General features: G+C 50.5%; 9 protein-coding genes and 1 long non-coding RNA gene across 29 annotated transcripts; 5 read left to right on the top strand and 5 right to left on the bottom strand.

Annotated features, from left to right (window-relative positions):
• Positions 1-499: 499 nt before the first annotated feature.
• On the bottom strand, positions 500-22,425 carry NUMBL (NUMB like endocytic adaptor protein). Of its 7 annotated transcripts, XM_032486012.1 has the most exons (11): positions 21,806-22,028; positions 18,175-18,259; positions 16,354-16,464; positions 15,589-15,728; positions 14,504-14,578; positions 14,341-14,415; positions 13,185-13,325; positions 9,566-9,755; positions 5,858-6,163; positions 3,072-3,194; positions 500-1,935 (listed from the first exon to the last, which is right to left on the bottom strand). In XM_032486012.1, the coding sequence occupies exons 4-11, from the start codon at positions 15,712-15,714 to the stop codon at positions 1,298-1,300; spliced, it is 1,674 nt and encodes a 557-aa protein (XP_032341903.1). In that variant the 5' UTR covers positions 15,715-15,728; positions 16,354-16,464; positions 18,175-18,259; positions 21,806-22,028; the 3' UTR covers positions 500-1,297. The 7 variants fall into 7 exon arrangements, with proteins under 7 accessions (XP_032341903.1, XP_032341897.1, XP_032341899.1 ...); XM_032486006.1 differs by lacking the exons at positions 16,354-16,464; positions 21,806-22,028 and adding an exon at positions 22,276-22,425 and having other exon boundaries at positions 15,589-15,731; XM_032486008.1 differs by lacking the exons at positions 16,354-16,464; positions 21,806-22,028 and adding an exon at positions 22,276-22,425 and having other exon boundaries at positions 5,858-6,160; positions 15,589-15,731.
• Positions 22,426-22,904: 479 nt separating this feature from the next.
• Positions 22,905-39,943, bottom strand: COQ8B (coenzyme Q8B). 6 transcript variants are annotated; one of them, XM_006189830.3, is made up of 15 exons: positions 39,686-39,943; positions 38,940-39,044; positions 38,683-38,802; positions 38,483-38,549; positions 36,882-36,959; positions 33,810-33,932; positions 33,580-33,665; positions 32,398-32,538; positions 32,239-32,320; positions 31,334-31,427; positions 29,163-29,304; positions 28,909-29,016; positions 26,866-26,931; positions 24,094-24,180; positions 22,905-23,730 (listed from the first exon to the last, which is right to left on the bottom strand). In XM_006189830.3, exons 1-15 carry the CDS (start codon positions 39,923-39,925, stop codon positions 23,449-23,451), a joined length of 1,821 nt encoding a protein of 606 aa, XP_006189892.2. In that variant the 5' UTR covers positions 39,926-39,943; the 3' UTR covers positions 22,905-23,448. The 6 variants fall into 6 exon arrangements, with proteins under 6 accessions (XP_006189892.2, XP_014419071.2, XP_032341904.1 ...); XM_014563585.2 differs by lacking the exon at positions 39,686-39,943 and adding an exon at positions 39,473-39,551 and having other exon boundaries at positions 23,449-23,730; XM_032486013.1 differs by lacking the exon at positions 39,686-39,943 and adding an exon at positions 39,469-39,487 and having other exon boundaries at positions 23,449-23,730.
• Positions 39,944-42,679: 2,736 nt separating this feature from the next.
• On the top strand, positions 42,680-58,510 carry ITPKC (inositol-trisphosphate 3-kinase C). 2 transcript variants are annotated; one of them, XM_006189835.3, is made up of 7 exons: positions 42,682-43,937; positions 47,969-48,068; positions 50,027-50,240; positions 51,400-51,604; positions 53,280-53,381; positions 54,263-54,334; positions 57,026-58,510. In XM_006189835.3, the coding sequence occupies exons 1-7, from the start codon at positions 42,813-42,815 to the stop codon at positions 57,227-57,229; spliced, it is 2,022 nt and encodes a 673-aa protein (XP_006189897.2). In that variant the 5' UTR covers positions 42,682-42,812; the 3' UTR covers positions 57,230-58,510. The 2 variants fall into 2 exon arrangements, with proteins under 2 accessions (XP_032341896.1, XP_006189897.2); XM_032486005.1 differs by lacking the exon at positions 54,263-54,334 and having other exon boundaries at positions 42,680-43,937.
• Positions 58,511-58,955: 445 nt separating this feature from the next.
• C9H19orf54 (chromosome 9 C19orf54 homolog) lies at positions 58,956-65,681 on the bottom strand. 5 transcript variants are annotated; one of them, XM_032485999.1, is made up of 7 exons: positions 65,544-65,681; positions 64,263-64,445; positions 62,011-62,079; positions 61,476-61,600; positions 60,983-61,112; positions 60,821-60,891; positions 58,956-60,056 (listed from the first exon to the last, which is right to left on the bottom strand). In XM_032485999.1, the coding sequence occupies exons 2-7, from the start codon at positions 64,412-64,414 to the stop codon at positions 59,719-59,721; spliced, it is 885 nt and encodes a 294-aa protein (XP_032341890.1). In that variant the 5' UTR covers positions 64,415-64,445; positions 65,544-65,681; the 3' UTR covers positions 58,956-59,718. The 5 variants fall into 5 exon arrangements, with proteins under 5 accessions (XP_032341890.1, XP_032341891.1, XP_006189891.1 ...); XM_032486000.1 differs by having other exon boundaries at positions 64,263-64,390; positions 65,544-65,680; XM_006189829.3 differs by lacking the exon at positions 65,544-65,681 and having other exon boundaries at positions 64,263-65,522.
• On the top strand, positions 65,561-78,950 carry SNRPA (small nuclear ribonucleoprotein polypeptide A). 3 transcript variants are annotated; one of them, XR_001366728.2, is made up of 8 exons: positions 65,561-65,680; positions 66,137-66,231; positions 69,029-69,201; positions 71,449-71,628; positions 73,460-73,633; positions 74,075-74,163; positions 75,494-75,727; positions 78,817-78,950. XR_001366728.2 is itself a non-coding variant. In XM_006189828.3 (7 exons), exons 2-7 carry the CDS (start codon positions 66,159-66,161, stop codon positions 75,651-75,653), a joined length of 849 nt encoding a protein of 282 aa, XP_006189890.1. In that variant the 5' UTR covers positions 65,561-65,680; positions 66,137-66,158; the 3' UTR covers positions 75,654-75,870. The 3 variants fall into 3 exon arrangements, 2 of the variants coding, with proteins under 2 accessions (XP_006189890.1, XP_032341893.1); XM_006189828.3 differs by lacking the exon at positions 78,817-78,950 and having other exon boundaries at positions 75,494-75,870; XM_032486002.1 differs by lacking the exons at positions 65,561-65,680; positions 78,817-78,950 and adding an exon at positions 65,949-66,053 and having other exon boundaries at positions 75,494-75,870.
• MIA (MIA SH3 domain containing) lies at positions 75,997-89,354 on the top strand. The gene is made up of 10 exons (XM_032486003.1): positions 75,997-78,731; positions 78,817-78,950; positions 79,438-79,548; positions 79,877-80,886; positions 82,068-82,148; positions 82,426-82,540; positions 84,045-84,344; positions 85,568-85,663; positions 85,752-85,882; positions 88,976-89,354. Exons 1-4 carry the CDS (start codon positions 78,605-78,607, stop codon positions 79,898-79,900), a joined length of 396 nt encoding a protein of 131 aa, XP_032341894.1. The 5' UTR covers positions 75,997-78,604; the 3' UTR covers positions 79,901-80,886; positions 82,068-82,148; positions 82,426-82,540; positions 84,045-84,344; positions 85,568-85,663; positions 85,752-85,882; positions 88,976-89,354.
• RAB4B (RAB4B, member RAS oncogene family) lies at positions 80,636-89,356 on the top strand. Its single transcript, XM_006189826.3, has 8 exons — positions 80,636-80,886; positions 82,068-82,148; positions 82,426-82,540; positions 84,045-84,107; positions 84,190-84,344; positions 85,568-85,663; positions 85,752-85,882; positions 88,976-89,356. Exons 1-7 carry the CDS (start codon positions 80,871-80,873, stop codon positions 85,865-85,867), a joined length of 642 nt encoding a protein of 213 aa, XP_006189888.1. The 5' UTR covers positions 80,636-80,870; the 3' UTR covers positions 85,868-85,882; positions 88,976-89,356.
• On the bottom strand, positions 84,715-105,128 carry LOC116665696. Its single transcript, XR_004322333.1, has 3 exons — positions 105,119-105,128; positions 102,014-102,020; positions 84,715-84,797 (listed from the first exon to the last, which is right to left on the bottom strand). It is a non-coding gene; the product is annotated as an uncharacterized LOC116665696 (long non-coding RNA).
• On the top strand, positions 90,776-99,050 carry EGLN2 (egl-9 family hypoxia inducible factor 2). Of its 2 annotated transcripts, XM_032485997.1 has the most exons (6): positions 90,777-90,897; positions 91,935-92,995; positions 97,171-97,290; positions 97,724-97,860; positions 98,083-98,150; positions 98,407-99,050. In XM_032485997.1, exons 2-6 carry the CDS (start codon positions 92,171-92,173, stop codon positions 98,460-98,462), a joined length of 1,206 nt encoding a protein of 401 aa, XP_032341888.1. In that variant the 5' UTR covers positions 90,777-90,897; positions 91,935-92,170; the 3' UTR covers positions 98,463-99,050. The 2 variants fall into 2 exon arrangements, with proteins under 2 accessions (XP_032341889.1, XP_032341888.1); XM_032485998.1 differs by lacking the exons at positions 97,724-97,860; positions 98,083-98,150 and having other exon boundaries at positions 90,776-90,897.
• A 240-nt stretch (positions 105,129-105,368) lies between the features above and the next one.
• LOC102507723 (cytochrome P450 2F5-like) lies at positions 105,369-116,854 on the bottom strand. The gene is made up of 10 exons (XM_032485996.1): positions 116,705-116,854; positions 115,280-115,467; positions 115,022-115,184; positions 112,214-112,363; positions 109,895-110,055; positions 109,370-109,546; positions 108,827-108,968; positions 107,843-108,030; positions 107,119-107,260; positions 105,369-106,121 (listed from the first exon to the last, which is right to left on the bottom strand). Exons 4-10 carry the CDS (start codon positions 112,287-112,289, stop codon positions 105,787-105,789), a joined length of 1,221 nt encoding a protein of 406 aa, XP_032341887.1. The 5' UTR covers positions 112,290-112,363; positions 115,022-115,184; positions 115,280-115,467; positions 116,705-116,854; the 3' UTR covers positions 105,369-105,786.
• Positions 116,855-136,268: the final 19,414 nt, after the last annotated feature.

The following is a 136,268-nucleotide window of genomic DNA, read 5'->3' as shown; positions in this document are numbered from 1 at the left end:
ATTTCACAAAACCAATCACCTCATTTTAAAGAGCTATAAAGAATTAAACATATAATTTATATATTATATATTTAAAAATAGGTAACTTTGTAGACTATATATATTAAGGAACCCAAGAAATAATAGAACCTTAACATGCTGCCACATCAGATGACACATTAGCCTAAGTTATGAAAATGCAATTGACAAAACATGAATTTACCAGCTCAAAGATATGCTATTCCAAAAAATAATTAAAAATTTAATACTGAACTTAGCAGCAGCAGCTAAGAATTTTTTTAATTCCTTGGTTCAAAATCTGTAAGAACCAGAAACAGGGTGATTCATTTGGAGTATACATTAATATCCATCTCTCAAGGGCTGGGTCAGCATTACCTGCTACCATGCTGTGACTCAGAGGTTAATATGCAGAGACCCTTTTTATTCCCTTGGGTTTTAGATGGCTCAGGAGGAAAGGCTCCATCTCCACATCATCCCCCTGAACACACAGCCTACTTTCTCGAGGGGCACCATTATATTCTTCCTTTATTGGCTGTCCTTGTATAATACAAATCTGCAAGTTTAGATACAAAAAAATCTGGAAATAAAAGATAGAAAAGTACCCGCCAGGCACCCCTTCCTTCTTCCTGGACACCCCTCCCCAGCGGGCACTGACGTGAGGTAACTGAGCATCCTCTCTCCCTTCCTCCCCCCTACCCCGCCTCCTGGGCCCTCAACTTGGCCCCTACCCCCATGAGACCTTGGCCCAAGGAAGATGTGGGTCCCCGAGGGGACGGGAGGGGTGGCAGGGATGAGCACAGCATTGGCAGTGAATGCAGCAGGTGGGCAGAGGGAAGCCCTTTGCTTGTGCTGTGTATGGGGTTGAGGAATGACCAGGCTTGGGCTGGGTGCTCGTTTGGGGCCCAGGAGGGCTCCTGGGTGGTGGTCCCCCTTCCATCCCACCCAACACTGGAAGGTAGAAGAACAATAACAGAAACTGGGAAATGTAGCTTGGACAGAGAGCACTCGGTGGGATTGTGGCCATCCCCCTGTGTCTGGAGTGGGGGAAAGGGAGCTCTGCCAGACAGTGGCAGTGAAATGGGTCCCTTAGCCAGGCTGGGTCCGTCCCTGAATTCCATCCCGTCGCAACCTGGGCGTCACAATGTCGGTTCTGTAGTGGTTGTGGGAGGTGGTAAAGAGAAAGGGCATAGAGGGGATATTGGGGGCCTCAGCTCCAGGGAGGACTAGGGGAGAGGTTGGGCCTCCACTCCCAGGCGTCAGGCACCTGGAGATGATGGGGTGGGCAGGGTGGCTTGGGCTACAGTTCAATCTCAAAGGTCTTTTGTAGGTCGCCCGAGAAGGGGTTGGAAGGCTTCTCTACGGCAGGTTTGCCTTCTAATGCTGCCCACTGGGCCTCGAAGGGGTCCAACTCAGGGGCCGGGGCAGGTGCTGGCTCCGGGGGCCAGGGCGCCCCATTGGGGCGTGGACGGGCCTGGCCCCCAGGGACACTGGGTGCAGCAGGGGGTGGGAAGGCCCCGGCTTTCCCGAGCAGGGTGGCAGGCTGGGGCTGGAGCTGGGCGGCTGAGCAGAAGGCGTTGGCCACCATCTGTGAGGGTGTGATGCCCACCACGGGCACCCGGGGCATGGGCGGGTAGCCCAAGCCTGGGTAGGCGGGCACAAAAGGGGGCTGCAGGTGTGGGGGCGGCAGGAACACGGCCACCTGAGCAGGTGCGGTGTCGAAGGGCCCCATGGGGGCAGGGAAGGGCTGCAGGCCAGGGGGCACGGCAGGCACTGAGGCCGCTTGCTGCTGCTGCTGCTGTTGCTGCTGCTGCTGCTGCGCTTTTGCCACCTGGGACACCTCCTCCAGCCACCTCTCGGCCTCCGAAGGGGTCCGCTTGTGTCCAGGCTGGAAGGCAGCTGCAGGCGGCCCAGAGGGCTCCCCCCAGGCAGAAGTCCCTGGAGAGAGGAGAGGGGCAGTTAGGGGGTGCGGGCTGCAGCAGAGAGAACCCTGGGCCGGGAGCCAACTCTGCAGCCAGGCTGCCTGCCCTGCCTCCAGCTCCGCCCCTCACTAGCTGAGCAGACTTTGGGCAAAAGGCCTGACCGTCCTGGACCTCACAAGGGTCCTGCAAGGCTAAGAAAATAGATTTCTGAGATTCTAAAGTCCTGAGATGGAAAAGTAGAGGCAAGACTGACAATCACCCAGGCCAGCTTCCCTTCTGATGGGTCAGTGCCAAATGTGTTATTAAACATTTTTAACATCACCCTTGGCTCGAATATTTTGCCAATGTATTGTTTTAGGAGGCTAGGGTCTGCCAGGGTCTTTCTTAGAGTATACTCTTCCATCACAGTGGAAGTTTCAGCAGTTTTAAGTTTGTGTTTTCTAAGATTCTGGAGTTCCACATTTACATCGTTTGTAATTTCAAGGTGCTTCCGTGGTTCTAGGATAAGCTCATGGTTCTACGGTGATTCCATGGTGCTATTTTTTCAGCAAGCACTCTTCTAAGGCTGTGAGATTCCAAGGTTTCCTGGCCCCAAGTCTGCTAGGCTCTAGTATCTTGTCATTCTAAGGCTGTAAGTTTCCAAATTTTATGATTCTAAAACAGGAAGGTTTAAAATTGATTCCATGGGTAAACCCTAAAAAAATAAATAAAATAAAATAATCCTATGGTTCTAAGGTGCACCCCATAATTCTAATGAACCCATGGTTCTTAGATGACCCCGTGGTTCTAAAGTGATTGATGCCATGATTTTAGGATGATCCCATAGCTCTTTTTTAAAAAAATAATATTATTATTTTAAAATTAATTAAAAAAATTTTTTTTCAGTGGAGGTACTAGGAATTGAACTTAGTACCTCATGCATGCTAAGCATGCGCTCTATCACTGAGCTATGCCCTCCCCCGACCCCCAGCCCCATCCCATAGCTCTTAAATGACCCATGGTTCTATGGTAGTCCATGGCTCTTAGATAACCCATGGTTCTAAGCCTGTGGGATTCCAAGATTCCCAGCCTCTCTGCGGTAGCCCTGTAAGGAGAAGGGGAATGCAGGAGGGGGCTGCAGGGCATCTGCCCCAGTAGAAGGGCTGAGTTTACCTGCTGAAGCTGGTGGCGGTCCTGGTGCTGGTGCTCCGGCACTGGCGAAAGACGAGCTGATCTGTGTGCACAGAGCACTGATGCTGTCGCTGTCACTGGCACCAGGAGGCTCCATCTCAGGCACTAGGAGGTCAGGGAAGGGCAGAGGTCAGTGAACAGGCCCAGCCTCTGCCCTGGATCCCATCCCCTCAAGTGGCTCCCACCAGATGTGTGGGTTGGTGGGTCCAATCTGCAGTAACTGAGTGGCCACGGCCACAAACATGGTAACTGTGCATGTGTGTGTGAGACAGCTGAGTGGTACAACAGCCAAGTAGTGTGTGACATCTGATGGCTGACAATCACAGGGACCCCAAAACAAGGAGGACCTCAGGAGTCATGTGTAGCCACAAACCAGAAGAAATACCTTAAATGTTTAACACTATACATTAATTAAAAAATATGTTCAACCACGTGTATGGCATGAGCATCAACTAGACAGAATGGATGTTGGCCACGCTGCCATTCGCTGGCTCGGGCCATCTGTCTTGCTTGGGTGGAGAAGTGGGGTCCTGTCCCCCAACCAGGCCTAGCATGTAACATACATCATGAGGGCAGAGATGCACCTGTGCCTGTGAGACGGGAGACACTGAGCAGGTGCGGAGGCCTGATGAGGGTTTGGGATGAGCAAAGGCACCACATAGACAAGAGGACCATCGAGGGTGGCATGTGACCAGTGCCTGTGACAGCTCAGCAAGGGCCTGTATCCAAGGGAGTGGGCATGATGCTCCAGTGAGCATCAGAAAGAAACTGGCTGTAGGAGTTGGCAGGTGTGACATGGGGGTGCCCAGGTGGGAAGGTAAGTGGCTTCCAGGTCAATTCTGTGATGATTGTGCCTGTGAGTCCACAAGGGTGTGCAGCTTCTGAGAGGGTGGCACCTGAGTGTGACTGAAATCCAGGTGTGGGGCATCCTGACTGTGATTCCCCAGCGTGAGCCAATCCACCTGCGTGATGTGTGGAACCGGACATTAGTCATCATACGTGACTTCCAAGTTTGTGTGAATCTGGGTGTGTGGCTGATGAGGGTGTGTTAATCTGCAGGTGTGATTTCTGAGTGTGATGTCTGGATATGTGCTAAGTGTGTGTAATGGTAACACCAGGTTCTGTGACTTCCAAGTGTGTGCGATTTTTGGGTGCTCATGACTCCAAGTGTGTGCTTCTGAGTGTGTGTGACATCTGTGGGAGTCCATGACATTTCTACATGGCAAGTCACATCTAAGCAAGTGTGCAAGTGGCTACAGGTGTGTGAGGCATCCAAATAAAGCCGGGGGCCCCTGCCACCTCTCAGGGAACAGGTGTGACAGCCCTGGGGGTGTGCTTAATGGCAGGCTGCTTAATGAGGACAGCAGATCTGAGGGTGTGTGCAGGACATGGAGTGAGTGTGTGTCATTCTCAACAAGCATTGGCATCTGCTCAGCAGTCACCTTTCAGAGAGGCTCAGCCTCCTGGATACTGATCAACACCTCCCACACCAATCCCCGGGACCATGAGGGGTAGATGTCTTCGATTTGGCATCAGGAAGCAGGAGAGCGGGCCAGACCACATGACTTCAATGACAGCTGGGAGGAAAGGCAGCCCTCCTGCCTGTCTCCCTTGGGCAAAACATGGTTCCATGCCACCTCTCTCTTCTCTCCCATGGCAGACACTGTTTTTAAATCATGACATATGCTGTCTCCTTTTCCTGGCCCATGGCAGACATGAGTAATCAAATACGATTTCTTCCTATTGAACTCTTTACTTGCCTTCCCCCTCACCTGGCCAGACCTCGTGGCTCTACTGGCCAAATGCTGGAAGAAAGGACTGATCCTTGTAATTCCATCTTCCCTCTAAGCAAAACAGGACATCTGTACGGCCTCTCTCCTATCACCAGCGTGGTAGATCTTGCTAATCAATGATGATGTACTACCTCTTGCCTCATCACTATCCCTGGAAGACATGGCTAATCAGTGATGCTGGGTGCTCCCTCTGCCCAATTCTTTGCCCACAAGCGACATCATGAATCTATCATTACGCTCCATGACCCCATGATCCCCATGTTCACTTTCACCCTTCACCTCATGTTTCCATAGGCCAAACCCTGGGAGTCATCCCTTGAGCAAAACAGAACACTCCTGTTCTCTCTTCTCGCTTGCCCACGGAAAACTGCTAATTAACCATGTGGCATGCTGCCTCACTTTTTTCTTGCTCATGGTAGACACTGTAAGGAGATTATGATGTCTGCCTTTACTCTGTCCTCCCTGCCCTAGGCAGATATTGTTACTCTACCACAATCTTTCTTTTCTCTGAACCTGTATCTTTCCCCTGGCCAGATCTCATGGCTCTACTGGCCAAACGCTTGGAGGAAGCATCAGCCTGTGGTGCCGCAGTCTCCTCTTGACTGAAAACATGACATCTGGGCAGCTTCTCTCCTCTCCCTTGCCTATGCCCTTTGCTAATGAATCATGCTGTATGCCACCTCTCACATCCCTAACTACAGCAGACGTTACTAAATGCTATGACTTTTTGCACTTTTCTGCTATCCCTTGCCCGGAGCAGACATTGCTAATCGATCACCACTTATACCACCTCTCTCCTCTCCCTTGCTGATGGCAGACACAGGCTAATTGATCATGTTGTGTTCCACCTCTCTCTCCTCTGCCTGTGACAGACAGTGCTGATCAATCATGGCGTGCGCTGCCTCCTCTATCTCTTGCTTACAACAGACAGTGGCATTGATCCTGACGTTCCCTCCCACGGAGCCCCGGGCTCACCTGTGCCCTTCACCTGGAAGTCAGTTCGGCGCTGCAGCGTGGAAGGCAGCTCATTTAGCCGTAGGCTCAGCTGCCGTTTGAAAGGTGAGTTCTTCTGACTGAGCGCCGGGAACCCACGGAAGGAGCCCTGGCGAACCAGCTGCTCCAGGGGGGCATGGCGCCGGGGGATGGCAGCCGCCGTGGTGCCTGCAGCCACTGGGGTGCCGGCCTCACCCTTCTCGCCAGGGGATGTGGTAGCCGGTGTTGGGGACACATGCCCAGGCTGGGCGGGGCCAGGAGCTGCAGTTGGGGCAGCTGCTGCCTCTGCTGGAGACATGAGGGTGACAGGTGGTTAGATACCTCACCTTGGCATTGGAGGCCTCTCCTACCCAGTCCCTTTGATTGTTTTCCAATGCTGGCTTCCTCACCCCATGTGTCCTGCCCTCAAAACAGGCTGGTCAGAGCCCCGAAATGTCCCTCATCCCTATCCAAGCCAAGACCAGCTTCCCCAGCAGGCCCGTGGGGAGTCATCACCTACCCTGACCCTCTGTGTATCTCAAGCTTTCTGCCCCCCATCTGTCTTCCTTTACTACACCTGTGAATTTTCCCTCTGAGACCGACTGTCTCCCTTTCTGATTAAGGGCTTATTTGGTGCTTGACCAATGTATCAGGCATTGTTCCAAGTGCCCTGCAAGTATTAACTCATTCAGTCCTCACAACCACCCAGTGAGGTCAATACTACCATAAGCCCCATTTTCCACATGTGGAAACTAAGGCCCAGCAATGGCAAGTGACTTGCCTGAGCATCAGTGCTAGGAAGGGGCAGGCCGACTGCAGAAGCTGCACTCACCTGTCTCTCCCTCTGGCCTTGTCTCTCCACGTCATGCTGTCTTCCTCCATCATTCCATCTGCTCTGTTCTCTCTCTGCCTCCCACCATTCTTCCCACCTCAGGTACCTCCTCTCTCCCTCCAGTTGCTACCCTTTGTTCTAGACCCAGCTTCTTCCTGTGAGTTTTCCAGATTGTTCCAGCCCCTCAGCCTGGGCTCGCTGCCCCACCCCCTCCTCCCAGGGTGTTCTCTGCAGGTAGCTGGTCTCTCAATTCAGCATGAGAGGTGGGCTTGTCAATGGCAGGGTCTCCCCACCCCTGCCAACACACAAACCCACAGCCATCCTCCAATCCGGGCCTCAGCTGAGCCGCAGCCTGAATGCTGGTGAGGTTAAACTCAGGCCCAAATTGGGCAGGGAGGTCACCCAGCACTTCTCCCGTCTTCCACGAGGGGTGGTAAGGCTCTCACCCAGGCCTGGCTGGGGCAGTGGAAACAGCCCGGGACAGGTTGGAAAGGGGAAACCACGTCTGCCCCCACCACCTGGGGCCTCAGGAAGTCCCCTCCCTTCTCTGGGCTCCAGCGTCCCCAACTAAACCTGGGAGAAACATCCCCATGCTGCCTCCCCAGGAATCCTGAGAGAGTCATAGTTGAGGCAGTGAATGTTCGATGCTCTGGAATCCCACAAAAGCACAGTAAACAACTGTGGGACAGTGCACTGCTCCATAACTCCTAAACTGGGGAGAGTTCTTTGTAAAAGTGGGTGCCTTGAGACTGAATCAGTGCTTCAATGGCAAAACACTGTGCGATGTGTTCGGCAAATCACACATCACTCTGTAGACTCTAATTTTGCCGTGTAAGTTCTGAAGTGCTTTCTACAATGCAAAGCACCTGGAAATTATAATATCCTTTCAAATGATAATATCCTTTGGAAACAGTAAAAATTCTTCGCAAACTCTGAAGCATATGACATTCTTTGTAAATTCTAAGATCCTATATAAGTAGTATTTGTAAACTGTGAAGGGCTGTGTACTCAGTGTGTTCTTTTGCAAACAATAGAACATCATATACTCAGGCCCCCTGTTAACTACAGTTTGTAATCTGCTTTGCTGATAATAAAATTCTTAACAAATTCTAATAGATGATGTAAACCGCAAACTATTTTGTAAGCTGTGAAGAACTCTAAATTTGTCAAAAGGTTTGTAAATGGTCACATACTTTACAAAGAAAAACATAAGTTGTAAACTCTAATATTCTAGCAAGTGATAAAAACTTATTTTCCTAACTTTTTGGCTAGAAATATTTTGAACTTACAGAAAAGTTGTAATAATGGAACAAGGAGTACACATGTTCTCTTAACTTATGCTCCTCAGTGTTAGCTTGTTACCATATTTAATGTCTCTCCTTCCATAATATTTTTTCTGTACCATTTAAGAGTAAGTTGCATACAATAGCCAAGACATGGGAGCAACCTAAATGTCCCTTGACAAATGAATGGAGAAAGAAGGTGTGAGACAGATATACACACACACACACACACATATATATAAATGGACTACTCCTCAGCCATAAAAAAGAAATATTGCCATTTTCAGCAAAATGGATGGACCTAGAGTTTATCATACTAAATGAAGTCAGATAGAGAAAGACAAATATCATTTGATATCACTTATATGTGGGATCCCCAAAAATGTTACAAATAAACTTATTTACAAAACAAATATAGACTCACAGACATGGAAACAAGCTTTTCAGTTACCAAAGGGGAAAGGGAGAGGGGAGGGATAAATTAGGAGTTTGGGACTAACAGATACACACTACTATATATAAAATAGATAAACAACAAGAAAAAAAAGAGGAAGTTGCAGACAGCTTACTCAACACTAAAACCTTCAGCTTGTACCTAAGAACAAGGACAGTCTCCTACAGAACCACAGTACAATTTCTCACTTGGGAAATTTAACATGGATATGATACTATTTATTAGCTAATCTGCAGTCCATATTCCAATTTCCCCAGTTATCCCACTCATGCCCTTTATGGATGTTCATATCTCTACATATTTTTGATATATATACATATATATTCAACTTATATAGACAGAATGTATATCTGTATACTTACAATATCCAGGATCCAATTCAGGATCACACATTGCATTTATTAATATCTGTCAAATATATTCAGTCTCCTTTAATCTGGATCTCAATGGTAAATTCTTTGTAAATTTTAAGCAGTGTTTTCCAAAAATTTAAAAACTAGAATCCGCCATAAAAAAAATTAAGTTAAAAAAATTACATTTTGATTCGGCACACAATACACTTACATTTAAAAGACACAGTTTGAGAACTTACAACCTGTCTGCCTTTGACTGAGAATGTCAGAATTTTCCAGGTATTTTTCAGACTTTCATGATGGCAACCCAGAATAAGAAACACCTTTTACATAGTAACCTGTTCCACACACACACACACATTGACACAAAAGCATTGTTTAACTATACTTACCCTTACTACATTCAGTTACTCTGATATTTTCTATTGTTTTCCATTTCAATCCTTAAAATGCCAGCCACAACCCAGCAAGCTGACTTCACAACCCATTAACAGGTCTGGATACACAATTTGAAAAGTCTGGGAACCTCTCCCTGGGTTAGCGGATAATAAAGCGCTCGGTGAACTTTGCCGGGATTTGTGGCCGACAGATTATTGCCCAAAGGACTCCTTAAACTGAAGTATGCTTTATAAACTGTAGCAAAACTTTGTGGTTGGTGCCATGCTGTGTACACTGCAGAGTCCCGCCCCCTCGGCAGCCGTCCCGCCCACCCCCAGCGGGATCCCTTGGCCCCACCCCGGGCCCATCCTCTGAGCCTGTGCCCCGCCCTCCCCAGCGGGCAGCACCCACCTTTCTTTTTGTCCGGAGCCTCGCGGTCTGCCGGCCGCCCACCCCCAGACAGGCGGAAGGAGCCCTCGCGGGCGAAGCTGGTGCGGCTGGCGTCGAAGGCGGCGGTGACCCCGCATTCCTTCTCCCGCCGCTGTTTCCGCTCCAGGCAGGCGGCGAACGCGCAGCCCACGGCGTGGCTCAGCCTCTCGCCCTGGGGAAAGAGTTTGGGGCGGGCTTAGCGGCGCTGCGCTGTGCGGACTGGACGGCAGGAGCCCTGGGTTCCAGCAGCTGGGTGCTGGGTGACCCCTGATGCGTCCCTTCACCTCTCTGGGCCTCAGGGCCCATCTGCACATCGTATATGTGGAAAATCATAAAGGATTTACAATTGGTGCAAATAAATAAATTCAGCAAAATTGCAGGGGGTAAAGTTTTGCAAATCACATAGCTGGTAAGAGTCTAGTATCCAGAATATATAGTGAGCTCTTACAGCTTAACAAAAAGACAAACAACCCAAATAAAAATGAGTAAAGGATCTGAATAGATATTTCTCAAAAAAAGATACACAAATGGACAATAAGTACATGAAAATATGTTCAACATTGTTATCCATTAGGGAAATACACATCAAAACCACAATGAGATAGCACTTCACACCTATAAGACGGTTATAAAAAATATATATATCGGCAAGGATGTGGAGAAATTGAAACCCTCATACACTGCTAGTGGGAATGTAAAATGGGGCAGCCACCATGGAAAACAACTTGGCAATTACTCAAAAGATTAAACATAAATTTACTACAGGAATGTAAATTAATTATATTATACTATGTAATATAATTTATACTGTAAATACTATTATACTATAAATATAATATATTTTAATACTATATAATATAAATATAAATTTACTATATTATATGATATTATTTAATAACAATTACATTCCTGGGTATATACCCAGAAGAATTAAAAACAGGTATTCATGGGGGAAGGGTATAGCTCAAGTGGTAGAGCGCATGCTTAGCATGTACAAGGTCCTGGGTTCAATCCCCAGTACTTCCATTGAAAAAACCAAATAAAGAAACAGAATTACCTCCTGCCTTGCAAAAAAATTTTTTTTAATTAAAAAACAAACAAACGAACAGGTATTCAAACAAATACTTGCATACAAATATCCAGAGAAGCACTATTCACAATAACCAAAAGGTAGAAACAACCCAAAGATCCCTCAGTGGATGAATAAAGTAAAATGTGGTCTATCCATAAAATGGACTTACTTGTTTAGAAAAAGGAACAAAGTACTGATCCATGCTACAACATGGATGAATCATAAAAACACTATGTTAAATGAAAGAAGGCAGTCCCCAAAGATCCCGTAGTGTATGATTCAATTTGTATGAATTATCCAGAAAAGCTAACTCCATAGAGACAGAAATCAGATTAGCATTTGCCAAGGGCTGGGGTGGGGGTGGAGGACAGGGGCAGTGACTACTACTTAAAGAGCATGAGGTCTCTTTTAGGAGTGATGTTTGGAACTAGATCGAGGTGATGGTTAAACAGCATTGTGAATGTCTACATGCCATTGAATTGTACAGTTTAACATGATTAATTTTACGTGAATTTCACACACACACACAAAAGTTAAACTTGGGGAATCCTGGGAATTCTACTGATTCATGCTTAAAACCCAAAGCTCAGAAGTGGGAAGGAATTCAGCCACTGTCACACTCTACCCAGAGGAGACAGCCCTGCTCTTTTCTTGCTTTGATTCTCACCTCCAGATACTTTTCAAAGGACAGCAACTGTTCCTATTTCCTAAACACTTATTACAGGATACTGTTAAGAGCTTTCTGTGTGTGACCGTAATGAATGCTTTCTTGTGAGCAGCCACTGTTATTATCCCCATTTTATAGAGGAGGAAACTGAGTCCCAGCAAGAAGAAGCCATTTGTGCCTAAGGTCCCGCAGCCAGCTGATTTGATACCAAATCTCACTAACCATGAGGCAGTGTATTTTCCAAAAATAGCCACAACAAATTTCTGGCCCCACGTGGTCTTCCAGAATCTTGTCACTCCCCAATCAGAGGTGGAGTCTTTATTCTCTTCCCTTAGCCCTGGAAGACCTCTGTGACTGCCTGGACAGACAGAATACCCCAAAAGCAATGCTGAGCAGTTTCCAAGACCAAGTTGAGAAAGGCAACACAGCCTCCTGGCTCAGTCTGCTCTCCCCTGGTTTGAGGAAGTGGGGGGTATCAACAAGTTTTGGGAGCTCAGGGCTATTTGGAGTTGGAATTTCTGAAAGTGAAGGAAAGGATGGGAAATCTTTGAGTGGAGACTGTTTGGGTTTGAGATGGACAGCTTCTGTTTTACTTAACCATTCCCCCTGCTTTGATAACAGCACCCCAAATACCCTCTGGAGAACTCCTCTTCAACACTGGATAAATCAGTCTGGGTGCTCCATCCTCCTCAGCCAACGAGAAAACAGTGACCCAAGCTAGGTGAATCCCATACCCTCTCTTTAGAATTTGAACCCTGAGCGTTGAGAGGTGGATTCATCTTTGCAGTGGTGCCTTAAAGGAACTGTCCCCTGGTAGAGCCTGAGGGAATCCACTGGGGGCAGGAAACTCTACAATTTGACCCAGTCTGCCCGGCTCTCTGCTCCTTCTGATGCTTAATAAAGACTATATTTTCCACCTGTTGCAGCCAGGGATGCCCATGTAACTAGGTTCTGGCCAACAGTATGTAACTGGAAGTGGGTACACACCTCCCAAAAAAGCAGAGGGTGTGCCCCTCTTCTTGCAGCCCTCCTTTACATGGTTGGGATGAAGACGAGAAGGCTGGAGCATGTGCATTCATCTTGGACCATGGAGTGGAAGCCATACTCCAGCATAGCAAGAAGATAAAAGGAGAGAGGAGCCACACCAGTGCTGCACTGCTTGCCTATGGATGTCTTTCACATGAAACGGAAACAAACTTCTATTTCACCAAAATCACTGGTATCTGGGGATTTTCTGTCACACACCTCAGAATCCTGTGAGAATGCTCCTCAGAAGATAGTCCATTTGTCACTTTCATCAGATTCTCAGAGGGGACCTTGCCTTCCCCCCACCCCCGCCCAAATATAAAGAACCACAGGAAAAATGAATCGAGGCTGAAGGGAAGAGTGGGTATGGGGGTGGAGAGTATTGTTTCAGGTGGGCCCAAACGGGCTGCCGGGGACAGGAAACCCTACCACTTGACCTGGGTGGGGTTCAAAAATAAGCAAAAATTCATGGAGCTGTTGCCCAGGCCATCTGTGCATGTTAGTGTATGTATATAATCTTCAATGAGAAAAGTTGAGAAACATGAAGAACTATTGATAGCAAGGAGGAGGAGGATAACTAATGTTTTCCTGAGTGTTTCCTAAGTGCCGGGCATTATTCCAAATATTCTGTATTAACTCCCTCAAGTTTCACAATAATCCTGTAAGTTAGGGGCTGTGAGTACACCCCCTTTGCCAGATGAGGACACGGCACGGATAACGTGGACAGGTAAGGTGAGCGACTTGCCCAACTGCACACAGCCGGTTGGGGGTGGGGCTGGGATGCTGGGACACGGGAGAGAAGAGTCAGCAGGTTTTGGGGGTTTGGTGATACTCACGGAGTCCTTGAGCGCCAGGAAACAGTGGCAGATCCAGCGGCGGGTAGTCCCATCACGGCAGATGTAGGAGAAAGCCTTGTCCAGGTTGCGGTCCGGAGCACAAAAGGAGACTTTTTCAATGGTCTGATCTACCAGCAGGTCCTGGGAGGGGCCGGGGAGGCCAAGAAAGGAACGTGAACTGTCTTTCATGCATTCATCCAACATTCCCTTAGTGTCTGCTCTATATCCTGTCCTGAGCAGGGTGGGGACCCTGCACTTGTTGAAACAGCTGTGGGCCCTGCTCACATGGGGCTCCCAGTTTAGTGTGGGAATCAGACCCATCACCAGATGGAGACAGGCCAGAGTCACAGCCAGGCTGTAATGAGGGAGGCACAGGCTGAGGGGTCAGGGCTGGGATCGGGGGAGCACAGGGGCCTTCAGGAGCAAGAGGAGGTGACTGGCCCAGGCTGGGGGGAGTCAGGCAAAGCTTCCTGGAGGAGGTATTAACTAGGCAAAAAGGCAGGGAAAAGAATTTCAGGCTGGGGGGAATGCCTGTGCAAAGGCATCAATCCTGTTCAGTCATTAACCTATAACTGTCATCATGTGCTGGCTGCCTCCCAGGGCAGTCTCTGGGCTAAGGGCAGGGAATTCATTGGTGAGTAAACAGGTACCCAGATCCTGGCCCGTGGTGCCCCCGTCTGGCCAGGTAGACCGACAATAAGGACATAATAGCTAAACTTTATTGATTGGAACACTTACACTGTACCAGGCATAGTTTTAAACTATTTGCATATACTTTCTCACTTAATGGTAGGGTCCACTTTTATCCCCATTTTACAGATGATGCAAGTGAGGCACGGAAGGGTTAAATCTCATACCCCCTCATACCCGAGGTCACCAAGCTGGTAAGTGGGTGAGCTGGGATCTGAGCTGAGGTGTCTGCTCTAGTCTGTGCTCTCACCCACCATCCATGCCAGTTCACAAATAGCCACAGGACTCAATCCTGAATTATGACTGTGAGATGTGCCAAGAAGTTACCAGAGCACATGGCTTCGTCCAGAAGGTCCCCGAGGGAGGGACATCCTAGAGGTGGGTGGGAAGGCGTCCTTGACCCCAATGAAGCTGGTTGAAGAGAGGCACCCACTGGTGCCCACTCCCAGACCCACGGGCCTCCTACCTTGGTCTTGTCATCAACCACTCGGAGCCCATCGGCTGACACCCACAGGACGGACTTCACAGACTTCCGGCCCATCTGGATGGAGGAGGAGGACAGAGGGCATGGTCAGGGCTGCCTCTTCCAGTCTGACCTTGCCCCTTCCCTGCTCCAGCCCCTCACTCACCGCCTTCAGCTTCTTCACAGCATCTTCACACACATGCATCCCCCGAGACTCCTCTACCTCCACGTGGCCCAGGTACTTGGTGGGGAGGGGATGGGAGAAATAAGCACAGTAATTAATAATTCCTGGTGTTCACTGAGCCACTGCAATGCATCACACAATGTCTTAAGCACATCATATGTATTGCCTCATTTACTCTGCACCTCAGCTCTACAAGGTGGGTACCTCATTCTTATCCCAGGAACACTGGGATAAGCACAGCATGTAGTAGTGATTCCCACCCTGCCTCTCTCCCTAGGCCTTCTTAACATGTCACTTGTGTCCTTCAGAGTGCCAGTGTCTGCATCTATACCTGAAGACTGACCCCATGCAATGACTGATGGGAGCTGGGGTACATATGTCCCAGCTCCCTCACCCCATGGGTGGGAGGCTCTGTTTTCCAGAATTCTCTAGTGGCATCAAGCTCAGTTACCAACAACTATAGTTTAGTGAGACACCCTTTATTAGCTGCCTTCCCTTCTTCACTCTCACCAGCATTTCCTGTACTTCTCAGTGGACTCTTCACACTTAAGGTCCGCTTCTAGGGGAAGGGAAACTAAGGCGGGGCATCCTCTGTTGTCACCCAGCCAGGAAGGGATGGAGTGGGGATTTGAACCTAAATCCTGCTGTCTTCCTTATAAAGTATAGTCTGTGTTGTGAAGGATCATGGTGGTCTAAACCAGAAAGCACTTAACAGCAGAGGGTTTTGCAAATGCTACATAATTTTTGTGACCTTCCAGTGCCCCCTGTAAATTGTGAGCTCCCACATAACTGCGTCACTCCGGGCAGAATGCGACCCCTCCCCTGTCAACCCCGCCCCAGATAATATTTTCCTGGTACCAGAGAATGTGTCCTGGTTTTTAACCCCAACTTTGAAGGACCCACGTCATGGGGTCCTGCTTCTGCAGGATCCACAATTCTATGAGGATGTGAAGTCTCTTCCACATAGAACAAGGTCTCAGCCAACTCACCCGGCACAGACACGCATGCGCACAGCGAACCGCTGGTACACAGCCGCGGCCCCGCCCACGCGAGCCCCGCCCACTCACCCTGACCTGGAAGCTGCACGTGCCCTTGCGCACCGCGTCCTCATCCGCCTGCCACTGGTGTGGGCGCGACGCCTCGGGCACATACGCTGGCTTCCGCCTCCGCAGGCTCTGCCGTAGCTTGTTCATAGTGCCCACCTCGTCTGCTGACAAAGGACAGGGGTGAGAGTCAAGGCGAGGGTGAGTCATGGGGCTCAAGGTGGGGGGACACAGTGCTCAGGGAGCATGGGGTCAGATAACATGAGAGTTGGGTAAGAGGGTTAGGGGATCACTGGGTCAGAGGACGTGACATTCAGGGGACCAAGAGCAGTCAGTAGACACCAGGAAAGGGGACGCTAAGGCAGGGGAGTGGGAGAATCAGCAGTGGGGATTCAGAAGATGTGGGACTAAGGGGAAAGGAGGTCTGGGGTGGAGGGGCTGTGAGTCACAGGTTTGAGGGGTCTGGAGATTGGGGATGTGACAGGCAAGAGGCATGAGGATCCAAACTAACAGGAAGTTAAGGCAGTAGAGGGCACGGGGGGTAGAGGGCATAGAAGTCAGAGGTCATGAAGTCAGGGATTTTAGGGGTTTGGGGTCAGGGGGTGAGGTAGTCAGAGGGCAAAAGTGTTGGGAGTTGCATGGGTCCCATGTGGGGGAACCCAGGTCCAGAGATTGAGGTCCAGAGCCCAAGCCAGAGGGTATCGGGGGCAGGAGCTGGTCTCTGGGACCCTGAGCTTCCTCCCCTCTGAAAACTGTGTCAACCCCAAGGCACCCAGGGTGGGGCTGCACCTGCAATGTCAGAGGTAGCGGTGAGGGTGGAGGTGGCCAGCCACTGAGACAGTCTTCCCTGACGAAGAGTGTCTTCGCTGACTGATAAGCCATCCTGACAGTCCTAGGAGGCTGAGGGGAAACCCCAAACAGAGCACCAACAGGAGATGGGGACTTTGTGCATGTGCAAGCAAGTGTGCAGTAGGTGTGTTCCCGGGTGTCTAGATCTGAGCACGCAGCTCTTGTCTGTGAGCGTGTGTATATCTGAAGGCTGTACAGGAGGACGCAGGTCTGAGAATGGCTGTTGTGTGTGTCTGTGAACTGCTGCCCATGGCGGGGGGTGGTCTGTGTCCAAGAACGTGGTTGTTGTCTGTGAGTATAGGACCCTGAGGCTTGTTGCTGTACAGTATCTATGTGTGAGAGTGGCGGTGAGTATGAATGTTATGTGAATGTGGGGATGGATCTGTGTTTGAGCATGGAGCTGTTGTTTTTGAAAGTGTGTCCGTAACTGTTGTCTTTGAAGCTGTGTGTCCATGTGAGGGTGTGGCAGTTGTCTTTGATGACTGTTGCCCATGACAGTGTGTGTCTGTGAGAGTTACCCAGAGCACCGTGTCTGTTCAGGAGTGTGGTTGTTGTTGGTGAGGCTATGTGTCTGTGGCTGTTGGTTGTGAGGGTGTGTCCGAGTCAGATCATGTGGCTGTTGTTGCAGAGTATGGTTCCATGAGTGTGGTTCTGTGGGTGGGGCTGTATGCGTCCCTGTGTCTGTGAGGGTGTGTAAGACTGTGAGCTTATTGTCTTCGAGAGTGTGTTCATGTTACTTTTGAGGGGGTGATTATGTGAGAATGTGGCTGTGGTCTGAGAGTGCTGAGTATTATTTGTTTTTTTTTGTTTGTTTTTTTTATAGAAGTATAGTCAGTTTACAATGGTGTGTCAGTTTCTGGTGTACAGCATAACAGTTCAGTCATACACATACATACATATATTTTTTTCACGTTCATTTTCATTATAGGTTACCACAAGATATTGAACATAGTTCCCTGTGTTGTACAGTATAAACTTCTTGTTTATCTATTTTATATATAGTAGTTAGTATCTGCCAATCTCAAACTCCTAATTTATCCCTTCCCACCCCCTTCCGCTGCTAGTAACCATAAGTTTGTTTTCTATGTCTGTGAGCTGTCTCTGTTTTGTAAATAAGTTCATTTGTCTTTTTTTTTTTTAGATTCCACATATTAGTGATATCATATGGTACTTTTCTTTCTCATTCTGGCTTACTTCACTTAGAATGACAATCTCCAGGTCCATCCATGTTGCTGCAAATGGCATTATTTTATTATTTTTTATGGCTGAGTAGTATTCCATTGAGTATTATCTGTGAGACTGTGTCTGTGTGCAAAAGTGTAGCCGTTTGTGAAGGCAGGAGCACACATGTGCTGTCTGGGAGGCTGTGTCCGCTGGTGAAAGTGTGGCTGTTGTCTGTAAAGTGCGGGTCAGTGTGTGTTGTCAGGGAATCTGTGTGAGAGTGCTCCCTTAAAACTCACTGAGTCTGTATCTGGTGAGTGTCTGTGGTCGCCTGTGAGGGAGTCTGGGTGTTGTCTAGGATTGTGTCTGTATATTTGTGTGACCCTGCACCTGTGGGTGTGGGGATGTTGGTGTGTGTCTGAGTGTCCAAGTGTGAGTGTGTCTATGAACGCAGTCAGCAAGTGTGCAGGGAAGACATGTGAGGGTGTCCACTCACGAATGTGATTAAGCCTGTGTGACTGCAGGGACAGTTCCTCTGGCAGCGCTAGGCAGACCCACCCACTCACTCAGCTCTTGCCCTGTTCCCAGCTGGCCACTCACCTGGCTCCGTCCTGGAGGTTTCAGGGGGCCCCAGGGCCCCAAAGGGGGCAGGGGGCAGATGCTGCTCAGGCCTCCTGGGTCCGCCCTGCCCAAAGGAGGGAGGAAAGTTGAGAAGCTGGCCTGGGGTGGGCTCAGTCCCCAACCTCACCCAGTCTTTGGACATCAAGCAACCCCCCTCCATCTCAGGATACCCTACGAGAGCCCTGGTTGTCATAGCAACTACTACTAAGGCGATCAGCCACCTGGTTGCAATGAGTAGATGTGTTTCGGAGGCATGTGTTGGGGATGTCCTGGCCTCAGGAGGCCCTCAGTACCCAAGGGGCTGGTGTGACAGGGAGTGGCCTTGCCCTCTAGACACACGTCCAGGGCTGTACACACACATACAGTCACGTGTATCCAGGCAACTCCTGGTTCCACTTGTCCCCAGCCCCTGTACATTTAGTTACACACAGACACAACCACAGCTACACACATCGGATCACACAGCTACGCATCAACAGTCACAGCCACTATAAATATATGGCCACATACCTATGTTTGCAAACACATAGTCTCTACTACAGATGTCTGTCCATGGGCATTTAGATTCCCAGCCTGCCTTGGTGCTGCCACAGACATCTGGGCATATCAGCCACTGATATCTGGTCACTTCTGTTTTCTCTGCCACGTACAAAGAGCTGGGTCCAGGCACACCCAGTGGGGCAGCCCATGTACAACCACACCCAAGGATAGTTGTTTCCTCAGGTACCCACGCAAGATACTCATGTCACAGACTCACCCAAGGAGAAGCACACCCAGCCAGAGGTCACCTGTCAGCACCAAGTCACATACACTGGTCACACACAGCTCCCCTGCTGCCTGTGGACATCTGGTCATGGATGCATGCAGACATACTGACAAACACGTGGTTGCACCCAGCCACACCCAGCCCCAGCACATGTGTTTAATCATCAGCAGACACACAACTGCCCAAGGACACTCAACCCCAACTGGATCAGTCACGCCAGCACACCTTTTTGGTGACACACTGTCACAGTCACACATCCCAGTCACAGAGGCACACATTTGGTCACCGTCTCAGCCACACTTAGATGGACGGTCCTCCAGACTCTGTCCCACACAGAGACCCCAGTGGCCACGGCTCATGCATTAGAAAGAAACGGGCATGCACACTCAAGACATACAAACAACCATTCAGAGACAGCTGTCCCCAAGGACAGCCACCCTCAGACAACAGCCAGACAGTCAGTGGCTCAGAGTCATAGCCGTACACATTTCAGAAGCAGTCACGTATGCAAAGTCACACAGCATCAGTGTCCACAGTACCCAGCCAGATATCCCGGTCATAGTGCATTTATCCACAGTCACCCAACATGCCGTCCCCAGCTGTACCATGTCATAGCATCACAGAGGAACACAGTCTCTCCTCCTGCAAACACGTAAGTCCCACAGACAGGTATGGGGCCCCATGTGGACCAACACACAAGATCTCACACAGCACATGATTTCCATTCCCCACACACAAGTGCACAGTCAGGTATATGCTCTAAATGCAGTGACCCCGACAGAGCACTTTTATAGCTGTGTTTACACAGAACAGGGTTCCAGATAGAGCCACGTATACAGTCAGGAAACAGTCACTCTGTCACTAAATCACGCAGATTCAAACGTAAGTAGCCCAGCACACATTCAGGGACACACACACCCCGGCCCCAAACAGCCACACAGCTATAGACACACACTCTTATAGACCACGACACAGATACGAGTACCCAGAGTCACTCAGGGTCACAGACATGCACGGTCACACACAGACATGGAAGCCAGTCACATACACCCACCCCCAGAAACACACACAATTACCTGGTGCCACCACACATAGACACCTACAGCTTGAGTCACACGCAACGAAATAACCCACTATTAATAGTCCGTTGGGGTTTCAGACCCCAAGTCAAATATGAAACCCAAATCACACATACACAACTATAAATGCATACAGTCACTCAGTATCAACACACAGAGCTAGATGCAATCATTTACACAACCCTGGTCACACAGAGATATGGCTGTGAACACACAAACACAAACATACAAGTCAGAGTGCCAGCACACAACCTGTCACGTAAGCACAACGTAACTTCGTATACAATGGCAGTCATACACTCAGAGTTGCCAGCACAGTTGTGTGTCCCACAAACACGTGTGTGACACACACATAAAATCAGTTATAGACACAACCACAAACATTTGAAGTCATTAGGACAGTCGCACATGGACATAGAGTCATAGACACAACTCCACTTACAGTCACAACTCCACTCACATCTTCAGTCAGCCACACACATGCCCAACCCCAGACTCAACAGATATACTGTCACATACCTACTTATAGTTACTAAGACACATACATGGGTTCACAAAACACATAATCACAGACACAACCACATAGCCACAGCCATGCCCACATGCAAACACAGACAGACTAAAAAGTATAGGGTTCTGCACAGTGAGGAGCTATCATACGCACATACACAGTCACACAAATGCTGGGGTCACACACAATCACAGACACTATCAGACACAACCACAAGCACGAAACACACATACAAGATTCCTCATAGTCACCAACTACAGCTCACACACATACACACACAGGCAGTCACAGTCACAAAAACACAGGGTCACACTCTTAGCCACCTCCCCATCGCTTGCTTTCCCCTTCCCCCCAGGTAGAACACACAAAGCCGCCGACACCGCAGACGCTGCGGACAGACAGGGCTGCACCGGGTCCCTGGGGAGCCGCCCCCTGGCCCAGCCTGAATCCTAAAGCCTGGGGGGCCAGAACCAGGAGGGGAAGGCGGCGCATTGTCTGCGGGTGGGGCCCCTCCCAGACAGCTGGGAAGCCCCAGGGACAAAGGGGGTGGCCCAGGAGACCCGTGCCCTGGGACCCTTGACTAAGCCCTTGATGGGGGTTGCCTGAAATTTCCTTTATTTTATTTAGGCTTGATGGGGCGGAGGCGGGGAGTCCCAGGCACAGAGAGCTTGTTTTGAGAAGGGGCTGTTCCTGGGACGCCGCCCAACGATTGGGGGGGATGCTATGCCCAGGACGCCTCTGAGGCTTGGGGACAGACTGTGCCTGGAATCTCCCAGGCCTTGGCTTGGTGGGGAAACTGCCCAGGGACCCCATCCTCAAGACCTTGCCTAGAGGGTTGTTGTGCTCAGAGACCTCCTTTCCTCAGGCAGGGAGGGGGAGGATTGCGTTTCGTCTGGAATCCCCTCCTGGAGGCCTTGTCTTGAAATAGGGGTTGTGTCCCAGACCCCAGACCCAAAACCCTGCCTAGGGAGTTATACCTAGAATCTGTTCCCCTGTCTTTGATTTTTTTTGAGGGGGAGGTCTGAGTCTGGGATCTCGGTCTCCACGGCCTTGGCAGGAGAGGGCCTGTGCCTGAGACCCCTGTCTCCCAAGATTTGGCTTGGTCGGGAGCCTGTTCCTGGACCCCCACCCAGGACCACCCTCCCCAGCCTTGGCACCCTCTCTTCAGCCGGGCGCCACGGCCGCCTCCCACCCTACGCCACATCAGCAGCGGCGCCGCCCCCCACCCGAGCCCCCCTCTCCCGCCCTTCTCACGCTGGCCGTCGCGCTGCGGGACATCCAGGGCCCAGGCGCCCCCGCCTCCCGCGGCCCCGGCTGGGCCTGGATCCCCGAGTGCTGCTGCTGCTGCTGCTGCTGTGGCGGCGGCGGCAGCTCGGTCTGACGCGGGCCGGGGCCGGGGGCCGGGGGATGGTGCGGGATGCACGCGCGCTAGCCTGCTCCACTCCCGAGAGGATTCCGTTCCAGGGGCGGGGGAGCGCCCCTCCCACCTCTGCTCCCCGCCCCAGCCCCGCCCATTGGCCCGCCGCCTACTGGATATGCAAAGAGACCCCACCCCTTGCCTAGCAGGCCACGCCTGCAGGCAAATATGACCCCACCTTCCCGGTGTGGCCACCACCCCGCCACGCCCATTGGCCAGACCTGGGGCTGAGCACGCACGTGAACCGCGCTGACACCTTCCCCCAGGGCCATCCCGGAGTGGGGTCCCTTCCCCTGTGACCCCTGACCTCAGATCCTTTTATGTTCCGCGTCCGAAAGATTTGCTTCTGGAGGCGCCTCTCCGTCCCACATCCCCAAACCTTCCAGCTAACCCCACGGTTCTCCCAGCCCAGCGGGGGCGGGCAGAAGCGGTGACGAGGCATTTTTTGCAAGGAAGGGGAGGGGGAGTGAACAGACCCCAGTGTCCTGGTGCGAGATCGGTTTAGCTTTGGGGGCGTGGGCACCAGGCTGGGCCCGGGCGCTGTTCGGTCCACAGAAGCGCCCCCGCTCCCGCCCGATCCTGTGGGTTTGGCATAGCAGCTGCCAGTGGCATTAAGGCCCATTAGCAAAAGCGTGGTTGCTGGGAGCCAAGGCAGGGGGGAGGGTAGCCAGGAGGCTGGGAAGTGGTGTGTAAGTGTTTTGGGGGGGGAGGCCTACTCAGCTGCCACAGCCTTCAGAGCAGGTGGTGAGCACGTGCGGGAGGGGTGGGGTGGGGGGTGGATAGGGAAAGGGGAGAAGGAGGTTCCCGGCAACAGATGGCCCAGGCAGGACTGGGGCTTTCAGACAAGAGGGTGGGAGGAGGCTGGCCATCTGCACCTGGAGGCAGCCTGCGAACTCCTCCTCCGCCCCCCCCCCCACCTAGTGTAGAGAAAAGAGCTGGGGAAGGGGAGGGTCACTTTTATTAGGACTGAAGTTTCAAACACTGCCCCCCTCAAGCCCTCCCCAACACACAGGGTGGAACTGGGAGAAGGCAGCTGGTGGAAGGGTGAGGGAGGCAAAGGTGAGGGCTGCCTCCACCAACCACCATCCCTCCCCTTTCACTAGCCACATCTGTGGGAGACCCAAGGCAGGGGTGAGGGGCTTCTCCTCTTGAGGAGTCTGGCTGTCTATGATGGTGTGCACAGGGGCCTAAGGCTCTCTCAATTGTTGGCAGAAATAAATTACTACCTGGGTAGAGTTTCTGGATCCCCACTTTGGAGTGGGGAGAGCAGGATATGGGGGTATGAAGCTGGGAATTCCCTAGTCCCAGGGTTCCCTTGAGCAAGACTGGAAAGCCCAAGGTGGGTCCCCAGACCTGAAGCTGAGTGGGAAGAAGGCCTCATAGCCAGAGATGGCCTGCTATGGGGCCAGAATCCCGAGATGCAGGCTCTTTGAGGGGTCTGAGCAGATGTCCCCTCTGGTCTGGAGGCTTTGGGCAGTGGCTATGCCTGGCGGCTGGCCCAGTAGCGGTGGTAGGTGTCCTGGAAGAGATCCCGGCAGGCGATGTGGGCACGGAGGCGGGCGCAGGCCAGGAAGGCGCCTGCCAGCTTTCGGTGCAGGGCATAGGTCTCCTCAGGCGGTGGGCGAAGCCGGTGCTGCAGCAGCACAGGGATGAGGCCCTGCACACGGCGGGCATTATCACCAGCCCCAAAGTCGTAGGGGCCCTGGGTGGCGAAGGGCTCCCCCAGGATCATCACTGCCTCCACGTGGGCATCTGAGAATGCCTAAGGGTGGGGGAGACCAGAGGCACCCAGTGTGGACATACAGCCCACTGGGACTATATGTCCCAGGGACAGGCAGCCCTCCATTCCCCCAGTATAAACACAAGCCCCCAACTCCCCAAAGAGTAATAAGCAGCCTCCATTCCCAGACCCCCGGTATCCACCAGCAGTCCTCCACTCCCTCCCTCTAGAATAGGTAAGTGGTGCCCATTTTCTCAGGGTTCCTGAGTAGCGAAGCAGCCCCCACCCCCCCTCTCCTCCCCAGAGCCCCCAGTAGAGATAAGCAGCCCCCTTAGAGTTCCCCATTCATCCCCAGTAGAGACAAGGAGCTCCTCCCCAAGAAATACCAGTCCCTACTCTCCTAACCTTGGTTTCAAAGCCTGTGAGGAATTTGAGGTCCCTTGATTTCTGCAGGACCTGGTCTCTGTCTCCATTGGCTGCAGCCATCACCACCTGGGGAGATGGATGTGGGGCCCAGGGTCAGAGAGGTTCAAGGAAGGGTCTGGAGATGGGAGCCCGAAGCCTGGCCCAGCCCAAACCCACTTCCATTCTCATCTACCAAAGCCCTCTCACCTAGAGGCCTCTCCCTCCCCACCTTACTGTCTGTGTCTCTTTCAAGACTGTTTCAGAGCCTGGGGCTGGGGTGATCAGGGGTTCCCACCGGGCTGGGAAGGCAGAGTCTGCCTGGAAACTACAACAGTGAAACAGCACAGAGGAAAACGGATGTCAAGTGATGCCCATGGGTATAAACACTCAATTGGGCAAGAATGTGACCATGACCCAGAAGTGCCTCTGGGCCCACCTCTGTGATCATGTTTCCTGCAATGGACTTAGGAGCCCCATGAGGGCAGGGATCCTGGTTCGGTTTAGTCCCAAGTGGCACAGGGTCTGGCACTCAGGAGGCCCTTGGTGAAAACTGTTTAGCAAATCAGTGTTCGGAGCTAAGCAGCTCTCCAGCCATGTGGGAGGGACTGGAGTTGAGGACACAGGAACAGACACACAGATGAGGGAACCAGCCAGCTTTGGCTCCATCCTGGATTTGCCACTTGCCAGCTGACTACGGGCAGGTCACTTTGCCTTTTGGGCCTCCGCTTTCTCATCTGTGAAGTGGGGATGATGAAAGGATCTTCCTGGCGGGATTTGGGGAGGATGAAGGAGGTGTGTCTGCAGAGCGCTCAGCACAGTACACTTGGGTAGGAAACACCACAAATAATATGAGCTACTACTGTTAATAAGAGGTGGACATGGGGGTCCCTATTTCACAGAAGAGGAAATAGGCCTGGAGTAGGGACTAGCAAGGCGGGGAGTGGAACTGGGACAAACCCTGCACCACGGAGTTGTCCCTTCTTGGGAGGAAGGGGAACACAGGATTAAATCTGGCAGTTCTGTTCTGTCCCAGCTCCCCCTGCCTGAGCCTGTCTGGCCATCTGTCATGCCTATGGTCCTCGGGGGCCAGTGTGACAGGGCTTTTTTAAACTGGTAAAGGCTGGGACGGTGGCAGGAAGGCCACACTTAAACAGGCCTGTAGTGCGGAGGGGCACGGGATGTCCCAGCTACCTAGAAAGGCCCCAGCTTTGTACCTCAAGGGGACCTGCAGAGAGGGCCCCCAAGGAACCTGTGAGTGTGTGTGTGGGGGGTGTTACCAGCTCCTTCCTGTCCCCATTTAAGGGGTGGCCCCACCATCCTCCAGTCCTCAAGCCAGAGCCCTGGGCCTTGTCCCTGACACCTCTCTTCCCCACACACCACCTCCCTGGGCTCCCTGCCTGTCTTAAAAGACCACTTGTTATTCAGGGGTTTTCTAATTCTATGTCCCTCCCCTGCTCCAGTCCCTTCCATGACCTCCCAGGGCACTCAGATGAAGTACAAGCTGCCGAGCATGGCTTTAGAGACCTGGAGCAGTGGGTTCCAGCCTCACCGCTGGCTCCTGCTCCATCCCCACTTGCCTGCCCAGTCTGAAAGTGAACTTCCTTTTGGTCCTCTAGGACCTTACTACTCAGAGTGTGGTCCTTGTACCAGCAGCTCTGGCATCACCTGGGAGCATGTCAGAAGGCAGCATCTTAAGCCTAACTCCAGACCAGAATCTACATTTTAACAGGATCATGGTGAGGGGTGGGTTCTCATCCACATTAAAGTTTGAGAAGTGCTGCTCTAATGGGAATATCCCATCTCAGCCCTTGGCCTTTGCACATGTGATCTGTTTGGAATACCCTCCGAGCCTCTTCTTGATTGGTCTCCTCATCCTTCAGGTCTCAACTCTTGTCTTCTCCTCCAGGTAGTCCTCCCTGACCCCCTAGGCTGGCTGGGCTCCTCCTCCAGTCTCCTCAGTCCCCTGTGCTTTTCCCACCCCAGCCTTGATCACCCTGGGTCCTTTCTGTCTGTCCTCCTACTGGACTGTGAGTTCTGTGAAGGCAGAGATCTGGATTTGGATTGGTCACTGTTGTCCCCGATATCGCCCAGAAGAGGATTGGGCACAGAGCGGGGTCAGAGAATGTCTGAATTGATGACTCCATGATTAGAAGACCCAGCTCCAATGTCTGATCTCCACAAATTAATGAGATGGTGTTTTCTGTGGCCTCTGAGACAGATCAACCCCAGCAGGTGGGAAGGACAGGCAACATAAAGTGAGGAAACACTTCCTGAGGAGAAAGCTGCCCCCTAGGGAGCCCCCAGCGGGGAGGTATGTGAGCACAGGGCTGGAGGCCAAGGCCCTGGATAGCACGCCGGACATCGGGCATCAGGCATCGGGAGGGGACGGGATGGCCGTTGTGGGCCTCTCTCTTAGGTGGGGGCTCGTTGAGGGTTGGGAGCATGCACTCGGAACCCAGACTCCCTGAGTGTGAATCCCAGCTTTGCTGTGACCTTGGGCAAGTGACTTACCCTCTCTGGGCCCTTCTTACTTAATCTGTAAAATGGGGCTAAAAATTGTCCTGACCCCCTAGAATTGCTGTCTGGTGTAGATCAGTTACCACATGCACAGCACTTAAAACAGGACCTGACATAATTATTAAGTGCTTAGGATTTGTTAGCTGCTATTAATATCATTATTATTTGTTTATTACTCCCAGACTGTATTTCTCCTTTTTGACAAACCTTAGTGTTTAGCTTGAGACTCGGCCTGTCAGAGTTGGGGGGACTTACCTCAATGTAATGGTCTGTGAATTCGGTCCCAAATTCCCGGCTTGCACCAAAGTCCAGCAAGGTCACCTGGGAATGAGGGGTGGTGAAAGGAACACTAGGAGTCCACCAGTGCTCCCCATTGTCTGTTGGGGGTGTCCGTCTCTTTCTCCCCACACGCTGTCCCTCCTGCCAGCGTCCCTGCCAGCTGCCTCCCTTAGCTACTGGCCTCTGATCTCCACGCTTCCAGTCTACCCTTACATGAAGCCAAAGGGACCTGGCTTTGATTTTTTTTGGTCTTAATTGTTTTCACATTAACACGTTTTAGGCACAGAGAAAAAAATCTGGAGAATAATAAAATATATGGAAAAGTAAAATGAACACCCACAAATCCCACCACCCTGCTTAAAATACGATATACTACCAATCTAAGTGGCGGCTGATCCTACCTCTCCCATGTCCCCACCCTCTCTTCCAGGGTCATCACTTTCCTGACATTATTATTATTAAGTTAGTTCCTGAAATTCCTATGCATGCATTGCTACATTTTCTACATAGATGTGGACTCGTGAATGACACATAGCAATGTTTTGCGTATTTTAAAGCTTCATATAAATGGTATTTATGGTAGTTATCCTGCAACGTCTCAAAAAGGTTTGGCAGTTCATCAGCCTCAGTGCTCCAGCTCATTCATTCACTTTTTTCACCACCAGGTAAGATTTTGTTGCCTGAATATATCACTTTATCTGGTTGACGGGCACTGTAGTTGTTTCTGGGTTTTGCTATTAGAAGCAGTGCTCCATGAACACATGTGTAAGTTTCTCTACGACAGTGGAGTTCAAACTGTTGATTACAACTCACAGTAAGAAATGCAGATTATACTGCACACCAATGCACCTGCACATATAAATATAAAATAAAAGTGTCCCGAATAATACAGATCCCTCCCATCTGCAACACATTCTATGCCTTTAAAAACAAAATCTGCTGTTGAGACCCAGTAAGTTGACGTCAGGACTCATATCACCCCAACACCTCCCTGGGGTGTGAGCCTTGGCGGGATGCTGCGTGTCTGTGCACGTGGGGGGAAGGGGTGGCAAGGGACTGAGGCTAGACTTCAGCGGGGCCATGTCACACTCGGCACAGGGCTCACTTAATCCTGAGGGTGTTAGGAGCTGTGGAAGGGACAGCTTGTCCAAATTCGTGTTTTAGAAAGATCTGTCTGGGGACCGAATGGTACAGACCACTTTGGAGAGCCATTTGGCAGTCACGCCTGCTGGGAGTCTTTTAGTCCAAACTCACCCCCCAGGCCCGTGTCCTTTGCCAGGAATGCTCTTCCCTGCTCCCCAGATGGTTGTCCTCCCCTGGTCTTTCAGGCTTCAGCTTCCTTGTCCCCACCCACTCCAGGCTGGGTCAGCCACTTTCCCTGGCTTCCCACTGCCCCCTGTGCCTCCTGTGCCTCCTGCATCACTGGCCCCTCTGGCTTGTGCTTCCCCATCAAGGTACTAATTACTCTAGGTCATATTGCCTGGTGATGGGTCCCCGCATTGGACTGGGAGCTCTGGGAAGGCAAGGATCAGGGCTGTCTTGGCATCATTGTCAAGAGGCAGTAGGTGCTTGGTATGTTCTAAATGAAGGACAGGTGGGGTCATGATGACTGTCTTCCAGAAGCTGTGCCCCTCTTCTCTGCTGCCATTAGGAAGCCACTGCTTAGCCAGGGACTCCATTTCCCAGCATCCTTGGCACCTAGACTAGCCATGTGACCAGTTCTTATCAATGGAATGGTGAAGGGAATGATGGGTCATTTCTGGCCAAAGCAGTTAGCCAGGGGGTTATCCTGTCAGCCTCTCTTTCCCCTTCCACTGGCAGGAGAGCCTTTCAAACCTAGGAGATGGCACACTCACAAAAGGGAAGGAGCCTGGGTCCCTGAATCACTGCCTGGGGGAGGGCCACTCTGGCCTATTATGTGGGTAATGAACTATTGTTGTGTTGCGCTACTGAAATATCGGGAAATATCTGTTACAACAGCTAATGTGCCCTGCCTGATACACGTCACAAGGAACCAACCTGATGGCTGGAGGCGTCATACAGGAAGTTGGCCCAGTTGGGGTCCGTCTGCATGAATCGGAACTCAAACAGCTCCCGGAGACACAGCCTCAGGAGCTGGAAGCAGATCTAGGGTGGGGAGGAGTAACAGACATCTCAGAGTCACGTGCCCCTGTAAAACCCTCTGTGGCCTGGAGAGGGACTGTGGGTCTGGCCAGCCCTGCCAGCCCTGCCCTGGGGCAGCACCCTCCCTACTGTCCCACAAGACCATGTACCTGGTTCCGGACTTCCTGGCTCAGGCCCTGGCACTGGTCCAGGGGGACTCCTCCGGCCAACTCCATGCCCAGCACCCGTGTTGTGCACAGCTCCTGAATCACGGCCGGCACCCGAAAGAAGGGGTCGCCTGCCAACAGCTGCCTGGGGCAGGTGGGAGGGAGGCGACAATACTTCATGCTCTGGGCCCCTGTGGCCCTGCTTGGAGAAGACTTTCTTCTCCAAGAAGTCTTCCATGAATAGTCTATGTCTTGCCTTCCCTCTTCCCCTCCTCTTTCTTCTGTCTGCCCTGACTGATGGCCAATACCTGGTTGGACTGACATTCATGCAGACATTTCATTCATTCACTCATTCATTCATTCAACAAATATCTCCACATCACCTACTCTGTGCCCCCGCCTAAGCTGGGCGCTGTTGGAGACTCAGTTACCACTTTCTTACTGGAAACACTTCTCTGACTTCTGGCCACCCCAAGAGGAGCTCAGTGTATTAAGCTTGATGAGTGTTACTTTCTCATCAACTTATTAATTAGTCCATCCAAAAAACAGTCACTGAGGTACAAATCTCCAAGTCCATAGTGATACTTGTTGGCCACTCCCTGAAGTCATTACTCTGCACAGTGGCTAATAAAGGGAAAGAACCCTTCTGGGTGTCGTCCCTGTGCTGGATGATGCTGGGTGACAGAGCAGTGATGAGCCCCAGGTGTGCTCCCCCACACACACCAGAGACCACATGCTAACGAACAAAAAGACCAGTAATAGACTGAGGTAAGTGTGTCAACGTCGGATTTGGAGGCAAAGAATGTGAGTAGGGATCTACCTGTGGGACAGCTGGAGCTGGGGGGAGGGGGGGACAGGGAGATGGGGAGGGGCCAGAGAAATGATGTGGGGCTTATTCTAAGAGCCCTGGGGAATCCGTGGGGAGGTGGTCTCCTCAGATCCCACTTCACACTCTCCTTCGCCAGATCTTGCTTTGGGGGCTTGTATTTTTTGTCCTTGTTTCTGGTTTTATTTATTTATTTAATTTTTTAAATGGAGGTACTGGGGATTGAACCCAGGACCTCATGTATGCTAGGCATGTGCTCTACCACTGAGCCACTGAGCTATATTCTTCCCCCGTCGTCCTTGTTTATAAAATCTCTAATGTTTGAACCGCTCCTCATGGGCCAGCCCTCTGCTGAGCATTGAGTCAGACCATTCATCCTTGCTGTTCCTAAGGAGGATATTCTCCTGGGGCCACTCTGCAGATTAAGGCTGTCCAGCCTGTAAAGGGTGACCCTGGACTGGATCCCGACTGGATCCCACATCTGAGCCCATGCCCCTAACCGCTGCCTTCTACTGCCCGTTGTCTTGCTTCGTACCTACGGAGCTTGGCTCAACGTGCGGGCCACGCTCCACACAGTGGCAGACGTCACTGGGGTGTAGTTAGTTGCTGCCTACCACGATGCTTCTAAGTTACAACCACTGTTCCACAAAGATGCAGTTCATTCATTTTTGATGCTGTATGATATTTTGCTGATGAATAGACCACAATTCATACATCTATCCTGCTAAATGACTCTGAGAGATTTAGACTGTTTCCAGTTTGGGGCTACTGCTGCCCTGAGTATTCTGGAAAAATATGAAGGTGTGTACTGGCATAAATGTCCCTAGAGTATTTAGCCAGGGAGGCACCTGCTGGGTCATATGGGAATATTGAGCCTTGATGATGACAAACCACTCTCAGAAATACTTGTATCAAATTCTCCTTCTGTCCACAGTGTATAAGGGATGCCTGGGAGCCCTGTTCTCTCTAACTCTTGACACAGACTGACTGCTTCATCTTTGCTAGTCCAGTAGGCGTAACGGTATCTCGTGTGACAGAGTGCCTGTGGACAAGTCCATCTCCCCCACCAGCCTGCAGGGGTTCTGTGTCCCATTTGACAGATGAGTAAGTAGAGACATCGAGAGAGAAGAAGTGACCTGCCTGAGCTCACAGACAAGGACACAGGGGAATGAATGAAGTAGTGAGGGAAGGGATGGATGGATGAACAAATGAATGAAAAGAGTCTGTCAGCCCCACCCCAGGGCTCTAGTTGCCAGAGGCTGTGGGGGCACCCACTTCCTTCTCAGGCTGGGAGGAGAGCTGGAGGGAGGAAGGGGGCCTCCAGGGGCCTGTAGGGGTCTCAGCTCACCTGAAGTTCTGGGCACAGGCCGCCTCACGACGGTAGTCACACTCCCAAGCCATCTCCCGCTGCAAGGCCTGCAGGCTTTGCTCGGCAAACAGGCCTGGAGTGGGGGGTGGGGGTGGGCAGCCATGTCAGTCAGGGAAGGCCACAGCCTGCCCCCTCCCCCGGCCCCTGCCCGACCCCCAGGCTCCCACTCAGGGGCATCTTCTCTTGCCAATTGTGTCTCTCACTCTCCGTCACCATCTCACTGTCCCTCACGCCTTTTACCTGCCTTGTTGGTCCACACGCTGCCCCTCCATCCTTCGTACAATGGCGGGCTCTCCAGAAGCTTCTCTGCTGGGGTCTCTTTCTCAGACACACATACCAGTCCTTTGGCATATTTCATAGTCACACGTGCCACCTCCTCTCTGTCCCTTTTTCATACCCTCTCACATGTCTCTCTGTGCTTCTTAAGTTTATTTCTAGGCCCAACTCTTCCTCACTCTCTCTGTCTCCCTCTTGCACATGCGTGCACACACACACACACCCCCTCCACCCCACTCCATTGCCTTCAGGCGCTGTCTCACATGCTGTAACACAAACGTGAGGTCCCACTAACTCTCCCTTCCTGCTGCTGTGGCCTTTTTCCAGACCCTCAGTCCCCCTCTGCACACCCTCTGTGTGTCTGTTTCTGGATTTGGGCCTGGGCTTTGGTGTTTCTGGGTCTGTCAGAATCTTTTGGTCTGTCTCTTTCTCACACGCCCTTATCCTGGGTGTCCCTCCCCACCTTAGTGTCCCTTCATTCTGTCGCGAACACCCAGCCTCACACACATAGTCACACCCTGCCCTGAGCTGCCCATTCCCCTTGTCCAGCCCCGTTCTCTCTCCCCAGGGCATCCGTCCCATGGTCAGGGGTGGAGTGGGTGCCTCACCCTCGGGCAGGGCCATGCTCATCTTAAGCACCGCCAGCAGGTTCTGGACATCGCTTTGGATGCTCTGGGCAACACCTGGGTACTATGGTGGGTAGGGGGGAGAAAGTCACAACTCTGGGGCAACCAGGTGCCCACCCCCCGCCCTGCCTCCCTTCTCACCTGGATCTTCACAGCCACCTCTGTCCCATCCCTCAGCACGCCCTGGTGCACCTGTCCGATCGAGGCAGCAGCAAAGGGCATCTCCTCCAAAGAGGCCATCTTGGCCTGCCAGTCCCTGCCGAGCTCCTCTTCAAGTACTCTCTGGGGAGGGTGGTCATAACCATTATCATCACGGTTTCAGGCAGCTGAGTTCACACCCCATGCTGAGACTTTTCCGTGTGAATAACCCCATTCACCACCCACTGGGCCCTAGGCCGAGCTCTCGCTGCTACCCCACTTTACAGATGAGCACACTGAGGCTCAGAGAGAGGTCTTTGGCCAAGGTGATGAGCCAGGCGCCAGCAGACCTGAGCCCACATTCCCGAGGCCGTGCGGGTTGTTACGGGCATTGCTATTATATATAATTAAGATTGATAAGAATCTTTCATTATACTCGTATATTGTGTTGTTAACTCAAAAGATAATGTGATAAGAAGACCTAAAATTTACAAAGAGCTTCCTGTGGACAGGGTCCTGTTCCGAGTGGCTCAGAGAGGGGCAGTGATTGCCCAGGGTCTCATGGCAAGGGAGCAAACAGACATCAGAAGGAAGGCAGGCAGCTGGATTTCGGATTCCACACCCTTACTAGAACAGCTCATGTCTCGGGCACTTACTCAGTGCCAGATGTTGTGCCAACCAATTTACAGACAATTTCTCCTTTAATTAAGAAAACAGTAATAATAACAGTTAACACACGCATGTCACTCATGGTGTGTTGGGGCCCTTCGAAGTGCTTTACATACGCTGATTTCCGTAACCCCACGATGGGGGCACTGCTTTCACTATCCCCATTTCACAGATGAGGTCACTGAGGCACAGTCCATATGTCTGAGATCACATAGGTAATAAGTGGCAAAGCTGGGGTTTGAACTCCCGAAGTCTGGCCTCTGACCACTGCCCTTCGCTGCCTCTTCAACAGCCCTGATGGAGCCCTGAGCCTGCCGGGGACTGGACTAAGTGCTCTGCACCATTCTCTCATTTAAGCATCACAGTAATCCTATGAGATGTGTGCTTGAGTGATCCCCATTAAACAGATGGGGAAACTGAGGCTCAGAGTCAGACAGGGAGTAGGGCTATGAAGCCCGGAGGGTGAGGTAGGTCGAGCACGCCTCCCTCGCCAGCCTTCCCCGGCTGGGCACTCACCAGCATCTGCCAGCGTGGCATGAAGTCGGCGCTCTGACGGACCCGCTCGAAGATGTGCTGCAGCTGGGGGCTGATGAAGCTGTTGTCTTGGGAGACAGTGGGAAGAGGGAAGGAGTGAAGTAGGAGGCCAGAAGGGGCCCCTGTGGGAGTATCTGAAGTCAGGGCTTGGTGGTGGATGGGGTGGGGGTGGAACTAATGTCAGGGCTCAGGAGTCGAGGGTCATGCTGTACCCTGGATGCTGAGCATTTGGCCAACCTTGAGGGCGGCCCCCCGAACTGTACACAAGGTCTGCACAATCCGCTCGGCATTGGCCTCCGACAGGAAAAGGCTGGATCCCGGCCAGGAGCCTCCCTCTGGGGTGGAGAGAAGAATCATTAGTATGGCAACCACAAAGATCATCATCACGACACCACTGCAGACCCACCAGAAGGGCTCAAGTGAAACAGACAATACCAAGTGTTGGCAAAGGCGTGGAGACCCTAAACGCTCACACCGCCAATCAGAGTGCCATGACCCAAGCCCTCTGGGAAACAGTGGGGAAGTTTCCAGTAAGGCACACACCTATACCCAATGCAGTTTCCCTCAGAGGTCTGTCCCCAAGAGAAATGCATAAATGTGTCCACCAGCAAATAGTCCAAGAAGGTTCACGGCAGTGCTATTCATAACAGTCCCAAACTAGCAACAACCCAAGTGACCACCAGCAGAAGGAACAGAGGAACTGGGGAATAATCACAGGGTGACTATTCCAGTAATGACTAAACAACCTGCAAGCACGACAGCAACAAGGCTGTTCTCTCTCAAACAGAACATTGAGCAAAAGAAGCCAGACACATATGAGGGTACGCTGTCCGATGACATTGGCATAAGGAGGAAAAAACAGGCAAAACTAATCTCGGGGGGTCAGAAGCCAAGACCACAGCTACCCTTGGTGGGGGGAGTGGCCAGGATGGGACCCGAGAGGAGCTTCTGGAGAACCAGGGCAGCGGTTCTCCAAGAGTGATCTGGGGAATCCCTGAGACCCTTCAGGAGGGTCTGTGAGATCAAAACTATATTTTTAATATATTATTTGCCCCTTTTGTATTCCCATTCACCCACAAATGTTCAGTGGAGTTTTCCAGAAGCTCTGGGACTGGTGATGATGCCACTGCTCTGACAGCAGAGAGAGAGAGAGAGAGAGAGAGAGAGAGAGAGAGAATCTGTGTGTGTGTGTGTGTCCCCTCTTGTGTTTAAAATTTTTTTCAGTTTTAATCTCTAATACAGCAAATATCCTTAAATATAACCCACAGAAACAAGCTCTTGGGGTTCTCATTCTATTTTTTAATAGCTTTATTGAGAGATCATTCACATTTAATTTACCCATTGCACAGTTCAATGGCATCTAGTATATTCAGAGTCATGCAACTGTCCCAACAACCAATTTCACAACATTTTCTTTCTTTTTTTTAAATGGAGATACTGGGGATTGAACTTAGGACCTCATGCATGCTAAGCAGGCGCTCTGCCACTGAGCTATTTCCACCTCCTTTCAGAACATTTTCATCACCCCAAAGAGAAACCCCGTACCTGTCAGCAGTTACCCCCTCCCATGTCCCCCACCCATCTCCCCCGAGCCCCTAGAAACCACTAATCTTTCTGTGTCTATTGAGTTTCCTCTTCTGGACACTTCAGATAAATGGAATCATACAATCATACAACATGTGGACTTTTGGATCTGACTTGTTTCCCTTAGGATAGCGTTTCAGGATTCAACCACAGGGGGAGGGTATAGCTCAGTGGTAGAGCATGCACAAGGTCCTAGGTTCAATCCCCAGTACTGCCATTAAAAATAAATAAATAGATAAATAAATAAACCTAATTACCTCCCCACCAACATAAATAAATAAATAAATAAAAGATTAAAAAGAAGAAGAAGAAAAAAGATTCAACTACATTATACCATAGATTAGTACTTCATTTCTATTTATGGCTGAATAAATATCCTTCTATGTGGATATAGCACATTTTGTGTATCCATTCCTCTGTTTGGTAAGGGTGTGTAGGGATTCTGAGACTAAAGAGTTTGAGAACGGCTGTTCAAGGGTTTCTTGATCTGGGTGCACAGATATGCCCACTTTTTAAAAACGAACCAAGGGGGTAGCGGTATGCTCAGTGGTAGAGCACATGCTTAGCATGCATGAGGTCCTGGTTCAATCCTCAGTACCTCCATTAAAAAAAAGAAAGAAAATGAACCAAACTGTATGTTTATGATGTGTGCACGGTTCTATATGCAAATTACATTATCATTTAATAAAGCATTTATTAAGCTTTTGTTTCATAAAACATTCATTGAGCTCTTTATTGAGGGTTCACCTTGTGCCAGGCAGAATTCTCAGTGTCTCTGTGGATTGTCTGGCTGAACCCCCGCAGTCTCCCCAGAAAGTAAGAACTACCAATGCTTTAATTTTCAAGATGAAGAAGCAAGAGATTCAGAGAGGTACAGTACCTGGTCCTGGGTCACACAGCACAAAAGTGGCAGAGCAGGGTGTAGACTCAGTCTGGCCTTACCCTAATCCTCCACCTCCCTCCAACTTTTTATTTTGAAAATCCGAACAGACAGAAAGGTTGCATTCACAGTATCACAAATAGCTGCACACCTGATTCAACATCTTAACATTCTGCCTTAACCTGGCTTATCTATGCATAGACAGTGTTACTTCGGCTGACCGATTAGCATGCAGTTGCACTCCACCTGTGCTAAGAGTAAGAATAATCCCCTACACAATCACAGTGCCAAAGTCACACCCAAGAAAACTGACACTAATTCTCTAATACAGTCATACTGATTTTCCCAATTGTCCCCAAAAGTCTTTTAGGGTCACTGTTTTCAGACTCATACCCAGTCATGGCTCACACATTCCAAATGTCAGTTAGTATCTCTCTAGTCTCTTTTGAATCTAGAATATCCACCCCTGTCTTTGTTTCCCAAAGTCGCCGGACTGGGGAATCTTCCCCATAAATTCTGATCTCTACACAGCTTGGTCCATCTCTGTTGTACCCAGACCCCCATCGGCACTCCTATGTTCAGCTTTCCTCTCTTGCTCACAGTTAGGAAGTCAACTCCACACGGCTTACATTTTTTACTCACCTGACATGCTGTGACACATGGCCACCCAGACAGCAGCTCTGCCCTATTCCAAGCACTCCAACATGACTCTAAGAGGTGCCTGTATTATCATCACCTCCATTCTCTGGATGAGGAAACTGGGGCTCTGAGAGGTGAAGCCACTTGCCCCAGGTCACACAGCAAAGCCAGGGTCACTCACCTGATTGTAGATTTCCTCCCGGCAGGGACTTCTTGGCCACCTCAGCCAGTGCCCCCAGCCCCAGGCTCACAGCTAGTCCTGGGGAGTGAGAGAGGAGCCTAAGCACCCATTTGCCTGGGCATCTCCTCCCCTCCAGCACCCACCCTCACTGACCCTCTCTCCTCTCTCTCTCTAAGCACACCTGCCTCCCAGCTGTTTGTAGTCAACTCTCTGCATCTCTGTCTCCAACTCAATCTCTTACTCACTCTCTCCCTGCTTGAGGTTCCCTTCAAGGTGAGGCCACCTCCTTCTCTATTCCTCTCCTTGTTTCTGGCTCCCGGGTCCACAGTTCTCACCCTTGGCTGCACACAGTCAGGTGAGGAGCTTCTGTAAATACGATGCCCAGGCCTCACTGCTGACGTTCTGGTTAAACGTACCTGAGATAAGGCCTTAGAATTCTTTTTCTTTTAAGCATCCCAGATGGTTCTAGTGTGCAGCCAAGGGTGAGAAGGCCCCGAAACAATCCCCACAGGTCTCTCTGTCCTCCTATGACCCCTGTTTCTCTGTCCGCATCTCCTCTCCTTCCTGGTCACCTCTCCTTTTCTAGCTCAGTTATTTCTCCATCTCTCCCCTACCCTCCACCTGGCACGGCTGTCCAGGCCTCTTTTCCTCGGTTCCTCCTTTTGATGTTATCTCTCCGGCTCTGATTTCCTCTGCCTCTTCTGTCTCCTTGTCCTTAAAGACATCTCAAGTCGCTCTCCCCCTCTCCCTGTCACCATCTCCATAAATAATCGTAGCTGACATTTCTGAGCACTTTGTCCACGCCAGGAACCGTTCCCGGGGCCTTATATGCATTGACTCATTTTTCTCCTCACCCCCTCGTTAAAGAAATTTTACAGAAAAACTTCCCTCTGACAGAAAAGGAAACTGAGGCTCATAGAAGTTAAGTAACTCATCTGGAGTCACAAAGTGAGATTCAGCAGGATCACCCCCTTGCACCCTGGACAGCCCGGTGTCAAAGCTCTAACCAGTGCATTTGACGCCTTCTTTATAAGGTGAATTGGTATCTATATGCATGACTGGGACATCATGCTATACACCAGAAACTGACACACTGTAACTGACTATACTTCAAAAAAAAAAATCTACCATGATCCACAGTAAAGGCATTTGCATTATAATTAATAGAGACCAATGTATTATATACTGTTTTATGAAGCAAGACTTTCCTTTACTCTACATGTGCACTCATATTTTCCATTCTATTATTTCTAATGCTGGTTGCAGCCTACTAAATTATTTCATACTGATGGTAACATGAAATTTGAAAAATCCTGCTGGTGACCTGGGGTCAAGTCACTTCACCTCCCTTAGCCTCCATTTCCTCATCTTTATAATGGAAATAAACATTCATTGATTCAGTGCGGAAAGATCACAGGTGTATGGGACCTTGCACATTCCAAGTTCTCAATAAACGTTACGTTCCTCTCTACTTCTATTGGTTTTGCCTTCATTCTCTTTCCATCTCTCTCTCCCCTGTCTCTGATTCACTCTCTCCCTTGCTTCATTCTGTAAATGTCACCTCTTTGATCTAGGTCACCATCTCCCAAGGTCATACCTACCCCCAAAGTTGGCCAAGCGGCTGATGCGGGAGGCGGGCACCTTGCGTTCTCGAGAACGGTCACTCAGCTGGGAAATGGGGAGAAGGTCTAAGGGGGGTAAGGTGGACAGAGAGCCCAGGGAATCCAACCAATCTGCCACAACACCCCTTCCCAAGCTTGGGAGGCCATCTGCCTCCATGGGATGTTACTGGGTGGGATACCTGGGGCCGGGGTGTCTTCCTGATCCGGGCCTCCCGTGCTTTGCGAATGTCCTCCTCACCCAGCCCCCTGCCAGGCCCATCCTGATGAAGCTTTTGGGCCCAAGAACCCCGAAATGGCCCCTGCAAGAGACGTGAACACTGGTAAAGAGTAGAGGACATGGGGTCTGCCTGGCTCTTTTAGACCCCTCCTTGTCCTTTTTACTCCCTGAAGCCTCCCTCAGCCTTTTCCCCTCGGGGACCCCTCCTCAGCCTCTTACCCAGCGGCGGGGCCCAAGCCCCAGGGCCCCACAAGGCAAACCAATAGTCCGGCCCAGCTGTCCACAGGTCCTCTGCAGTAGGCCCCCTACCTCCAGCCACATTGTCTGGCGATGAGGAGAGATTATTTGGACAGGAGTTGTGGGACTGACCTCCCTGCTTTGCCCCTCTTTTCCAAGCCCTCACATTCCTCTGTGTCCACCCTAAGAATTCTACCAACCAAAGACTTTCTCCCCTGTTAATAGGCCCTCCAGTTTCTCCTCGTTCCCTCTCTCGTTGCTAGGAACCCATAGCTCTTCCGCACACCTCCCCAAACCACTTTCCCCTGTCCCACTTCCCTCCGCCGTTGCTAGGGTCCTCTCCCGTTGCTAGACACCCACAGATCCTCCAGAGCTACCCCTCCACTCCGCTGAGCACCCCCTCGTTGCTAGGCACCGCCTTCCCCTCGTTGCTAGGCACCCACAATTCCTCTTGTGTCCCCTCCCCCCCTTTCCATCCTGCTACGGGCCACCTCCCCCGGTTGCTAAGCACCCACAGCTCTCTGGCTCTGGGTCCGCCACGACCGGGGGCCTCCTGCGCTTCCGGGAGTCTCCATACGCCCGCCCCCTCCGGTCAGATAGCCAATGGCGGAGGAGCAGCTCGCTGACTGACACAGAATACGCTCCGCTGTGCGTGAGGGGGCGGGACCTAACGGTGGGCTAGGGCACTACCGGAGCACACACGTGCCATTTTATGCCCTTCCACTCACCTCAAAGTTCCTTGTATGCGGCGGACCGTTCCGTTTCCTACACGTCGTTTTTTGCAAATATCCCTCTCCCTTACAAACTCCACACCCCTCTTTTGCGCGAACATTTTGTGAACCTCCCTTGTTTGTACCCCCAGTAGTCTCAACATCTCTCCTTTGAACACCCATCTTCCCAGGAAGCATTTCCCTTCCACATGGAGCCCCTCTACTTTGCACACTCACCCTCTGCTTCAGTACCCACATCCTGGCACCCAGCCTTCTCCCTTGTACGCATAACCCCCCTGCCTTGCTCACCGTTTCCCTCCGTGTGCATAAATCCCCTCACACTCAGCTCTTTGCACACTGGGCCCGTTCCCTCATACACCCTGCTCTCTCTGCTCCCCACCCACCTGCAGGATGCTGTGAGTGGGAGCCCTCTGTTTCCTGTCAGCCTGACATTTCCCAGAACACACTCAGCCAAGATTCCCAGTGCTGACTCAGGAGCCTTGGCATCCCAGGAAACCAGCTCCCAGCCCATTCTGAGTGTGTGTGTGTTATTGGTGGGGGAGGGAGGACAGGCTTAAAGCCTGCTCCCCCCACAGTAGGCTGACTCACCCCTCTTCTCACAGTCTGGAATAGAAGCAGCTGGCTGGGGCATCTCTCCCACTACTGGGAGAAGAAGGGATGTGACGCTTCTCCTATAGAACCCCCTCCCCCGACCCTGACTAACCCTCTTTATTAGGAATCAGACCCCTCTGTCTCTGTCCCTGTGTTGTGTGACCTCAGAAGAACCTCATCCCTTTCTGGATCTCAGCTTCTCAGCCTGTATGATGCATTAGGGGACACCTGTTATGACTTCTCATTGGTCTGTAAAGAGATGACTCATTTTGGATCCCTGGGTCTGTGCCCAATGCCCCTTTCCAGGTGACTCAGTTTCAAGACAGAAACCACCCCTGTACCCCTCCAGACATAAAGGTCTGACTCAGAAGCTAGGTGACAGCTCACCCTTGGGGGCAAAATATATAAAAAGCACCTATGACAATAACTAATCCTACAGGGCTGTGACTGATGGTACCAAGCCTGGCGCCACCTGTTTCACATGGGTGAGATCATATCAAACAGCCTGGTGGCTACAAGCAAAAGCTACAGGGTGGGAGAGCTCTGAGCCTCAGTGTCACCATTTGTGAAATGGGGCCATGGCATCCCCTCCTGCTCAGTGTTAGTGAGAGAGAGATTCAGTCAAACAATTTCTGTAAAGAGCTTGGCCCTGGGCGAGGACAGTACAAGAGCTCTATACATGAGATAATTTTCTTATGGAAAACCCATTCTTTTAAAATTTCTATTAAGCACTTACCATATGCTATTCTAGGCACTAAGGACACAGCAAGAAACAATACAGGCAAATAAACTTTGCCCTCTTGGTGCTGGCTTCTGGTGAGGGGCACAATAAACAAAATAAATAAGGATATGTAATAAGGTGGCACATGTTAAAGAGAAAAATGAACCAGGGAAGGGCAGGAAGAGGAGGGAAGACTGTATGTTCAAATAGGGTGGTCAGGACAGGGGAAGGGTATAGCTCAAGTGGTGGAGCACATGCTTAGCATGCACAAGGTCCTGGTTCAATCCCCAGTACCCCCTGTACAAATAAATAAATAAATAAACCGAATTACCTCCCCCCACCAAAATAAAAACAGGATGATCAGGAAAGTCCTGGTTGAGATGTCCTTTGAGTAAAGGCCTGAAGGAGGTGAGGGAAGACCTGAAGGAAGTGAGGGAAGGAGCTATTGAAATATCTAAGGGAAGGATGTTCCAAGCAGAGGGAACAACCAGTGCAAAGTCCCTGTGGTGGAAGGGTCTCAGAAAAATAGCAAAAAGGCCAATGGGCAGAGTGAGTGAGGAGGGAAAGAAGGATTAGAGGAGCCAGGTCAGGTAGACTATAGTGAGTTACGGTGAGGACTGGCTTTTCCCTGAGTGGGATGGGAACCACGGAGGGTTGTGAGCAGAGGCAGGACTGACTTACAGAAAATATTCTTACTTCCGGCTCTTCCTCCAACACCCCCAGCCTCAACAGCAAGTTATATCGCTCAATAGAGATCAAAAGCCCAAATTTTGGTTCAAATTTACACAATTTAGTTAGGTGATCTTTGACTCACTGCTTTGCCTTTCTGTGCCTCTGTTTCCCTGACAGTGCAACAGGGATGATGATGACTCCTACCTCACAAAATTTGAGGTGTAAAGTAGTAAGTATAACGCCTGGCACAAAGCAAGTGCACAAATGTAAACGTTGTTGTGAATAAATAAAAATCCCCATAGAAACTCTTTTTATAGATGGGGAAACTGAGGCTCAGAGGAGACAGGTCTGTTGGGAATGGTCATTCCGGAAGTAAGGGTTGGAGCCAGCATTTGAAACCAGGCATCCTTGCTTCAGAGATTAAGAACATGGCTTCACCCCTCATTAAACCCCACTTGACCTTAGACACATTCATTCATTGCTCCGGACCTTAATTTCCCAGTTGGTAGAAGTGATTGGCTCTTGTGGCACTGAACACATATTTTTCAAAACAATAAAATAACATAATGTGTCCTCATTTTACAAGTGAGAAAACAGAGTCTAGGGCTGGGGCAGGGGGTTGGGAGCGGAAGTCACTCAATCAAGGTAAGAGGCGGGTCTCAAACCCACATAAGTGGAATTCCCAAGTATTTGAAAGTCCTTCCCGGCGCTGCGTAAAGAATGGGCACGCTTCTAGACTCGTCGCCAGGGGTTAGAGAGAGACTAAAGTAGTCATTCGAGAGTGTAGGGAGATTGGATTAGTTGCGGGGGTGGGGGGGTCCACTGGCCCAAGAGCACCACACAAACGCCCCAAATCCGACCTGGACGAGAGCACCAGGCGCTCGGAGCCCACCCCACCAACAGAGATAGGAGGGGCCAGGCAAGGCCCAGCCCCTTTACGTCACGTCCGGTGAGGCGGGGCTTCGGGGCTTTCCCCGGGAAAGGAGGGGGGGAGAGTATCGGTTAACCCCTGCGTGGCTGGGCGGGCTGGAGCTCCCGGGCCGGAACCCGCGAGTTGTGTCTCCCCAGCCACACCCCTCGAGGGATTTAAAGGGACAGGAGGGGCCAGGTCCGGTCAAAGCCCGAGCCGAGGGTGCGGGCATGAGGCGCTGCCCGTGCCGGGGAAGCCTGAGCGAGGCGGAGGCCGGGGCGCTGCCGGGGGCGGCCCGCATGGGACTGGCGGCGCAGCGAGGGGGGCGGCGGCGGCAACCCGGGCAGCAGCGACCTGGGCCCGGCGCAGGGGGTCCAGTGGGGGGGCTGGAGAGGGGCGGGCCCCGGGTCGGGACCGAGGGATCCGATATCCACACCGAACCCGAGAGGGCCGGCCTTGGGCCTGAGTCGGGGACCGACGGACAGGCTGAGGTTGAAGCAGCTGGCCTCGGAGCGGAGACGGAGCGGCCCAGCCAAAAGACAGGCAGGTCCATCCTCCATACACTTCCAGAAAGGAGCACCCACTGTTCAGAGCTGGAGACAGCCGGTGCCCGGACAGACACCGGGACAGATGGCTTTTGGGCTGATCCACACAGGTTCGACCTCCAGTCTCAGCCAGAAAGGGCTAACCTCTGGGCACAGCCAGGGGTTGATGGGCCCTGGACAGAGCTAGAAATACATGGGTCACAGACCCAGCCAGCGAGGGCCAAGCCCTGGGCTAACCTCTGGACCCACCAGAACAGGTCCAACGCCTGGACTCAACCAGAGGGAGCCTCTCTCTCAACAGAGCCAAGTGCTGATGGCTCTTGGAAAGAATTGTACACTGATGGCTCCAGGACAAAACAGGATACTGAAGACCCCTGGACTGAGCTGCACAGTGATGGCTCCCAGATACCGCAGGATACTGAAACAGTCTGGAAACAGCCTGGCACCGATGGTTTCTCAACACAAGATACCGATGGCTTCTGGACACAGCCTGGCACTGATGGTCCCCAGACAGAGCCTGGGACAGACTGCCTTTTGGGGGAGAACAACCAAGATGGCCCATTAGAGGAACAAGAACACGGGGAGTTGGTGACTCACCTGTACTCTCACCTGGAATGTAGCCCCCTGACCCCTGTGCCCCGCCTCATCATCACTCCTGAAACCCCTGAGCCTGAGGCTCAGCCGGTGGAACCCCCCTCCCAGATTGAGGTGGGCAGTGGTGGCTTCTCCTCTGCCTCCTCTTTCGACGAGTCTGAGGATGACGTGGTGGCCGGGGGCGGAGGTGCCAGCGACCCTGAGGACAGGTCTGGGGTGAGTGGGACCCATCCTGCCTTTGAGCCTCATCCCCGCAAAACCTGATTCCTCCCTGCCTTTCCTTTGAGAAGTTCTCTAGAACTCTGCCAGCAGTTTCATCTCTGGGCACCTCTTCCCTCTGACAGCAGGGCTACTAATGCTCTCCAGGCACTCTCCAGTTAATGCTCTCCTTTCCCCTCACGCACCCCCCTTCCCGCCTCCAGTCCTGGGGTCTAAAATGGATGGTCACTGGCTGACTTCTTGGCACCCAGGAACCCCTGAAATTGTGTGAGTCTGTGTGTGTATAGACATGCTTTGCAGCAAGGGTCTATGACTTCTGTTGGATCCTCTAGACAGTCTATGACCCCAAACTCTGAAGAGCACTAGTATAGGGAGACAGAAAGGGTGCACTTTCTTTCTACCCTGCATTTCTTAGTCTGGAGCCCGTGGCTGCCTTAAGGGGTCACCAACCTTCACCCCCCTTAGCTCATTCACTTTTGTAAGGAGTGAGCTCCCAGCTTTTATCAGATTCTCAAAGGGCTATGTGAACCCCAAATGCTATGGGACCCCCAGCCTAGCCAGGGGCTCTCCCATCTCCCCATTGCCCCCCAGGCCCCCAGGAGCGCTCCTGCAGACTCTTGTTTACATTCTCCACCCTCACCTCTAGCTTGGGTGCGGTTCTCCTCTGGTGAATCAGGAGGCCGGCAGGGCAGGTTCAGGGAGGGAGGGTCAGCACAGAGGCAGGTGCAAGAGCCTCACGTGGACTTGGGTCTGCCTGCTGGGTCCTCCTCCTGTTGTCCTGGGGCCCTTGGTTGGAGTCTTCCCTGAGCCCCCCTCACCCCACATGCTTCCCTTTAGGAATGTGCTCTCACATGTGGCCACAGATGTAAGAGACAGACCTGCCTCAACCTGCCTGTGCTGGAGTTAAGGAGCTGACCCTGGGGGCTTTCTGCAATGCTGCTCTCTCTGCCTACTCCCTCACCTCCTTGTCATCTGAGAACAGCTGCACTGAGGTGCATGAAGAAAAAAAATATAGCAGCTATCATTTGCCTGTGCTCAGCCCTGTGCTAAGCTCCTTGCTCGTATTAACTCATTTAATCTTCACAGCAGCCCTATGAGGTCCTATTATCCCCATTTTAGAGATGAGGAAACTGAGGCACAGAGACTCATCCAAAGTCACAGACCTTGGAAGACACAGAACTGCAATTCAAACCCTTACTGAACACCAGGCACTTTCCCAAGTGCTGTGTACGTATTAACTCATTGCATCCTCATAACAGGGCTGTAAGAGTGGGATTATTTATTATCTCCATTTTACAGAGAGGAAACTGAAGCCTAGAGAGGTGAGGGCACTGGCTGAGAGTTGGCCAAGTCTAGTGGGAGCCCGGATTCTAACTCAGTTCTGGCTGATTTGAAAACCCAGTCTTTTTAACCCTTGCAGCATGTGGATCCATCCCTAACTTGACTTCCTCCCAGGTCTCCTGATCTCCAGTTTTTCCTTATCATTCCAGAATCTGTCTCCAGAGCCCAGCTTTGATTAACTTTTGAATTTTCCCTGCTCCAGAGTCTTCCATGGCTCCCCAGGGCCTTGCTGATAGCGATCAGGAGTTCAGTCCTGTGTTCAGAGCTTCCTGTCTCCAGCTCCTTCCTAGTTCAGCTCCCCTCCTGACTCCTTCTGCTGCAGGGAAGCTGAAGTACACACTGTTCTCTCGAACACCCTGCTGCCATCCTGCCTCCATGCGTTGCTCAAGCTGTTCCCACCACCCAGAATACCCCTCGCTTCCTTCCCGCTTCGTTTTGAAATCCCATCTGACCTTAAAGGCCCAGCTACTTTTTTCCTTTCCTCCCCTTGTCCTTCCTTCTTACACCCATCCTGTCCTCCTAATCAGACAACAAACAGTTCCCAATCCCTACTATGTGTCCGGCCCTATGTTGGCTTTGCTAGGGACACAGCAGTGACCCAGACACTGCCTACTTAGAGCACCCAGGCCGATGGAGGAGACAGACCCATCACCAGGCAGTGACAGCTCAGAGTGGTCAGGCCAGGGATAGGGGAAGCCCAGAGGGTTGTGGGAGTCTAGAGAAGGTGACTGGCCAGACCAGAGAGGGCTTCCTAGAGAAAGGGGGCACGTGGGCTGAGGCCATCATGAAACCATCTGAGAAAGCCCAGATTAACTATCAGATCTAAGAAAAGAGAGAGAAGATACTGAATATGCTTATGGGAAAAAAAAGAGACAGTTTCAACCAACCTTCTTCAATCCAAACAACATTTTTGGAGCACCTATTGTGTATCAGGCCATGCCTGGGGACACGGTTGTAACCATGACAACCCCAGACCTGCCCTCAAAGCTTGTAGTCCAGCAGGGCTGTAGTGGGTAAGCCCAGGGCAGTGGGGTTGGACCAGAGATAAGACCTCAGCACTGGGCTATGTGATTTGGACGGGTGACTTCACCCCTCTGCATCTCTGATTCCTCTTCTGTAACAGTCAACAATCCTCCTGGGGTTGTGTTTTTAGGATTAAGTAGGTTGTGGCACACTGAACCTTTGTCATTGTGCCTGGAATGTTCCAGGTGCTTAGTAAACAGGAACCTTTATTAATCACCTCCTCTCCAGGGCTGGCAGCTGGAGAGGGGAGGGAATAGCCCTTCCTGAATCCTGCAGTCTAACACCCTGCCTCTTCCCACCGTCAATTAGATGTCTGCTAGGTAGCTGGGCTCTGGGAGGCAGGAGAGAACATGGTCTCAGCCCTGGGGTCGGAGGAGATGAGGCACACAGCTTTTTCCTCTGGGGTCGACCAATTCTCCCAGTGCTTGCTAAGAGCCTGCTATGTGCTTGGAGCAGAGAAGGTATTCGCGTTTGCGTGTGTGCATGCGGTGAATCAGACACTAACCAGGTCTCAAGAAGCTCTTGGTTCAGTCAACATGTTACAACTAAATCTTTGCTTTCTGTTTACTTCTCTGTTTGTTGTTGTTGTTGTTGTTGTTGTTGTTGCTCCTGTCTCTCTCTCTCTGTCTTTCTCTGCTTCTATGTTTTTCTTTCTCTGTCATTACTTTGTATCTGTCTCCCTTTCTGTCTTTCTATCTTTCTCTTCTAGTAATTCTGTGCCTGTCAGAAGAGATCAGAATTTGCTACAGTAACAACCATCCCCCAAACTTACTGACTTTGAGCAACAAAGGATTATTTTTGTTCATACTTCACATTGACCTGGTAAATGATGGGTGAGGGCGCCCTGCTCTGTGCTGTCTTCACTCAGCCTCTGTTTCTTTTCCCACAGTTCCCCCAACAATTTTATTTTTGTGTATGTGTGTGTGGGGAGGTAGTTAGGTTTATTTATTCATTTATTTATTTTTAATGGAGGTACTGGGGATTGAACCCAGGACCTCACACATGCCAGGTATGCACACTGCGCTATACCCTGCCCCAACCCTTTTCTACAATAGGGAACAGAACATGGAGAGTCATGCACTGGCTTTAAGGCTTCCACCCAGGAGTGCTCACATGTCATTGGCCAAAGCTAAGTTCCAGCTGTCATGACTGCCGCAATCTCTGTCTTTGTCCCTGTCTCTCTGTCTCTGTCATCACTTTGTCATCTGTCTCTGTTTCTGTCTGTCCCTGTGGTTCAGCCTCCATCCATCAATTCCTGCCTGTATCATTTTCCTTGGAAGATCTGACTTAATTCAGGGACAGAGAGAAGGCTTCCATGTTTTTGGCGTGTATATGTCTGGGGGAAGATTTGGGGGTTGCTGGTAAATGCAACAAAACCTAGCCTATCTTTAGTCCTTCAAGAAAGACAGAGAGACACAAAGTGATGACAGACACAGAGAGAAATGGACAGAGGCTCTTCCCCGCCTTTGCTGAGGCCTTTGGCGATCTCATGATTGCTAAAGTAAGTGAGCTTTGCTTACCCCAGTGAGCTTGGGACTAGGGATCCCAGGAAACCCCCGGCTGTGGGAAGACCCCAGGTCCAGCTTGGTTCCCTCTCATGGCAGCAGCCCCATCCCCTTCCCTCCTCAGCCTTGCCCTGACCCCAGACTCTCTGCCCCACACAGAACAAACCATGGAAGAAGCTGAAGACTGTTCTGAAATATTCGCCCTTTGTGGTCTCCTTCCGAAAACACTACCCTTGGGTCCAGCTGTCTGGACACTCTGGTAAGAGCATTAGGGAGAAGGGAGGGCAGGGGGCAGGCAGGGCTAGGCAGAGACGCCTGGGCTGGGGAAGGGACTGCTCTTTGTACTTTAGTTTCCCCGTCTGTAAAATGGGCTTGGTGACCGTCTCCAGGGGGCTGAGGGAGCTGTTATTGGAAGTACTTAGGCCTGGGCTGGGCCATTCGTACATCAGAGACAGGATGGAGGGCTGTTCCCTGTTACTCCTGTGTTGGGAATCGGGGACAAATCTTCAACCAGGGGGAAAGACGGGCCTGGGCTCAAATCCTAGTTGTGCTCTTTATTAGTGGATGACCCTGGGCAAGTTACTTTCCCTCACCGGTCTTCAGTGTCCTCCTTTGTAATATGAGATAATTGTACCCCCCTTGCAGGGTAAACTGAAGGGTTAACATCAAAATGTGTATCAAGATTGAGAGACAGGTCCCTCATAAATGACAATTTTCAGTCCCTATCATCGCCCTGTGTCAGAGAAGGGTAGGCCCCCAGTAAGAAACAGCTATAAGGGTTTTCCTCCAGAACCTAGCACAATGTCTATAACACTGTAGCACAAGGCCGAGCATATAGTACTTTTGGGAAAGGGCTGGACAATGAGTATAAACTACTCAACTTTACTATTGCAGCATGAAAGCAGCCACAGGTAATTCAGAAACGTGAGCGTGTCTGTGTTCCAATAAAGCTTTGTTTACAAAAACAAGCAGTGGGCTGGACTAGACAGACTGTACCTACCAGCAGAGGGAGGCAGGAAGGGAACTTATCTGCCTGTTCATCCTTAGATCTGAGCCAGAGGAAGGCAAGGGCCCCCTCAAACTGAAAACACAGGCCAGCCGTCTGTATGTATCCCAGTTACTATTGCTGAGTTAAAAAAACAAAAAAACAAAAAATGGAAAACTCAAAACTTAGCAGCGTTTTAAAAAAAAATCACAATTTAGTGGAATAAAACAAGGATTTTATTACACTCACAGGTTTGGGGTCAGGAATTCAGACAGGGCATGGCAGGGATGGCTTGTGGCTGCTCTGCAATACCTGGGAATTCAGCTAGGACAACTTGAAGGCTGCAAGCTGAAAATGTTTGGAGGTTCATTCACTCACATGCCAGGCAGTGGATACTGGTTACTTGCTGGTTCTCAGCTGGAAAGCCTGTATGTAGCTTTTCTTTGTGGCTGTTTGGGCTTCCTCACAATGAGGTGGCCTCAGAGCAGTCAGGTTTCTTACATGGCAGCTCAGAGCTGCAAAGGTGTCTCTGCCAACAAAGTGGAAGCTGATCCCCTGTTTAAGACTTAGACTCTGAAGTTACTTCTGGCATAAGCCCTCTCAGATTCAAAGGGAGAAAAATTAGATTCCATTTCTTTTTTAATTGAAATAGTTGATTTACAATGTTGTGCTAATTTCCGGTATATAGATTCCACTTCTTGCTGTGAGTGGCAGAATTCTAGAAGAGCATGATGTGGGACATGAACTACTGTTGCAGCCGTCTTTGGAAAATATAATCTGAAAATACAATCTGCCTCAATGAGAATTTGTAATTCTAAGCTACACTAACTATCTACATGGCTCAGGAAATGCCAGATTTGTAACTTAACTTAAGGTCCTGATTGTTAGCACTCTGGGACTTCAGGCAGAAGCAAATGCAAATCTGCTCTGGGGAGTCATGCTCTTAACTCAGATCTCACAAAAAATTCCCACAGCTGATGGTGAGTTCATAATCCAAAATTATAAAACCAATGACACAATCATTGGTGTTGTGAAAAGGACCCTGTTTAAACAAAATGCAGAAATAGGCCCTTCCTTCACCACCTCTGGCCCAGATTTTGAGAGTTGCAGGGAAGGGAAGTATTGTGGGAGGGTCAGGCAAAATGATGATGGCGAGGATCTGATACATATGAGAGATGGGGGGGAGTCTTGCTCATCCAGTTTCTAACCCTCTCCTTGACTGCTGCTCATAGGGAACTTCCAGGCAGGAGAGGATGGTTGGATTCTAAAGCGTTTCTGTCAGTGTGAGCAGCGGAGCCTGGAGCAGCTGATGCGGGACCCCCTGCGGCCTTTCGTGCCAGCCTACTATGGCATGGTGCAGCGGGATGGCCAGGCCTTCAACCAGATGGAAGATCTCCTGGCAGACTTTGAAAACCCCTCCATCATGGACTGCAAGATGGGCAGCAGGTGGGTTCAGGGGCAGCCATGGGGCAGAGGTGGAGGGTCAGGTGGGCATTTTTGAAGATAGCGCCAAGCTGATCTTCAAAATGGTTCTACCAGCATCTTTTCCCACCAACAGTGTGTGAGAGTTCCAGTTGTTCTGTCTTCTTATCAACACTTCATATTACCTGTTATATCACTTTTAGCCCTTCTGGTGAATGTCTCATTATGGTTTTAATGTCTGTTTCTCTGATGACCAAAGAAGTGGAGCATTGGTTGACAACTTGGATATCCTCTTTGGAAAAGTGTCCATTTTAATATTTTGCCCACCTTTCTTTTGGGCTGTCTGTCTTTTTCTTTGTGTTATAAAGATTTGTAATTCTTTATATATTTTAGAAATAAGTCCTTTGCTGGAGATACACACACACACACACACACACCCATCCTACAACTCTCCCATTTCATTCTCTTAATAATATCTTTCGATAAACAGACGTACCTTTTTTTTTTTCTGTCTACCCTTATGTCCATGAACTTTTTTTTTTTAATTAAAGTGTAGTTGATTTATAATGTTAGTTTCAGGTGTACAGCAAAGTGATTCAGTTATATATATACATACTTTCAATTTTGGATTATTTTCCATTATATGTTATTACAAGAAGTTGAATATAGTTCCCTGTGCTATACAGTAGGTCCTTGGTGTTTTTTTTTTTTTAAATACTTTAAATTTAATACAGTTTGTCAATTTTGTCCATGATGATTAGTAGCTTTGTATTTAAAAAATCTGTTACTCCAAGGTCATGAAGGTCTTCTCCTATGTTTTCTTCTATAAGCTTTGTTTTAACTTTCACATTTAGCTCTGCAATCCATCTAGAATGAATTTTTCTATATGGTGTGAGGTAGGAATCGAGGTTCTTTTTTTTTTTTTCTCCCTCCCCATATCCTATTGACCTAGCACCATTTGTTGAAAAGATTTCCCTTTCTACACTGAATTGCAGTGCCCTCCTTGTCATAAATTAGGTGAATGTAGATGTGTGTGTCTGTTTGTGAACTCTGTTCCAGTCTATCGATCTATTTGTCTGTTCTTGTGCCACACTGTAGTTTTATAATATGCCTTGATATCAGGGAGATAAGCCCTCCAGCTTTGTTCTTCATAATTTCTTCTGTGACACCCTCCTTGTCCCAGGACCTACCTGGAGGAGGAGCTGGTGAAGGCACGAGAACGGCCCCGGCCCCGCAAAGACATGTATGAGAAGATGGTGGCTGTGGACCCCGGGGCCCCCACCCCCGAGGAACATGCCCAGGGTGCAGTCACCAAGCCCCGCTACATGCAGTGGCGGGAGACCATGAGCTCCACCTCCACCCTGGGCTTCCGGATCGAGGGCATCAAGGTGAGGGCCAGGAGCTGCTAGCCTGCCTGTCTCTAGAGGGCTTGGAGCTAGATCTGAGGCAGGGCTTCCTAGGGAACCAGGGTGTCAGAGAAAGCTGGAAAGAAGCAAGATCTGGAGAGAGAGCAGGAGACTTCGGAGGATGGAAGGACCGGGGCTAGGAGAGGCCCTGCTTCTCTCTCACCCACGTGTCCATCAGTGACCAAGTTTTGTTTATCTATCTGCCTGAGCATCTCTCAATTCCATCTTCTTTTCCCCTTCCCAAGGCTCTGTTTGCCTCCGGCCCCATCTTCTCCGGCCCTCGTCTCCCTGGGCTTCCAGACCCTGGCCTCACCCCCTCTGACCATCATCCAGCACAGCAGCTGGAGGGGCTTTTTCCTCGTTATGGAGAAAAATTTTCTGTTTTCTTCTTTCTTTTCTCCCTTCCTTCCTTCCTTCCTTCCTTCCGTGAATTAAATCTAGTTGTTTGAATAGCTATTTCCACAGTTCGAAAGTCAAAATAATATTATAAAAGGGTATATAGGAGAAATCTCTCTCCCAGCCCTGTTGCTGTCCTTCCCATTCTGTCCCGCCAACCCCTGCCTCCTCATGGGAAAGCACTTTATCATTTTTTTATATTTTTTCCTGTATATGCAAACAAATGCAATTGTACATACTAAATTTTCCTCCCTTTCTTACAAAAGGTGGTATAGTCCTGGAGAGTTTTCCATATCATTTCATAGAGAGATAGGAGACCCTTCCTTCTTTCCTCCCTCCCTCCCTCCCTCCCTCCCTCCCTTCTTTCCTTCTTTCCTTCCTTCTTTTACAGCTCTATAACAGCTGTTTGTGGCTGTGCCACAGTCCCCTGTAGATGGCACAGTGAAGTACTTTCATTTGTTAGGTAGAGTCCTGCCCTCTCCTGCTACAGGCCCTCTCCACATGATGTTCCCTGTGCCAGGACTGTCTTCCCCTGGTTGACTCCCAGTTATTTTCATGTCTCCTTACAAATTTCATTTCCTCCAGGAAGCCCTCCTTGATTTCCACCCTACTAGATCACAGCGTCTCTTTAACTCTTCGTAACTCCCTTTACTCCATTATTCTTATCTCCCTTTGTGATGACCTTATTCAATACCTGCCTCCCTCATCTGCTTGTACCTGTCCTGTTATCTCCATGTTACCAGTGCCCACATGGCACTTTGGCACCAAATGGCAGAATGGCTCAGGGGGCTTCTCTATGCCTCTCTCAGACATAACAAAATATTAGTCTCATTTACTGAGTGCTTACTTACTACATGCCAGACACTGTGCGGTGTATCCTGCACACCCAGTCTCCTCTAATCCTTATATCACTTTAGGAGGAAGATACTAACACAATTCCCATTTTCCAGTTGAGGAAATCACAGCTGAGGCAGGTGAAGTGACTTGCTTAAGGCTACCCAGCTAGAAAGTAGCAGTCATGATTCAAGGCCAGATCCACCCCTGCTGTAAAGCCCTCTTGGCTAGACTGGCTCCACCAGGGAGTTCAAGGTTAGACTTGAAGGACTGGTTGCTCAGGAGTATGACTTAGGGCTGGGCAGGTGGGCTGGCTTCCCTTGGGCAGCAGGTGAGCATAGAGGCAGGTAGGCGGCTCCCAGAGGTGCCTGAGGCTGCTTGGTGTCGGGCGTGGGAAGAAAAAGTCATGCTACCCCTCATCCTGCAGAAAGCCGACGGGACCTGCAACACTAACTTCAAGAAAACCCAGGAGCTGGAGCAGGTGACGAAGGTGCTGGAGGACTTTGTGGACGGAAACCGTGCCATCCTGGTGAGCGGGGCACCCAGCTTAGGACCACCACTGTCATGGTTGCTCCCAAGTCAATGGTCTTTTTCTTTTCTTTCTTTTTTTTTTTTTATCATGCCATTTCTTTTTTTTAATGGGACTCTTTCATGATCTATTAAGGTGCCTAATTTAGGGCCATGCATACATTGCCACTATGACTTTTTCTTTAGGGATATCTTCTTTTTGGGGGGGGGGGGACGGGAAGGTAATTAGGTTTATTTATTTATTTTAATGGAGGTACTGGGGATTGAGTCCAGGACCTCATGCATGCTAAGTACACACTCTACCACTGAGCCATACCCTCCCCACAGCAGTCATTTGCTGCGGGCCGAGGCTGGCTGATACTAGCTGGCATTGCTCACTGTCTGGCCAGCTGTGGCCTGGCCGGGGCTGGCTGGTCTAGGAGGGCTCTACTCACGTCTGGTGGCTGCCTCACTGTCTCAGCTGATGGCTTGATCCAGTAGGCTAGCCCGGGCTTGTTCTCATTTTGGAAGCAACCTGCCAAGAGAACAAGTGAAAAATCCAAGCTTCTCGATGGCTAGGCTCAGAATGGCCACCATCCTTCCTGCCATGTTCTTCTGGCCAAAGCAAGTCATAATGACCAAAGCCTAGATTCTAAGGGAAAGCCTCCACCTCTTGGTGAGAGGAGCTGCTAGGAATTGTGGGTATTCTGTAATCTACTGAGCACACTCTTGTCTGTGCCATGCGCCCACCCCCACCTGCCATTTCCCCATGGCTCCCCTCATCCCATCCTGGCTGGGGTCTGCCTGCTTCTTCTGGGGGTGCGGAATGAGGTCAGATCTCAAGGTGGGTAAGGACCCACAAAGTCCCTAAGCTAACCAAAAAACCCTCCCTCTCATGCACAGAGAAAGTACGTGGCACGCCTAGAAGAACTTCGTGAAGCTCTGGAGAACTCCCCCTTCTTCAAGACCCACGAGGTGCGAGCCCCGGCCGCCATGGGGACAAAGGGCCCTGTGTTTGGGGGCAGTGTCGGGGTCCAGGTGGCACTTAGGAGAAACTGCCGGCAGGGTCACAGGCCAAAGGAGGCCTGGTTTGAGGGTTTGTTTCTTTACGGTAGAGGCAGCCTTAGGGATTTCAGGGAGGTGGGACAGTTAGGAGCGTGGACTTGAGCCAGGTGGCCTGAGGATGAAGGCTGGCTCTGCTGTGTGACCCTGGGTATGTGACCTACCTTGTCAGGGCTCAGTTTCCTCCTAACATGGGAGGAACAATAGCACCTTCCTTACAGAGCCACCGAGGTAGAAGACTGCAGAGCGTTGTTGGGAGTGTAGACCTGCTCTCGGCGCCCAGCTCTTGTGATTATTTTATAATCACAATCATTTACAATGATTGTTCCCTGTGTTCCTGGTTTAGTGGCTCTCCCCTCCCCCTCTCGTCTCCCTCTGGCAGCCTGTGTCTCTTTGGAAACATTCATCTCTCCGGGCTGTTTCAGAAAGTCTGGGAAGGGGTGACTTCGCTGTGTATCTCCACCTCTCCCTCCAAGCCCCTGTCTCTTTCCTGCTATCACTGACTTCTGAAAGGGCACCGATCTGGGAGGCAGGCATTTGACTCCCAGCCACCGGAGCCTGGGCAGTGGCTCTGCAGGCCTGTTTCCTGACCCGCAGGATGGGGAAACAGCAGCACCTGCCTCACAGGTGTGGTGAAGGTTAAGTGGATTAATAAACAGTTAAAGCCCGGCCCACAGTAAACCCTCAGTATGTGCCAACTTTTACTGTCATGTTTGTTATCACCAAAAGTCACCCTCATCATCCTCATCACCACCCTCGGGCTTTACACACAAGTCACAAAGAGGAGGCCTGGGGACCCCATCTCTTCTGTCCCCCTGTTTAGTTTCACCTGCCCGGTGACTTCACATTTTAAGAGATGAGTTGCCAACATTTAAAACGTGTGAGATTTCACACCAAAATTGAGATTTCCGGTTTCCCCTGGCGTGATGGGAGATGTGGCCACGCTGGGCCACTCACCATATGCTGACCTTCTTCTGACAGCCACCTGCTCACCTGCCCAGTCTGGGTTCTCTGGGAATCATGGTGTTTGAAACCCAACTAGTGAAAGGGACGGGCTTGCAAACATAGAGTTACATGAAAGGCAAGAATGTATTTCTGAAGAGTGATTTGTTTATTTTGTTTTTTTGGCCAGAAGGGGTGGTAATTATGCTTATTTATTTCTTAAGTTTTAGAGGAGGTACTGGGGATTGAACCCAGGACCTCCTGCATGCTAAGCATGCACTCTACCACTTGAGCTATACCCTCCCCCCAAAAAATGTATTTCTAATTAAACAAAAACAAAAACTAAAAACCCCAGTGTCTACTGAGGACTGTGTGCCAGACCCCACAAGGCACCTTGTGAATTGCAGATCATGGAATGCTGCCCTGACCCCAGGATGCAGGGGCTATTATCATCCCCATTCTACAGATGAGGAAACTGAGGCCCGGGGAAAGGAAGCCACTGGTCTGGGGTCCCCAGCAGCAATCCACTGGGGCTAATAGTTGATGCCCTTTAGCCACAGGGAGGTATTATCCACTTTCTCAGTCCCCACTGGGCTCCTTTGACCCAATCAGGATCCTGCTGGCATTTGAGTTGTACCCGAGCTTGAAAAAGGGTAACAATTAAGCTAGTTGTGCATTTGTTTATGTGGGCCACTCTTCTAAGAGCTTCATCTGGATTAATTCATACTTACAGTAAGCACAACCTTTGAGGTAAATGGTGCTCTCAATCCATCATTTTGACTTTGTAGATGAGGACACAGAGATTAAGGAGAGGTTAAGTCACTTGCCCAAGGCCACAGAGCCAGTAAATGGCAGAGCTAGGATCTTTTTTTCTTTAAAGAAAGCTTTATTCACTACATACATCCTAACAATGTTCTGTCAATGAAGCAAGGTCTAAATAAACTTAAAAATCTTTTCAAATACAAAGCAACTTAACAACTAAACTGCCAGCATGTTTGAAAACAGAGAACTCAGGAAAGTTTTTTTTTTCCTAACATTCATATAGTTTGTTCTTAACCCCAAAAAGAAGGTTTCACATTTCAAGTTACTAACTTACCTCCGTAGTGTACGTATGTGAAATGGTTTTGAAACAGCAGGACAGACAGACCATAGATATGAGGCTCATTGCTACTTAACTATGTCACTAACATTTGGGGTTTTTTGTTTGTTTGTTTTTTGAGGGGTAGGTAAATTATTTATTTATATTTAGAGGAGGCACTGGGGATTGAACCCAGGACCTCCTGCATGCTAAGCAAGCCCTGTACCATTTGAGCTATACCCTCCTGCCACCAGCATCTGTTTTTAAGATAGTTTGGTAAATTGCCAGGTTAAGACACCATTTTTCTCCCCTTTTTTCCCTTTTCTTTTCTCTCTTTTTTTTTTCCTAAATAATTTATAGGCACATGTAAACTACAGTAAGACCCGTGGGCCAGAGTTTCATCCCGTGAACCTCTGTGATAATCGGTTCTTCACTGGAAGGAAAATAAAGCTCAAATTTGAACCCAGGCAGCCTGGCTCCAAAGTTCATGCTGTCAGATACCCTGCTCAGCTGCCTGGAGAAGCAAGGACCTTGGCCAGTGCCTGCTCCTCCCTTTAACCTCCTGCCTCTCCCTCCCTCTGCAGGTGGTAGGCAGCTCCCTCCTCTTTGTGCACGACCACACCGGCCTGGCCAAGGTCTGGATGATTGACTTCGGCAAGACAGTGGCCCTGCCTGACCACCAGACGCTCAGCCACCGGCTGCCCTGGGCTGAGGGCAACCGTGAGGACGGCTACCTCTGGGGCCTGGACAACATGATTCACCTCCTCCAGGGCCTGGCTCAGAGTTGACCCGCTCGCCCATCCCCAGGTTTATTTATTGGATGGTGACCGTCTGGCTGGAGGGGCCCCGAGATGCGTGGAGGCCTGAGGTTGGCCACGGGGGAGCTGAAGTCCAGGGATGGGAGAGGTTGTGTTGCACACCATGCAGGACCAGCGTGGAAGATCGAAGGGCCTTTGGAGATCAGGGAGCGCCTAATCTTCCATGACACAGGGGTTGTTAAGAACTGGCAAGGCAGCGTGACCTGGTTGGGTCCCACCATGAGTCAGAACCAGACTGGGTCCTCTGACCAGCCAGGAAGGGGCTGCAGAGGCTGCAACTAAACCACGCGCCTTGGAAGAACACAATGCAGATGCCGCAAGGCACAGGTGTGACCTTGGGCCTGTCACCACATGAATGACTGTGATCACTGCCTCCTTGTCAGCCCCTCCCTCTGCAAGCTGGCTCCCTGTGGGGCCCCGGAGAACCAGACCTTATTTGTGAACAAATGTAAGAGCCATTGGTTCACCACCCAGACTAGTTATGGCCCCAGCTCTTCATCCGGGGGCGGTGGGCACTCAGAGTGCCGACTGGCTCTAAGGGTGTGGCCCCACGGGACTGGCCGGGGAGCTGACACTGCTGGGCGGGGCCTCGTTCACCCTGTCCTCTCCACCTTTGGCCCCATGGCATCCTCCCTACTCCTGGGAGAACTCTGCTGACCCCTGCAGACCAAAACCACGGCCAAGTCCCGCGTCAGCACTGTGACCAAGCACAACCTCGTTCCTCGGGCACCAACCTCAGCCTCGGGACTTCCTCATCTGCCCTTTACCCTTTTCTGTCTCCTTCCTCCTAGCGGACTAGACTGAGGTGGCAGGGAGGGCTTTCAGATGGAGAAGCAGGCTTGGGAATCAGCTGCCTCCCTCGGGAGGCACCCATCCCTAACCTCTGCCTTGAAGAGGCCCTGCTTGGGCCTGAGGCACAGGGTGGGTGGGGCTACTGGCCACGACCTCGGGCCTGCAACCTGGTCCAAACCGAAGACCCCAGCACCCTGAGGTGTCCTTCTCCTGCACCTAACTCTGGGTTCCTGGCCTGCAAGGCTGGACGTGGGGAGGACAGGCACCTCCCTCTCCTTAAGCCAAAGCTCTAACGTGGTCTTCCAGGGCCAAGGTGCGCTCCTTTTCTACCGACCATCTTTACACTTATTTATACGTGGGAGGTAGTTGTTAGGTGGGGCAATGCTGGGGAACAGGAGGCAAAATCACTGCACTGTCTCCCCCCATGAGGACACCCCAATAAACAGCACAGTCAGTTTTGTGGAGTCTTCTCTTTTGCATCATGGGTGTGTGGGCTCAGAACTCATAATCTGAGCATTAGCGATGGGGCGGTGAGGGGATGACTGGTTTGGGGTGGAGGCAGGCTCAGGGCGGGCAGGTTCATTCACTGGCATCACTGAGCTGCTACTCTGGTGCCTGGCTCTGTGCAGGGGACGCAGCGGTGGCCAAGACAGCTCAGTTCCTCCCCTTTCAGAGTGGATGCAACACGTATTCATTAAATGATAATCTAACTGTATTGGTATTATCTGGTTGAATCTTGTCCCTGCCACTTGCCAGTCATGTGACTTTAGGCCAGTGACTGCACTTCCCCAGGCCAGTCTCTCCATCTGTCAGATGGAGAGGATCTAGTACCTTCCTTATGAAGCTGGAGGATTTGATGAATTAACAGGGGTAAAGGGATTGGCGCAAATAACCAGTCTTAGAGGCATTTGCTTTTTGTTTTTAATCAGAACAGGTTGGGGAGGTGTCCGGCCCAAAGGCTGAGGAATGTTCCCTGAGGAAGGAGCCAGGATAGAGAAATTTCAGAGCTATCTTTAGCAGAAGCTCCAAGGGGAACAGAACACTCTAGGGACCTGAAAGGCCAGTATCGCTGGCTGGTGGCAGAAAGTGTGAGGAGGAACAGCCTGGGGTGAGGGAGGTGAGCTGGGGCTGGGAGTTTAATCCCTATCCTGCCAGAAGTGGCAAGGCTGCTGGCAGCTTCTCCGGAGGGGAGTGGTGAGACCTTGGTTTGCCTTTTTAATGGCTTCCCAGCTCCATGTGAACAGACACTGGGAGGCAGCAAGGTGTCCAGTGAGGAGGCTCTTGCAGAGAGAAGGCAGTGTTTTAGAAGGTGGTGGTCACTGGTGAGAAACAGGTGGAAGCAACACTGACATGGGTTTGACAAGGTCTGGGGACTGAGCTAATCAGTCTCTTCTGTGTAGATGGAGCCTGTCTGGCTCCTGGCTGTAACCCCAGCCCACAGAGTAAGTGGGTGGTGGGTTTCGGGGAGGGGGAGTTGGGGTGATGCCCAAGAATGGGACTGGATGGATTCAGGGGGACCCTGTAAGAAGGAGCTCTGGTTGAAGGTCCTCAGAGATCCAGCCCAACCCTCGGGCTGTGGCACAGGGGGAGAAGCGGGGGCGCTCTGCAAACATGTCAAAGCTGGGCTGTGGCCAGGTCCTGTCACCCTGGTTCGGGGCTGCAGCAGGCTAGTGGCTGGAGTCCTGTGGTCTGAGGAGCAGGGCCTGGCCGCAGAGGCCGGCCCGCAGCCCGCCAGCGGGCACCACATACTCCCGGCCATCGGCGGCCCGCGAGGGCGAGAAGTCCGTCAGCTGCAGGTTGCTGTCCCGGACTTGGTCGTAGTCCCACAGCTGGTAGTGCCAACTCTTGCCCTGCTTGGAGAGAAGGTAGACGGCTCCTGGGGAGCCTTCCTCCGGCACGGATGGTGGCTGGTGGGGCATGCCGGGCTCTGGGTGGAACAGGCCTGGCAGCTCGGGGTCCTCCGTGTAGCCGAGGCCAGGCACAGCCTGCACACCCAGCAGGACCCCTGGGAGGAGAAGGGGAGGCTGTGAGTAGGAGCTGAGCACTGATGAGGTGCTGGTTGCCCAGCCTCGATCACCCCATTGTCATGCAGAAGTCAGCAGGGGTCAGCAGGCAGAGAGCCGGCTGGATTTGGACCCAAGGTGTTGAGTTCCGAGAGCTGCAGGCATTTTACATCCTGCCTCTACAGCCTGTCAGCACAGGGAGGTGGCAGGGCGGCACTGAACAGAGGAAACACTGTGACCCATTGGCCTCCAGGTGTCCAGGAGGGCGCTGCTCAGAGAGGCGCCCTCAAAGTCAGACAGCCATGCACACAAGGGGGCCTCCATCCAGGCCACCTGATGTGCCAATCTGGCCTTCTTTCAGGCAGATGGAAAGATGACGATGGCAATCATAGCTAACGCTTATTGGGACGTGTGACATACCAGGTACCATTCAAACAGTTTTACTTCCTCTGCCAATGAGATGGGTACTATTGTCACCAGGATTTCCAGATAGGAAAATGGAGGCCCTGGAAGTGGCTGGACCAAGCCTGCAGCTCAGACTGTTTGATTCCTGTCCTCGTTCTGAGTTCCTGTCTGTGGGAAGCCCAACTGGCAGACACTGAGGCACCTGCTGCCAGCCAGGCCCCCTCTAAGGACCCTATGGGGATAGAGATGGCCCAACCCTGGTTCCTGCCTCGAGACCAGTGAGGAGGTGAGACTGTGAGGAGGGATGACTGGGCTGGGGAGATCCTGGGTGAGGGCACAGGATATGGGAGGGGGCACCCACCTGTGCTCACTGCCCAGTGGGCCTTGTGGCCCTTCCGCTGACATGGCTCGTGGTTGAAGTCCTCATCGTAGCTGGCACTGGGGTTAAGACCAAAGCTGTGGTGTGGCCCTGGGACCCACCCTTCTCCATCCCTGCCCAGCTCCCATCCCAGCTGCAGGATACGGGATTAGCAGGGGATGTCCGGCGACAAGGTGCTGTAGGACATGGTCTCTGTTAGGACCACCCAGGCCACCACAGAGCACCTCTGCCTGGCAGCCCAGTGCCTCCTGGGCCAGCCTGCCCATGTCAGCCACTGCAGGGACAGAACAGACAGAGAAAGAGGGATCACCGTGGGCCTGGCAGCATGCCAAAGGCTTTCTGGAATCAGTGCCCATAACCTTCACCTTGACCATCACCTCTCTGTACAAATGTAGGAAGTGAGGCATAGAGAGGGTAAGCTGCTTGTCCATGGCCACACAGCAGACAGTGGCAGAGATGGGCTGGGAACCCAAGCAGCCTGGCTCCAGAGTCCACCTCGTAACACTCTGCTCTACTGGATGGGGAAGGGCCCAGAGAATGGAACAAAGGCCCCTCATGCACCTGGTATGTCCCAGCCAACCTCTCCAGTCCCTTCCTGCAGAACACCTGGCTTGAGACCCTTCCACACCCAACTTACCAGAGAACATCTCCCCTTGGGCCGTGTAACCCCTCTCCATGGCCACCTGCACCACTCTCTCCAGGGGTATGTCGCTGTGGGGTGCCAGGAGGGTGCCTGCCATCCACAAGGCCACTAGCCCGCACCTGGGGAGAGACAGGCCCAGCCCCTCAACCCCTAAGTCGTGTCTTTCCTGGGCCCCCTCTGCCCTGGAAGCTGGAGTGTGGGGAACAGGTCTGATGCCCTAGGGGAGCTCCCCTCTCCTCTCCCAGGCCGAGTAGGGAAAGACATCACCTGGGCTTCCAGGAGGAAGAGAGATGATGGACCAGATTCGTTTGTTCACTTGCTCCTTCGTTCCAAATGTTTACTGCATGTGCACCCTGACCTGTAAGTTCCCCTCTCCCTCCCCTCCTCCTCCTCTCACCTTCTCCCCAGGTTGCCTGGGATGAACCAACTCTTCCCACCCTCCTGGGTCAATCCTCACAGAGCCTGGCAAGGGCAGAGGCTCAGAACCACGGCCTGCCAAAGGGCTGGGGTCCTGGATCAGGGCACGTACTGAGGGCCTTCTTGGATGAGGGAGGGCACGTCAGCACAGAAGAGGATCCACTGCAGGTCACTTCTGAAACTGAATCAGAGCCACACTTAGGTCACGCGGGAACCAGCTCCTAGAGTCCCCGCACTGAGGTCTGGCTCGAAGTGGTGGGATCGAGGGACGGTGAAGGGGAGGAACACAGGCTTGGCTGTCCTGAGGCCTGAAGACACCTTAGCTGGGTCAGACTCCCTTCACCCCTGATGAGACACTTCCCCTCTGCAGCCTCAGCTTCCTCATCTGCTCAGCGGGAATCATTCTTCCGCCTGCTCTTTCTCTCAGTTACTGATGGGGCAAAGAGCAGTTGTGCAAAAGCCGCAACTAGCAGCCAGGGAGATTTATTTATTAGAGGAAATTTCTTGAAGGGCTGTCTCTACATCATTGATGAAAAGCTTAATCCATAGTCAATCTAAGAAGGGAAATTTTTATTCAAGCCAACCTGGGGACTATAACTCAGGACTATAACTCCCACCATTAGAGGTCAAAGCAGTTACATAAATTTTTGAGACGAAGGGTTAGTTACATGTCAAATGGCATATTACTGACAGTTTACTCAATCCAGATCTGTAAGTACAAAGCAAGCTGTGGGTCATAGGTCATTGTGGCCCCTTACAAGGTCAAGGAAGGTTGTTTAAAAAAAAAAAAGAGAAAAAGAACAAAAAAAAGAACAAAGGTTGTCTCCCCTAAGAGTTGTGATCCTTGATGAGATTAAGAAAGAATGTTCTTCCCTAAGGAGGTTTGGTTAATGCAGATGTACAATATACACTAAACGGGAGGGAGGAGGCCCAAAAGGGAAAACAAAAACTTTATGTTTAAATTTTTCTGTTTACCATAAAATAGGAATTTTATTTCATCAATATCCAAACTCTGGAAATTTTTCCCCCTCAAGCCAGTTTCTCAGGCAGTTAGACAGCGTTGAAATCTCTTCACTCAGCCTTGAGCAAAACCAAGTAACATTTGCTCCAGGCCTAAGCCATCACCTTGACAGAGTCCTTACAGGTCAGCCCAGCCCCTCCTTAGGGAGGCCACTCAGAACGTTCTGGTGACTCCAATCCTTCTCCCACCTCCCACCCTCCCAGGGCTCAGGAGGTGTAGAGTAAGTTGCTTATACTCTTATTTCAAGGCCGGTGAAAGAGCAAGGCCTGGGGGGGGGCACCCTCCTGATGAGAGGAGACCATATCATGGCCCAGTGGCCAAAAGCCTGGAGCCTGGCCGCCATGCCAGAGTTGAAACTGGGCCCTTCCTCTTCTAAGCACTGTGGCTAAGTGACTTTACCTCTGTGAGCCTCAGTTACTTCATCTGGAAAATGGAATAATAGTTCCTGTCTCATGGAATCGTTGAGAAGATTAAATAAATTAGTAAGTAAAAACACTCAGAGCAGCGCCTGGCACATGGTAGATGGGCAGTAATGGGTGGCGGTTATCTGCATTATGTTTGTCTTACTATGGTTGGGCCGTTTAGTGCAGACTTCAACTTGTCTAGAGGGCTGGAAGTTTCTTCTGAGTCTGGGCAGGTCACTTCTCTCTCTGTCCTTCAGCCCCAACCCAGGTCTAGCTCCCCACCCGTCCTGCCTCGCTTTCTGGGTGTCCCAGCTTCCTCCTGGACCCCTAGACTCCAGTCCCTCACCTCCACTCCTCAAAGGTAGCCTTTCTTCCTCCCCAGAAGGGCACAAGGCCCTTCCACAGCTCCCAGGGCCCTCAGGACAGTCCACCTGCCTTCACACGGCCCCTCCGATGCCCCGTGTGGTCTGCCCACCTGGGAAACCCCACGTTTGCCACCTCCTTGGTCCTGTTAAAGAAATATTTGCAGGTCCTTGAAAAGAACATCTCTTCATTTCACTCTGGGCCTGGGCACAAGCTGTTTCCTCTTACCACACACCCCTGCAACTTGAACAGCACTCAAGGGTCCTCTCCACCCTCTCCAGGCAGGCCCCACTGACTCTCAACCCGCTGGGCTCCCTCCTCACAGCTCTGACCACTCTGGGTGGTCACTGCCTGGTGAAGGGAGGGATCTGTTTCTCCCACTGGCCTAGATGCTTATGAGGGCAGGATCTTTCTTCATTGTTGAAGGTACACCGGCACTGAAGGGGTCTAAGTAGGGGGCTGTAGCAGTCAGGCCCTCTGACCTTGAGGAAATAAGAAACCCCAAGAGGAGATGGCTGAAGTGATCTGGGAACAGGTGGTTTGGTGTGACCCCAGGTGGGGGCATGGGGACCCTACCGGTCCTTGTGCAGCTTCAGGAGCCTCTGGACGTCCTCTCTGCCCCTGGGGACCCGGCCGTCCTTCTCCAAGGCCTCCTTCAGGAGCTGGCTCTTCTCCAGGCCGAAGACATGAGGGGGCGCAAACACCTTGGCAGGGGGTGGAGGCGGCATTGGGGGTGGTGGGGGAATAGGGGTCTGGAAGCTCGAGGAAGAGGGTGGAAAAGTTAAATCCGGGAGATCTGGGGGTAGGGGAGGAGGTGGAATGATGGGGGCCTGGGGTGCAGGGGCTCTTGGTGGCTCTAAGGGAGGAGAGCATGGAGAAATCATTTTGGGGTTTGTGACTTGGACTGGAAGGTCGAGAATAGAAGGATCCTCCAAAATGTGTTGGTCTAGGGATGGGGATTTTGAAGGTTTTGGAGCTGAGTTCCAGAATCTGCGCGCTGAGCAGTGGGACTGAAAAAACCGGGGCTAAAATTTGGAACTTTGGGAGCAGGGATTGAGGCTAACTCAAATCATAAGAAATCTTAGGGTTAACGGGGTCCTTTAATCTGGAACCAGATATGCGGTTGGAGATGAGTTGCAAGGTTCAAGGAGCTAGGAGTTAACTTCTTATCTCGGGCTAGATTTGGCAACTTGGAGTTGAATTTCAGGACATAAAGGCTTAGACCTGGGGTGAGACGCCTAAAGTTCGGAATTCAGGGTCCCAGAAGTAAAGACTAGGGGAATTTGGGATAGATTCCCCCCTCATATCCCAGACCCGACTTTGGAACCTTACAGCTGACCTTTTAGTCAGAGATCAAAAGGTCACCTCGCAGGGAAAATAGCCTAGTTGTGGAGAAAAGTCCTGAAATCAGAGGGAACAGGAAGAGTCTCGTGGGTTGGGGAAGGCTCAGAGATCGGAGCTCGTTGGGAGCCACGATACGGCTGGAATTGGGACCAGAGTGGGAAATTAAACGCGTCTCCGGGTCCCGCAAAATGGCGGACGAAGCGCATGACCTTTCCCAAATCCCGTGGTAAGACACGAAACTCGTGTCCGCCCCTTTAGCGATCACGTGACAGGGAACTCGAAACAGTGGGGGAGAGGCGGAGCTACCAAAGAACTGCCTCCGGGGAGACTGCTGAGAGAGCCGCGTCTGGATTGGCAAGAAGCGCGTGAGGGGGCGCGGCCTTCACTGATTGGTCCGTAGCCCCGAGAGTCGCAGAAGGCGTAGGGCTTGCAGGAGTGGGCGGAGTTTCTCCTGAGGCGGGAACCTAAGTGTCATTTTGATTGGCAAGATCTGGGTCCGGGAGCAAGACTTACTCTGATTGGCTAAGCTACCGGGTTTCCACGCGGGGATTGGCTTGTAGAAAGAAAAAGGCGGGACCAGGAGAGGAAGTTTTTCTGGTCGGCACTCAGCAACACAGCGGAGGGCGCTTACGGGTGCTGCGACTCTGTCGGTGAGTATTCTTAGGCGCAGGCGACCGTCGGCGCCAGGCGGGCGGAGTTCTTGGCGCCCGGGTCTTCCCGCGCCTTGTGTGGGGGAATCATCTTACCGCTGTGCCAGGCCAGGGCGCCGTAAAGTCGTGCCTCCTTTCTTAACGCGTTCTTACAGCCGGGCCTTTTGTCCTGGGCCGCCCTTTGAGCGCGTGGGCCAGTGCGAATCGCCCCCTAGGATGCTCCGCCTACTGAGTCGCGTAGAGCATTCTGGGACTAGTAGTAAACCTCTCGAGAGTTCCCTCACCACGCGGAAAGAAGTGGTCTCCTGCGTTTGCTTTGTTTTCTGAGTTGTGCTTCCCTCTTCCCTTCTCCTGCCTTACCCGGCTTCCTCTTGTAAGGAAGATCCTTTAGCAACCCTCACTGGGACAAGGATTTGGAGAAACCTAGGGCTGAGGTTACTTTTTTCATTCTTTCAGTCCTACCTCAGCAACTCACTCCATGGCAGTTCCCGAGACCCGCCCCAACCACACTATTTATATCAACAATCTCAACGAGAAGATCAAGAAGGATGGTGAGTTCTCGGGGTGGTCCGGACTCCAGGCTATCCCGCACGAGCCGGCCCCCGTCTTCTGTACCCAGCATTCACTTTTCCTCAGTCTTTTCCAGCCAAATTGTTAGAGTTAACCCCTCGGCGTTTGCACATGCTGCTTCCTCTCTTTTTAACACTTCCTCAGTTCATCTTACACTCTGCTCATTAACCTGGTTACTGTTCCTCATCCTTCAAGGTTTCAGCTCACCGGACCCCTTCTCTAGGAAGCCTGCCCCCTCCCCTTTCCACTCAGGTGCCAGCCTCTGACTTCCCATGACCCTGGACATCCCCCTTCAAACCTTGGTCGTTCTGGGCTGTCATGGGGCTCTTTCCTGGCCTGTGAGCTCCATGTGGGTAAGAACTGAAACTGTCTTGTTCACTATCATGTTCTCAGAGATCGGTCCACAATGCAAATGTTTCACAGAAGTGAATAGTGATGGCTAACACTACCAGGCGCTAATATATGAATCTTGATTTCATTAAGTTTCACAACAGCCCTGCAGGAAGAACGTATTCCCATTTCTCAAATTAGGATACTGAGACTCGGGTGATACTGTTTGCCCAAGGTCACACACCAAGGAAAAGTGGTTGAGGCCACCAGCATGGAATTCTACTTAAGAACTCGATTCTTGACATCAGATATACTTGTCCATTTTCTTGAGCAAGTTATACTTTTATTGAACCTCATCTACTGGGCAGAATCATAACATGGTCTTTGCATGGATGTTACGGGGATTATATTAGCTAAACTTCTGTGCAGCTTCTTTTTCTGGTGCCCAGCAGGTAGTAAGAGTGGGGTAAGTGCTAGTTCTTACTATCACCTCAAGAAAATTGTCAGGAGAACCAGAGGAGCTTGCTGGGATTAAGCTTGAGGTTACTGATAAAGTTGTTATTGAAGATAACAAGCTACGTAAATCCCTCATACTCTTTTAGGGTATCATATCCAGCCAGTATTCTGTGGACCTAGGGACACATTGGCAACTGAGACCAGTCCTGGTCCTGCCTTCATGGAGCCACGGTCCAGTGGGAGTGACAGATGTGCTACCAGACAGCGATATCCCAGAGTAGCCAGGGCCGTGGTTGAGGAAGCACAGGCCGAGTGGTCAGGGCTGGGATTGGGCATCTAGAAAGAGGTATTCATTCAGTTTCATAGAAGAGGAGACATTTTGGAAAAGCTTTCCAGGTAGAGGAAGCAGTATTTGTGTTATGGTGAGGGAAGAGAGAGTTCCTAACCTGGACCAGCATGTGCAAATGTCTAGGGGCAACAGAGTCTATGGAATTCTGGGAACGAGTAGTTTTGTGTGCCTTAGACTTAGAAGCCTGTGCCTCATGGAGAGCCTTCCAGTGAGCAGTGCATTCTGGCTCATGGGGCCTGTGGACTGGGTAAGGTGTTGGACTTTGTCCTGAGGGTGTTGGGGAGCCAGGCAAGGGACAGAATCAGTTGTGAAAGATATTCCCAGCTGTGGAGGGTGAACTTGAATGGGCCAGAGAGGAGACTGGGGAGAGGTCCAAAGTCCAAGGTCCAGGGGAATGACTCAGGGCCAAACTGAGTTCATGGGGATGGTGGATGGCGACAAAAACCAGAACTGTCATCAGACTTTTTGGCTATTTCCTTCCCTTTTTACCCCATCCCCCCACCACACCCCTTTTTCCTCCTACTGTCTCTTTCACCAAGCATTTTCAGTTCACATATCGTCTTTGCATAAGATTGGTATCCTTTTCTGGCTGTCAGATGTGGCAGACCGTTTGCTAGTGAGGTATGGTGGTACTGGGTTCAGATGGACTTGGGTCCTGGTCCCGGTGCCAGCTCTGCAGGGTCTTCCCAGTGCCCTTGGGACCCTCCTCCTTGGCAGTGATAAATCCTCTGAGAGCCTCTTTCCATGTTAGTAACATTGGGACATTTATCATTGCTACCTCATGGAGTGGTTGTGAGAATTTGGTGAAGTTAATGTCTGTAAATCACTTGATGGTATCTTTATTTGTGCAGATGTTTTTGCAGGTTTGTGTGCTGGTGACTGCACTGCTCCAGGGAATACTGTGGTAGACAAATTGGACAGGCTCGTAGCTCTTCAGAAGGAGAGCTAAACAAGTAAACAAACATGATGTCAGGAGGTGGGAAATGGCCATGAAGGAAAAGCAAGGAGGGTCCCAGGCTGGAGGGGAGAGTGATACTAGATGTTTATTTAAACAGGGTGGTCAGGCAAGGCCTCAGGTCACAACATTTCCACTGAGCCCTGGGTGACTGAAGGAGGCAGCCATGTACACCTTGGGAGAAAGGTGCTCCTGGCGGAGTAGTAAGTAGCTCCTGGTAGTGCAGAGGTCCTGAAACAGAGTCGGTGTGATGGGCCTGAAAAAGGACTGGGAAGCCAATGTGGCTGGAGATATAGGAGTGCAGGTGGAGTGTGGGGAGAGATGAGGTTGGAGAAGTTGGCCCAGGGCCACATCACACAGGCCGATGTCAAGGTGCTAGAGAAGATGAAAAGAGGTGCTCCCATTTACTGTACATTGGCCACGTGTCCTTTGTGTGTCTGTGACTCGTGTTCCTTGTGCAGCAGCGTTGTTGGGTATATCCTGTTACTGTTGACCTCTTACAGAGGAGCACACACACTGAATGCTTGGCTGCTGCTGGGATTGCTGACCAACAGCATGCTGGGTACTCTTGTCAGTTGCCTGATGTTTCCCTTCTGGGCTGCATTTCCTCTGAGCAATGGAGCTCCAGCCTCAGAACATGGTACCAAGGCCTCTAGTCACCCATGGGTCTTTCCTTCCCCCACTGCAGAGCTGAAGAAGTCCCTGTACGCCATCTTCTCCCAGTTTGGCCAGATCCTGGATATCCTGGTATCACGAAGCCTGAAGATGAGAGGCCAGGCCTTTGTTATCTTCAAGGAGGTCAGCAGCGCCACCAACGCCCTGCGCTCCATGCAGGGTTTCCCCTTCTACGACAAGCCCATGGTGAGCACTGTGTGTAGAGGAGTGGGTGTGCGTACCCGGGTAAAGTGCTATTGCCAGCTGGTTGGGACTAGACTTCCTGTCACCTGTGGTCCGGGCTCTAAAGGATGGGAGTTTCTCTTGAGTATGTGCTGCCGAAGCGAGCACAGAATGGGAGCTTCTCTTGCTGTTCCTTAGCATTCACTGTTCCCTGTACTGGGGTGTGGGGACACACAGTGACCAAGGGAACCCCCAGCTCTGCCCTCTCAGACCCACAGTCCTGTCGGAGAGACATGGCTGTCTCCAGATGGTAATGACCGAGACCGGTCAGGGCTGGGACTGGGGAAGTGCACAGGGCTGGGGGAGCTTAGGGGAGGCATCTCACCCAGGGTGGGAATTTGCAGCAAAGGCTTTCTGGATGAGTAAGACTCGAAGGAGAAGAGTAGCTGGGGGAGGGGGTGGGGAAGACAGTGGACTAAGGCCTGGAGATAAGCAAGAGCATATGTAATTGAGGAAGTGAGTCAAGTTCATTTTGCTGGGGTGAAGGACGGGAGGTGGTGAGGAGGGCCTGGCTGGAGAGCAGATCAAGTCAGGTTAAGGAGCTAGAGTTTGTCCTGAAAGTGGACTTAATTCTAAGGGTGCTGGGGAGCCATGGGAGGGTTTAGGGAGATGCCTGTGGCTGTCGTGTAGGATGGATGAAAGGGAGATTAGGATTCAGTTGTGGAGGTGAGGCTGGAGGGTTGGGCCAGGACCAGGGCAGGGGCCATGGGTTGGGAGGAAAGGGATTGCAGAGGTTCGGGAGGCCAGGTGGATGGCCACGGGGACTGCTGTCTAGGAGGTGAGGTGTGGCTTGAAGTCCCTGCCCTGGACTAGAGTTCCTGTCATATCACTGGCAGACATCTTTGGTTCTTTGGGCTTTTTCCCTCGTCCCTCAATCAGTTTTCCAGTTTCACCCGATTGGAATATGCCTCCCTGAACCCGTTCCCTTGGAGAGGTGACAGCAGGTGTCAGAGCTTGCGGGTCCGAGGCAGGTCACTTCATGTGGAGGACACTGGCCCAGGGGTGGCAGGGCAGCCTGGAGCACGCACCTCCATTGGGAGAGGGCCGCTCTCCAACTCCGGCCTGTGGTCGCCTCTGGGTGTGCGAGCCCACAGTTGCCACATCTGCCATTGCTTTTCTGGAGCAGCTAGAAATTCGCTTTTGAGGACTAAAAACCATAAATCTTTTTGTCTTGACCCCTGCTTTTCTCCGAAGTTGGACCATAGGAAGCAGTGAAGCCCTGTGGACTCTTGTCAGGGCATTCTGTCACCTCTACCTTCAAAACATCCACTCCCCTGCCTCCCACCTGGTCCCAGCCACCACCCTCTCTCATCAGGATGGTGGCAGCGGCCTGCCCACTGGCCTCCCTGCTCGACTCCTGCTCCTCTTCTCCATCCCATGGCCGCAGCGCTTCTTGGGAGATGCCAATGAGAGGGCGTCACTCCCCTGCTTATGACACTCCACGGCTCCTGGCTTTCTCAGGAAAAGAATCATTCCCAAGGTCCCCTGTTGCCTCTGTGACCTTGTCTCTTCCTTCCTCATCCACATCGGTCTCCTTGCTGTGGCTTGAATCCCCGCTGCACTCGTTCGCTCTCTGATGACCGCTACCTTTGCTAGAGCGCTCTCTCCCTAGATGTCTGCATTGCCCGCCTTCCCCAGTGTCACTTCACCGAGCCCTTTCCCGACCACACTCTAAAACTTTCAGTTCTTCTCAACACTTCTGTAGTTCACTTTTTAATGTCATTTGTCATACCTTCCCCAGTGAACAAGCTCTGGGAGGGTGGGGTCTTCTGTTTGATGTACTCCTTGCTGGACGCCCAAGGCACAGATAGGTGCTAGGTAAACTGCTAAATGAATGAGATTTCGCCTGAAGATTCAGTTCTCTTGTGTGATTGAAAGGCCCCCTGCATAGAGTTAGTGTCCTGGCCTTGTTTTCTTGCTTCTGCCTTGGGCCTGATTCTCAGGGCTGTCCGATCTTCCCTTCAGAGTCCCAGCAACCACTTACTGAGCGCTTGCTACATGCCAGACACTGTCTGGAGGCTTAACTCATTTAGTCCTCTCAATCATCCATTGAAGTGGAAAATCACTCAATCCCCGTTTTACAGATGAAGGCACTGAAACCAAGTAATTTCTGTGACATTGCTCACCAAGCCCGTCAAGGTCTGATTTTGCATCCAGGTGGTTTGGCTCTGAAGCTCACTCACCTCAACCCTTCTGCTCTCTGCTTGGCAGCGCATTCAGTATGCCAAGACCGACTCAGATATCATCGCCAAGATGAAGGGCACATTCGTGGAGCGGGACCGCAAGCGGGAGAAGAGGAAGCCCAAGAGCCAGGAGACCCCAGCTGCCAAGAAGGCTGTGCAGGGCGGGGCGGCTGCCCCCGTAGTAGGTGCTGTCCAGGGGCCTGTCCCGGTAAGCCAGGGCCCAGAGATGTGGCCCCCTCACCATCAGGCCTTCCTCAACCACATGGCCTGGCTTGGGGGCAGGGTGAGGAGGGGTCTCCCCTTGGGGATTCAGAGGACTCCTCCACCTCAACCCCTTCCATTTTCTTATGAGAATTATGTGCGTGTCTGGGGGGTTGAGCACCTGGATGATGGTATCTCCACTGGGAAATGTCTCTCCGTGCCTGCCTATTTCTCAGGATCTTCTTTCTCTGTGTCTCAGTCTCTTTTCTTTCTCTCCTTGACTTTGACTTTGCTGTCCATGTCTTTTAGGTCAATGTGTATGTAGAAAATCCAGACGAAGCTACCAATTGACTGTTAGGATTAAAAAGTGAATTTAATTTAGCAAGGTTGCCAGATATAAAATCAACATGGAAAAATTCAGTTTTATTTCTATACGTTAGCAACAAACAATCAGTCTTCAAATTGAAAAGTAGCTCCAAGGAGTAAATTCAACAAGAGGTGTGTAAGACCACCCACCGGAGCTCTAGAACGTTGCTGGGAGAAATTGGAGATGTTCCTAGCAAATGGATGGGAAGACTTACTGCTAAGATGTTGGTTCTCTCCAAATTGGTTTAAAATTCAACACAATTCCAATCAAAATCCAAACGAATTTATGAGGACACTGACAGGCTGTCAGTAAATGTCTGGAAAGGCAAAAGAAGGCAGACGAGAGCAAAGCGGGGGCCTGCTATATAGTAATCAAGATGGTGCGGTGTTGGCATAAGGCTGGGAAGATGGACCAGTGGGGCAGAATAGTCCAGAAACGTCCACACGTGTATGTGATCACTCCATGTATAATCAAGATACCACTGCAGTCCAGCGGTGAAAGGACTTTTTCCCCTAGTAAATGATACTGAAACAATTGGATATATGTAAGAAAAAAAGTTAACACTACCTTTACTATATGTAAGTTAATTTGAGATGAATCATGGACCTTAATGTGACAGCTACAGCAATATTTTCTAGAAAACAGGAAAATGTCTTCATGACCTTGGTGGGGCATGAAGAGTGGAAACATCCTGTTTTCTAAACCGGATACAGAAAGCACAAAGTACTAAAGCTGGATGAATTGGACCCACGCTTTAGGTCTCCAAACCTCCTTGTGGGCCTTCTGATGGGTGGTGCTCTGTTTGTGTGACCTCACACTTTGGCATCAGCGATAGTGTCTGGGTTACCTTTGAGCTTCCCCACTCTTCTCCTCTCCTCTCTTCTGTGCCCACCTTTCTGTCCACCTTTGACTCTAGGTGTGATTCCAGCTCTGGCAGCCCCTGTCTCCCCTGGGTGCACGTGCTCTGTGCCATCGGGCCAGCTCCTTTCTGCACTTGCCCACACCCACCGTCCCTGTCCATCTCTGCCTTCCACTGTCTGTTCTCTGGATCTGTCTCTTTTTCCGTAAAGTTTATTTTTAGAATCAGGAGTACAGCATGCTTATTATGGTGTTTATCTCCACCACTTTCCGTTGACAGTGTTCTTATTTTTTTCCTAGACTTTTTACCTACGTATATGTCTGTGAACAACGTTAGGCCATTCTGACCAACTTTTATATATATATAAAAAAAAATTTTTTTTTAACTCTTTCTGATTGAATGTCCCCTGTGAACTTAGGTCTGTTTTGTTCCATCCACCTCTCTTTGGGTGCCTTTTTTGCCTTTTCCAAGTCTGGATCTTTCTCCCTGTGTCTCTCACACCATGAGTTTCCTGGAACAGCCTTTTCTCCTCTCAGTTTCCTACTGACAGTGAAAGCACACCCCGTCCCACCTGCCTGCACCCATCTCAGTCCTGCTCTCCCTGTCCCGCAGGGCATGCCGCCGATGACCCAGGCACCCCGCATCATGCACCACATGCCAGGGCAGCCTCCCTACATGCCGCCCCCTGGCATGATACCGCCTCCCGGCCTCGCACCTGGCCAGATCCCACCGGGGGCCATGCCTCCACAGCAGCTCATGCCCGGGCAGATGCCACCTGCCCAGCCTGTAAGTGTCTGGTCCTCCTGGGGTCTCATGCAGTCAGAATACAGGAATGGAAAGGGGCCGGTGGGGGCACTGTTTTAGGTTGTGTGTGCCTGGCAGGCCTCCCTGAGGGGGTGCTCTCGGAGAATGAGGATGTAGCAGTGGGGTCAGGCACCGGGACAGAGGAATTAGTGTGTTTGCTGGAGCAGCTTTGGAAGGTCAAGGGGAGGCTGGAGCAGGGATGGGCTGCACCTGGGTTCATTCAGTGAACTCCTGAGCACCCGTTTATGGGCACAGCAGTGCTCTCTGTGGCTTACGGTCTAGTGGAGGGTGAGGCGGGGTAGACAGGCAACAGCATAGGGTATGTCAGGTGACGGGTTAGAAGGATTCAAGCAGGGTTGGGGCCGGAGAGCAGGAGGGCCGTAGATCCCCCACCAGACTCATGGGCTCTCATCTCCCGCACAGCTTTCAGAAAATCCACCAAATCACATCTTGTTCCTCACCAACCTGCCGGAAGAGACCAACGAGCTCATGCTTTCCATGCTTTTCAACCAGTAAGTAGGGCCTGTGGCTGGGCAGGAGCTGGGGGGGGTGATGGCCAGGAGGTGGCACCGTGGAGACGGGCCTCAGAATTTTGCTGGCGGAGCCCTGAGCCTGCTTAGGCTTTGCAGGCGAGACAGCAGCTACAGGTGTAAAAGGAGGAAGAGGCCGGGCCCACAGCAGCAGGGAAGGGTGGTGATGAGGCTGGAGGTCAGCAGTAGCCAGGGCGTGCGAGCCGTCCTCCACCTTCGTGAGGGTGGGGCGGGGGGCCATGCTCTGGGCCTCATCTTTCCAGTCTCTGGATTAGACAAAGGCAAGGTGCGAGTAAAACAGCAGTGAGATGTCACCGAGCGCTGGCTAGGCTGGCAGAAGTCAGCCCGTTTGTTGCAAGCGTGGGCGGTGGGGATGCTTGACCCCTCGTGCCCTGCGGATGGGATGCAGAGCCCTGGGCCATGGGGTAGGGTAACTGTCCTCTGTTTAGTGATATACTCACCTGGTGGCTCTGCTCTGACTGGATATCCTACAGAAATTCTTAACAAGAGTCCCAAGGGGCTGTAGCTGGGGTGTTTTCTCACGGTATGTGGGGAGTTGGAGGCAGCCTGGGAGAAGGGAGGGGTCAGATGCAGATGCTGTTGGGGGAGGGAAATAGCTGAGTGGTAGAGTGCATGCTTGGCATGCATGAGGTCCTGGGTTCAATCCCCAGTACCTCCATTTAAAAAAAAAATGCAGACGCTCAAAAAGGCATGCTGCTCAGCAATTAGAGGGAACGGGAAGGGTGGCATGATAGTTCTTGATGCTCCTACCGAGAGGAAATTTTGAAAAACTGAGTAAAAGAGAAAAATATTACCACATAATGTACCACATCCACAGAACAATGTGTATTTTTTAAGAATACTGATGGAAAAAAATGATAGCCAGGAAACATGGGGATGGTTGCCTAATGGGGAAGGAAGTAGGGAATGAGAAGAGGGAAACGAAAGAAACAGCAGATCATACAAGTCAGGGTAATGGTTATTTCTGGAGCCGAAGTGGGTGGGTTGTGACTGGGGAAGGATGTGGGGGGAGGGGCAGTGTTCTGTCTCTTGACCTTAGTTATGGCTGCAGGTGTGTTCATGTTAAAATTTGTCATTATATGATATGTTTACATTGTGCATACTTGTTTATGTTAGAATTTATCAACGTAGTGTCATACATTTTGGGTTGGATAATTCTTTGTTATTGGGGCTGTCCTCTGCTTCATAGGGTGTTTAGCAACATTCCTGGCCCCTACCCACCAAATGTTAGGCTAAAATGTTAGAGGGAAGTGCCCAGTCTGGATCCCTGAGGTCTCTCCCTTTCCCTCAGGTTCCCTGGCTTCAAGGAGGTCCGCCTGGTCCCCGGGCGGCACGACATCGCCTTCGTGGAGTTTGACAATGAAGTGCAGGCAGGGGCCGCTCGTGACGCCCTGCAGGGCTTCAAGATCACCCAGAACAATGCCATGAAGATCTCCTTTGCCAAGAAGTAGCACCCTGTTCCCATGCCTGCCCCTGCCCCCTGTCCTGGGGCCACCCCTCCCTCCCTCGGCTCAGTCCCCTGAAGGTAAGTCCCCCTCGGGGGCCTTGGAGCCGTGTGTGAGTGAATGGTCGCCACACAGCATTGTACCCAGAGTCTGTCCCCAGACATTGCACCTGGCGCTGTTAGGCTGGAATTAAAGTGTTTTTTGAGGTTTGTTTTTTCACAAACATTTGTTGTTTTGATTTTCTTGTCCTCTGTGTTTCCCTTCTCTGCACATGAGAATATTCTGGGTGTTTGGGGATTGCAACCTTGGGAAAATACACAGAATAGTGTAACAACATTGTCGAAACTAAAATCACTTACTACTTTGGCAGATTTCTATTTTACCTCAATCAACATTCAGGGCAGGAAATTGAAACTCAGGCTGCCAGGTACTGTCGGGCAGGTTCTGTACTGCACAAGGATGCCACCTTTCATGGCTCACCGTTCACTCTGTAGATTTGTATGTTTACTCCAATCATTTTCTAACATGATAGAGTGTTAAGGAAGAGGTTTTTCTTCAGTGTTTTCTACACAAAAATGCCTTCTGTCCTACGAAGGGTCCCACAGAAACCACTCTCAGTACTTCAGGAAGAAAGAGAAGGGAAATGGGTGTGCATGAAGTCACGGGAAGGGTAGTAGGAATGGCAGCTTGGGTTGGAGACACTTGGTCCACAGATCGTTTCTACTGTCCAAGTTTGCAGCCTAGAGCTGCAGTCTGTAGAGTTCAGCGCGATGTCACTGCTGCTACTAGGAGTGCCCCAGCTGACGTGATCACACAGGGGGAGGGCCCTTGACCAGGTGCTGGTGCCAGAAAGGTGGCCGCCTCACACACGGCTGCTCTCCCTTGCCGGCCAACCTCCAACCAGGAGCTTCGGGCAGGTGGGTGAACCCAATTCTCTGGTGCCCTAGCTGTGGGGGGTTCTAGGAAGTGTGGTTTCTGGCTGGACAGTCATGTCCCAGCTGAAGCTGTGGATAAGAAGGGGAGGTTGAACAGGGGGACCTTAGCAATCTGTCACACACCTGACCTGGAAAGTTTTAAATTGACTCAAAAAATAAAAAATAAAAAAAATATATATATAGCTTAAAACCCATTGTCATACCATATAGATGGGAAAATGAGAACACTTGCCAGAAGCAGAAAATTAACCACAAAAATAAATACAGAGAGACTGTTAAATTCTCTGGATATTTTTTTGAGTGTGCCAAGACTCAAGCCCCAGCTCTGCTCTCTCCGTTAAAAGCGAACATCAGTGTTTGACACACTGAAGACTTGTGGCACCAAACTCACACTCTTGTAGGATCTGAAAGACTGAAAGGGGAAGAGGGCGATCGCCGCCTTCCCTAAAAGGCACAGTGTTCTTGCAGACGGCGCGAGGGAACACTAGCAGCCACGGGTTTATGGGTCGCACCTAGTTTCTACTGTCCGCCTGGGGGTGCTCCCCGGCTGCTGCCCTCACAGGCGATTGATGTCCGCACTCTGAGCTTCATTTTCTTCCTGCGTAAAGAAGAATCTTTGTTAATACTGTGGTGTTTTTGTACTCGCTACTCCAGCCTACAAGCCTTTCCCCCCACCCCCTTACCCTCCCCAACCCCTGTGCCAGGCATTTAGCAAGCACTTAATAAGTTCAGCAAATAACTTGCCAAGCCCCTACTATGTGCTAAATACTGTCCTTGGCATAGGATATGCAGTGTGAATGAAATAGACAAGCTATTTTCAACTGCTGTGTTCTGATACAAACAACTGACGATGGGGTGGTGGAGCTGGGGACCAGTAACCGGGGTGGTCACGGGAAGCCCCTCTGAGGAGGTGACATTTGAGGAGAGCTGTTGATACTCTTGTACTTGGTGCTGGGTGTTGAGCATGTAGAGGTGGCTTAGGCCCCATCTTTGCTAGAGATGATTTCCCCATCCCAAGCCTGTGTGTGTTCCTCCACTTCCCCCTGAACTAAAAAAAAGTTTGGACTTGGAGCCAGTGTGAGAATGCTTCTGAGGGAAGAGGTGGCTGTTGAGGCATGTGGATCTCTTTGAAGCACAGTTTTAGAGATGAGACTTGAGTTCAGATCCTGCCACTCTGACCTTGGGCACCTGACTGAGCTCCAAGCTCAGTAGTGCTGGGTGTGGACCTGGAACCAAACCTGGCCCCACCGCTTCCCACCTTGGACACATTCCTTAAGGCTCTACACTTCCATTTCCACATAAAAGCGTGTTTTGATAGCCCCCTTTGAAGGGGAGGCAGACTATACATTTGAGCTAATAAAATAAAGATACGTGTGGTGAATGCTCTATAAATAACCACTGGGATAGTAAACAATAGAGTTTTATTTTTCCTATTTTAAAGAGAAGAAAGGTGAGGCTCTGAGAGGAGACATAACTTAGCCTGGGTCACCCAATCAGGAAGTGGCTTATGAGGATAAGTAGCAATTGTGGCAGGACATTGCCTAGCTTGAGGCCCAACATACAATACTCCGCTTGGGAACTGGGGTTATTCCTGGCAATCAAAGGGCTGCCTTGTTCTCCTGCCCCTCAGCACAGGAAATTCCAAGGTGGTTTTCCATACTGGCTTCTTTCGTTCTGTCTAGGGGGACAGCAAAGGGGCTCAGGTCCCCAAGCTGACTCAAGAAAGATGGAATTGAATATCTTAACTTGCCCGACTGGGCCTCTCTGATTGCTGAGGGGGTGGCTGTCACTTGGAGTGGCCTGGGCTGCCTGGGGCCTATCTGAGCATTTCCTAGTGTTGGCTCTCCTCACCCTGTCCTTAAAATGGTTCTGGCTGTGTAGCAGCCTCTAGGTGGTGTGGGTAAAATTTGGGACTGGTTTAAGGCGGGGACAAGAACACAGGTTTCCTTGTGTTGTTGGAGAGGGAGGGCAGGAGGAAACGAGACCCCATTCCTCTCTTGGTCACTCTCTTGCTCAGAGTCCATGATGGCTTGGTCCCTGGTGTTTCTTGGTATCATCTTTCTGTCTGCCTTCCCGGGGCCTAGTGTCGGGGGCCACCTAATGCCCAAGCTGGCTGACAGGAAGCTGTGTGCTGATGAGGAATGCAGCCGTAAGAGCTGGGGGTTGGAGGGCTTGGGGCTTGGGTTGCCAGTCTGTGCGGATGGGGCTGTCATTCCCCTTTATTCCTTCCCTAGACCCCATCTCCATGGCTGTGGCCCTTCAGGACTACGTGGCCCCCGACTGCCGTTTCCTGACCATACACAGGGGCCAAGTCGTGTATGTCTTCTCCAAGCTGAAGGGCCGAGGGCGGCTCTTCTGGGGAGGCAGTGTGAGTCTTGGGAGAACAGAAGAGGAAAGGGTGTGGGGCTGGGGTGGGTGAACCCTAATTTTTCACCTAAGGGGAAAATGTGAGGGGGGTGAACTGAAATAGAGTTTGTAGGGGGCGGGGAGCTTTTGTTATCTACTCAATTTTTACTTTGTTGAGCAATTATTACGGCATCTACTATAGTGCCAAACTGTTCTAGACACTGAAGGTAAAACAAAAATGACCCCTTTTACTCTAATGGAAGGAGACAAGCCATCAAAAAAAAAAAAAGTCAAGTATGTGCTGCTTGGAGAATTAATATAAAGTGACTGGGTGACTAATTAGCAAGGGGTTGTCAAGGAGGACCTTCTAGCAGGTGACTTGAAGCTGAGATTTGAATGACAAAGATGGAGCCAGCTAGTGTAGATCAGGGAGAAAAAAGTGCAGAGGTTTGTAGCAGGAGTGAGCTTGGCATCTTCCCAGACCCTGGCTTTTAACTCCTCTTCCCCAGGTTCAGGGAGATTACTATGGAGACCTAGCTGCTCGCCTGGGCTATTTCCCCAGTAGCATTGTACGCGAAGACCAGACCCTGAAACGTGGCAAAATCGATGTGAAGACGGATGTGAGTGTCTTGGGGGCTGGCACGGATGTGGAGGGAGGACCCTTGGGTTGTGGTGATGGGCAAAGATGCTCCTACCCTTGGCTCCCCGGCATACTAGCTGTGTGCTCGGGGACAAATTTCCTGCCTTTTCTTACCTGTAAAATGGGGAATGATTTCTAAGTCCTAGTCCAATTAACAGGTGAAAAAATTAGAGGGCTCTAGGCTAATTTGTATAGCACTTGTGTGGCCAAACCTGGCGCCTGCGGCTGCAGCATTTGCTAAAACCACTAGATCCTTTGTGGTGTGACCGCTGGTTTTCTTCCCACTGTTTCCCCTTTCTCTCTTTCAGAAATGGGATTTCTACTGCCAGTGAGAGCCTACCGCTGTCCCTGCTGTTTTTTTTTTTTTTTTTTCCCCTCTCCGGCTTTATGCAAATACACCAGTCAAGTGCAAACTGTGGGTCTCTGTGGTCTTTGTGGTGGGGATCTAGAAAGGAAACGTTTCCCCAGGTTTCTGAATCTAGCCAATCACCCCACTGACTGTAGTAACGTCAATGGTTGCTAAGCAGTTTCACGTACTAAAAGCTCTTTGCTCCAAGCTGGGTACCATAGGTGGGCACCTAGGCTTAGATATCACAAGCAAATGAGAAGGGGGAATAACCTAAACAGCCAAATTGGGGGATTGTAGTGTCCTCTTTAGACCAATAAGAGAACTATTGAACTATTGGCAATGAGTCAGTCGGATCATGAGGAAGACAAAAAATGCAGAGGAGAGGTTTTTCTAGGTTTTCTTACAAGATTATCTGCAAAGGGAGGTGGGAGGTTAACTTGGGTATCATCCCAATTTCATCCTTCCTGCCTTTGAGAGCTGTACTCTCCAGCCCAAGATCACTCCTCTTCGAGGCTCTTTCTGTCAGTCCTACCCTCTTCTCTGCATCCGTATGCCCGCCCCCAACTTAGCTCCTACCCAATCTGGAACCTCGACCCTGCCCCCAGGACTTCTGACCAAATCCGTTTCTCTGCTCCGCGAAGCATTTCTGTGCCGCCCCTTCCCACTGGCTCCGCCAATCGTTCGTCTTGGTCCCGCCCCTCTTTCACCGCCAATCGGCTCTATTTCCCCCGCCCCGTGTCCACTGAGTCCACCAATCCCTGCCTTCGGGAAGCGTGGCCAGGTATCCCGCAGCCCCAGCGGGTCGCGCCGGAGGGGGGTGGAGGCGGAAGTGGCGGCGCCGGCCCCGGGAATAGGAAGGAGCCGGGGCTGCAGCCCGAGTGGAGCGGCTGCCAGCCGAGGAGCAGGCGCGGCCGCGTCGCCATATTGCGGCCCTAAGTGGCCGTGACCGAGTCATGGCTGAGACCTACGGTAAGGGTGGTGGGCTGAAGTTAGGGTCTGGGGTCTGGGCCCAGGGAGGATGCGGCCTGTGGGTATGGGGCGGGGCTTTATACCTCAGGGGGCGGGGTCTGGTGGAGGCTGGGAGGGGCTTAGTGAGTCTGATGCTGAGCTTAATCGATTTGGGCGGAGCCTGAGGGACTGGTGTGTGGGCGAAATAGATCTGGGGCGGGATTTGAGGAAACCAGTCTTGTTGGATCATGGTGGGCCTTGAGGGAAGGGGTGGGCTTTAATATGTCTGGGCGGAGCCTGAGTGGATGGGGCGGGGCTGGCTGTGTGAATGGCAGGGGTCAAACTGGAAGGGCTAGGGGAACCCTGAAGGGATGCTCTGTACCCTGGGACTACTCTGGAGAGGTCTGAAATGCGGTTGGGGGTGAGTTGTCCTTGAATCAGGGGGTTGGGCTAGTGGCAAGGGGTGGGGCTTAAGCTTGAGAATAGGGGTAGGGTCTTGGGGAGAGGGAGGGAAAGAGGGAATGAGAATTGGGAAATCCAGATAGATGGATAGGAGGTGGGAGAACAGGATGCGGAAGAAAGAGCGCTGGTTTGGGAGTCACAGGGAGCTGCATTCACTCAGCAAATAGAGAAAAGCAGAGGGAACAAGTGCAGAGACCCTGAGACAGGAACCAGATTGTCATCTTCAGGGAGTAGACTGAAAGCTGGAGGCTAAAGTGGAATGAATGAATCAGAAAGTGGTAGGAGGTGAAGTCGTAGGGGGCAAGGGCAAGACTGTAGTCCTTGATGAAACGGTTTTCAGAAGGCTTTAGCAGTGTAATAGCTGATATCTTGGACTCTGGAGCCAGTTGGTCTGCGTTGGAATCCCAGCTTTGCCTAGCTGCAGGAACTTGGGAAAGTCAGTTAACCTTTCCAGCTTCAGTTTCCTCATCTGGAAAATGGGGATGATTATTAGTATACCTCCCTCACAGAGTTTTCCTGAGGATTAAGTGAGTTGTTGATGTAAGTAAAGATATTTAGAACTGTGCCTAGTATGTGGTAAGCACTATATAAGAATTATGTTAATTTTGTTACCCATTGTCCTGTGTCTGCCTGTGTCTGTTTCTCTCCCCGTCATTGTGATGTTCTCTCCGTTTCCATCTTTTCCTATGTATCTTTCTCTCCACATGGGTTTCCTTGATTTTGGCTCCATCTGCTCTCAGACTTCCTCTTCAAATTCCTGGTGATTGGCAGTGCAGGAACTGGCAAATCATGTCTCCTTCATCAATTCATTGAGAATAAGTGTGAGTTTCTGGGAGTGGTCCTGGGAACTAAACTGTGGGCATGGGTGTGGTGTGGGCAATAGGCAGCTGTCGGGGTGGGCAGGGGCAGGGCTGGCTATAGGTACAACTCCAGTGCTGGCTGCCTGGTCCTTACCTTGGTATGTGCTCTTTGCTAGGTCCTCCTTGAGCCTCAGTCATCCCAGCAATGACAATGGGTTTGTACAGGCTGAGGAGGCCTTGGGGGACAGGGAATCCTCTGAGTCCCTGCACTGCCTCTTCTCTCCCTCCCACTCCCCAGTCAAACAGGACTCCAACCACACAATCGGCGTGGAGTTTGGATCTCGGGTGGTCAACGTGGGTGGGAAGACCGTGAAGCTACAGATTTGGGACACAGCTGGCCAGGAGCGGTTTCGGTAGGTGGGCTGGGCTCCCAAGGAGAGAGAGTTGGGGAGAGGGGAGGAGTGTACAGAGTTACCTGGAAACATAATGATACAAGCAAGGAGACACTGAGAGGGCAGGCAAGACAGAGGGAGCGGGATAAGAGATTGTGATAAGCAGGTAGATAGAGTCAAAGAAAGAAGGCATGTTAGAGAGAGGATGACAGGGACAATGAGAAAAAGATTGAAAAAGGAGCCTAATGAAAAGTGAGGCAGGAGTATAGCTCAGTGATAGAGCGCCTGCTTAGCATGCCTGAGGTCCTGGGTTCAATCCCCAGTACCTCCATTAAAAAGAAAAATTTAAAGAAAAAACAAAACAAAACAAAACAAAAGCAGTGAGAGAGCCAAGGAGGGACCGACAGAGACTATGTGGGAGAGACTCATGGGCTGGAGAGATGGAGACTTGTCCCCAGGGAGAAACGAGGCCTGAAGATGCTTGGGGTGGGGCAAGGGGTAGAGATTGGCAGAGAATGAGTAGAACAGAAAGGGAAACTTGAAAGAGAGATACAAACACTCAGAAAGGGAGAAGGAGGGATCGGGAGATAAGGGGACTCAGAGAAACAGAGGTGAGAGACAGAGACAGGGAAAGTGGGACAGGTGTGGCCAGAGAGATGGAGGAATGGATGTTTTGGGAAGAAAGGGAAATGTGTGGGGCTCGTATGCCTTCAGGAAATGTCTGCAGAAAAGGTAATAGACACCCAGAAACCTGGAGTCTGAGAAATAGGGAGCAGGGAGAGAGAAACAAGGGAATCCAGGCCATGGGGACATGTGGTCCCTGGGCAGCAGTACATAGCTGCCAAGTTAATATCTGTGTGTTAGTTCTCTGTGTGAGGTACTTAGAGCCCAGAGACAGAGAGAGAGTGCAGGGGAGACAGGTGTGAGACGTGGGCCAGGTTTGCAGTAAGTACTCAACAAATGCTTGCGCAGTGATTGTGTGAGTTCTGGAGGGACCCAGCCTGGTGACACAGGGAGATGCATACAGTTGGCCACTCTGGGAAGGGGGCCTCCCCTAGACAGAGCAGGATAAGGCCAAGGGGATGTAGTTGCATAGTGCTTGGCCAGGACTGGGCAAAGGGGGTGAACATAAAATGCCGGCTGAATGAATGAATGAATGGGAAAGGGTGAGGATGAGAGAGGCAGAGTAAGACAGACAAAGATTAAAGGACAGTTAAACACACACACACACATAAAAGAGGGAGAAAGACACCTACCAATGAAGACGTATAGAAAGACAGGGACACACAGAGCCTCAGAGAGAGGGAGAGATGGAGACAGAGGTGGGCGGCTAAGTGAGAGATTGAGGGAGACAGAGAGACCACGAGTGTGAGAAATTGTAGTGAGACCAGACCACGGCCAGGTTGAGGGTGATGGCCCAGCGGTGAAGAGGGGGCCTCCGAACCACCAGTCTCTTTCCGCAGAGGGGGGCAGTCTTGGGCCAGACCCCAGCCTCGGGGGTGACTGGGTCCCCCTGGCCCCACAGGTCGGTGACGCGGAGCTATTACCGAGGGGCGGCTGGAGCCCTGCTGGTGTACGACATCACCAGGTGGGTGCACGGAGCGGGTGGGGCGGGGCCCGGGCTGCCTTCTCCTACATCTGCCTCCCCTCTCTCTCTCCCTTCTCCGCAGCCGGGAGACCTACAACTCGCTGGCTGCCTGGCTGACAGATGCCCGCACACTAGCCAGCCCCAACATCGTGGTCATTCTCTGTGGCAACAAGAAGGACCTGGACCCAGAGCGTGAGGTTACCTTCCTGGAGGCCTCCCGCTTTGCCCAGGAGAATGGTGAGGGCCATGCAATGGGCCAGCAGGGAAGGGGGATCCTCCCAGGAATGGGGGCAGTTCAGGGGGGCCTGTGGGCCTCCTGGCTCTCTGTGGCTCTGCTCAACAGGGGAAAGTGGGGATTTAGAAGTCTGGGTTCAGATCTGAGTGTTGCCACATGTGAGCTGTGTGACCAGCCTGGTCCTCAGTTTCCTCATCTGGAAAGTCAGGGCCGTAGCATTTCTGCCTCACATAGTGCATGATGGTTAAGGGAGGTGGTCCATGGGGAGCCCTCAGCACTGCCTGGAGGGATGGGCGCTTGATTAATGTTGGCTGCTCAGAAGGTTTTGACCATCATGGGGAGACAGCATGGGGTATTGGTATAAGGTGGAGACTGCAAACTCCGATGGCCCTAGGGGACAGGCACATTTCGTGAATAAGGGAGATGGGACAGGGTAGACCCCAGGTTAGCAGGCACTGGCATTAGGGGAGTAGACTAATTAGGGGACTGACAGCCACATCAAAAGGTATGCAAGTATACTATGAGCAAAAAGACCACAAATAACAAATATTGGTGAGGATGTGGAGAAAAGGGAACCCTCCTACACTGTTGGTGGGAATGTAAACTGGTGCAGCTGCTGTGGGAAAACAGTATGGCAGTCTCTCAAAAAACGAAAAATAGAACTACCTCATGACCCAGCAATTTCACTCCTGGATATATTTCTGAAATAAACAAAAACGCTAATTGGAAAGATACATGCACCCCAATGTTCATAGCAGCATTATTTACAATTTCCAAGATATGGAGGCAACCTAAATGTTCATCAACAGATGACTGGATAAAGGAGATGTGGTAAATGCACGCGCGCGCGCACACACACACACACACACACACACACACACACACACACACTGGAATACTACTGAGTCATAAAAAAGAATGAAAAAATTTTGGGTTCTTTTTTTTTTTTTTTAAATCCCTCCCCACCCTTAACAGAGGCACTGGGGATTGAACCCAGGACATCTTGCATGCTAAACATTCACTCTACCACTGAGCTACACCCTCTACCCACCAAAAGAATGAAATTTTGACATTTGCAGCAACATGGATGGACTTGGAGGGTATTATGCTAAGTGAAATAACTTAGGTGGAACATCTGAGGAACAAAATGAGACGCAGCAGGTCCAAGTCAGAGTAGAGGTTGGGGACTGACTGAGGCCCTGACCTTCCGAGTGTCTTCCCCTAGAGCTAATGTTCCTGGAAACTAGTGCTCTCACTGGTGAGAACGTGGAGGAGGCTTTCCTGAAGTGTGCCCGCACCATTCTGAACAAGATTGACTCAGGTGAGGCCCCCAGCTGACCAGGGTGGGAGTGAAAGGCAGGGTCCAGAGGTCTCCAAAGGACCAGTTCTGACTTTTCCCCTCCTGCCAGGTGAGCTTGACCCCGAGAGGATGGGCTCTGGCATCCAGTATGGTGATGCTTCCCTTCGTCAGCTGCGGCAGCCTCGGAGTGCCCAGGCCGTGGCCCCTCAGCCCTGTGGCTGCTGAGACCTACGGAGCCAGGTGGGATACTGGGGACTCAGCGACTGCAGGGCTGGTCTCCTGGCAAAGGGGAGTACAGAGCAGAGACAGAGACACTGAAAAGGAGAGATGACAAGAGAAACAAGAGTGAGAAAGAAAGGTACAAGAACACTTGAGTTAAAGTAGCCACCTTCCCAGCCACAGGAAATCCACCCTCCTTTCCATCCCACTGCCGGCTCTCTGCCCTGGATCTCTGACCCTCCTATTCATAATCTGTGAAAGATTTCTCAAGTGCCTACTATGTGCCAGGCCCTGTTCAAGGCACTGGGGATATGGCAGAGGGTAGAACAGACAAAAATCCCTGCCCTGGTGGAGGAGGCAGGCAATAAACAAGATACATAAGTAAACTGTGTAGTTAGGGAGATCAGAGCTGTGGAGAAGAATAAAGCAGGACTAGGAGGGTGGGGAGGGGAGGGGTGGCATGTTAAACAGGATGATAAGGGGAGGCCTCATTGACAAGGTGACATTTGAGCAAAGACCTGAAAGAAGTGAGGGAGAGGGTCATGTGGGGACCTGGGGAGAGAGTGTTCTAAGCAGAGAGAACAGCCAATACAAAGGCCCTGAAGTAGGGTTGTGCCTGGCCTGGGTGAGGAAGTCCAAGGAGGCCAGTGTGGCTGGAGTGGGTGTGGGTGTGTGTGGGTGTGTGTGTGTGTTGTCGGGTAGATGAGCAGGACATGAGTTTGGGGTGGAGGCAAGCAGATGAGTTAGGGCATTGTGGGCCCTGGGGAGGACTCTGGCTTATACTCTGGGTGGGATGGGAGCCATAGGAGGGCTCCAAACGGAGGGACAAGATCTGATTCAGATGTTCACAGGGTCCCTCTGGCTGCATATGTAGGAGAGACTGTGGGGAACAGGGGTGGTTTCTGGGAGGCCAGGGAGGAAGCCACTGCAAAGCTGAGGTGAACCGCTGTGGTGGACAGGACCAAGGTGGGGGCAGAGCAGGGGCTGAGAAAGTGGGTAGGTTGGTATTCTCCCTGATCTCTGTCTCCAGTCTTGTCCCCTCTTGATATAGTCACTGAGCCTTCCTAAAGCACAAATCTGATCTGCCCCTTCCCTGTTGGAAACCACCATGGCTCCCAGGGTCCATGGGACACAGCTGAAGCACCTCAGCCTGGTGTTTGACCCTCTGCAGGGGCTGTCCCCTGCCAGCCTCACTGGCCTCAACTCACACCTCTCCCCACCTGACAGGCCACTGTGGCTACACTGAAGTTCTTTCCCTTTCTCTGGGTCTTTGCTCCTGCTGTTCCCTCTACCAGGAACACTTTTCCTTCCCTCTCGTCTCTGGTAACTGCTTCCCCCTCCTCCAGGAATCCTTGCTTGTTTCCCTGTGTTTGGTCCAAACTCCTTGACAGGCTTGAACGATCCCACAGGATTTGGTCGCATCCCCACTTCTCCGGGGGGGGGGGGGGACATCTTGCTGATTCTCATCTCTGTGCTTCATGCCCACCCCCTTCCCCAGCCATTGGCAGCTCCAGGGTTGCCTTGGAGCACAGTGGTTAGACTTGGGATATATGTACTTTGAAAGCAGAGCCAACATAAGTTCCTGATGAATGGATATGGAATTTGAGAAAGAGGAGTCATGGGTGAACTCTCTGGGCAGTGCCCTCTTTTCCTTCCAGGCCTTTGCATCTGCTGTGAGTGCCTGGGTGTGCCTGTCCCCCTGCCTCCTTTCTGCCATCCAACATCAGGTCTCTGCTAAAATGACTCTTCCTGCAGGGAACCTGTACTGGCTTCCCAAATGGGGTCACTCCCTCTAGACGGGCGGTCTCACAACTGCTCCTCCTTTTTAAAGTGTTCAACTCTGTACACTTGATCATTGTTATCCGTACAGTTTTGTCTTCCCCATCTGAGAAGGGAAGGAGGTGAGAGATCATAGTCTACAGAGCTGGGATGCCTGTGTTTATACTCCAACTCTGTCACTTCGTGGCTGTGTGATTCTGGGCAAATTGCTTAACCTCTCTGGGTCTTGGTTTCCTCACCTGTAAATGGGGCTGAAAGTAGTACCAACTTCATGAGGGTGTTGAAAAGATTAAGTTACTTCATGTAAAGTGCTTAGAACAGGGCCCAACTAAGACGTGATAAATGAGGGCTGTTTATTAGTTTTCTTCTTATCCATTTAAAGACTCTGGGCTGTGTACTCGTCACCTCAAGACTTAATTTTGAGTCTGTTTTCGGGTTTGCCCTCAGTGTAATAAGACAGTGCATTTTCAAACTTTGTTGACTGCAGTCTGCAGGGGGAAATATATTTTATATGTTGATCTAATACAGTCATACATGTATAAACCAAAGTTTTCCTTGTACTAATATTCTTTTTCTTAAAATCAAGGTGAAATTCACATAAGTGTAGCCATTTTAAAGTGTACCATTCAGTGGCATTTAGTACATTCACAAGGTTGTGCAGCTACCACCACCGTCTAAGTTCCAAAACATTTTCATGACCCTAAAATGAAACCCCATACCCACTCTCCATTCTGCTCAGCATCTGGCTCCCACCCACCTCCTTTTTATCTCTGTGGACCAACATTCTTATTACATATGAAGCGCTCTGTTATTCTCCATTCTATTTTATCTATTTCAATTTTTAAAAATTGCTCAAGGCCCACCAAACTGATTTCCCAATCCCCAATACAGTGTTGCACATTGGAATCACCTGGAGAGCTTTATGAGCAACTGATGCTCAGGCCTTACCTCAGAGATTCTGAAGTGATTTTGGGATTTCTAGAAGCTCCCAGGTAATGCTATCTGGAGCCAAAGCAAGAACCAAAATGTGTCTCCTCAGTCTGGAAAACACTGGAATGAGACCTAGAGCTGGGGTGATCCAGGAACACAGACAAACACAGATGCAAAGGTGAGGAGACAAAATTTAGAAATCGCCATGGCCTTCTACAGACTCAAGGAGACAACTCTCTGAGGAGAATAAACAGAGAGGTGCACGTGCCCTCAGAGTCAGAGCCCCAAGTCACCTTCATGGACAGACAAGCCCAGACAGGAGGGCAGGAAGAGACCCAGAAATGAGGCAGACACCAACTGGACAGGCCCAAGATCCCTCCAGTTCACCGCACACTTTTCTTTCAGCTCAGCTGTTCTCCAGGACCAGCCCTGTCCTTCCGGCTGGGGCCCAGACCCAGGCCCTGGGAGGCCGAGGCCCTCACCTGCCCTGGCCCCAGAGAAGCTGCCCTGCCACCTGTCCCCCTTCCCTGGCCTGGTGGGGCCTGGCTGAGGGGCAAGACTGAGCCACGGGGGAAGGGGGAATCAATACCTGCTGCTGCTTCCTCTGTCTTGGCTAACCCCTGTTCCCCCAAACTCCTGATCATACTCAAAGAGTTCCCAAAGCCTGAAACCAGGGCCATTTGGCCTCAGCTCCCCTGGCCCTGCTGTTGCGAGTACGTGTTATTTATTACCTGGAGGCCTGTCCTGTCCCCATCCTGCCCCCATAAAGCATTGTTTACACCTGTGTCATGGCCTCTGTCATTTTGGGGTGGGAGGGAGGGGAGACTGAAGAGGTTCCAGATGGTGTTTGTAGCCATGTTTTGGGGTTGGACATGGTGTGGGGGTCTACCATGACTCTGTGGCTTAGGTGTCTGTCATGGAGGGAGTTTGCCTGCATATGTAACACTGATGTCCCTTTGTGATGTGTGTGTGTTGGGATCTGTAGGAATGTCTGCTGCTTGTGTGTGTGTGTTTGTGTGACACTGTTGCCTGTGACTACTCTGTGTCCTTGGAAATTGTGTCCATGAGGCTGGTGTTGTTTGAGACACCAAGGCTAGGGAATGAGAATTCAGGCCTGTTCGTGAGCCCTGGGTCTGGGCCAGGTGGGTGATAGCTATCTATGCATGTCTGATGTCTGAAAATCCGAGGAAGTGACTGATGTTTGGTGTGTGACTGTGTATGTGTGCCCTGAGATCTGTGTGAGTTTTGGTGTGAATTTGGCTCTTTTGATACCTGACCATGAACCCTGAAGACTGTGTGGGTCTTTCTGCAACCCTGACTCCTGTGCAAATTTGAGATCGGTATGTTATTCCTGTGTCGAGGTGAACCTCAGATAACTGCACATGCTGTACCAGAGACAGGTGCAGCGCGCTCAGGACATCAGGACACTCCCAACTGCTCACCCACCACCAAGTTGTCCTTAAACCATCGGGAGGCCTGAGTCCTGGCTCAGCCTGGCTGGTGGTGAAGAGGGCAGGGTATTTAAATAATCTCATCCGCATAGTCCTCCCAGGCTAGGTCGTCTAAAATGTTCAAAAGACTGAAGGCTGTCATGCGAATGTCTTCTCTCCGTAGCTTTCGTCATAATTGTCCCGATGGGACACAGCAGAATGGGTCAGGATACGTTTGCACAGCCTTTCTGGTCATCTCTCCCTCCTCGCAAGGACGTTCCTCCCTTTTTCCCTCCGTTATAAAAAGTCCTTACGTAAATTACTGGTGTGCAAATTTACATACATTTCCCAACTAACTGCGCAGACGTTTCTCAGTATCTCATTCCTATTCTTGGGCTGTGAGAAGGCGGGGCTGTCCATGTAAATAATATCGACGATTTGCATGCCACTCCCCGATCAAGCTACTCCTCTTTCTGCGCAGGGCTCTTGGCTCAGAGGGGGGTGGGCCTGTCTATGTAAATATAATTATTTGCATACCTCTCCCACCCTTCCTTGGCAATATATGTGCAGAAACCACCCCCAGCTTTGGATCCAGCCCTTCCTAACGGCGTTCATTCTCTCGCGCAAAAAGGGCGGAGCAGAGGACGCAAACAAGCCTTGCATCGGTAACGGGCCCACTTCCCCTTTCCCGAGGATGGGGGTCTTCTGAACTTCCTCGCCCCGCCCCGTGTGGCCCGCGCCTGCGCGCGCACCTCCTTCTCCGCCCGGGCGCGATCACGTGCCCACCGGGCGAGGCGGGGGCGGAGCGTCGCGGGTGGTGGGGGCGGGGTATGGCGCGCTGTGCGGCGCAGGGCGGCTGGCACAAACGGCGGCGCCGCGGCCGTAGGAAAAAGCTCGGTAAGGAGAGCGCGGAGAGGGAAGGGAGAGGGGAAGGAGAAGGCGTTCGAGTCGGGGCGCCGGTGGGAGCCGAGTGGGGAGTTGGGGGCCGCTCGGGGCACGCCTTGGTGGAGCGTGGAGACCCTGGGGAGGGTGGGGGTGGGGCGTGGGGGAGGGAACGCGCGCCGGGCACGTTGAGCGCCGGCCGTTGGGGGGGGGTTGGGGTGGGAGCGAGGAGCTCGCGGCGGGCGGAGGGGGATGGGAGGGGTGGTGGCATGGGGTCCAAGCGGTCCCTAGGCCCTACCTCTGTTGCCTGCTGCGCCCTGAGGGGTCCCAAGGCCCGCACTGAAGGGACTTGGGAGGGGAGCGCTTTTTACCCTAGTCCTGTCCCCAAAGCGTGAACCTTCCTCCACCCTTCCCTCTGTCGCTGTGGACCCTGCTCCCACGGCTCTCTTCCGTCTCTCTCTGTCTCAGGACCTCCCTTCCGTCTGGGTGTGTGTCAGCCCCCAACAAGCTTCCTCCTGTTGGGCCCAGGTCGACCCCTCCACCCCGTTCTGTCCGGCTGTCTCAGACCCGCCCTCCCATCTTCTCTCTGGTGTGTTTTTCTCTGGGTTCCCCAGTTTCCACTGCCTGTGGATCCCCACATTCTCATGGTCTTCCAGGCAGATCCCCACCCCCTCCTCCCCGTCTGTTTGTTTCTAACTCTCCTACTCCCCCCTTCGCCATCGTTTTCTACTTAAGGTTCTCTCTTCTGTCTGTGGGTCTGTGTCTGTCCGAAGATGCTCTGTTCCACAGCCCCCACTGCAGCCCTCTGTCTTTGGGTCATCTACCCAGCCTCCTCCAGCTGCCCCCCTCATTGACCCTTGTCTGTCAGTGATTCCTCCCAAATTCCCAGAGTTTTCTTCCCCACGTGGCCTCAGGTTTTGGGGTCTTTGTAACTGTGTATCTTCCTTTCTACTGCCCTTAGCACTCCGTATCCCTTCCCCCAACCTACCTGCCTGTAGCTCTTCTCACATTCCTTTCTCTCTCTCTATCTCTCTCTCTCTCTCTCTCTCCAGCCACCTTGACAGGTCCCTTGTCAAGTCCCTAGGGACAGCAGAGGACTTGGGGACCAGCAAACACCCCTAGGGCACGGGAAAAGCCTCTGCCACCTGCCCTGCCTCACCCTGCCGCACGCCAGGCCCAGCTGCCCCAGCCCCCGGCTGCATCAAGTGGAGAAGGAGGAGGTGGAGGAGGGTGGCACCATGGGCCTGGGCCGTGCCCTCCATGCCCGGGAGATGAAGACATTGCTACCATGGACAGCCCGTGCCAGCCGCAGCCCCTGAGTCAGGCTCTCCCTCAGTTGCCGGGTTCAGTGACAGAGCCCTTGGAGCCTAGCCGGGCCAGGATGGGGGTGGAGAGTTATCTGCCCTGTCCCCTGCTGTCCTACCACCGTCCAGGAGCGCCTGGTGAGGCCTCGGCGGGGAGTGGGACCCCCAGAGCCACAGCTACTTCCACCACAGCCAGCCCCCTGCCAGAGGGCTTTGGTGGGCAGGATGGCGGGGAGCTGCGGCCACTGCAGAGTGAGGGTGCTGCGGCGCTGGTCACCAAGGGGTGCCAGCGACTGGCAGCCCAGGGCGCCCGGCCTGAGGCTCCCAAACGGAAATGGGCAGAGGATGGTGGGGATGCCCCTGCACCCAGCAAGCGGCCCTGGGCCAGGCAGGAGAACCAAGAGGTGGAGGCAGAAGGGGAGGGCTGCAGCAGTGGCAATGGTGAGGGCAGCGCTGGGCTGAGGGAGGAGGTGCTGCCCTCTGCTCCTGAGCGCCTGGCCCTGGACTATATTGTGCCCTGCATGCGGTACTATGGCATCTGCGTCAAGGACAACTTCCTGGGGGCGGCACTGGGCAGCCGCGTACTGGCGGAGGTGGAGGCCCTGAAGCGGGGAGGGCGCCTGCGTGATGGGCAGCTAGTGAGCCAGCGGGCTATCCCGCCACGCAGCATCCGTGGGGACCAGATTGCCTGGGTGGAAGGCCATGAGCCGGGCTGCCGAAGCATCGGTGCCCTCATGGCCCATGTGGATGCTGTAATCCGCCACTGTGCTGGGAGGCTGGGCAGCTACGTCATCAACGGGCGCACCAAGGTGAGGCTGCAGGGACCTGGTGTGGGGGGGGTGTTGGGGGTGGGGTAGGGGGCTGCCCAGCACTTGTTTGTTGGGTTCTTGGTCTCTGAGCACCAGTGGGTTTGGAGACAGGCTTCTGAGGTAACAAAGGGGTTTAGGCAGCTCCAGTGGAGGGGGTGTTGGAGTTCAATGTGGGCTCTCATTCCCTGTGAGCCTTAGTTTGTGCACCTGTAAACCATGGGTTTGACCTGTAGTCATAGTCGGTTCTTCACCTTGCCAGGAATCCTCTTGAAGAACCTGGGAAGACGTGCTGACATTCATGGCTCCACACCTGTACATGGGTCATGGTGTAGTTCCCGGCTCCCTGATGTCTGTGCATGGGTCCTAGACCAAGGGTGGTCAGTTTAGACAGGCACATGTTTCTGTCTCCGTCTGTCCATCTGCACCTGTCTGTCCTTGTCTTCATTCTCCCCTGTTTCCTTATCTTTTGATCCATACCTGTCTTTTCCATCCTATCCACTATCTGTCTCTGGACTGTCCATTCTGTCTCCCAGGCAGGAGAACCAGGAGGTGAAGGGTGGCCATGGGGAGGCGGATGCCAGGCAGCGGGAGGAGGCACTGGTGCTGAGCTGCATTGTTCACTGTATCCCATACTCTGGCATTTGCATTAAGGACAGCTTCTTGGGGGTGGCCATGTGCTAGCCCAGGTGGAAGTCATGTCTTCATCTTTCTTGACCCTCCCTGCCCTAGTTCCTGCCCTCCATCTTTCCTTTTCTGCCTATCCCTTCATCTTGTCTGTTTCTGATCTGTTTCCTTGACTCTCTGCCTTTGTGTTTCTTCTTGGCCCGTTTGTCTTGCTTTAGAGTAGTGTTATTAATCTCTTTTTGGAACCTGGGTTTTTTTGTTTTTTGTATTTTTTTTTTTTGAGAATCTGCCAAAAACTACAGACCTTCTCTTAAGAAAAATGCTCATTTGATCGGTGTTCACGGGCAGTCATCAGGACCTTCTGGGTCTCCAGCAGCCCATTCGAGAACCTGGGATCAGGAGCCCTGCACAAGACAATAGTCCATAGGGCCTTTTTGGTCTGCTGAAATGTTAATTCTTTTCGTGTAGGGTGTAGGCCCTGGCCTTAAGTCCAAGGTTTGGTGATTTTTGGACAAGGCCCTGTAGGGAGTGCCCACTGCACAGCACCAGTGATGCCTGGCTGACGGCACAGACTGTGTTCTGCCCTGCGGGCATGAGGCTGTGCTGCTGCTGTCCCCTCCCTCCTTCCTCTCCCTCAGATCCCATCTCGGGTGCTGCCTCTGTGCAGCTTCTGTCTCAGGCTGAAGCTGGCTCAGAGACCAGGGCTCCCCCGGGGCCGAGGCCAGTATCCTCCCCACCCCAGTTGGAACTTGTCCTACTTCCTTCTGCCTCCTGTTACTTGATAGCTGGAGAGCCAGGGGCAGGAGAGAGCAGTGAGAATCTCTCTGGCCACAAGGTGCTCAGCACCTTCTCCCCAGGGTCACCAATCCTCACAGGAGGGAGATGGAGGGGAGACCACAAGATTGAGTGGCCCAGGGCAGGATACTTCTCTGAGCCTCTCTTGGCTCATCCACAGAATTGGAAAACCAGGTTAAGTCCCCAGCTAGTCTGTGGCCATTTTAGGAGGGGAGAGGAGGGAGCAGATCTCTTTTCCTTTGGTGCCTCTGATGTGGCTGGGAATGGGTCCTGGAGGGAGGGGGTGGGGGTTGGGACTTTTTTAGCCCTGGGAGGTAGGAACAAGCCTGGCTGGACTGAGAAGGGAGAGGAGGAGCCAACCCAGTCACTGGAGTTCCTCTCAGACCCTCCCCTGCCCCAGTGAGACAGCAACTTCAGGCTTCCCCACCTTTACAGGGCAACATATGGGCTTCCTCCCCAGGCTCTGGAGTAAGACAGTGTGGGGTGCTGAGGTGGGGGACCACGGTGGTGGTGGTGGCACGGATTCCCCATGTGGCTGCAGCCCGTAACAACCTGCCTCTGGGTCTTCCCTGGATGCAGCTTATGTGTTCTGCCTTTGCTCCTCTCCTTAGTTCCTCCGCTTAGTCGACCTGCAGGTGGGAGGGAATTGACTCCCACTGGCATCAACGACCACCATATGGGACCCCAGGAGGCCCTTTTAAAAGCAGTTTGGAGGTGGGATCTGCTGTCATTGGCTCAGTCCTGAGATTCTGACTTGGGGGTATGCTTGTGCAAATGCTTTTGAGGGGGTCTTGGCACGTTGATCCTGGTTGCCCTTTCCCTGGGATGGGAGGGTGAGGAGCAAGTTTCCATGTCACTCTCCTTGTCCCTTTCCCTTGTGAGGGCAGGAGATACAGATGCTTCTCTGGGACCAGAGAATGCACACATCACCCCTGCCACACACACACATACAGATGAGTGTAACAGGTCTTTAAAGGGCCTGTTTCTGTGCCCTTTACAGGCACAAGTCCCATTCCATGCCAGACTACAGAGGGTGTCCCTGCCTGCATGGTGGGAGACCCTGGAAGGGTGCCCAGGGCAGGATGGAAGGGAGGCCTTGAGACCTAGAGGTGCGCTTTCAGTCAGGAGCTACCCCCGGGCACTAGGGAGACAGACCTGGCCCTAGGGGCCGGTACTAGGGAAACAAGTACCTGTACTGATTTTGCACTGAGAGGGGTGGAATGGGAACTAAGCCCAGGTGCCTTCTGCTAGAGCACTCAAGGTGCTCCTTGACCCAAGACCTGAATAACAAGGGGGATGTTCCAAGCAGGAGCAGAGGCCTTGGGGATCAGCTTGGCTTAGTCAGACAAGAGCCAGAGGGCTGCGAGGCTGGAGATGGAGATGAGGCCAGTGGCCTTGGAGGCTGTGGTCAGGAATTTATTCTGGGATGCAGTGAGGAACTGAAGGGATTTGAGCAGTGGCAAGCTGGAGTAAAGGGTCTCTGGCTGCTGTGTGGGGGAAGTGGCTGCGGCACTGGACCCCCTTGCCCCACCCCATCATGCAGAACCAGCAGAATCTCTGCTTGGATTCTAACTGGGGAGGTCTTCCCCGTCCCTAATCAGTGACTCATTGATTGCCCCCCTCCATGTTCCCCCCCCACCACAGCTGTGTTCTTTCCTCCCAGTGAAGCAGTTTCTCAGAGCACTGACCCGTCTGCAGGGAGTGAGCAGTGGAAAAAAGGTTCTCCTTTGGAACTTGGGGGACAGGTTCTTGCTGTCATCTTGCTGTCAGAAGTGTGGCTCTCTACTAGGTGGCCATACCAAGTGGCAGCCCTTCTGGCCTCTCTTTCCCAGGGCAGGTGCTATGGGAGACCAGGTGCACATGTTTAATGTAGAGCCATTTTCCGTTTTTTGCTGGAGGTGAGCCCTGGGGAATAATAAGTGGGGAGGAGGCTGAGATGTTGAGTCAACCTGGCCTGCCATGGGGTGCCTGGCAAGCCTCCTGTTTGGCAGCACATGCCGATCTGTTTGAGAGTGTTTATCTTGGGGCTGTCTTAGCTGGCTGTGGCCCACAGGTGTAGCAGCTTTAGTGAGGAGCAGTGGCCAGCGGAGCCCCTCCTGGCATCAGTGTGGGGTGGGGTGGATCAAGACAGATGGTCCCTAGCTGGGGAGGAGGTGGGGGTCTTCATGCCAGTGCTCCCCTGTTTGTCTCCTCAGCCCTCCCAGTAGCTAGGGGCAGAGGGTCATTTCAGCCCCTGCTCTGGCTTTCCATCACATGTCAGGCACTATGCGGGGTGCTCTTCCAGGCATTTATCTCGTTCGTGACCTGTGAAATGGTTGTTAGCTCCATTTCACGGATGAGGAAACCGAGACAGGGAAGTTAAGTCACCTGCCTAACATGACAGCTCATATGGCAGCTCTGAGACGTGAACCCAGGAGTCAGGTCTGCAGGAACACCTGGGCCCTTTCCCTCACACCACATCTTTGAGAAACCAAACTCTTAGTTACTCATTGAGCCGCATGTTGGTGCCAGACTCCAGGTGTGGATGGGGGTGTGTGTGTGTACGTTCTGTGTAGTGGGCTATTGAGGCCCAGGAGCTGAGGTTTCTGGCAGATGGGGGGTTGGCTGAAAAAGAAAATCTGAGCACTGGAACCGTCGAAGCCCAGAACACTTGAGGAGTCAGGGAGAAATGAGGGGTGAGAAAGAAGGTAATGGCTGCTTTGCCAAACGTCCTTGACTGCTAGCCTCAGTAAACCCACCTCCATCCTCTCTGCCAGGCCATGGTGGCGTGTTACCCAGGCAACGGGCTGGGGTACGTGAGACATGTGGACAACCCCCATGGCGATGGTCGCTGCATCACCTGTATCTATTACCTGAACCAGAACTGGGACGTCAAGGTAGGGTGTTGGGGGTGGGGTGGCGTGCATCGGCTTGGTTTTCCACTCCCAGCTCCGCTCCTAGCGTTGTCCTGTTCCTCTTCTCAACCCATTCTGGGCTGTGTAGTCTGCCTGATGGCTTTTCTTAGGAAGTGGCACCTCTCGCACCTCTCTCTCCAGCTCACTGATGGCAGCTCCCCCTCTATGGGGAATGGTGCTGTCCGCCCAGCCCCCAGCCTAATAAACACTTCCCCCACCCCATTTCCTGTTTTTGGTAGCTTCCTGCAGATCTCCATGGTGATGCAGACTCTGGGCTGTCATTCATTTTAAGAGCCTGAATGGCGGGGAGGGGGTAATGTGTGTGGCTGCTATGCCCCCTGATGGGTTCCTGGGGGCCCGGCAGTGCAAGGCCGGACTGGCCAGCCTCCTGCCTCATCCTCTGGCCTGCCCTCAGGTGCATGGCGGCCTGCTGCAGATATTCCCTGAGGGCCGGCCCGTGGTAGCCAACATCGAGCCACTCTTTGACCGCCTGCTCATTTTCTGGTCGGATCGGCGGAACCCTCATGAGGTGAAGCCAGCCTATGCCACCAGGTATGATCCATACTTTTGGGGATATGCCCAGGTGCTCCCACTGTGTCAACAAAGTCTTGTCAGATCCCTGGAGTGACTAGGAAGTAATGAAATGCTGAGAAGGGGCCTAGGTGGTAACAGAACCAGGCTCAGAAGGTGGACTCTAGTGTCACTATGGATCTGGTGGCTGGAGTTAAAGAAGAGTGATCTCTAATCGCCCTCTGGGGCTGCTCTGGTCCCCAGGTACGCCATCACTGTCTGGTATTTTGATGCCAAGGAGCGAGCAGCAGCCAAAGACAAGTATCAGCTAGGTACCTCCTTCCCAAATGGCATCCCCCTTCCTTAAGTCCTCCCTATTCCATGTACTTCACTAGGCCTCAGGCCACCTCATCAGTCTCTCACTGAGTCCTGCCACTCATTTTCCCCCATCTTTGACCACTCTCCTGGTATCCCCAGCATGAGTCCCATCTCTTCTGCTCCTTTCCCCATATTCCCAGGTTTCCTTGGCCTTTTTGTTCCTTCCCTGATGACTCACCATCACCATCTTCTGTCCCCTGTCACCCCCAGCATCAGGACAGAAAGGTGTCCAAGTACCTGTATCACAGCCGACCACGCCTACCTAGTGGCCAGCCCCAGAGCTGCATGGACAGACAGCTTGCTGTGACTTCGAGAGAGCCTTGGCCTGGTGCTTCCTGGCCAGCAGCCCACCAGTCTCGGTGCCTGCTCCTTCCCCGCCACTGCCGCTGCTTCTGACTTTGCCTCTGTCCTGCCTGGTGTGGAGGGCTCCGTCCATCACTGAGGACCAAGGAGGAGAGACTTCTGCTGCCCTGGGTTGGGGGCTGGGGTTATGACCTGGGCAGGGGCCAGTGTTGGGGGCTACCATTACTGGATTCGGGGGCTTGTGTCCTGCTCTGTCTGGTTGTGCCCCTCTCAGGTTTGGAGAGCTGGAAGGAGGCATTGCCACCTCCCACCAGGATGCAGGATTTGGGGTTGGGGTGAGTCATGGCCTCTTGCTGGCAAAGGTTTGTGGGGGGAGTATCCCCGAGCCCCCCACTCTTCCAGCCTGGAATGTGAAGTGACTCCCCAACCCCTTTGGCCGTGGCACCTTTTGGACTTGGCTGCCGCTGCTTGGGCAGAATCAAAGGTGCTGGGAGGAGCATGGGTGTGAAAGTCCTGTCAGCCAAGAAATAAAAGTTTACCTCAGCTGCACACATCTGCCTCTGGCTCCCTCTGGGTAAGGAGAAGCCTCTATATGCAGTTCAGAGCCTTTATTGACCAAAGGGGTTGAGGAGCTCTGAGAGCCAGTGAGCAGAGAGTGGCTGAGCCTGACCTCAGTGGGCCACAAGGCAGAGCTGGAAGGCTGGGGGGACATTGCCCAGGCCAGTGCACTGGGTGAGGTCAATGTTGGGGGGGGGCTCCCCAGAGGTTGCAGGCAGAACAGCTGTAGAATGAAGGTGAGGAAGAGGAAGGTCTCCAATAGGGCCAGGCCTGCACCCAGGCACATCCACTTTCCTAGGGACGCACATGTAGGGTGAGAAACCCCTGTGCCCCAAGGATCATCCAGACTGGTCACCTCCCTGCCCGGCTGATACCTGGGGCAAAGGGCATGAATGCATTGTTGCTCTGGAACTAGCACTTGTTCAGGAAGTTGGTGGGGTTGAAGCATTCTGGGTCCTTGAATTGGGTGGGGTCCCAGTGCACAGACACAAGTAGAGGAATCACAAAGATGCTTTGGGGTGATATGCAATGGTTACCCTAAAACTTGGCAAGCGACTGCCTTCCACTCATCTAAAACCCCATTTTAGAAGCTCTTGGCAAAGCAAGCCGCCTTTCTTGGTCCCAGGGCTATGTGAGTACTGTGATCATGCCTGCTCATCTTCATTAATAGGCCCTCCCCTGTCCCTGCGCAGACCCCCCGGGTTTCAGTGGGCACCTTGGGCAGAAAGTGGCCACGCAGGTGGACGTTGTGGGTGAGGGAATGTGGCAGCTCCAGCGGCAGCACGTTGATGAAGTGCTGGATCTCGTGCGGCACGGCGTTGGTGTAAGGCAGGCGGTGGCAGTCCTCCAGGTGTGGGGCACGTATCCGACTTACCGCGGCATCCAGATCGGCCTGCACTTTGGCTGGAGCTGGCAGAGTGTGAACTGAGTATGCCCCAGCCCCCAGCCATCCCCAAACCCTGGCGCCTTCATCCCTGACTCTCCAGCTCCCAGACCTGCCACCTCTGGATACTTGAGCAGAATGGGGAGCCCATAACGCAGATTGGTGCTTGTGGCCTCAGTGCTGCCAAAGAGGTTGTGTGTCTTCATCACCAACGTCTCCTCCTGGAAGTGGCTCTCCCGGTCCTTCTGTTCCTGTGGGCAGAGGAGATAGGTGCTGCGCTTGTCAGGCTTATGCTGGTGGGCAGCAGGGATAGAGTTTAGGGCAGCATGACCCTTCACCTTATCCACCTGATCCAGGAAACAGTCGATGAAATCGAGAGTCACCCCAGGCTGCTGCCTCTGCTGGTGCTGCTGGATTTGCTGAGAGATGAAAACCCGAAGGTCCGTGAAGTTTCGGAAGATTTGGTGGTGCAGGCCGGGAGCCAGTCCAGGAGGGAGGGGAAAATGTACATTGAGGGGGATAGGGAATCAATACGACACTGAACAATACTACTAGTTTACCCATGGGAAGACTGGACCAGAATTTTGATGTTGTACGTTCCAGAATTCCAAAATTCTAAAACTGTCCCATTCTAATGATCCAATGTAGGTCCGTGGACTAGGGATTTGGCAGATTTGGCACACGAGGGAGATACTGGTGCCGACCCTCTCATCTCGCCCCATCTGGAGCTCGTGATGTGGAAGGTGTCATTGAAGAGGTCCAGGAGCTTCAGGAATTCCGGATCCTCGTAGCCATAGCGGTTCCCAAAGACCACGGAACAGATAACACGGCATTATCCAGTAGCCGTCGGTGGTCGAACGGGGCTCCTGGGAGTGGGAACAAGACAAGGTGGTACGCTGTGGCTCCACCCCTACCTAGCTCTTGGGCTTACTGGCTTCTTTCCACCTAAACGCTTTCCCTCGGCCCTTTCTTGTCCAAAGGCCACACCCACAACAGGTCCTTTTCCGACCAGGCCTCACCAACGGTGGCTTGAAATTCGCCAAGCAGACAAGCTGCCTCTTCCTGGACACGCTTCTCGATGGTCCGCGTTTCCAGACCGAACCCCTTAAGTGCTCCAAGTGCAAAATTGCGCAGGGTTTGCCACCGCTGCCCGTTGGAACACTAGATGCCTGGGGGTGGGACAGAGAAGGGGGCGGGCCGGGGAGTTAGCCCCAACCCAACCCGGAAGCATCTCCAGTAGTGGAGACGACTTCCCGCAACCTTTCGTTCTGCTTCTTTTCCAGGCCTCTTGGTTGCCACCCCAGCCTTCTCGGCCCTGTACACGCATTGGCCCCACCTCTGCTGGTCCCGATCCCTGACAAGTGCTTGCTCTCCTTGACTTGGACTTTTAGACTTTTCACTTCTATTGGCTGCATGAAGGACCAGCCCCTCCGCCCCCCGCCCATTCGACCCCTACACTGTAGCTGCACCTCGACCTCTCCTTGCAGTCTGTCCTCATTAGCCTTGACTCTTGTTAGGCCCCGCTCCATTTTTTCCGTCCCACTCTTGATCGCCCAAACTGGATGGTCCAGGCCCGCACTTCCGCTGCCAGGGCTTCACGGTTTCCGTGTGTGAAGCTTTCGAAGACTGCCATGGCCCCAGAGAAGGCATCCGCTTGCAGTACTAATGCGTCTCGCAGCGCTGCGTATCCGCACTGCACCACTGCAGGGTGCCAGCCCAGCCACACTGTGAACACTGGGCCCCAGTGGCCAGAAAGCTACACGGAGCCGGTGCTCAGCGGGTCCCGTTCTGGACTCCTGACCCCTCCTCCATCGAGACCCCAGAGCCTGGCCCGCAGCTTCTTCCTCCTACAGACCCAGCAGTCCAGACTCCCACTCCACCCTGTCTTCTCTCAAGATCTAGAAGTCCCTGTCCCCAGCTCCCAGCACTCTCAGAACTAGGCGTCCTGGACCACAATACCTCCCTGCCTTGAACCAGAACAGATCTCTCTGCTACCCTTCCCCTGGGATCAGACCATCCTCCCCAAGGCTCCTCCTCCCTCAGGACCCAGAAGTGGGGGGGTTGGAGGGTGACAGCTCGGCTCCATCATGAACCAGGAGCTCAGGCCCACAGCCCCTTTTCCCGCCAGATCTGACTCCCACCCCAGTCTCCTCGTCTGTCACAACCAGATGTCCTGCACCAAGGTTTTCCACTCCAAGTCTCCTTACCTGGATCACAGGACTCCAGGTCCTTCAACCTCTCTCAGGACTCTCAGGGTCTGAGCCCTCAGCTCTGTCTTTAGAGCTGGTTCAGAGAACCAGGAGTTCCAGCCCCCAGCCCCATCTCCACAAATCCAGAATTCTGTCTCCCCACCCACTGTCGGGGCTACCTCCATGAGTGCACGGTCCAGGCGTCCAGACTCCAGCTGCAGTAAGTTCCCCAGAAGCAGAAGTGGTGTGGGCCCAGGGGGTAGGGCCCTCTGTGCCTTGAGTTCCCGAGGCACCCCAGTTCTGCCCGACTAGTGCCAGTACCAAGACCAGCAACAGCAGCGCTGTGACGCCAGTAATCATCATGCCTTTGATCCTCGATGAGCCCCTTTACCTTTATTTGATTCCCTTTGGGTCTTGGGTGGAGCAGGGCAGACGCTAGGAGTGGGAGGGATGAGCGCCTGCGGGATGCTCACTCTGTAATTCTCCAACCCAAAGTTTCCACCCTGCCCGCAGCCCTAATTGCTGCACTTGCCTCCTCCTGGCCTTTTCTTTGTGCCTGCCTCAGCCTGTCCTGTTTGGCAGTCTTAAATGCACTAGCATTTTCATGTCAGCACCCCTGGTCGACAGGTGCACCCTCCTGAACCCCTGAACCCCATCGTATTTGGCCTGTAGGTGTGCATTTCAGAATACCCTGGCCACCTGTGGGCCTGTGAACCCTGAATGCTCTACCCTGTACTTCTGACTCCTAAATACACTTCTGACTCCTAATACAATTCTTGTAACACTCCTGGTGATGCATCCATTAGCTTGGCACTCCTGTGCCCTGTACCTGTGATTCCTGGGGACTCACCCCTGAGCCCTTGTCACTTCTGTGCCCATTGCTTTGGAACCCTGTATGCTGTGCTTGTCTCCAAGATGCTCAACTCAAGTCCCCTAGCCCCCTGGTACCCATCAGACTGGCATTTCCGTATCTATCTATCCTATGACTCTTGGGTGCCTTCCCACAGTAGACCCCTTGTATCTCCATACTTATGCCCTGCCCTGAACTTCTGCCATCTCTGTTGCCAATGCTCTAGCTCCCAGATGCCCCAGATGTCCTCTACCCATGCTGCTACACCTCCTGGTCTCCATTTCCCAAGGCCCCTCAGTGTGCACCCCGACCTGAGGCCAGGCCACCATGGCAGACAAACTTGGTACTCATTCCGGCCATCTCTGGGGATGTGGGCTGGAGGGGGGCAGATCTAGGCCTGGATGGGCCAGCGGTGGGGGATGTGGCTGAGTCGATACTTGGAACAGACAGTTCAGGAATGCGGCCCACCCTCCCGCCCACCCTGTCTTGCCGGATCCAGCCTTCCGCCAGGTGCCTGGCGCCTGGCCCAGACCTGGGGAGACAGTGGGGGGCTGTGCAAAGCCTGGGACTGGGCTAGTCTCTGGGAGTGTCTCACTGACCCTCAATTTCCCTGTTTTCTCTGTTCATCTCTCTCCCCATTTCTCTCTCTCTCCATTTTACTCTCAGTGTTTGCCTCTGTTCCTATTTGTTTTCTCTCTTTTCAATGTCTATTTCTCCCTCCCAGTACCTCTTCCAGTTTGTTTTTACCTTCATCTCCCTCTGTCTCTGTTGCCGCCTCTCCCTGTCTGTTTGTGTAGCACGTATGCCTGCCTGTCAGCCTTCCTCTGCCCAGGAACCCAGTGCCTGGCAGGGGTTGCAGGGCAAGGCGCTGCTCAGAGGCACTGACTCCGCAGACAGCAGGGGTGCAGTGGGGCGCAGCAAGCGTGCTCTCACGGACCCCATCCCTCCCTAGCCCATCCCAGGCTCTCTGATAGAGCCTCTTTCTTAGGCTCTCTTCAAGAGCAGGCATTTTGTCTTGCTCACTTATGCATCCTCAGCACCTAAAATAGTGCTCAGCACATAGCGGGAGCTCAGTAAATGTCTGTGGAATGAATACACGACTTTCTTCTGTCTCTGCTTCTCTCTAAGTCGGACTCTGTTTTTCTCAGTCTCTGTCTTTCCTGAATCCTTCTGACTGTCTCCCTGTCTGCCTGTCTCTGCTTCATCTCTTGAGGCTTCTGTCTCTCTAGTTCTTTCTTTCCTCTCATATCTCTGTCTCCCTTCATCTCTGTGCCTCTCTCAATTTCTATCTTGTCTTTAGCATCTCTTTATCTTCCTTCTCTTGGGGCATCTCTGTCTCTCCCTTTTACTCAGTCCCTCTCTTTCTCCTCATCTGTCTCTCTGACTCCCAGTCTTTGGTTTCCGGGACCTCTCTCTATGTATCTCTTTGTCTCTTCCGGCCTCTCTCCATCTCTGTCTGTCTCTTTTTCAGTATCTCCATGTGTTTCTCTTTGCCATCTCTCTGTCTTTCTTTCTCAGGACCTCTGAGTCTCTCCTGTCCTCCCTTCCCCTCTGCATTCCTGCCTAGGCCCTAGGGCAGACTCTGTGCTTCGCCTGTGGTGGGAACAGCGTGGGGATTAGGGAGCCGTCACCCCATATGGGGACTGCCTCTAAGCCTCATTCCAGCTGGCCCCATACTCAGCAGAGCATGTCCCAGCTTCTGGATGAACTTGGGGGGACTCCACCCAGGGGAGGGCCTCCTAAGCCACCTCTGCCCAGGGCTAGGGGCCAGCCTCATTCTGTCCGACTCTGACTCAATGAAGCTTAAGATGCCTGCTCCTTGAGAAAAGCTACTGTCAGCAAGATGTCAGCTTGTCAAATGCAGTCCCAGGCTGCAAGGCCCCATGCCTGGGACTGTTATCCCCACCCCAAAGGGAGGGAATTGCAAGACAAAGGAATAGTCAAATGAGAGCGGTGAGAAATAGGGGAGAGATTCAGTCTCCTGGTGCCTCATTTTCCCATTCATTGCCCTTCCTGTCTGTCTTTCTCTGATCATTTTTGTTTCTTTCCTTGTCTCTATCTTCTGCTCTGTTTGCCTCCCCAGTTCTCAGTCTTAGTATCTCTCTGCTTTCCTCCGAGTCTTTGACTCATGAGATTGACAAGAGCATCGTTGGAAGCAGATGATCTGCGCTCAGAACCCAGCTCTGCCTGTTTCTGGCTATGTGGTCCTGGGCAAGTCACTTCATCTCTCTGAGCCTCAGTTTGTTCATCTGTAAAAATGTATAATCACAGTGCTTTGTCTAGGGAGATTTAAATGAGGCATTCAGAACAGTTCGTGAATAGGAAGCACTTTTTAAGTGTTAGTAATTGTTATTTCTCAGGCTCTGTGTCTGCTTATTTCTCCGAGGCTCTCACTTTCTCCCTGCTTAACTTTCCATCTTTGTACAGGGCCCTGGATCGTATCTTCCACATTTCTCTAGGCTGCTGTCTTTTTCTCAGCCGTGGCTTCTCTGCCTCTCTGTCTTCATTCAGGCCTCAGAGTCTTTACATTCCAGTCTGTCTCTAGGAAACAATTTCAGCTGCCCTGAGGGTGAGGGTCGAACTCGGCACAGCCAGGTGCCTCCTCTCTCTGCAGCCAGACCTTCCTTCTCCCCATCCCAGAGGACTGTCCTCCTCCCTTTAATTCAGCCAAGGCAGCTTTGAATCTATTATAAAGATAATTTACTGGGAAATGATACAAAAAGCCCCCCAAAAGGAGTGCAATATAGAACGAGTTCTGTGGGTTAAACACGGCATCAGCTTCCTCTTCCCCGCAGCTTTCTCTACCTCTAGGGGCGCAGACCCAGTAAAGACAGGAATGATGGGGGATGGGCATGTGGCATGCGCAACGTGAGGGGAAGCAAGTGTGACGGCGAGAGGATGGGGCACAGTGGAACGAGAAGACTGAGGGAACAAGCCCTCCGTGCGGGCCTCATCGCTCCCAGGCGAATCTGGAAAGGATGCGGCGTCAGCGCGCGCGCAGGCGCAGCTGGAAAGGCCGCGGCAAATTGCCGAGACCCGAGCTGATCGGAGTCAGGTCGATGTCCTCGGGCGCCCCCAGCGGCTGCAGAGAGAAGCTCTGCAGGATGGGGGTGAAGTAGAGGAAGAGCTCCATGCGCGCCAGCTACTCGCCCAGGCACAGCCGACGTTTTGCAGGGTGAAAGGGTGGGGAGGAGCGAGGAGTTAAGATGGGGTGAGGGGTTCTTCAAACTTTTAGAGGAAAACGTATGAAGCCGACTGTTGGGGACATGGCAGACCCACCCATCTAAAGTTCTGGGAAAGACAGTTTAAGTAATAAGTGGACCTGCTACAAGTGCAAATGCATGGGTTTGAATCTCAGTTCTGCCACTACTAGCTTTGCGATCTTGATCAAGCCACAGTTTCTGGTTAGGTATCTGAAATGGGGATGATAATAGTGCCTCATTAGGTTGTCGTGAATGGCAAAGGCCGCTGAAGCAGTGAGAATATAATGCTCATGTCAGTTTTAGTAGGTGGTAGCACTCCTCTGAGCACCAAACTGCTATTAATTAATCTAATCCTCATAACAACGCCAAGAGATGGGCCCTTTTATGATCTCCAGTTTATAGATGTAAAAATCGAGGTACACAGAGGTGAAGGAACACAGCCAAGACCACACAGCTAGAAGCTCACAACGCTAAGGTCTGGCTGCAAAGCCTAGCTCTTAGCCATCACTCTGATAGTCCTTCTCAGAGGCAGTACCGGACACACAGTAGGCAATACGATAAGTTACCTATTATTATCCACCCCACCCCCTTTTCTAATACTGAGTTAAGCAGGAAAGGTTTTTTTTTTTTTTTTTTAGAAGGGTAAAGACCAAAGCCAAGAAAAACTAGAACCACTTCAACTGCACCACCCAGTGGAGAGACTGACAGTGACCACATCCAAGTTAAATTATCATCCTGTCTCCCTGCCTCGCTCCTCAAGGATTTCAGTCATTATCCGCCTGTAGAAGCAGAGCTGGGAAGGAGAATGAATGTCTTTGCTTATCCAAACCTGAGGGGTGGGATGAAGAAGCGAGGTTTGGGGAGTGAGATTAGGACTGGGGAATGTAAGTGGAATACCAGGCCAGAAAGACTGATTCTTGTCCCCACTGCTCTCACCTGCTGAGAAGGGCACGAAGGCAGGGCTCTTCTTGAAGGACTGACTGGCATCCAGAAAATGGTCAGGGTTGAATTCCTGAGGCGTCAGAAATTGGCTGGGGTCACAGTGGACTGTATTAAGGAGGGTGATGATATCCGTGCCCTGTGTGGGTGGGGAGGCAGAATTAGCGGTGTAGAAGGGCTAGGAGGTTCCCAAACTAGGATTTCCATGCCATAGGGCTGGGAGTCCTGGGGACTTGATAAGGGGTGGTGGAGCATAGGACTCCACCAGGGGTCCAAGAAATGTGTGTGAGTGTCTAGGATTGCCAGTGATGGGTACTGGAAGCTGTTTTGTTGGGTCGGAGGCAGGATGCTGGATACCCTCCTTGTAGGAACAGATTTGGGGGTTCTGGGGAGGGGGTGAGGTCTCTGACAACAGTGTTCAGGCTCAGAGGATCCCCAGAATGAAGTCTCAGACCCTGAGGATTTGGGAGAGGGGTCCTAGGATGAGGACCTGTCATAGGGGGTCTGCTCCAGGTTCAGAACAGGGTCCTGGAAAGGGGCTGAGGTTCTGGATTTAAGGGCTTCATGTCTGTTGCTAGGGCTTGGGATGCCAGTTGCTAAGGTCCAGGGGGCTGATTGCTAGGCCTGGAATCTTCCTTGCTAGAGCCGCCGATGCCCATTATAAGAGCTTGGGATATCTCTTCCTAAGGTTCCAGTGTCATTTGCCAGGTGTCCAGCGAACCTTGGGTAGCAAGGAGCCTCGAAAGGCCGTGTCCCGAATCACCCGGTGCGGCAAGCTCATGGGAATGATATCTGCGAAGCGCTGCACTTCGTGGATCACCGCATCTGTATAGGGCATGGATGCTCGGTCTTCCAGCGCCGGCAGCCGCTCGCGACCCACCACGCGGTCGATCTCCTCCTGGACGCGGGCTGGAAATGGAGAGGGGAGCATTGTTGAGGGTATCAGCAGGCTCGACTGTGTTAAGAAGAGGTGTGTGCATGCGTGTGGAAGGAGTCCAGTCAGCACTTTCCAGTGGGGAACCGCTGCAGGGGTGCATGTGAAGGTTAGCCAGAGCTTCAGAGGGAGGGGTTGGGTTCAGAAATATAGGAGAGGGCGAAAGTTTAGTTTGTGCCAGGGATCCTAAGGGCGGGGTTGTGCGGGCGGGGCTTTGGGACTCCCTTGAGTCCAGGTCCCTGATGAAATTGCCAACAGGATTTTTAAGGACTAGGCCCACAGGAGGATGGATGGAGTGAGTGGGCTGTGCGGGAGAGCTGAGAAATCGGGGGTGGGGCAGGCAGCAAAGATCCTGTCGGTGTCTATACTGTGTCCTGGAGGCCAGGGTTCCAGGCAGGAATAATGACCCAGAGGCGGGATTTGGGGAGGCGGGGTTGCAGACAATGCCGTGCCAGAGGGTCAGACTGTGTGGGAGGGGATGGGTTCAGGGGCAGGTCCAGTGGCTGAGGCTCTTGGCGGGATTTCCTAGCTGTGTGGGCGAAGTCTGGGTCCAGGTAGGCTGTGCGGACCTTGGGAACTACGTGGGTGCGGCGGCCTCCGGTGGGTTTGCAGGTTTGGCTGTGGGATCCAGGCACAAGCTGGAGGCTTTGACTTAAGGCGTCCTGGGCGGGAGCTCATTGTGAGCGGGGCTTAGAGGCAGGCGGGGCGGGTGTTCTCCACCGCGCTGGGTGGGGCGGGTCTCCCCACCCCGCAGGCTCCCGGCGCTCCCACCTTGCACTTTTGGGTACTTCAAGAGCACAAGGAAGGCGTGGCGCAGCGTGGTGCCCACGGTCTCGGTGCCGCCAAATATCAGATTATGTGTGGTCATCAGTAGTGTGTCCATATGGAAGTGGCTTAGCGGGTCCTGCTTCTCCTGAGGGGGTTAAGGGGTGGGGATGTGAGCCAGGGCCGGGATATCCTGTGGGCTGCCGGCCTGTGCGACCCACTCCCCACAGACCTACACAACTGCTACTGGGTGCCAGTGCAGTCCCTCCTGTTTAACTTCCTTTCCTTGCGGGAGCTGGGGAGCGCGCAAGGTGCAAGGTAGGGAAAATCTCAGCCTCAGGGCCCGCAAGGAACAGATCCTTAAGGATTTCTTAATGAATTGGCGGAGGCCCCAATGGCTCCAGGCGCCAGCCTAGCAGAGACAGATGTTCCGGCTTCACTTTCCACCTGTGGGGAGATCAGAGCCAAACCCGCTCGGTTTGGGATCCTTGTTGGTTTGAGGCAGGATAGCAGGTCAGACCAGAGATGGGACGTCCAGGCAGGGCTTACCTGTGCTATCTTGGTAAGGAAGCAATCAATGAAGTCCCGGGGAGATTCTGGATCGAGGGTGGCCTGATGGTCACGGACGCTGCGGGCAATGAGGTCCTTCATGCGCCCGAAGTTCTGGAAAAGGCATCGGTGCGGCCCGGGAAGCCAGTCCAGGAGGCTCGGAAAGATCTTGTACAACTGGGGATGGAGCAGAGTCTGAGGGATTTGGAGGAGTAGGCAGGCTGTGTGTGTGTGTGTGTGTGTGTGTGTGTGCGCGCGCGCGCGCCAGCGAGGTCAGACAGGCAGGGTGGGGTCTTGAGGGGCATCTAGGTTCTGGAGAGGCGGAGCATGGGGCGGGGGAAGGCTATGTGTAGGTAGAGCCCCTGCGGAGTGGGCGGGGCCGTCTACCTCGGGGGCGGGATCAGACTGAAAGGGGGCGGGGCCAGGCAGGGCCAATCACAATTCCTTTCCTGCCCACTGTTTCCCCTATATCCCTGGACTGTCTGGACTCCCAACCCTGTCCCCCGTGTAACTAGGCCTCCTGACCTCCCCCCAGCGGCTGCTCATGATTTGGAAGTTCTCATTGATGAGGTGGATAATGGTGAGCAGACGCTCGTCCTTGTAGTCGAAGCGGCTGCCGAAGATCACAGAGCAGATAATGTTGGACACGGAGCGGCTCAGCACAAACGTGGGGTCGAAGGGCTCACCTGAGGGTGAGGGTGAGGGTGGGAATGGGTCGGGGGACGCGGCTAGGGAGACACAGTGTGTAACACACCAGACCCCATGCAGCGACAGCACTAGAGTTCACGACATCCAACCCAACCGTGACAACGTGACTTGCAGCACAGAACGGACGCTCCTCGCCACCTAACATGAAACATAACAACATCGCAAAAGTATCTGGCAACGCAACAGACAGCACAGAACCCACGCCACCCTACAGTACATGCACAACAATGCCAAACAGTAGGACAGCTATTCCTAGCGACACAACCCACAGCATACACAATACAATACCACCTATGCACAACATACAACACATTAGACGCAGTGCCTGACGATCCTACATCCTCACCCAGCAACGACACACAGCAAAATACCTAACACCCAATGATCTGATAACCGAACAGATTACAGAAAATAATACAAAAACAACACATTCCAACATGAATAGCACCGCCCAGAAAACTGGGTCTGGAGTTTGGTAGACATAGTTTGGATCATGGTTTGGTCTCTTAGTCTAGGTGTGACATGAGTGGACTGATTTCCCTTTTCTGCGCCTCAGTTTTATCACCTGTAAAATGGGCTTGAGGATAGTCTTCTCTTCATGGGACTGTTACAAGGAGTCAGCGAGTGGGTGGCTGGGAAGTGATTAGCTAAGGGCTTTACCTATCATGAACTTGTTACAAACCAAGGTGGTGTGGTAGGCTGAATAATGCCCCCCCACAAAGATGTCCATGTCCAATTTCCAAGCACCTGTGTATATGTGATTAAAGCTCCTGAGATGGAAAGATTATTCTGGATTATCTGAGTGGGCCTAATGTAATCACAAGGGCCCTTATAAAGAAGAGTCTGAGTAAGAAAAGGTGATGATGGAAGGCAAAGTTGGGGAAGGGACTGGAGGATGCTGTGTTGCTGGCTTTGAAGATGAAGGAAGGGGCCATGAACTGAGGAACGCAGGTAGCCTCTAGAGGCTAGAAAAGGCAAGGGATCCGATTCTCCCCTAGAGTCTCCAGAAAGGTGACCAGTCCCACTGACCCAGTTTAGATTTTGCATCTCCAGAACTATAGGAGAGTAAATTTGTGTTAAGTCACTTGATTTGTGGCAATTTGTTGCAGCAGCAACAGGAAGTATACAGGCAGTTATTAACCTTTTGCTTAACATCACATCATGTAATCCCTGCAGCAACCCCTGCCCCCAAAGCCAGCAAGATTTGGAGATCAGGATAGAGTGCTGTTTATCTATCTCTGCCTCAATTTCTTCTCCTGTAAATTATGGCTTATAATAGTACCTACTTCTTAGCTTTGGGTGATTTCTCAAGGAGGTAATATACACGAAGTTCTTGGAACAATGCTGGCTTATGGTAAGCACCATCTAAGTGCTGGTTATTTTATTAACTTTTTTTTTCATGGTTGACAGTTTGACTGGGTTTATATCCCAACTCTGCCACTTCCTGGCCACATGACAACCTTTCTGGGCCTCAGCTTCATCAACTGTAATAACTTCTAGGCTTGCTGGGAGGGTGCAACTTGTTAACACATGCAAAGAGCTCAGCCTAGTGCCTGGTATCCAACAAGCACTTGTTAAATGGACATTCATACATTGAGTATGGACTTGGGTGTCAGTGAAACAAGGGTTTAAATCTTGGCTCCTCTACTTACTAGCTTTGTCCCTTCAAGCTAGTTACTTAACCACACTGTGCCCTGATTTTCTCATCTGCAAAATGGATTGTTCTGAGGCTTAAGGGCTTATGCATGAAAACGTGCTTAGCACAGGCCCCCCACCATGTGGTGAGTTCTCAGGAGCAGCATCATCATGTCATCCACCACATTTACACGAGCAGCATTCAGAATACCACACAGACACAGCCCATCCAAGCAACTATAATATTCTGCCGACCTTCTTCAAGGAAACACAGCACCACAGCTGTGTTTCCTTGGGGCGCCTCCAGGGGGCGCCTCTATTATCGTGGACTAAGTGAGAAGCCACCAGTTTTGAGTTCATACCCACGCTGTGGGATCTGACAGTCCTGACCACTAAGTAGGAAAGATGTGAATGAGGGATATGGCTGTGGGATCTGACAGTCCTGACCACTAAGTAGGAAAGATGTGAATGAGGGATATGGCTGCATCCCGAGACCCCAACCTTCAGTTTTCCGAAGCTCCGCCAGCAGGAAGTTGCTTTCCTCCAGAATCCGCTCCTCAATGCTCCTCTTCCCCATCCCGAAGTTCCGCAGAATTTGAACAGAGAATCTCCTCAGGACCTTCCATCGGTCCCCATTGGAGAAGGCAATGCCTGGGGAGAACAGGAAGGGCCAGATCAACCAATGACTTGTCCCCAAGACCGCTGCTGTCTTGAGTCCCCTTCCCTGATGTTTGATAAGAGACAGACTGAAAGTTTGGAATCTTCCCCAAGCCCTTCCAAGAAGGTAAGCCCTTCTTGACCCTCCAGGCTGGATCAGGTGCCTCCTTTGAGCTTTTCTAGGGCCCTGGGCTTCCCTCACCACAGTCCTGATCACTCTGCTCCTGTTTCCACCATCACAGACCTGACCACTCTGGGCTGTCACTGTCTGGCAATGGGCTATCTCCTTCACTAAACAGTGAAGGCAGGGTAGGGGGTCTGTCTTGATCACCACTGTGTCCCGAGTATCATCCAGTGCAGGGCTTATCCCACAAGAGGTGCTGGTGGTTGCTTATTGATTTGTGAGTGCACAAATGCGGGAGAGAGGCAAGAAAAATGAGCACTGAGACTCTGGGAACTCATCCAGGAGCGAGACAGACCTGGTTCTGGTGTGTGTGCAGTCGAACTGTAATCATTCTACCTAATAAAACTGAAAAAGGAGGGAGAAAAAGACAGACCTGGTCTCTTCTCTCCCTGGACTCACAGAGTCTTAGCATAGGCTGGTCCTTCTTCCAGAACACTCTTCCCCCCAAGTGCTCCTGACCGGTCACGTTTATCTTTTAGGTGTCAGCTTAGAGGTCACTCCTCCCTCTAGAAAGCATTTGCTGGCCCTTCTTCCACTAGCCAGCTCAGGTGCTTCCTCTGGGCTCCTATGGCTCCCCCGACTTTCCCCATCCTGACCACGCTGTGGTCACAGTCTGGTGAGTGAGTTGTGTCTCTCACTGCCCCGGGAGCTACAATAGGATATTGTTACAGATTTGTTCATCTCTGATTCCTCTGGAACTAGCAGAGAACTGGATGTAAGGAGGAAAAAGGTATAGTGTGTTGCTCTTACAATGTATGCATTATCTCATCCACCTCTGGTCAAAACTTTCTCTGATGGTAGACTGAAGGTCAGAGAGGGGCGATCACTCACCCAAAGGTACCTGCTGTTAAGTGGCAGAATCCTGCTGTTACCCTCTGTGCTGCGTACTGAGTAGTTAGATGGTAGCTATTTTTAGTAACAGATGATGTATATATCCTGATGTTTTCTGTGTAAAAGTAGCAAAGTGAGTTTCTCAGCTGCCCTGTCTCCACCTCCTTGAATCCGATGTACCTGGATGGCTGAGGTCATAAGATTAAGCCCAGGGGACATGGAGGTAGAAAGTGTATTGAATACACAATAGCTGCTCTTTTTCATTTATTTTTAAATTAAAAAAATATTTATTTATTATTATTTTTTAAATTATTATTATTTTTAATGAAGGTAATGGGGATTGAACCCAGGATCTCGTGCATGTCTACCACTGAGCTATACCCATACCCCTCCTTTTTCTTTAACCAGAATGCTCTGACTCCAAATCATGGGCAGCTGGGACCCATCTAGTGAAGGGCAAGAGGGAACCCTAGAGATTCTTTAGGGGGAGAGGAATTGTCCAGGATGCGGTCTCCAGGACCCCCTTTTTAATCAAAGCATCTCCCCCCTCTTCCTTCCTTCCTACCTTCCTTCCTTCCTCTCTCTCCCTTTCTCTCTCTCCCTTTCTCTCTCTCTCTTTCTCTCTCTCTCTTTCTCTCTCTCTCTTACTTTCTTTCTTTGGCCTTGCCATATGACTTCCTTTGAATAAGAGATTTGTGTTAAAAAAAAAAAAAAAAAAAGAAAAAACTCCTACAAGACTAGGTGATTTCCAAGCATAAGGAGGACAGGATCCCAAGATAGGAGAGGTTTGGAGTTGGTGATGTGAATTGCTGGATGGATGGGGATGAAGTTGGGTGTGAGATGGGGTGAAAATAGAAATGGGGCATGAGGGGAGATTATGGGATTGATGATAAATTGGGTTTGAGGTTGGTGATAGGGATGGAGTTAGGTAGAATAAGAAGGATTGGTAGATTGGGGTTGAGATGGAGCTTGGGGTTTGGTAGATGTGTGGTGGGATTGGTTTTGGTGGTGGGATTGAAGTTAAGGTTGACAATGGGAACTGGGGACCGACAACCTCAGTAGGTGATTGGGGGTAGAAGATGGGGCTGGGGCTGGGGAGAAAAATGATAGTGGAGTTCAGTTTGACTAAAGGACTAGGATGGGCTTGATCATAGATTTTAACATGGGGATTGGGAGAAGGTTAATGATGGGAATGAAGGTTGGAATGAGATGTAGTCAGTGTTGCAGATAGAGATGGAGTTGAGGTTGAAATGGGGAATGTGGAGGTATGCTTGCTGGGGATTGGGTAGAAGTGGACAGTGTGGGCTGGGGCCAAATAATTTAGCCACTTAACTGAGATGGAAATTTGATGACATGGTTAGGATGGAGATAGGGGTTGGGATGAGAGTGGGGCTGGAGTTAGATGGAGATAAAAATTGGCGTGGAAGTGTAATTCAAGATGGCGGTGGGATTTGGGGGTGGCAAAGGTGGGACAGACTTGATCTTAGACGAGTACTGCCTGGCTGCATCCCATCTGATGTCGTTGGTGAGATCAGAGGCCCTGAGTGTCACCAAAATTGGGAGGACAGTCTCCTACCCTTATCCTCTCCCTTACTGTGGAATGGGTTGGAGGTGGAGGAGATGAAGAGCAGGCTTAACATTGCCCTTAGTGAAGTTGAGAAAGGCAGGGCAGTCGCCACGGCCACTAAACTCCTCCTCTTGGTCCACAAGGGCCTCCTTCACGGCTTGGTACCCACTGAGGACCACCACCCGTCTGGGCCCCAGGTACACTGTGTACACTGAGCCTTACTTCTTGCTCAGCTGAGGATAGGAAGACAGAGGTCACAGGGTCGGGGTGGGACCTTGGGATCCCTCTCCCTTGTCCCTCCCCCTCACCCAGGCTTAGGCCTTTGCACCTTGGTGAGGGAGGTCAGCATGTCTTGGGAGCAAAGCTGCAGCAGGTTTCCCAGGAATGGGAGAGGTCTGGGGCCTGGAGGCAGCTGGCCTTTGCCCTTTGAGCTGATGGTCAGGAACAGACAGACGAGAGCCAGGAGCAGGAGCAGGAGCAAGATGGCTGTGCTCATACTGTCCATGGTGAAGGCAGCTGCAGGTGTTGGAAGTGGGCAAAAAGGGAGAAGGCAGGGCTGGGGAGAGTGGAATCCCTTCATTCCTCATCTCCTTCTGGAACTTGCCTTCCCCAGGAAATTGGGGCCGATGGAGAGAAGAAAGGAAGCAGAGAGAGGCAGAGATATGGAGAGGCCAGGGGATGGGGAGAAAGAGGAGGGGGGTGGGGAGGAGGGGAGAGAGAAAGGGCATGGAGACAGTCAGAAAACAGGCAGAGGTAGTCAGAATACAGAGAGACAGACAGAGATAGAGACAGAGACAGATGGAGAAGGGCAGAAAGGAGATAAAGACAGAGACAGAGACTAAGAGAGACAGAGAATTGCACATGGAGATAATGAGGACACAGAAAAGCAAAGTGAGACATCTAAATATCTATAGATACCTGCCTGCCACCTGTCTATCCATCTTTCTATCCGTCCGCCCATCCGTCCAACAATCCATCCATCCATCCATCTATCTACCATCTTTCGTGAGACTGACTCTCACACAGATACAGTGATAAAGAGAGATGGAGACACACAGGGACAGAGACAGACAAATCAGGGTGCAGATAGAGAGCCAGACAGAGAATAATCACAGAAAGAGAGGCTGACAGAGACTAGAGAAAGGAGACAAAAGTAGAGAGACCCAGAGCTAGAGAAAGAGAGGAGAGAGAGTTGGCGAGATCGAGATAGATACTCACTGAGAGACACAGAGATAGACACTGAAAGAGTGATAAAGTGTGTGTGGAGGGACAGACAGAGAGAGGAAGAGGTGAAGCCAGACACAGGGCTTGCTGGCGAAGACAGTGACAGAGATAGAAAAGAGAGCTACACAGAAAGGAGAGACATGGAGGAAGAGAGAGTCAGGGAGACAGACAGACAGGGAACATTAGACAGAGCCATGCAGAGACAAAGACCAAGAAGGACTGAGACGTAGGGAGGGCAGAAGCAGAAACAGACAGAAAAGTGTTATGAACCCAAGGGTCACATTCCAGAGAGAGATGCCACCTGCTGGGTAAAGCGCCAGGACACAGTGCCCAGGAGCTCTGAAACACCTTGACAAGTGAAAGAACAGAGTCCCAGAGGGCACCCCAGAGAGACAGACCCAGAGACCCTGAGAACCTGCGGAGGAGATAACAAGAAGGGCCCCAACCCATCTCAGAGACAGGAGATGGAGCCAGCGATCCCCTCTCTTGAAAGCCACCTCCTCCTCTGTGACCAGCACCCTGCCTTTACCTGCTGAGCTGCAGGGGCAGCTGAGGTGGGTTCTGGAGCTGACTGGCTGGACTGGCAGTGGCTGTTGCCAGTGTGCGCCCAGGAGCTCTGTGTGTGCTTTGAGGGCGGGGGCTGCTCTGTCCACACCTCCCTGCCCGACTTTCTCCTAGTTCTCCCAGTGGCCTTTAATCCCACCCGTCTTCCTGCCTTACCCTGCGTGCGGCCAGGGCTCACAGCCAGATGGAATGATGCCACTCTCCCAAGCTCTCCACCTGGTATGTCTGTTTTTGGCTTCTGCACCAGAAACTAGCCATCATTACTCAACTCCTAGTCAGGTAAGAAGGGCAGACTGCAAAAACCTGAAGCTGGATGAGGACTCCAGTTCCTGGGGTGGGGCTGGGGTGGGGCAGAGAGCCCCAGAATTCAAGGGCCTGGGAGTGGAGGTGTGGGTGCCCCCACAGGTCCTTTGGTGTACACCATGGTTGTCGTTCCCATGGGGAGGGGGTGGGTGGTGGGTGGTGGGTGGGGAAGAAGTGGTTGGAGATTCTGGGGAATTTGACACCCAAGGTCCCAGGCACATGCTGGGATGGAGGTGGGGCCCATGGTATTGCTTAAGTCCCAGAAAGGCAGGTTAGGGCACGTCCTGAAAGAGGGGTAAAGCCTTGATTATGATTAATTCTCTACTTTTTTTGGCATCTATAATTCTGTCGGAGAGAGGCAGTACTGGATCTACCTGAACCCGGCAAGTGACTTTTCCCTGACCCTAGAACTGGGTTGAGAGGGGCCTGATCGGACTGCCTTACTGGGGAACTTGGGGTTCATGAGAAGGGGAGGTTTAAGGGGCTTTGAGTTCTTCTTGCAGTCTGACTTGCTCTCCAGCTGCAGAGGGAACGTGGAGTGGGGAGGGATGTACTGGGAGCTTCCTCAGCCTCAGCACTACTTGGGGCTAGGTAGTTCTTCAGAGGCGGGAGGCTATGCTGGGCATGGGAAGACGTTTAGCAGTCTCTCTGGTCTTTACCCACTAGATATCAGTAGCAGCCCCGCCCCCAGATGTAAAAATCAAAAATGACTCCAGACATTATTTAACATCCACTGGGGGGCAAAGTCCAACCTTGTTGGGAAGCGCTGGTGTAATGGAAGGCACTGAAACACACACACACCAAGGGCAGCTGAACCCTCCTCATCTTTAATTGGCCTCTCCTTGACCCCCAACTCTCATGCTTTTTCCTGCCCCCTCAAACCTCCAAGATCTTTTCCTCCCATCTCACTCTGTTGATGACCCCATTTTTCATCCCATAGAGAAAAGAGCAAAAAAACAAAACAAAACAAAACAAAACTAGCTCATTCTCTAAAACCATGCTTGCCTGCCTACAAGAATCTGAGCCACAGATGAAGCCGTCTTTCCTGACACAGAAAGGGCAATGTTTCCCGAAGGTGAAAAGGCCATCCTCTTCCTGTCACCAACTGGATGACTTTCCTTCTGTTTATTGAATCATGTTTTGTGTAGCTGTGCGTAGATGGATTTTTTCCCCCTAGTTTACAATTTTTTGAGGTTAAAATTTAAGATGTCATGAAAGATACAAATCTTGCACAAACATTTGCAGAGTTTTGAATGCCTACACCGGTGTCATCCAAAGCCCTATGAAGACAGAGAATGTGCACAATTTTTCTTAATATGGGATCACTGATCTCAAGAATATTCCACTTACAAAATTAGTCTCCAGTGTCAAGAACTGATTGTTGATGCGAATTTAACTCGTATCGTCTGTAAAAAGTCAATTTATAAAAAAGGAAATATTTTAAAATGGCAGCTAGTGTAATTTGATTCTGAAATGTTTTGTTCAGAAAAAATTAGGGTCTTATGGGGCTAGATTATTTTACACCTGTTAACCAATTATACTCTTTTGCTTTTCCCTCCAGTGTAATATATAGAAAGAGCCTGGGCTTTGCAGTCAGTAGATCTGGATTCAAATCCTGATTCTATCACTTAAAAGCTATGTGACATTCAAAGATTTACTGAATGTCTCTATACCTCAGTTTCTTCATGGGCAAAATGGAAGTAATACTTTACATCCCAGCCTGTAATTCAGTGCCTGGCCCAGAACTCAAAATTTGTTATAAAACAAATGAATAATGTCAGGAATGTTCCTGGCACATGGGTGACATTTAATGACAGATCTCCCACGCATGTATGCCTGGTAATTTTTGATTGGATGCCAGTCATTGTAAACTTTGCCTTGTTGGTGCTAGATATTTTTATGTCCCTAAGAGATCTGCACTCGGACAAAACACCCTCAAACTGTTAGCCATCAAAGATTTTGAAAGCAGCGAGAAAAAAGTGACTCACATCAAGCAAGCTGACTTCTTGTCAGAAACTTTCAAGGTTGGAAAGCAGTAGGGTGACATATCCAAAGAGCTGAAAGAAAGAAAGAAGGGGGAAAAAAAACCTAGCAAAAACTATCATTCAAAAAGGTAGATGAAATTAAGACATTCCCAGATTTAAAAAGATTAAGAGAGAGAATCCATTGCTAGTAGATTTGCCTCACAAGAAACACTAAAAAAATTCTTCAGGTTGAATGAAATGATACCAGAAGACAACTGAACCCATATAAAGAAATAAAGAGCAGTGGGGAGGGTATAGATCAGTGGTAGAGAGTGTGCCTAGGATGCACAAGGTCCTGGGTTCAGTCCCCAGTACCTCCATTAGAGATAAATAAATAAAAACCTAATTACTTTCCCCCAATAAAAATATAAATTAGTTAATTAAAAAAATAAAGAGCATCAATAAAGGTAATTATGTAGGTAAATATAGAATACAGGGAAAATATTTCTCTCTTTCCTTCTCCTGTTTAAAAGACAATTGCATAAACCAGTAATGGTAAAGCATTTATTTGATTTTTTTTTTGAATTCCAGTCCTCTTTGGGAATTCTCCATTTCCCATACATTTATCTATGTTATCCTCTACTTTCTTTACCATATTTATGAAAGCCACGTTACTATCCTTGTTCATTTACTCTCATATCTAAATTGCTTATAGGTCTTTTATTTTGTTTTCTCTGCAAGATTATCATTCTCATTTTCCTCTTCCTGTATCTAGCTAGTGTAATTTTGTATGGCAGACATAATGACTAAACAAACCAGTGGTGCGCCAGACAGTTACCATCCCAGAGGCTTTCTCATTTCTTCTGGTCGACAGATAGGATGAACAGCCGATGATTTCAAAACAGCAGGGAGTGAGCTGTGTTGGAACTACAATTCCAGTTTTAGTAAGACTCCGTTCATCATTGTTTCTTCCACATTCATCAGGAGTCGCATATCCCCACCCTGCGCTTTCAATTAGAATCTGGTGGGTTTCCATCTACTCAGCCCTGAAATTCTTCAGAAGTGATGCTGGTTGGAGAAATTGTGCTTAGCTTTTTAGCTACCTGTTCCTACCCCCCGAATAAAACTCTCACAAATATAGGTGGGACTGGCTGGGTGTCTGAGGCAGGTCCCTTTTGCCTACTGAGGTTTTAAACCTCTATTCGTGGTGAGAATATATGAGATTTACTTTCTTCTAAAAATGCTTATTCCCCACCTTCATGCCATGACCCTTGAATTCAGCAAATGTTCTCTGAGTAATGCTGTATGTTTGAGGTTCCTCAAATTCCCCGTCCATCATACCATCCCTGTGCTACTACCAGCGTATTACTGGTTTCTCTTTCCCCTATCAGAGACCCTCTGTACAAGCCAAGTCTACCCCTCAATTCTAGGTAGATTCAGAAAATCCCAACAGAGAAGAACATTTCTCGTAATTGGAAGGCTCCTGACCTCTGTAGTTTCAGTTCATCTCATTCTCATGGCTTCTACAGCTCTTTCATTCATACTTTTTTTTTTTTTTTGTAATGTAAATTTTACTACTCTGTGGAAGTGGGAATGTTTTACTGCCTTTACCTACTACATCCTATTCAGAACTGGAATTTTAATCTCCACTCTTTTGAAGTTGATTATTCTTTGAACTATTATTCTTATTTTCAATTGGGATGCTAGGACAGAGTTCTGAGAAGAAAGAGTGAATGTGGAGAGGATTTCCTTGAAACCAAAGCTTGTTAATTAGTGAAAAGGTACTGGTCCAGGCAGAGGGTGAGGCTGAGACTAAAAAACCTTCAGATCAGACCCAACCTCACTTTTTCCATAGTCATATGGGAACCACAGCTGAACATATGAGCATGAACCAATCTTGCAAACTCAAGATTGGAGAAAAAGAGAGAAAGAAAGAGAGAAAGTGAGAGGGAGAGAGAAAGGAAGGAAGGAAGGAAGGGAGGAAGAAAGAAAGAGGAAGGGAGGAAGGAAGGAAGGAAGGAAGGAAGGAAGGAAGGAAGGAAGGAAGGAAGGAAGGAAGGACGTACTGGGAAACTCATGCAACTCTTAGCGAGAGAGGCAGCAAAGTGCAGTGGGCCCGAGCCTGGCCTCTGTAATAAAGCTGTCGAGGCTGCCAGTTGCTAGCTATGTGACCTTGGGCAAGCTCATCTCTGTGCTGGAATGTCGCTGTCCATAATATAGATATAACAATAGTACTTAGCTTAGAGGGATACTGTGAGGATTGACTGGAAAGACATATTTTTTCTTTTTTTTTTCATTTTTCATTTTTATTAGGTAGAATTGTTACAATTTGACTGCACACATACAATATATTGCATGTAAATACATATACACACTATACTGCACAGGTTTTTAAAATTTATGTATATGTACTGTTCATTGTTTATAAGAATGTTTAGAGCTTTAGCTTTTTAAACTTACATAGTTATCAAAGGAATAAAGCCAACCACAAAGTAAGAATTAATTCAAAAAGATGCATACATGCCGCTACTAACAGCAGCATTATTCATAGTTAATTGCCAAGATACGGAAGCACCCTAAGTGCACATCAAGAGATGAATGGATAAAGAAGATGCAGCATATATATGTAGTGGAATACAACTCACCCATAAGAAAGAAGGGTATTTTGCCATTTGTAGCCCTTCATGGAATGACGTATTTTAAATACATAGAATACTGCCTGTTCACAGTGGGAGTTATGTGGACATTATTATTGCAACCATCAAAGACCATCACTACCATTGTGGCCAAGCATCCCCCAGTCTGTGTGGGACTAAACTTCAACCGCAGCAGATACAGTAACAGATTTGTGCTGGTCACACTATATTTCGTTTGGTTTAATTTGGAAGCAGATATAGATCACCTTCCTACCTGCTTAATTTTTCTCCCGTTTTCAAACAGGTAATACATTCACATTATTCAAGACTCAGAAGGTGCAAAGTGATTTAAAATAAATTCTCCAAACCAAAATTCCCACCCAGAGGATACTAAATGTTATTAGTTTCCACTGTATTCTTCTACACACAAATGATAACTAACTACATCCATTGCATCAGTCAGGATGGGCTAGGTTTTGCCTAACAGAGCAAAATTCATTTCCCATATTCAATGTGTGTTGGCTGGTGACTCTGTTCATTGTGATCATTCAGGTTCCATCTTGACATATAATTCCATGATCACCTTGGCAGGGGCGAGATGACTCTGGAAGGTCTCATATCAGCAATTAAATTCTCTTGCTCAGAAGACACACACACATTATTTCTCACCACCCATCGACCAGAAATAGTACTGTGGCCTTACTAAACCACAGTGAGGGAGCCAGGAAGTTCAGTCTTCCATGTGCCTGCAAGGGAAGAAGGACCAGATAGCACACAGAGCAGGACTATTGGCCCCACTGCTCTTCTGCATCTCCCTTTATTCACTTGATAGCATAGCCTGGAGGATGTTCTATTTCCAAATTTGTTTTTCCGGCTGCATGATACTTGTTCTGGATATTCTATTTGCCCTGCCACCGCCAATCTTTACCATAACCTGTCTTTTATTAGGGGACCTCTGTAAACTGTCACCCAAGCTCCCTTGACCTCTGTTGTTGTTTGGGCTTGGCCAGTGGGAGCAATATTGGATTGTTTATTCCCTGGCGTTCTTTATTCTGGGCCATGGGATGGCAGTGGTTGTATTCCTCTACCAGAAACCATGACTTCTACTGGGGGCTCTCTTTGACCCCTGTACTGTCTGTCTTGGTTTCAGAAGCGGCTTCAGGCCTACATGTGGTAATAGATGCTCTTTGTAAGCCCTGGAGCACTTCAACGTCTTGTAGGTTTTCTTCAGCACTGTCTTCAAATTTGTCAATAGTACCTTCATTAAGCTCTCATATTTTCTGATGGGATTGATGGATATATCCCACTGTATGGATGTATCATAGTTTATTTAACCAGTATCCTTTGAATGAACATTTTGGTTGTTTCCAAGTTTTCACTCTGTGAACAGCCCTGCAATGAATAACCACACACAGAGGTTACCTTGCACATTTTCAAGTACATCTCTAGGAGAGATGACCTAGATGTGGAATTATAAAGTCAAAAGTTTTTTTTTTTTTACATTTTCTTTAAAAAATTTTTTAAAGTTTTTTTTTGGGGGGGGTGATGGGAGAGGTAATTAGATTTATTTGTTTATTTTTAGAGGAGATACTGGGGATTGAACCCAGGACCTTGTGCATTCTAAGCATGCGCTCTACCACTTAAGCTATACCCTCCCCAACAAAGGTATGTTCTTTTGTAATGAACAAATGTCAAATTACTCTCCTCTGAAGGTGTGCAGTTTAGAGCCCCACTGATCATGGTTGAGAGTAAGGACTGCTCCTTTGAACTAAGTCCAAAATCCTAATTATATGGATCTTGGTATGTGAGAGTTGCAGAGAGGGCACACAAAAGGGAACAAGAGAAACTAGACTTCTGGTGACTGTGCCTCTGGGTGTTGAGTAACTGATTGGCAAGTGAATCTTGTGACTGTATTTGTTCTCCAACCTGGAATAGTTGATCATATAGTATTAAAGTAAGATTTTTAGAATTCAGATTTGATTTTAAGGGACTATGATTCCTGCCCAATGATCTCAATTTGAGCTTAAGTTTTGATTCTGAGACTGTGGTCCTAATATCTGTTAAGTTTCTGATCCCGATGAACCTCTGAGTCAAAAGTTTTCAGCCTTTCCCATGAGCAAGAACACGTGAATGGTTCCCATCTGACATGAGCATTTGTTTGTTGACTCATACACTTGTTACAAAACAAGATACGGCTTTAGTGTTTCGCATCACCTTCTCCCCACCCCTGCTTGGTAGAAAACAGCCAAACTATGACAGCTAAGCTGCTGACACGTATTGGAAAATGTTTGAAACTTGAGATCTGTGGTTTGTTATGAAACACACAGCACTCCAGAGTTCAAATTTCTTCCCACATGGCCTTAGCTGTCTGTCTGTAGATGGGGGAAAGGACAAGGAAGGGGAACAGCTGTAGTAAAGAGGGGAACAGCTGTAGTAAAGAGACAAACAGTTTTGGGGACTGTATCTGTGCTCGGCACTGTTACTTATCAGCTATTTCTTAGTGGTTCTGAGTATCAATTTGCTTACCTGAAACGTGAATAATGGGAAAACCTTTATCACAGACTTGGGAGAATTTTATAACATATTCCATGCAAAGTTCTGCTTAGTACAGCACCAGGCACAGGTAACCTCGACATCTTGGAGCTGTTGTTATTATTTCCAAGTACTTATGATCTCCTCCCTGTCTGACTGTCCTCTCTTGACCCTCCATATTTAGTCCCTCCTTGAAAGCCTGGCTCAAGAGTCCAGGAAGAAGACGACATCCTGGAAGTAATGGCCATTTAATTAGGGTACGTGATGGGCATTCACCTGTTTATTCTCTGACCAATTTCTGTCCTTCCTGGGCTTTTCTGCTTATCACAAAGAGCTGACACCTGCAAACTAATCCTGCCTTGAAGGAGTTTACATAGGAGAACATGGTAATTTGAGCACATCAGGAGAGGGTTTTGAGGTCGGGTCATGTGTATTTGATTGTACTGAATTTTTTAGTGGCCTCTATTGCAGGAGGTTTTGGAGAATGTGTAATGCTGGGAGGTCCTGAGGGAGAAAGTTTGGGATGAATATTTTATGCTGCAGGGAAGGAAGTGACATGGAGATTGGAGGGCTCCAGGGACATGCCCTTGGTAATGAGGAAACCCTCTATCTGGATGTTCTTCCATTCCCTGCAGTCCAACCCACTGTCCTCCAATCCCTGAACATCTTGAATAACACACTTCATGGAGGGAGTCTTGACTGATCCTCAAATCTGGGTTCTGGCCCTATGACTTTGGTGATCTCCTCATGGACTTTGGTTGGAGAATAAATGAATGGAGACCTGGAACTGGGTTTGGTGTGAGAATTGTGAGGTCTGAGGGATTTGGGATCCTAGTAGAAACTGAGAAATCTTGGAGGAAAAAGGAAGGGAATTGCAGGAATCTGAGTGTGTGTGAGGGGTTGCACGAATTTGGAATGTAGAGGGGTCCTGGAACTTATGGATTCTCAGAGATTCTGTGGGTCTGAGAGGCTGGATGATGCCGTAGAAATTCAAGGGTCTCAGGTATTTTCATGGATCTTGGGTTGTCACTCTGAGGTTTCAGTGTGAAAGGATCTGCAGGATCTCTAGACTAGCCGTCACAAAGGGACGGACAAAAACTCTCTAGAGTCTCAAAGAAGCTAACTGAAATCCAAGGAAATCTGAACATGACAATCTTTTGCAACTCCGTGCTGTAAAGGAACGAATGGTGCAGTTAAGGTTTTAGACAATTTTATAGGGCTCTGAGGGCCTCAGGATCTTCAAAGTGTCTTAGGGATTTAGGGATCTTGGAAAGGTTGGATTCTAAGGGCTTTGATATTCTTTGGTGTCTTAGGCAGGAGCAAGGGGACCCAACCTCCACTGCAATCAAGAAACTCCAAAACTGTGCGCTGTCATAGATCTGGAAACTGAGTGAAAGGTGATGACTCTCTATGTAGAGATTCAAATTTCTGGCCACCGGACATGGAGTTTCTCATGTCATATAAAACCAGTGACACTGTGAACAATAAGCAATCACCAAACTTCCTGCAAGTCAAAACTAAGTTCTTATTGCTGTGTTCCTCTGTTGCTCCTGATAGCAAATATCCAGAGGCGAATACAACAAATGCTGGGACTTCATGTCTCCTCATTTTCCAGAGAGGATGGAATGAGTCATCATTTATGTGAAGTCTTCATTTATGTAAAGGTTGGTCTCTTCCTCTTCATCAAACGTGCAGTGTTGCTTTTGCTGTACAGAACTTCACGTGGATGTGGACGATGCTGGATAGTCAAAGGGACAGACTCTGCTAGTTATTAAACTGTTGTCTCTCAGCTCCAACCCTCCCTTCTATTCTGTTTTGTGATGTGGGCCTGGAACTCTAGAACCCCATTCTCCATTGCTGATTAGTGCCAGCTGGGCTTTGCCATTTGAGGCACTAAAGGGAACCTGAGAGGCAGAAAGAGGAAGGGACTCTGTTCTCAGAACAACTCAAGCAATGGTTCTGCAGCTGATAGCACGCCGGGAGGAAGCTCAAGCTTTCAATTTCCTCTCACATTTCCAGAACCAATCTTCCCTACCCCTAGTACCCAGTTCTCCAATATCCAGTAAACAGCTTTTTAAAATTCTGTGATGACAACTGAACCCTGACTAATACCATGTGGTTTACGTTAGAGCCTCATCACCTTTGTTTCAGTTAGCGTTAGCTGGTATACCCTTTCCATTCCTTTACCTTCAGCCTTCTAGCATCTTTTTTTTTTTGGCTAAACCTCTTACAAATAGATTATATGAGGTTGATTTTTCATCCAATCTGTAAGTCTCTTTTGCCTGTTAGCAGTGTTGCTGTTTACATTTATTTTGAATACTGATGCCTTTGAATTTATTTCTGCCATCTTTTTTTTTTTTTTTTTTTTTGGTTCTATTTGCTATGACTTTTTTGTCTTGACCCTCAGTTTTGTGCCAGTGATTATATTAATGGCATTTTCTTTATTCTTATATGTTCCTCTCAGGTGGTTTGGAATTATAAACAGTGACATAATTATTTTCTCTAAGAATGGCTTACACTTACATTTTTTTTTTGAAATATAAGTATGGAAAAGTACATGGATCAAAGTGTGTGGTTTAATGAATTTGGAGAAACTGAATACCAGTCATTCTTCAGTATCCTTAGGGGATTGCTTGCTAGATAAGCCCAAAATTGGCCTTAGAAAAGGGAAAACAAGGTTGGAAATTCAACAACTGTTGATTTGATAAAAAGAGAAAGCTCTGGTTTGGATTGAATAACATTCCAGTGCTGCTGGAGACTCTAAAATTCCCACTCCTCACCACTATACATGCATTAAACCGTTGATCTACTGACAAAATTATAGCTTTCATGAATCAATATTGGTTGGGAAACACTTTCCCGAAGTACGACCCAGGTAAGACTGTTTGCACTGCTCCTGGACATTTCATAGTGCCTAATGGACCATTGACATCTGGCAAATGTTCTTCATACAACTTTCCCCATCTAGTGAATAGAAATATATTTCTGTCATGATCTGTACATTCTCATACCGGACAGAAGCCTTCCCTTGCAGGCAGGCTACTGCCTCTTCTGTGGATAAAGTCCTTTTTGGAAGAGATTATCCCTACCTGCGGAACTCTTCCATAGTGACCAAGGAGCCCAATTTACCAGCTAGGTGTTTCAACAAGGCTGTGCTGTTTGGCTGGTTTTATACACACTTGCACTGCACTCACCATCCTCCGTCCTCTGGTTTAGTCATATGCACTAACGGCATTATTTAGGCTCAGTTAGCAAAATTTGTAGTGGACTTCCCAATACCCTGGTCAAAAGCATTGCCTTTGGCCCTTCTAAACCTCAAATTCACCCCTTTTGGAACTCATAAATTCTCACCCTTTGAGGTAATCATAGGAAGCCAAGTGCCCTTGACTCTTGCTTCTTTTGACCCACAACTGATAAAAGGAGAGATTCTTCACTGTTGCAATGGCCTAAATGTTTCTATTAAAAAGAACCATGTTTTGGTAGTGCAATCTTCTACAGTGCAACCCTGGAAGAGGAAGACCTTAAGCATCATACTTTGCAACCTGGAGATTTCATCAATTGGAAAGGCACCTCAAGAAGAATGCTGTTCAGCCTCACTGGCAAGACTCCCATCATTACTGCTACCCAACCCTTGTGCCACCAGACTCCAAAGAATAGACTCTTGGAGTCACGTGACACACCTAAAGAAAGCTCTGAACCCTGACCGGACCTGCACATCACCCAGGGACCTGAAAGTAAAGATTTTCCACGATTTAAGCTAACGACAGCTGATGGGACAGCTTTCCCAAGATATCTGGACCAGGACTGGTGGAAGTTTGTCACAATCCTTTGATGATAACATTTCAGATAATCTCCAATGTCTATGATTTTGATAACAAATGGATTTTAGATAAAACTGGCCTGGGAGTTCTCTCTCCTACCCCTCCCCATGACTCAAATGTGACCTTAATATGCTTCTGGTTTATGCACGTCCCCTCCGACGGGAGGCACTACACCCAGGAAAGGTCTTTCCTGACACTGAGAGACAAAAAGCCGCTGAAACTAGGAAACCTGACTCTTTTTTTTCCTCGCATTACTGTGACAGCTTTTATTTTTATTTTTATTTTTTAGCACCTTTATTGTGGTGTGGTTCCTGTACAGTAAACTACACATATTTCAGGTGTACACTTTGATGAATCTTGAGCGATGTATACACCCGTGAAACCACCACCGCAATCAGGACAGCTAACATTTCCATCACTCCCCAAGAGGTACAATTTTCAAATTCCCAATGTATCCCTTCCCACTTCCTTTAACCCCTGGTAACCATAAGTTTGTTCTCTATGTCTGTGAGTCTGTTTCTGTAGAAAACCTGACTCTTGATCAATGATGCTTTCAGAGGAAGATCTTGATCAAAAGAAGGAAATGTAAACAAAGAAAATTAATACACAGAAACCACAATTAAATGGAGTTGGGAGACCACAGAAGGGGAGCTCTCACACCCTGCAATGAAAGCGGAACCAAACAAGAAGGAAGACTACTTGTCTCTCCTGGCAAGGGCTCAGCCAATGAAAAGCCACGGACTCTTTGTTTACTTTTGTCCTCCCAAATTCCTTTTTCTGTCCATAAAAGCATGCTCCTTCCTTTGCCATTTGGGGACTTGCACATAGCTCACTATGATTGCAGATCCCGACTGCAATTCTCTGCTGATCCCAAATAAACCCATCCCTGATGGAGAAATATCTGGTAGTCTCTTCAGGTCAACGCACACAAATAAATCCAGGCCAAATCCTTAGCCACAGTAAGAAGGTCCCAACCCCTAGTCCTGTCCCTAAATGACAATTAATTTGTGGAACTTTCAACCTGAATAAGCTAAATCCATAACAGAGGCCCGATGGGCCTCAACAATGCATCACAAGGCAGCCCAGCTCTGCTTGTGTTCAGCTCCCCTAGTTGAGGAGGCTGGATTGCATGCCAGTCCTCAGCCTGTCTTCCAACTTAGTGATTAGCAAGGCAGAGGAGCAAAGATAGGGAAGAAAGCAGAACTTCAGTTGACCCAAGGACCAGGCTGGCTCCTAGAACACCAAATCCTACCTTGGCAAGGAGGAGAAGGAAGGAGAATTCCCTTCCAGGAACTTGCAACCCCACATTAAGCCACACCCAAAAGTACTTGTATCCCTGCAGAATGTAGTAGATAAAGTCCTTTTATTCACTAAGTCCTTTTGGGAGTCTACAGTCTACCCTACTTACCACTTGAAATTTCCCCTCTATTACTAGGCGGAAAGAGCAGCCCTGGAAAAACCCCAAATACCTACACTCCTCCAGAGCTTTCTCCTGGGGGCTGTGGGATTTCATAATTGCCGCCCTTGGACATTTTGTCAAAGGATTATGATGTCATCCAGCATGTGGTTCATTTACTCATCTCTGGGATCATTGATCTGAGCAGCTGAACTTGAGGAAAGAGCAGCATGGGGACCTGATGGGGGCAAGAGGAGAGTTGGGCCAGAGAAGCAGGGTATTTGAAACAAGGTGAGTCAGAAAAGCCTGGAGAAGCAGAGCCCCCATCTAGAGTGGGGTTGTCACATGTATCCATGCAGATTCGCGGAGAAGAAAACACACCACTAGTTATCTAGATGTGGTGGCTGAATGGGATGTGCTGGAGAGAGAAACTGGATACCAGAAGAATTTGGGGGGAAAATATAAGCTAAGAAGGAAGAAAACTGGCAGATGCAAGCAACCACAGTCCCTGAGGTGTGTTGAAAGACGGTTAGAAGGAGGGACTAAGCGTGGACCACAGAACTATCTGAGCACAGTCAGAGGGGGGTCTATGGAGTACAGGCATGGGGGACTCAACCGAGGGATACGTGGAGTGAGGTCAGGTAAAGGTGGATCCTGGAAAGGGTGGGACAATTATGAGAGATCTCCCAGGAGCAATTAGGCAGGGGATACCTAGTGTTACGGATTAAATTGTGTTCCCCCAAAGCTTATATGCTGAAATGTTAACCTCCAGTGCCTCAGAATGTGACCCTATTTGGAAATAGAGCCATTAGAGTTGTAATTAGTTAAGATGAGGTCAACCTGGAGAAGAGTCGGCCCCTAGTTCCACATTACCGATGTCCTTATAAAAGAGGGAAATTTGGAATAACACACACACACACACTCACAGAATGGCATGAAAAGGTGAAGGGAAATAGCAGAAGGAAGTTTCTACACGTCAAGCCTGCCAGCAAACAACCCCATGCACACTGACATCCCTTAGGGAGGCACTGGTTCCTCAGCTTGTGGAGAGGGGAATGAGGAAGCCAAATGTAACCTCTATTTTCCTACCTACAGCTCAGTAAGGAGTATGGCCCTGTGTACACCTTGTACCTGGGATTCAGGTGGGTAGTGGTTCTCAGCAGGCGCCAAGCTGTGAAGGAGGCTCGGGTGGATGGACCATGATAAGAACTTCAGTGACTGAGTGACTTCCCCTTATTTTGCAGGTTCAACAACAGAAATGGTAAGCTTGCTTCTCCTCTCCTCCAGCCCAGAAAAGACTTTCTCCATTGTTGTAGCATGAAAGAGGGAGAGTTCTCCCATTCTTGGTGTCCCTGAGGGTCCTTGACCCTGCTAGTGACAGCAGATGGCATGGAAACTGCACAGTCCAGGACCTGGGATGAAGTTGTCCAGCTTTCACCATTTCCATACGCCATCACTAGTTTAAATTGCACCTTTGTTCCAGTCCTCATTTCCATTTCAAGCTCAACCCCAATCTTAGCCCAGTCTTTACTTTAATATCAACCTTATACCCACCTTCCATCTCAATTGACAAGTCAAATGATCCAGAACCAGTCTTGACTGTCCACCTAAACCTCAACCCAATCCTCATTATAAATTTCCCTCATCAATCCCATCCTAATCCTATTGATCAAAATGAACATACATTTCCTTCCTAACCCCTGGCTCTATCTTTTACCCCTAATACTGTCCAATTTGGCCAGTCTCCAATATCTATTTTCCATCTAAATCCTGGAAATCCACATCCAATCTCCACATCCAAACTGAAACCAAACCCAAATTCAACCTTAATGCCAATGTACCAAACCTATCCCCAACCTCATTCTCACTTGAAACATACAAACCAAATGGGAAGAGTGAAATCAGCATGGACTCAAGAAGAAAATCCAGACCTTTCATTAATTAGCCTGGAATGACAGACACAGAGAAAGCCAGCCACTAAGTTAGCAAGAAGCATTGTTTCTCCCAGCATTATGCAGTAGTTCTAAAATACCATAAGGACTCCCTCTTTTGAATTCGGACTGATTTTTTTAAACCAATGAACCCCCCCTCAAGACTACTTTTTTCTTTTAAAGAAACCATCTATTGCTGAGAATACCGACAATAGATGTTGTTAAATCACCCTCACCTCATGACGGCACCCAATCCCTAGCTAATCCCCATTCCTCCTAATTCCTCTTTAGAAAGACCAATTGATCCAGAATTTATCCCCATTTACCTTAGACTCCCCTCAGGATTCTTCAGCAGGAATCCCGATCTTACACAGGGCACTTCTCCCATCTCAAGTGATGACTGGCTCATGTTCCTCTGAGGGATGTGATCAGTAATTCCTCTGTAATGGTTCCTCTGTAGTCTCCTTCCTCTACGTGTGAAGTCAGTTAATCTGATTTTGTCACACTACACTTTGTCCCTGGTGGGCTTTGGCTGAGTAAGTTTTAATTCCTCCACCCAACCCTGTTATATTACTACCCTTGCTGACCCAGCAGCATTCTGATCACCAACTACCATGCAATCCACGAATCTCATGCTTGATCTAACTTAATCACATTGCTTCAATCCCTTGCCAACCACATCATTAAACCAAACTGTGCCCTTATCAACTCCATTGTAAATGCCATCCATATCCATCTCAAACCCTAGCTCTCACCCTCACTGACAATTCAACAGCTAGTCCTAGATGGATTTGAGAAATCTACTGTTACTGTGGTTTTCAAACTTTTACAGCATAGGCTCTTTATTCAATATATTATATTGAAGTTTAATATGAGACTGAAAAAAGAGAGGTGCCTGACTGAGTGATCTGGGGACCTGCCTCTTAGTCTTGCTTTCTCAATCCTGCAGAATCTTAAGAGGAACCCATGCCTCTGGATGGGTTACAAATGTCTTACTTGCATCAGAGATATCTGGGGGCAAAAACCTTTCTATTAATGTCAAGGTCACTTCCCCACCTTCATTTATTCCTTCTGGCTTGAGCTTATGACTACAACTGTCCACATATATTGAAAGAGGAGAGGAAGAAGGGAGATAGTTCACCTTATTAAATTGGGGCAGTAAAACATCTGAGAACATACATAATGTATTGTTAAAAATAGCCACCATCCAAGTATTCCATACATAGCACAAAGAAAACAGCCTGAAGTCTGCCACTTACTACTAGCTGTGTACTCTTGGCAGGTATCCTTCCCAATTCGATCCTCTGTTTGCTATTCCAAGACTGAAGATTCAATGAGATAATGTACTTTGAGACCAGCCTTCAAAGATAATTGGACCTTGCTCTCTCAGCTCCCAGTCTAGTGGGGGGGGGGGGGACAGCTCTGTCACCAGGCAGTGACATGCTGAACTCAGGTTGTGATGGGAAAACCCTGGAAACTGTGGGAGCCCAGAGAATAACCCTGGTCTGGCTTGGAGGTCAGGGAAGGCCTCCTAGTGTAAAGGATGTTTACGTTCTGTGTTTCTCCAAGCAGGTGTCAGAAAAGGGAGACTCACAGGGCAGTGGCTTCCAGAAATGGATGCCAACTGCGTTAGCTCCCCCAGACTTTTCCCTAGGCACTACTTTCTCCAATGGCAACAGGCAGAAAGTCTGAAGAAACTTTGGTAAATAGGTCCCACATAATGTTAGGATGGGGAAACAGCCTCATGGAGCAAATCCTGGAAGAAGTCAGCTTCCTGATGGTAGAACTAAGGAAAGCTGAAGGTCAGCCCTGGTCCTGGTTCTTGGATATTCTATTTTTTCTTTCAGAGTTACTCTGCTTGGGAATGCAGGTTATGCAGTGCACCATGTCTGGAGACTTCATTCACTTAGACTCATGTGAATAGCTTATCCTGGAGTGTTGCAGGTAAGTACCCTAGTTTGTGATGTCGTGTGCCCTTGATGTATGATGGCAAGATATGCTCGATGCAATAGCATTTGTCATTTGGTCCTGTTATCTGTCAGTATGGTATTTGGAGTCCAGTATATGTAACTGTGAATGAGATGATGATGAGGATACTTTTGAACACTTGCCATGTGTCAAGTCCTATGCTAACCATTTTGTCACACATCAGTTCACATAAGCCTCACAATCATCAGCTTTGCAAATAAGGAAACTGAAGCACAAAGAGATCAAATAACCAAATAACTGAAATCATAATGCCACTTGATGGAGAGATCAGGATGCAAGCCCAAGTTGAGCTGGCACTAGAGTTCACACTCAACCAGTGTAGTACACTTCTAAGATATTGTCTTCACAACAACACCTGTTTTTACCTGAGTGCTTGCTGTATGTCACTGTGCCAAACAATTTACACATGTTAAATCATTTCATACTCACAATAACCACATAGGATAATAATAACCAATAACCACAATAACCAATGGAGGACACGGAGGCCCAGGAGGTTAAGTTACTACCCCAAAATCACACAGTCAGGAAGTGGTGGGAAAAGGATTCAAAACCAAGTCAAAATGTGTGCTCATCCACACTATGTTGGGAGCTAATACAAGGAAAGCATTAAGCACTCATTTAAATAACGTTTATTGAATTTCTGTTTTGGTCAAGTAGCAAAAATGGGATTTTACCTCCATGTGAAATGACTTAAAAATGAACAAAATATATGAACTACTGGGAGCCCAAAGGCAGCCCAAGAGTTGGTCTGAGTTGAGGAAGCAGAGCTGAGAGTTCAGGAAGGCCAAGGTGTCTATATTTATCAGCGAAGTCTCCTGGTGAGAAGAGAGCTGCAAAAACTGAGACCTCCAAACACCTTCAGAGGTCCAGCTGAGACTGCTCAGCATATGTTTATGTGCTGAAGCCAGGAACCACGTGAAAGAAGCAGAAGGAATAATCCTTATAGCTCACTCAGGCTGGAGAGAGTTCATGTTTCCTCCATCCAGGTGGAAAACATTATAGTGTGGGACATTAAGTAGCATACTCTGAAAGGTATTGCTTCAGTAGCTGTTAGCAATTATCCCTAGATTACAAGATACTCTAATTCCTTCTAACAAAGCCTAAAGCAAGCCTCAAAAGGAAAAATGGTTTCCATGTAATTTAACCATATCCCAAATTGAGAGTTTGAGATTTGCAGATGCTAGCTACTATATATGAAAGAGATAAACAACAAGTTTCTGTCATATGGCACAGAGAACTATATTCAATATCTTGTAGTAACCTATAATGAAAAGGAATATGAAAAGGAATACATGTAGGTACATGTATGACTAAAACATTATGCTGTACACCAGAAATTGACACAACATTGTAAACTGACTATACTTCAATGAAAATAAAATAAAGTAAATAATTTAACCATGTCCCATATTAGGGCTTAAGACTACTTGTAGAAACATAAATATATCCACCACCCAACAATGCCTGACATTGAATCAAAAATTACCAAACATTTAAGGAGACAGGAAGATATGACTGAAGTAGTTATCACACCAAAAACTAAAGAGTTTAATAATATTTATCTCACAGTTCCTAAGAGTCAGAAATGTAGCAACATTCACTGTGTAGTTCAGAGTCTTCCATGAAGTTACAGTCAAGAGGTTGGTCAGGGCTTCAAGTCATCTGAAAGCTTGACTGAGACTGGAGGATCTGCTTCAACCCCAATCGTCTGGCTGCTAGCAGTAGCCTTCAGTTCCATTGCACATGGGCTTCTCCATAGAGCTACTCACAATGTGGCAGGTGGCAATTTGTAGAGTGAGTGGTGTGCGTGTGTGTGTGTGTGTGTGTGAGAGAGAGAGAGAGAGAGAGAGAAAGAGAGAGAGAGAGAGAGAGAGAGAGAGAGAGAGAGAGAGAGAGAGAGAGAGAGAGAGAGAGAGAGACCTGAGATGGAATTGAAAGTGCCTTTTATAACAATCTCTAAAATGACATACCAGGATTTTTCTCTTATTCTATTGATCACACAGATCATCCTTGATACAATGTGGGGAAGGACTACACAAAGTCATAAAAACCAGAAAGTGGGGACCATTGGGGATCATCTTAAGAGAGCTACCTATGACCCATAATGTTGAGAAAAGTCAATCAATCTAAAATGACCCAGAAATGACTCAAATGATAGATGTAGTAGACAAGAGCATTGAAACAGTCACCATAACTATATTCCATAATTTCAAGAAGATAAACGAATCCCTAGGCATGTTAAGGAGAGACATGGAAGATAGAAAAGTGACCAAACTGAACTTCAACAGCTGAAAAATACAATGTCTGAAATAAAGGCTATAATAAAAGGGATTTATACCTGATTAGACACTGCAGAAAAAAAGATTAGGAAACTCAAAGATACAGTTATTGAAACCATAAAAATAAACACAGGGCAAAAACAGCATCAGCAAACTGTGATACAACTTCAAATAGCCTAATATCTGGGCAATTAGAAGCCTCAAAATAAAGGAAAGGAGACAGAAAAATTAAATGAAAAAAGAGTGGATAAAATAGTCCAGAACTGATAAAAACTAAAAACAATGGAAATCCCAAGCACCAGACATATCAAGAAAACTACACCAAACTAGAAACTAGGTTACATTTCAATCTTCAAATAATTCCTGTGAGGAAGAGGGCAGATGAGAAAGTGAGGCCAGAGAGAGGCTCAAGAACGCCCAAGGAGTTTGCAGCAGAGCCTGGGCCAGAATCCAGGGCTCTTGTTCCTGCCTCTGCCCCTGCACCATCTCTTTGCTGGGTTGAGTGATTAGCCCTTACAGAGCAACAAAGCTGAGAGTGTCCTATATGGACAGCTGTGATCGAGGTATTGGTGGCTAGAGTGTGACTTCTCTTGGCACCTTTGGTAATGCCTTGGTGGACTCTCCCCCTTTCAGGTGTAAATTTGAGGATTCTGGAGATTAATACTTGTTCTCTCT

This window comes from Camelus ferus, chromosome 9, assembly GCF_009834535.1.
Source record: "Camelus ferus isolate YT-003-E chromosome 9, BCGSAC_Cfer_1.0, whole genome shotgun sequence".
Taxonomy (NCBI): Eukaryota; Metazoa; Chordata; class Mammalia; order Artiodactyla; family Camelidae; genus Camelus; species Camelus ferus.
Note: the sequence above shows the minus strand (reverse complement) of the source record. Positions and strands in the feature narration are given on the sequence as shown.

What these genes read in the sequence shown, in the direction of transcription:
- NUMBL (XM_032486006.1), bottom strand. Translation starts at nt 22,410, where the DNA reads ATGCCTCGTCACCGCTTCTGCCCGCCCCCGCTGGGCTGGGAGAACCGT. An exon ending in CGTGCAGCTTCCAGGTCAGG is followed by an intron (nt 14,579 to 15,588) that starts GTGAGTGGGCGG and finishes CTCCCCACCAAG; the next exon opens with TACCTGGGCCACGTGGAGGT. An exon ending in CTGTGAAGAAGCTGAAGGCG is followed by an intron (nt 14,416 to 14,503) that starts GTGAGTGAGGGG and finishes TCCTCCATCCAG; the next exon opens with ATGGGCCGGAAGTCTGTGAA.
- COQ8B (XM_006189830.3), bottom strand. Translation starts at nt 39,925, where the DNA reads ATGTGGGTACTGAAGCAGAGGGTGAGTGTGCAAAGTAGAGGGGCTCCA. An exon ending in CGCATACAAGGAACTTTGAG is followed by an intron (nt 39,045 to 39,685) that starts GTGAGTGGAAGG and finishes CCTCATCGCCAG; the next exon opens with ACAATGTGGCTGGAGGTAGG. An exon ending in TGCCACGCTGGCAGATGCTG is followed by an intron (nt 32,539 to 33,579) that starts GTGAGTGCCCAG and finishes CACCCTCCCCAG; the next exon opens with AGAGTACTTGAAGAGGAGCT.
- ITPKC (XM_006189835.3), top strand. Translation starts at nt 42,813, where the DNA reads ATGAGGCGCTGCCCGTGCCGGGGAAGCCTGAGCGAGGCGGAGGCCGGG. An exon ending in ACCCTGAGGACAGGTCTGGG is followed by an intron (nt 43,938 to 47,968) that starts GTGAGTGGGACC and finishes TGCCCCACACAG; the next exon opens with AACAAACCATGGAAGAAGCT. An exon ending in GACTGCAAGATGGGCAGCAG is followed by an intron (nt 50,241 to 51,399) that starts GTGGGTTCAGGG and finishes TCCTTGTCCCAG; the next exon opens with GACCTACCTGGAGGAGGAGC.
- C9H19orf54 (XM_006189829.3), bottom strand. Translation starts at nt 64,570, where the DNA reads ATGATTTCTCCATGCTCTCCTCCCTTAGAGCCACCAAGAGCCCCTGCA. An exon ending in CCAAGGGGAGATGTTCTCTG is followed by an intron (nt 61,113 to 61,475) that starts GTAAGTTGGGTG and finishes CTGTCCCTGCAG; the next exon opens with TGGCTGACATGGGCAGGCTG. An exon ending in GGACATCCCCTGCTAATCCC is followed by an intron (nt 60,892 to 60,982) that starts GTATCCTGCAGC and finishes CCCCAGTGCCAG; the next exon opens with CTACGATGAGGACTTCAACC.
- SNRPA (XM_006189828.3), top strand. Translation starts at nt 66,159, where the DNA reads ATGGCAGTTCCCGAGACCCGCCCCAACCACACTATTTATATCAACAAT. An exon ending in CGAGAAGATCAAGAAGGATG is followed by an intron (nt 66,232 to 69,028) that starts GTGAGTTCTCGG and finishes CCCCCACTGCAG; the next exon opens with AGCTGAAGAAGTCCCTGTAC. An exon ending in CCTTCTACGACAAGCCCATG is followed by an intron (nt 69,202 to 71,448) that starts GTGAGCACTGTG and finishes TCTGCTTGGCAG; the next exon opens with CGCATTCAGTATGCCAAGAC.
- MIA (XM_032486003.1), top strand. Translation starts at nt 78,605, where the DNA reads ATGATGGCTTGGTCCCTGGTGTTTCTTGGTATCATCTTTCTGTCTGCC. An exon ending in GGCTCTTCTGGGGAGGCAGT is followed by an intron (nt 78,951 to 79,437) that starts GTGAGTCTTGGG and finishes CCTCTTCCCCAG; the next exon opens with GTTCAGGGAGATTACTATGG. An exon ending in AAATCGATGTGAAGACGGAT is followed by an intron (nt 79,549 to 79,876) that starts GTGAGTGTCTTG and finishes TCTCTCTTTCAG; the next exon opens with AAATGGGATTTCTACTGCCA.
- RAB4B (XM_006189826.3), top strand. An exon ending in TCAATTCATTGAGAATAAGT is followed by an intron (nt 82,149 to 82,425) that starts GTGAGTTTCTGG and finishes CCCACTCCCCAG; the next exon opens with TCAAACAGGACTCCAACCAC. An exon ending in TCTGAACAAGATTGACTCAG is followed by an intron (nt 85,664 to 85,751) that starts GTGAGGCCCCCA and finishes CCCTCCTGCCAG; the next exon opens with GTGAGCTTGACCCCGAGAGG.
- EGLN2 (XM_032485997.1), top strand. Translation starts at nt 92,171, where the DNA reads ATGGACAGCCCGTGCCAGCCGCAGCCCCTGAGTCAGGCTCTCCCTCAG. An exon ending in TCATCAACGGGCGCACCAAG is followed by an intron (nt 92,996 to 97,170) that starts GTGAGGCTGCAG and finishes CCTCTCTGCCAG; the next exon opens with GCCATGGTGGCGTGTTACCC. An exon ending in CAAAGACAAGTATCAGCTAG is followed by an intron (nt 98,151 to 98,406) that starts GTACCTCCTTCC and finishes TGTCACCCCCAG; the next exon opens with CATCAGGACAGAAAGGTGTC.
- LOC102507723 (XM_032485996.1), bottom strand. Translation starts at nt 112,289, where the DNA reads ATGGGGAAGAGGAGCATTGAGGAGCGGATTCTGGAGGAAAGCAACTTC. An exon ending in TGAGCAGCCGCTGGGGGGAG is followed by an intron (nt 109,547 to 109,894) that starts GTCAGGAGGCCT and finishes CTCCATCCCCAG; the next exon opens with TTGTACAAGATCTTTCCGAG. An exon ending in CTTCGTGCCCTTCTCAGCAG is followed by an intron (nt 106,122 to 107,118) that starts GTGAGAGCAGTG and finishes CTGGGCGAGTAG; the next exon opens with CTGGCGCGCATGGAGCTCTT.